The following is a 131,820-nucleotide window of genomic DNA, read 5'->3' on the forward strand; positions in this document are numbered from 1 at the left end:
TGTTTTTTTTTTTTATTTCAGGCTTTGAAGCAACAACGTGAATGTTTTGAAGGGGGTTGATTCTTTTCTATAGCCACTGTATTTACACCTGCATGAACTGATCCTTTTGTCCACTTGGGGGCAGTGGACATGAGCTGTAAAAAAAATATTGACATATTATCACCTCGTAAGTGAAATGGCAGACACAGAGCAACATAAGTATTCAATTGGAATCATGTGTCTTGACTACCTAACAAAAGTCCAATATTCCCCTTCCGTTGTAATTCTGTTTTTGGCACCAGCAGCTCCTGAGAAAATGATCTGGTTCTTAAGTTGCTAAATGCTTCAATATGTTCACCAGCTAATTACTAATTTTCTCTGTCTTCTGTTTGGCGCTAGGCATTTGGTACAGAAAGTTTATCAGGGCTTTATAGCTAAACACAGTTACTTGCTGTGGCTGGAAGCAATGTTGCTAAGGAAAGACAGTGGACGGAAACATTTAAGCTGCGAGCTGTAAAACCAAAACAATGAGCTTAAAGGCGCTAAACTTCTCCATCGAGCTGAAGGGAACAGCAGAGCCAGGCGATAAATCTTCATGAGTTTCTCACTATGAATGTTTCCTTTCAGATCACACACAGTCATTTGAACCATTGTCAATATTAAAGTATTGACTGAGGCAGCTTTAAGGCAACTGTCTCAAGAGAATCTTGGGAAATGTTGGCAATGTCTTATTTTCCTGTAACTGCCACTTGTGGCCACTGTGCCCACTGTTTAGCAAAAGTTATGTACATGTATTTTCACTTCAAAACTTCCACTAAGGGGTTAGTGGAGCAGCTTCGGAGAGAGGGTGATTTTCAATTTACTGCCGCCTTAAAGGTCTTTGACCCTGAACATAAACATAAATGTGATAGGTCTGCACATCATTGACTATAATGGGCTTTGCCACTAGAATAACCGGGAAAGACACCTTAAGATTAGTTTTTTTAGTTCTGTGTAGCCAAGGTTAGGGGCTTTATTCCCCCGAGGTCCAGCATGCATGCTAAAAATGTAACCTCTCGTGATGTTTTAATGTGATTGACTCAACTATTGACATGAAGTACTTGACATACTCACACATAGCTTGACACTTGACCTCACTTTGTCCATTTTTCTTTTCAGAAGCTCCACTTTCTGAAGGAGCTAGTGGTCTTATGTCCCAATAATGTAGAGTATACATTATGTGCATAAATTTAGCCCTCAGTCTCTGTTCTCATCCGCTCCCATCCGCACAAATGTGAGAGATGAGAGTCCTTCAGAAGATGGATGATCTTTGGTCCGGTGTTGCAGCGGTTTGTCTTTTCCTCGTGTGCATAACACCGTCGGTGTGTTGGACGTTATTAATGTATCTTTTAAGGCACGATGAGGGAAAAGGGACAGTCGAGGCTCTGCTGATGCTGCCTTTAGTGAGGCACTGCAATTACTGACTGCCACTGCACTTTGCGAGAGCAGGTTCTGCATCCAAACACAGAGATAATGATGACTCCTCTACCTTTGCGGCGCTGCTCTCTCCATCTCTTTCAAAAGCCGAGTGTAAACCAGCCGAATTGATCAGCTGTTTCTTTCTGCATACTGTGTGTGTAACTGTGGAGCTCCTGTGCCACTGCGCAAAGCCTCAGTGTCCGCACAACCATATTTTTTGTGGTTCATCTGCTCTCAGTGGCATTAGATAAGCAGCACATGCAATGAAATGGATTTTTGTCACACGTGTCAAATATTGTGTTATGAGAATTCATGTAAAAGATTGATAATATAATTAAATAGGCCCCACTCTGGAAATGAAGGATTCTTCACAGTCTTTTTTCATTTTCTCTAATTACTTTTTTGATGACCTGCAGTCTACAGACAGACAAGAGACTAATTCAGCAGAAGCAAATGGAGTTTGATTTGCATTTTTTTATAGAGGTTCATTGATTCTGGTCATTAAAGTGGCCTTGACCTGCTCCATGACCCACTGTTTTAACAAGCTTAAATGAGGACATTTTCAATTTCCTGAACTGCACTGTAAATAACTTGGTCCAATGAAGCCATCAGAGAACTGGATTATGGGAATTGTTTATGTTTTAAAAGCCTCGCAGCCTCTGCTCTCCTCCTCTTCCAAGTGTAGAGTTTTGTTGAGAAGACGTGAAGAGTTGTTCCTTTACACCAGTGCACTGAATCACCTTTGATTGCAAATAACAAATGAAAGCTTTCTGTGAACCAGGGCCATCTGTCTTCCAGTTGGTGGAGGCATAGTAAGGCTCCATTCTGCATCATCACGTAAGAGCGGCTTAGCCAACGCATTAGTGCTCTTTTTCAGTGTAACTTCCCACTATGTGAAGTTACTCTTAATAATACAGTACAGTCTTTAAAAAGGCTGTATTACTGGCAATGCAATAACAAGACTGAGTCTCAGCTATGCTAGCTGGGTTGGCTGAGGTTGTAGGCTACTTAGGCACAGCAGTGCTGTAACCTAAATGCTAACACCAACACGCTAACATGCTCACACTGAGAACGCTAACATGCTGATCGCTAGCCTGTGTAATGTTTACCCTGTTCAGAATCTTCGTTTAGCACTTAAGCATGCTAACATTTGCTAATTAGCACTAAACACAAAGAACAGCTGAAGCTGATACTGAAACATCAGCGGCACTGTTGTCAGCTCAGATACAATGTTACTTCCTTGTTAAAGACAGTGAAAGCCATTCATAATCATAAGAAACTATCATAATCCCATGAATCAGTTGTAAACTATAGGCTGCTGAGGTAACCTTATGTGCAGGAATTGTATAGGCTACTTTTGTACTGAACTGAACATGACAGCTTCAACTAGCAACATATTGGACGTCGTACTGAACTGAACTGGTGATGTGTTCATCTACTGATGTACACAATGATGTACCTTTAAACGGTGACCCAACCACTTAGTTTAGGAAAAAAAATGAACAAACTACATGTACTGTAGTCAGTGGCTACGAATCTTTGATCTGAACTGAATTAAATTATAAAATTATTATAAATAAATGATTAGTCATTAGTTTTCCAAGTATGTGGTCGTAAACCATAGTACTGGAAATATTCAAATTTTGACCTGATGACGGCACTAGATGAAAAGTTAAGGGGGTCAAAAGTTAGAGTTATTACAGTTCATCCTGAGTACCAGTGCCACATTTCATGGCAATCCATCCAATAGCTGTCAAGACATTTTACTAAATACTTACCAGAGGAAAAGTCAGGGGATCAACAAAATCAATAGGATACATCCTCTGGGGACCACAAATGTGTGCACAAAATGTCCTGGTAATCCATTACATACTTGTTGAGATCTTTTAGCCTGGCCCATTGACCATCATTGCCTCCCTGGAGCCACACAGCTAGGATAGCAACATAGAAAAAGAGCAGGAAAACTGCCTCACAAACATTTCAGTCGACCAATTGCCCCCTTGTTGTGATGCCTTCAACACTCACACTCTGCTGAAGTATCGAAAATCCCCCCGGTTTATGAGTTTGGATTATGAGCCAGAAGTGAGAGGGCTGATCAGAGATGTGGCCTTCATGTCTCTATAGGACATGTATCCTCATCACCAGAAGACATCAGCCCTGTCTCGACTGCCTCAGCGACTCCTGTCTCTGTTCGTCTTATGGCACACTTCCAGGAAACACTTGACAACCATGATAAAATAATCCTACACTCCTCGCTACGGACCTGTCCACCATGCAACCTTCAGTGTCCTCTCCTGAACTCTCTACCACCCTGCGGTCACATTCCCAAACTGCCAACAGTACAAGTGAGGTTAATTGATATTTATGATAAGTGGTGTCATGATGATGTCAATTTTAGGCGCTCTTAATCCATATGAAATGGCTGGGAGGAAAATGCTATAACCACATTTTATCACACATACAGTAGAAAGCAATGGTTCCCTAGTATCAGCTAATGTTCAGCGTTAGATCTTTACCTGAATCAGTGGCTGAGAAACCCTTAATTTCCTCCATTTGAAACATGAAACGTAACAGCATAAGCAGAGAGGTTACTTAGAAATGATGAAACAAGTTTCTGGGTATGCTGCAGTGTAAAGCTCGGGCTATAGTGTAGATTAATGGAGTAGCCTCCCTTTCCTTTTCCTGCATGCAGCTGTGATGGTGGAATAACTGCATCAGAGTATCAACGTGTCTTTAGTACTTTTTAACATCTCTTCAAAGTAAGCTGAGCATAAAAAAAGGGCAAAGACAATCATTTATGCAAAGATATCCATAATCTTCATGAATAGAAGCATCATGTGTTTCACTATCGGCATATTTTAAATTCTGCTGAATACGTGTCTCTAGTCTTGTATAACATTTAACACAAAACAGCCTTTCATTTCCCAAAAAGGTAAGGGGAGTTCTTTTAAAACGAGTAGACAATTAGAATTGTATATATTACATTGAAAATATCTTTTAATCAAATATGGGAAAATGTTACCTCTTTGGGTGTTGAACAGTTATTTTAAATGAGACCATGTGAGAAATTTAAAGGGGAAAATGTCTCCTTTATGGAACTGCTCAAAGACATCTGAAATGTGACAAGGAGCCCCTCAAAATGATTTTTGCTAAGGAGTCACAAGCCAGAAAGGCTGGAAACAACTGGTTTAATTTTGATCATAGAATTTATGTTTTCATGCACATTCTTAATCTGAAAAGTAGCCAGTAACCATAGCTGTTAGTTAAATGTAGTAGAGTAAAAACTGCTTTTTTTCACTCCGAAATATAATGCAGTAATTAGGATAAAGAGTGTTATTTATTAAGAGCACTGGAGTATTTCCAGTAAGGCACAAGTACCTCAAAATTGTATTTAATTACAGTACTTGATTCAATGTGCTTAGTTACATTCCAACACTGGCGATATACAAAATTATGTTTATTTTTGCAGGCTTTTCTCTAATCTTTGGTTTTTGTTTGTGAATTACTAGATAGTTTTAGGTAAGAAAGCACCCTTGAGAAAAGTGTCCGCGAGCTGCATGCCTGACGCTTTGTGTGCTAACAGTGTCCCCCAGTGTTCATGTCCACCGCTGCAGCCGTGTTCTGCAGTAATGTCAAATCTAAGCGCTCACAGAGAGACGAAAAGGATGCATCATATCCTTCTTTTCAACATGACATTCACGTATTTATTTGGACTCTCCCTCATTCAATCATAGAGCTAATTCCATCATGCATCTATTTATAGGTATGACAAGTAGCTTGATAGCTTCCAGGAACATGCTCCAGATATCATACATGTATGAATGCGCTCACCTATTGTAAGAATTTTTTTTTTTTTTTTTTTTCCATTTTAGGCTCTGCTGTATTCTCTTGTATAACTCCTGTATTTACTTTATTGTGACCTCCGGTGCGCCTTGTGGTTTAAGATGAAATCCTCTCAGTATGCAGCGTGACACACTGATTGGTGCCGAAACGAAATGTCCCACTAAGTGTAACACTCTTTCTCGAGCTTGAATGCTGGCAGAATAACAAACATCTCCTCAGCACCATCAGAGCAATGCGCATGGATTAGACAATGCATAATTTACAAGGCCCTATTGCAGAGTGAGGTGGCAGGGGTTTGACTAGCTGCTACTTCCGCCTGTTTTGATTTATGGCTTCTGAATATGATTTAAGCTTATGAATGCCATTGCACTGTGTGCTGGCCTCCATCAACACTGCTAGCAACCATGATTTGTGGTTGTCCAACACGCTGTAATTTGACTTCTGTGACATACTGAGTGAGTGGGTCTTTTCAGTAACATGTAGGTAATTTACTCAAATTTTGCCCAGATTATACTGCATATAATTATTATAGTTATAATAAATGTACAGTAGTTAGAGATAGGAACTGATCAATGGAGCAATATATTGTATTAAGGATTCGTTGTATGTCTGCTTTGGCCAATAGTAGGCCTTTGACAAGATAGTACACTTTTTTAATGTATTTCCAAAAGAAGACATCCCATTTAAGAATAGCCCAAGTTTGTATGAAGTTTGTATGAATTCCTGCTACATATGCACATAGTAAATGGTGGAATGTAACTAGATACAGTAGTTCCTAGTTACTTCACAGATTAGCATTTTACACACGTAACTGTATTATCATCTTGTAAAATATGACCCATTGTTCTAGATTAAACTAAAGCACCAAGTATATAAAATACACAAAATGAGCTCCATCCTGACCAACTACAACATTAAAATGCATAAATGCGTCAGTATTACAGTTTTTTTTACAATCGGTAGCCCACATGTCTACATACTGAGGTCACTTTTTCAAAACTCTTCACACCGTTCTCGACATTTCAGCTCGGCGCAGCAGTTAATCTCACTTCCGAAATGCACTAATGCGGCCAAAGCACTTGATCCCCGTCTCAGGATCAAGTCTGGTACCGGATCACTGGCAACACTCCCAACAAGAAATCTTTGTCACTCAGAACACACTGACCTAAAAGAAACAAAAACAAAACAAAAAACCCTAACCGCAGATAGCAGTAAAATATGTATCATTGTTGCCTCTGAAGTATCTTTTATTTATTTATTTGTCATAAACCAAGATTCCACTGCAACAAAAAGAGGAGCACTTCTGTCCTGCATGGGTCGTGCTACCTTACATATCATACAAAATGATTCAGAAATGCTTCTGTGGGCTTTTTTTCTCTTTGCGTTTTGCCAGTTTTGCATGGAGCAATTCCAAGTGCATATCATGAAACTAAAGCAATTCAGTAATTCCAGTAATGCAGTGCAAAACTATACATATCCTGTCTTCTGCAACTTCTTATCTGCATCACAGCTTGTATAGATTCCACCTCACCTGCTCCCTTTCCTCATCTGGCACAAGTCTTTCAAAGAGGCCATTGTGTGACCCAATTAGGAGTTTATGCATTTTTTTTTTTTCAAATTTCTTTTTAGATTCAGATGTAGCAGAATGTAGCAAATGCCTGTTTAATTTACAGTATTTGCATGTTGTGTTTTAAGGTTTTGAACATACAGCTAATGTAACTGTTTTTACAACTGCATGTAAACATGTGCAAATGGAGTGTAAATATACAGAGGTTTGGTGGTGGTTGAGTCTGCGTGAGAAAACATTTCATCAGTTTGCTTTTACTTATATAAGATTTTGAAAGCAGGACTTGTATTTTATTGTGTAACTGACACATTTACTTACAGCGAAGGATCTGAATACTTCTTCAACCACTGCACATAGGAAAGCCAGTCAAAGTAAACCTACTCTTTTTATTTTTTTTAATAAAAAGTGCTTGCAATGATCTTTATTTGTAAATTTGTCATATGTTTATATTTTGATACCAGGCTTATCACATACATGTGAAGATGGTTTCATGTTTTTCCTAAGTTTATTTTTATATATATCATTCTTACCTCTAAATATATGCACTGTAGCTAAAACCGATGTGGTAAATCCTCCTTCGTGAAGGTTATGATGTTTCTAATTCAACTGAACGATCGTTTTGGAGGCTGCAGTCTGTGATGCTGTTGAACCGTGCCGCGTTACACGGACCGGTGTTTCTGTTATTCAGCCTGCCCTCGTTGCTATGACCGGGGTGGACAAAATAATAGAAAACACCTGAACGTCCACTCCCTGCTTCAATGGCAGTGTTTAAATGAATAAATGAAATGTAAAAAAATAAATAAATAAATAAAAGAAATGTGCTTGTGTAGCGTAAACACGGCCATGTTGGCCCGTGTTGTTTCTGGGGAGGAATGTTGTTTACTACTGGTGCGGTTCTGTGTTTCTGTGGGTCGCGGAGGGCCGGAGGGGGGGAGGGGAGCCGGGTAAGCGTGATGTTGGACAACCTCGCGCTGCATGCCGGGACACATGACGGTCTTGTTTACAAGATGGTAGATGAGGATATTTGGTTCCGACCTGCAACGAAACGTCTCATGACTCCCTAACGTTGTCACGCTGGAGCCCTGTTAACGTGTCGTGAACAAACCGAGGCTATTTTAAACGGAGCGACAGGAACCTGGATGATCTGAATGTCGCTAAAACAGCTGCTCTCAGACTGACGGAAGGAGATTTTTTTTTTCTTTTTTTTTTTTGTGCACCGTCACTGACAGAGACGGGACTATCCTCTCAATCACAGGTCGGTACGCGAAGCTGTCCGAGACGTGACTCTGGATTTAGCTTCATTTCGCACCGTGTCCGTTTCGCTAGCTTGTTTGTGAGTTTCACCGGACGCCGGCCAGAGGCGGTGAGAGCGGGGAGGCGCCGTAAGTTGCTCGGAGCGTTAAAATCACTTCTGACAGCTCGCGGTTGGCAGCTGCCAGGTTTTTGCAACATCATGTTGCTGGTGAAATGTGGCTCAGAAACGTCATTTAACCAGTTCGTACAATAGACTCTTAATAACTGTTCTATAACAGCCTTAACTTTTTCTAAACTTTTCTTGTTTTTATTTGTTGTTGTTTTTTAAGTTGTAGTTTGTCCGTTGTGTTTTCAGCCGCGGCTGAACACGTAAAACACGAGCAGGGTTTAAAATCTTTTAAGCACAGCAGCAAACCAAGTGCTTTAAGTGAAGGACTATCTCTGGACATTAACGCCCCACTTCTTTGGTTTGGCTCGTTTCAGTATTTTTAGGCGAATGTATTTGTCCTCGGCCGTCGTTCGTGTCCTGGACTGTCGTTAACGGAAGCATCTGTCAGATAGTTTCCCCCCGTAGCACTGTCGCTCCGCAGATGAACGTGCGGTGCTCGTGAAGGAGGCTGGTGCTTATTAAAGACACACACTGGAGCCCAACTTATAAACCGACCAGTTCCATATATGGGCTGATATTATACCAGTATATGTCGCTCAGTAGGGAAATGTAAAACGAAATGCAAAAGATACTGCATGTTTCAGGTAATTTACACAGCTCTTTAAAAAAAAAACACATTTTAAGGGGCTTTAAAAAATTACTTTTTTGTGTTTGTGTAAAAAATCAAATTCTCAAATATTGATATTGGTATCAGCCTCAAAAATCCTACCAAATACTTTCTAATATGACTGAAATGTGACGCCCGTTTTCCAGTTGTGATCAATACAGCAGTTCATCACTAATGTTGGTCTAAAAATGTCTTTGTTCACCAACAACCTAAAAACCAATCAGTTGACTAAATGACTAAGAAGTGACAGGCCTCTTTTATCATAGGCTGTACTGTATATTCACGATAGCCTAAGTAAACACAATTGTTAAACTTTTCTTTCAGTGGACCATCCTTTGGGCCTGCAGGAGGATACCTGAATCCAGCCGAATGTAAGTCACTCTATTAGGACTTGCACTCAAGTGGTTAGAGCAGTAGCTGAACTAATTTACATGCAATTAGTTAAACTAATATTTCTTTCTAAAGAGTGGCACCCATTATTGTTCTTATCTGTGATTCCTGTCTATGTGTCATTATGTTTTAGCCTTTTAAAACAAGAATATGTGCTTTTTCAATATTCAGTTCTGTAGGGTTGCAAAATACATTGGACATTTTTTATTACTTGCATTGCAAGTACAGTTAGGTCCTTAGGTTTTTGGACAGTGACACATTTTTCTTAATTTTCCCTTCCGTACACCACCACAATGGATTTGAAATGAAGCCATCAAGATGTGACTGTACTGTAGACTTTCGCCTTTAATTCAAGGGGTTTAAAAAAAAATTTCATCAGTCGTTTAGGAATTACAGCCATTTTTATACAAAGTCCCTCATCAGGCTCAAATGTAATTGTTCCCTTGTTATTTCATGACAAATTAAGCAGATTAAAAGTCTTGAGTTAATTCCAAGTGGAAAATTTGCATTTGGTAATTGTTCATGGGAACTCTCAATATGCGGTCCAAAGAGGTGTCAATTCAAATGAGGGAGGCCATCATTAGGCTGAAAAAACAAACCAAACCTATCAGACCGATAGCAGGAACTTTAGGAGCGGCCAAATCAACAATTTGGATCTTCTTAAAAAGAAGGAATGTACTGGAGAGCTCAGCAACAGCAAAGACCACAGAGGACAACTAAAGTAGATGATCACAGAATAATTTTTTCTGTGAAGAAAAACGCTTCACAACATCTAGCCAGGTCAAGAACACTCTAGGAGGTAAGCATATCATTGTCAAAGTCTAAAATCTAAAGACGCCTTCATGAATGTAAATACAGAGTATTTACCACAAGGTGCGAACCACTGGTAACACTCAAGAACAGAAAGGCCAGATTAGACTTTTCCAGAAAACATCTAAGAAAGTCTGCCCAGTCCTGGAACCAGATTCTGTGTACAGATGAAACCAAGATGAACTTGTACCAGAATGATGGGAAGAGGAGAGTATGGAGAAGGAAAGGAAAGGCTCATGATCCAAAGCAACCACATCATCTGTCGAACATTGAGGAGGCAGTGTCACAGCATGGGCATGTATGGCTGCCAATGGAACTGGGTCACTGGTGTTTATTGATGATGTGACAACTGATAGAAGTAGCAGGATGAATTCTGAAGTGTATAGAGCTGTAATATCTGCTCAGATTCAGCCAAGCGCTGCAAAGCTGATTAGACAGTGCTTCACAATACAGATGTATAATGACCCAAAACTGTACTGTGAAAGCAACCCAAGAGCTTCTCAAGGCAAAGAAATGGAATATTCTTCAATGGCCAAGTCAGTCACCTGACCTCAACTCAAGTGAGCATGCTTTTCACTTCCTGAAGACAAAACTGAGGGCAGAAAGATCCAGAAACAAGCAGCAACTGAAGGCAGCTGCAGTAACTCAGCATTTTGTGACGTCCATGGGTTCCAGACTTCAGGCAGTCATTGACTGCAGAGGATTTTCATCCAACTATTAAAAATAATCCTTATATTTATAAACATGTTGGTTTGTCCAAGTATTTTGAATGAAATGAGGGCCTATGCATAAAATTGACTATAATTCATGAAAAGTTAGTGGATTATTTTTTGTTAAACCCCTTAAATTAGAGCTGAAAGTCTACACTTCAATCACCTATTGATGGCGTGATTTCGAATCCACTGTGGTAATCTACAGAGGAAAAATTACAAAAATTGTGTTGCAGTCCAAATACTTATGGACCCAACTATATGTGTTTATGCTTTTTGCTAACCATTGATGACACTGAATCATCAGTCTGACTCCTGTTTGAATATCTTATGCAGGAACAGAGCGACTGCAAAGCATCTAATTGAGCGCTACTTTCGGCAGTTAACTGAAGGCTGTGGAAATGGCAACTGCACGAATGAGTTTTGCGCATCATGTTGTGAATTTCAACCATTGGATAAAAATTCCGCAGCCGCCAAAGCGCTTGAGCTGTTTAAGATTAATGCCAAACTCTGTCCTCACCCCTCCAAAAAAGAATCTAACACCCCCCATCCAGACTCCAGTGCTGACCAAAACACTCAGCTGGACAGTAAGATGAGTGATGTGGACCTTTGTCCTGCCAAGGAGAACTTCTCAGGTAATGTAAACCTGGCTATTATTCATATGGAAACTGACTTTGATTGAATTCAGTCTCTACTTCAGTTTTCAATTTGCTGTTTTGTTGCAGATGTTCATTACCTCACAGAGAACACTGTGTGTATGATCCTGAGTTTCTGCGAGGAGGAAGGGGACTACTCTGCTCTCATCCGCATCATTGGCAGGGTTTTCTCTAATGCAGAAGCCCTGATGAAGAGTTTTAGGAAGGATGATCCGAACACTTCTGTAAACCTGGACTCTTTTACACCAGCAGATGGGGACAAAAATGAGAAGCAGAGTGAGCAAAGCTTGGAGAAGATGGGTGCTTCCTCTGCAGCTGCCTTACCAGATGAGTCTCCTAATGAAATATTCAACCCGTCTGACGTTACTTTGGACATCGACGCTGTGAGGAGAGTCTATGACAGACTTCTAACCATCAAAGAAGTTGAGCCAGCACTTGTGAATGCACTCGTTTACCTCACCCCAAATATGGAACTTGACCTGGAATACCTTGATGTGTACGAAACAAACCCAGATTACCTGAATATCTTTATCATCGTGATGGAGAATAGTAACCTTCACAGTCCAGAGTACCTTGAAGTGGCGTTGCCACAGTTCTGCAAGGCAATGAGCAAACTGCCGGTGACTGCACTAGCAAGACTGGCAAAGCTCTGGTCAGTGTACGGTCTCCCACACATCCGCCGTATGATGGAGACCTTCCAGCAGCTTATCACTTTCACAGTCGTCAGCAATGAATATGACGCTGAAAATCTGGTAAATGATGACGAGACTGTGGTGGCTGCAACACAGTGTTTAAAGGTTGTCTTCTATGCAAGTATACTCGGTGGTGATGTGGATGTCGAGCACAATGAGGAGGATGAGGATGACTCAGAGTCTGATGAGCTCACCCTGCATGAGCTGCTAGGTGAGGAGCGCCTCTATAAGAAGGGTCCTCGGATCGATCCTCTGGAGAAAGAACTGGGAGTTCGGCCTATAGATGGCATAAGACCCCTCATCCCCTTTGAGGATTTTATTAACGAGTCACTGAACGACGTAGTGGAGATGGACAAAGATTTCACCTTCTTCAAGGTCAATGCTGAAACTAAGTTTTCTTTTCAGAGCTGCCCCTTCATCCTCAGTGTCATCACCAAGAACCAAGGACTTTACTATGACAACAGGATAAGGATGTACAGTGAGCGACGCCTCACCGCCCTCTACAGCATGGTTCAGGGCCAGCAGCCCAACCCCTATCTCAAGCTCAAAGTTCGCAGAGATCACATCATTGATGACGCCCTCGTCAGGGTGAGTCACAGGAAGATATGTTAAGTTAGTTTTGTATCGAGTGGAAGGGACTTATTCCCTCTGTGTGTGTCAGTTAATTTAATCCCCTCTGTGTTGCAGCTGGAGATGATCTCCATGGAGAACCCATCCGACCTGAAGAAGCAGCTGTTTGTTGAGTTTGAGGGGGAGCAAGGTGTAGATGAAGGAGGGGTTTCAAAGGAGTTCTTTCAGTTGGTCTTGGAGGAAATTTTCAATCTCGACATAGGTGAGACAATTTTACAGTGTTTACAATTGCTTCCCTTGTATCCCTATTTTACATCATATTCAAGTAATAGTTTTGGAAAATTTGCTTTCTTGCCGAGAGTAAGATGAGAAGACTGATACTATTCACATATCGGTCTGTCAAAAATGAAGCTACAGCCAGGAGACAGTTAGCTTAGCTTAGCACAAACACCGGAAACAGTGGAAACAGCTAGCCTGGCTCTGTCTAAACAGAATCCACCTACCATCACCCTGTAAAGCTCACTGATTAACACTTTATATCTCAATCGTTAAAGCCACACAAAAGACAAAGTGTAAGAAGGACAATTTGTGGTTTTAGAAGGGATGTTTGCTGTCCTATTTCTTGGCCAGGAGCAGTGACTTCCTGGAGTCTCTGCTGGTTGCCCTGGAAGCACCAAGATCTGACATGTTAATCAGTGAGCTTTGGACATGCTGGTCGGTTGATTTTGTCACTTTTCAGTCAGAGTCAGGCCAGCTGTTTCCCCGTTTCCAGTTTTTATGCTAAGCTAACTGTCTGCTTGCTCCATCTTCATATTTAGCATACAGACCTGGGAGAAGTATCAGTCTACTCACAAATTGAATAAGTGTTCAAAAAATGTCTTAACTATTGTTTTTTTTTTTAACTTTCTTTCTCTGATTTTCTGAAAAGGAATGTTCACCTTCGACAACGACACAACATTTTTCTGGTTTAATTCATCCTCACTTGAGAATGAAGCTCAGTACACTCTTATCGGAATCGTCCTGGGGCTCGCCATTTACAACAACTGCATCCTGGACGTCCATTTCCCTATGGTCGTCTACAGGAAACTCATGGGCAAGAAAGGGACCTACTTGGACCTGTCAGACTCACATCCAGTATAGTAACTTTCTCCAAAGTTAATACACAGTGAAAGACTATACATCAGTCCTTAATTTCCAAAATAATGTGCATGTAGTATATTTTACTGGTGAAATCATGACAATCATGCAGCAGTTTTTAGAGTTGCTGGAAAGAAACCAAAATCATGAATCCAAATCTTCTTTTGCCGTAGATTCACTGTAGCACTTGACAGCAAATGTTTCTCTGGTTGCAGGTTCTCTACCAAAGTCTGAAGGGATTGCTTGAATATTCTGGCAATGTGGAGGAAGACATGACGCTCACCTTCCAGATATCACACACAGACCTTTTTGGAAACCCAATACTATATGACCTGAAGGAGCATGGAGACCAGATCCCTGTTACTAAGGAGAATAGACAGGTGATGTGTTTGAAATCCATCGTTGTGTTTTAAAATTAGTATGTATTCCTTGCTGACAGCAGCTGATGTGGCCAGAAGTGACAATTACAAGATAATGGTATAAATCCTAAAATGTAGTTTAAGAGTAGCCTGTAGCAGTGGCAAGTAGAGAAGAATAATAAAGTAAGCAAACTGGCTCAGTAATTTACATTATAGAGCAATGTCTACCCAAAGGTAACTACCTAACATTTGCCACAAGCTACTGGTCATACTAGACCAAATAAGGCCAAGCAGAAAAACCCTTGAGCATACTGACTTGAGCAAGGGTTTGATTTATTGCTAATGAACAACAAAGTTTCATTTGCAAGAGGAAGAATGTGTACAGTACACCTTCTTTCAGAAGTTACATAACCTTGTTTTAAAGCACAACAGTTCTCTTTGTGAGGGATGATCATGTTTAATTTTGACAGTTGTTTCAGTTCACGAGGTGGTGCACTACACAGTGAGTTGATGTCAAGTTCATTCCAATTTTCCTGACCGAATTTGATTAAAAAGTAGAGAAGTAATAACTGACAAATTTTCATTTTTCCTCTTTTGATTTGAAATCAAAATATGTTTGAAATTAACATATATGAAATACCTGAAAATTATTTAATACAACTGTCCTTTCATTGACAGTACCTTTACATCTTCTTTCCTCACCTAAAAAGACAGAATAGACCGACTCACTGTTTAAAAAAAAAGTTAATGATGAGCACTTGGTTAACAGTATATTTAAAGTTCTTTTTGCTTTTTTCATCTATAATTCACAGGAATTCGTGGATCTGTATGCCGAATACATACTGAACAAGAGTGTGGAGAGACAATTCAGAGCCTTCAAAAAAGGTTTCCTAATGGTCACAAATGAGTCCCCACTGAAATATTTGTTTAGACCAGAGGAAGTAGAGCTGCTTATCTGTGGAAGCAGGGTGAGGAATCAGACCTTAATTTGGATTTCTGTTGCTTCTTTGTAGCCAGTGTTTTATGACTCACAGAGCAATCTCTTGTGAATTCACAGAAACTTGACTTTGAAGCACTTGAAAAGACCACAGAATATGATGGAGGTTATAGCAAAGATAGTCAAGTTATCAAGTAAGTCTGTTTTTTTCCTTTTCTCCACCTCCAGAGCTCTCTGCTTCAATTATAATCTGACAGCATGTTTTAAGCAGCAGGTCCCATTTCACAATTGGCACTGATTGTATCAGTCAGATCCTTGCTGTTTAAGGTCTCTCTCTATTTTCTGCCCGCAGAGATTTCTGGGAAACGATTCACTCATTTGGAGAGGAGCAGAAGAGGTTGTTTCTTCAGTTTACCACCGGCACAGACAGAGCACCAGTTGGCGGGCTCGGCAAATTAAAAATGATCATCGCTAAGAACGGCTCAGACACAGACAGGTACAGAACAGTGTGGTGGACGGGTACTGGCACAGTGTTTGAAAAGCTGTTCCAGTTTTTTTTATTCCTTTGGCACTAAAAAGACCACGTACAGTGAAATCTCCTTTAATTTGAGGTTTTATTTATACATTTTCAGCCACAATAGATGATCAGGTGAAGCAGATTCAAACAGGGTTTTATTTCGGTATTGTATTATCCAGCAAACCTGAAAATATACTTGTAACTTACAGTTTGCTACTTCCTTGTTTTTGTGTCCTTGTGGCAATCTAAAGAATTGCCAAGAATTTGTGGTCATCAATCCGAAACTCGCACTGAGAGACACATCCTCTGACCACTGATTTGGAGAGTGTCCGAAATTTAGGGCCAAATTCTCACAGTGTTACCACTGGTCTGAGATAGACTGCAACCAGGACTTTATAAGATTCAATAAACTTACACAGTTGTTGTTGCTGTTGCACAGTGTCAAAGTGCCTTTAAGGGTAGTTGTATCTCAGTAGGTAAAATGGGTTGGTCAACTAATCACAGAGTTGGCAGTTCAATCCTCAGGTCCTCCTGTCCACATGGTGAGGTGTGCTTGGGAAAGACATTGAAACCCAAATTTCTCCCACTGGTTAGGCTAGTACCTTGCTAGGTAGCTTGCTGCCATTTGTGTGTGAATCGGTGTATGAGAGGCAAACTGTGAAGCATTTTGGGGAAAAAAGCAGTTTACAAAGGCAGCACTTTTACTTTCATCCTTTCCTGCAGGCTACCAACCTCTCACACCTGCTTTAACGCACTGCTGCTCCCAGAATACTCCACCAAAGAAAAACTGAAAGAAAGACTCCTCAAGGCCATCACTTACGCCAAAGGATTTGGGATGCTGTGACAGATCCACAAGGAAAAGTTTTCTGGCTGCATTATAACAGAAAAAAGGGAGTCTCACAAAAAAAAAGAGGGAAATGCCATGAAACAAAACGCTGCAGGAACCCTGTGCCTAACCAGCCTCTACCAGTCAAGCTCCATTGTCAGCCTTTCACTCTGAGGCCTCACTTCCTTTGAGAGTCAGTTTCATATACATTAGGTTTCCCTAAAATTGCAACATAGCACTAATAGAAGTTCTTTTTTCATGTGTGTTTTGTTTCTGAGCAAACTATTAACAAAATATTTAATTTGTGAAACTGTGAAAGTGCACTTATACACAGGATTTTAGTGATTATACTCTATTTATTGATTTAGTTTGACTTGTCTCATATTTTTGCAGTTCTTCATAATGTAGCAGTATCAGCCCTCAGGTCATCTTCCTACAACTGAGTGGACTGGGCATAATGGTGCTCCTTGGTTATGATTGAGGTGAAGCCTTTTATATTACTGCTAATCCAGATAGCCTCACGGACAAGCTTATATTTGAACTATTTCCTATCAGTGTGAGAACAAACTCACCTCTAACCTAAAGGTTATTTTAAAGAATTTCTGTGTTGCGCCTCTTGTGTTACATTTTAAATGAATACTGTGTGTTGTGAAACAGTGAACCTGCGCAGAAAGTTTGGTTTCGATAGCTCGCAGGTTTTCAGATGTTTTTACTGACTGGTCGGTTAAGAATTTCACATCCTGAAAAGGTTTTTCTCTTCTCTTGGTTTGTTTGCTGTAAAGTGTTACTGATTGCACAACGGTAAGTGCGGTCGCCAAATGTGCAATGCCTGTATGAGGAAAGAGTCACATGAATTGTTTTTATTTGGCCAAATATCTCAGGTACATGAGGAATGTGCAGATAATGTGAAACTCTTATGTAAAGCAACAATTTTGCAAGGCCAATAAAGGTGGGAAAAAACCTATAACTTAGTAGAAATTCTTTCAATGCAAATTTAAGACAAACAACTCTGAGTTATATAGATAACTCAGAGCTCCTGTAGTAAATATTTTTATATTAGCAATGCATCACATGACTATGCTAAATGTGAAAGGGGTTATTCTTAGTCACAAACCCAAAGAAAATTATCACCGAACTCTGCAGTTGCCCTCATCTCTACAGAGCTTTCAAATCATTGTTATGATTTTCTGGCTCACAACTTAATTGTTTGGATTAACCCTCACCACTCTCATGGTGTAGTTTGCAGTGGCATCAGGCAGCAAAAAAGCTCTGGAAACCCACTGTACACTGCCTGCTCAGCACCAAAGAGCAGAACGAACAAGTTTAGGGACTAGCTGATGGACATAGTGGAGCATTTGGCAGCTAAAACGCCAGACATTTCCCTCAGGAGTTGGTAGAAATCAAAGCAGAGCTAAAAGGAAAAGGATATTGGGCTTGGTCAGCTGGCCAGAAACACGTCTCCAAGTGAATACTTATGTTGCTTCATATCTGCTGGATGTGTACATAGGCAGCTGTTTGCTGACAAGTTCACCGTATCAACTTAAAAAAGGGGATAATGTGTCAGTGCTGTGTTTACAGCTGGTTTTCCGCTGCTCTCAAATGCCCCCTAAAAAAATCAATGATTGCGCAATTCAAGGCCCTGAAAAGCTATTCCTCAATCAGCTTCTTACTTTGACAAATGAGGTCTTACATAAACACAACATTTTCTGCCAAAGTTAGAACTTTTTTTTTTTCCTTCCCGTTGCAAGATATCTGTACTTGGGCGGGGCTCAGTTGGAAAAAGGGGGATTTAGCAGCACCTGAATCTGATGGCAGTTGGTGGTTTGTTTGGCCGCCATGCATTCAAATCTGGTCAAACCTCACCCACACACTCCGAATGAAGCAGATTAACCGAGTTTTTGTGTTTTTAGCTCTTAATAAATAATGAGGGTTTTTTTTTAAACTTTGTTGTTTATTCAGCTATGCACATTTGATGTTACATTAAAATACTTAAGATTTGAAGCCGAGTGGTCTGGGGCTTTAAAGTCAGTAAAGACGGTTTAATGAGCCTACCTGGGAAACAAGATGTCTTAATGCTCACACTGCTGCAGACAAAATCTTTTACCTGCAAAATGACAACATAAACAGTATGTCCTTTATGTTATATTAACATTTTAATGTTTATTCACATTTAAAATTGCAGATTAACAACTGATAGTGTACGCTGATAATAACTTATAAACAGACCTGGAATTTGGGTTTATTTTGTACATTCATATACAGTATTAAATTGATATTGCAGTTGCAATGTTGTTTAAGAATCTGATTAATACTTAATTAGAAGATATTTTCTGGGAAAAATGAAAACACTGATCAGGAAACGAAATTCTTCATTATTCTAAGGCTATGAAAAGCCATTTTTTTTGCACACACGAGTGGTTCTGATCAACATACTCAAGTAGTTTCATGACAACATGAAACTGGCTGTCAATCGTAGCATGCACACAAAAATATATATTTGCTGCATACACTGTACACAATTTGACACATTAGGATGATAATAAACACGACGTATAAATAGATATAAACATGGGCCTTTAAAAAGTGTCACTGTACTATTCTAAATGAAAAATCCCTTCATTCACTGTAAAGTCCTCGGATATCTCCTACTTTACTGCACTTTTTTGTCTTTGTCAGCCACCACTTCAGACAGGTCCTCTGGTCGTATGGATTTCACTTTGGTCTCCATCTCAGTGATCCTATGCTTCATCCTGGTCTGGCTGGAGTTGAACTCTGCCATCATCTGGGCAAACTTGGTCTGCATTACGTCCAGGTTGCCCTGCAGTTTGACGATCTTCTCCTCCAGGTCTTTGGGGTCGGCACCGGCATTGGCGACCGCCTCATCAATCAGGTTGTCTTTCATTAGGATGGCTTTCCCCTTCTCCTCCAGAGCCTTCTTGGCGTCTGGATACTCAGTGAGCGCTTCCATCAAGTCATCTTTGGATAGGGCAAAGAGATCAGAATAACCTACACTTCTAATGTTGGCGGTTCTCCTGTTGCCTGCTTTACTACCCTTGATTCCTAAGATACTAATTTCCCCAAAATATGCGCCATCACTGAGCACTACAAACTGAGTGACTCCATCATCGGCCACCACAGCTAGCTTCCCCTCCTTGATAATGTACATCTCCCTGCCAATATCCCCCTTCTTGCAGATGTAATCTCCAGGACTGAAGACCTGCGGCTGCAGCTTGAGCACCAATTCAATCAGGAGACCAGCTTCACAATCCTGGAAAATACGCACTTTTTTCAGCGTGTCCAAATGGACATTGATGGCAATCTCAGCCTTGAGCTTGTCGGGGAGGTTCTTCAACACTTCCTTCTCATCACAGGTCTTCTTCTCAGTCCAGAGGTAGTCAAACCACTTGATGACCCTGGCCTCCAGGTCTTTGGTGACCTTTCGAAACTGCATGTACTGCTTTATAGAGTCGATCTTTGCCTGGAACTCAGCACGAGAGGCATTCATGTTGGAGATCATCGCACCGACGTTACCGACGATACTAGCAAAGATCAGGACACCTGTGAGGAAGTCGGCAATGACGAAGAGGTATTCAACATCCCTGACTGGTGGAGGGGTCTCTCCGATGGTGGTGAGGGTCAGCGTGGACCAGTACAGGGAATAGATGTACTTTCTGGCCAAGCGGCCGTGCTCTGGGTGGCTGATATTGGGATACACCCAAGTGTCAGATCCAAAACCAATGGTTTTTGAAATGGCAAAGAACATACAAGCATTCCAATGGATAATAATGAGGATATAAAGTACGAGATTGCTGATTCGAAACATGTTCGGGAAGCTGGTTCTGGTTTCAGTCCGCTCGAAGAACTCAAAAAGCCTCGACATTTTGCAAAGACGGTTGAATCTAAACTCTGGGTTGTTGAATCCAAATTTCAGAAAGAGCAGATCAGTGGGTAACATTGAAATCATATCGTACTTGAACTGACTTGTTGTCCTGTATTTATTTCTCAGTTTCGTGGCATCTTTTACCAGCAGGCCTTGTTCCAAATAACCTGATGGAAAAACTTGAAATTAGGAGCCAAGTCCATCAACTACAGTGGAGACAAATTGTTACATATATAAATTCTGTCTTGAAACATTTTTTAGGAATCCAACCTGTTCTCGATCTGACAAATGTGTCTGTGTAGTAGATGAAGTCTGAAGTGTAGTCCAAGAATATCCAGAGGTTTGTATACGATTCCTGGAGTTCATTAAAGCAGGCTCTAGAAGACAAGCAGAAAGCTTTTCAAATTTTGTGAACATCCTGTTGAGTGAAGAGTAAGTTTTACTGCATGTTAAAAGGACAACACCTTGTTACAATCATCATCAGGTTATAAAATACTGGGCCTGCGATGACCGTCAGCCATTTGTAGTATTGGTCTGCAGCTGGATCCATAATCCAGATCTCTTTCCTACAAAAATAAACTCAAAATTAAGTGATGTCGCAAGACTTTATTAATATTTTAATAATAATGTTTTTAACAGACGTGTTTTCTGTCATTCATCTTCCCCAGTCTCAGTAGACTTACTCTATCTCCTGGTATACTTACGGGGGCTCCTCTTTCTTTTTATCATCCTTCTTATCATCTTTCTTCTCATCCTTTTTCTCATCCTTCTTCTCATCCTTCTTTTCCTCTTCCTTCTTGTCACCGTCTTTCTTCTCGTCTTTTTTCTCCTCCTCCTTTTTCTCATCTTTTTTAATCTCCTCTTTTTTGTCCTCCTTTTTGCTATGGATCACAAGTTTAGTTTTTATGGTGGTGATAAAGGACGGAGGTGGTCTATGAGGGACTGTCTACCAGACTACATGAAGGGAGTCTACTGGAGGTTTCGCAGATTTGGATTCAAGACAGTGTTGGAAGATCTGGTGCAGGTCATACATTTGTCCAGCAGATGGCATTAAAGCATCAGCCAAGTTTCCATGTCTTCTTTTAGTTTACCAATTAAAAACTCCTATTAGCTAAACATTACAATATGCCTGTACAGTTCCTATGCAAGTATTTCCCTAAGAGTAAATCAGTACAACCCACATCATAACTTGCAACAAAAAAATCGCTCAAGCAAGCGAAGGGAGAGGGCTTTTTCTATCTAAAGCAGGAGGAAAAGCCAAAAAGGAGGGGAGAATTGGAAAACGTGGTTTCAAGGATTTATGTCCTCTTAGCTATGCTATTTACTGCAGGATATAGCACATTAGCTACAACAAAAGAACCTAATAATGTCCAGCATGATCCATGACTCTATTTTCTAATAATCTACCTCTATTTTCTGACACAGGTATGCACACACTTACTCGTCTGTGTTGTTGCAGTTATTCATGTTGTAAGTAGCTAGCGGCCACTTACTGGCAAGACTTTGGAAAGAAAAACAGGACACGATTTTTGCACAGTGAACCCTCAGCGTCAGACATTAAAGCTCTTTGACTGGGTCTTTTAAGACACAGCGAATTGAAAACTAGATTTACAAGTTCTAACCCTGTGTCCTTGTGTTGATTCTTCATTTCTCTCTTGTTACGTGCTAAATGTTGAAACAAAAATGAGTATTTTTATTCCCTCTCTTTTCTCTTCCTGCAAAAATCTTTTTGATGGCTCATCTTGAACTTCGAGACGATGACACAAATTTGTACTATCATGAGATCTGGGGTGCCGTTAGCTCGTGGTTAGCTAGCAGAGCAACATCGTAGGAGGTGTGAGGTTGACTTCACCTGGTAAAAATTTCATTCATTTCATTCACTCATTCATCTATTCACTTCACCCTTACCCTCCTTCTCGTAAGCTAATAACACGGCTGAGGGAGGTACTTACTTTCTCTTACGGAGTGCGTCGTTGTGACCCAGCGACTGGGCATTGCTCTCTCGACTGGCAACGTCTTTGAGCTCAGGGCCTCTGAAGCGATCCAGGAAAGAATCGTGCCTCTCTGCTTCGGGGTTCATTCTGTGAGACGCCCAGTTTCGCAGCATGAAGAAGAAGTAAGAGAGCCTAGAGGGTCAGCAGGAGGTTAAAGAGTACAAAGTGACCAGGCTAGGAGTGACCTATTAATCATACCATCTCCCAGAATATGTAAATACCAGTGATGGAGGGAGTATTCAAATCCTATTCTACCAGTACAACAATGTAAAAATACAATGTAAAATCTAAAATGTACTTTTAAAAGGACTTTTGCAAAAGTAAAAGTGCTCATTCTGCAGACAAATGCTCCCCATGACTGATACAGTATATTATCATATAGTACATTATTAAATTGTTAGTAGTAATGCATCAATGTGTAAGCATCTTTTTACTCTTGTACCTGCTTGAGGTCAAGCTACTGTTTAACTACCCTATACATGGTTAGGTAGTTTAGTCCCGTGGTTCCCAACCTGGGGATTGGTCCCCTCCAAAGGGTCAAACAATTATTCTAATGGGTTTTTTTTTTTTTTTTTCCATTATTCGTACTTTTACTGAATCTGAAATTTTACCTCTTTGGACCTTGAAATGAAAAAAATCTCAGAAGATAGTTTTTTTTGTAAGGGGTTACAAGCCAAAAAGGTTTGTAACCTCAATCTTTAACAGTCTATTGTATAAATTGTACATAATCTGAAATGTAATTAATAACTACAGCTGCCAAATGGAGTTAAAAGTACAATATTTCATTTGGAAATATAGTGGCGTTGAAGTATAAAGAAGCATAAAGGTACTCAAGTAAAGTACCTCAAAACTGTACCTAAATACTACCCTTGAGTTTAATGGACATGGTTCATTTCCACCACTGATGCCTACTAAGAACTTCAAAGTATTACTAGAGAAGTTTACCTGGCCATTGCCCCAGCACCTGTAAACGAGTCTCTGCGGGACTCTGGAGATAGCGCTCTCTCAGAGTTGTCTCCACAAAGAGAGTGAGCTCTGGAAGACAGCAGGTTGGAAAAAGTGATAGCGACATGCTCAACATCATGCTATGCAAACTGCGTGAGGCAACTTCCGAGCGAGTAACTCTACTCGGTCAAACGTACAGAAAACGTGTCATCAGTTGTCAGACCGGTTAAAGCGTACGGACAGCAATGCAAAAAGGCACTGGTATGGTAGGAAAATAGTCGAGTTAGTTCCCCAAATGCCACCTGCAAATGAGCACATAATGAGTATTAACTGAATCTTAAGAATTTTATGGTGATATCAGACCTGCTGTCCCCATTTTCAATGACTGCGAGCTCGTCATCAGGCGTGTTGGTGGACAACCGCTGTCTGGTTGAGAAGGACTTTTCACCGCAGATTTCTGCCATGTTGTCGTGTCTGGCCGTGCTAGCCTGGAGCACACAGGTACAGAGAAAAACAAACCGTAAGGCCGACACATTATGGCACACATATCAGATTTTACAAGCCAGGAATCCTACGTCAAAACAGTGAATTGGACTCATGAGAGCTGTGTTGTTGATGTGTTTACCGAATCCCACTTTTCGCTGCCTGTCTGAGAGTAGCACCTAAAAATACATCCTCATTATGTCCTTAACACTAAACAGGATCAGTGCTCTCTCCCTGTGAACCATCAGCTGGTTTTTAAAATAACTAAGCTATGGCTTATGGGTAGACTGTAGTTGCTATGTTTGGTCCTGTATAGAGCAGGTTAAGACTATTAGGGGCACCAGTTAAAGAACAGGTATGGCTGCTTGTGGCTGAGGGCAGTGTCTCTCTTCAGTTCTCGGTACAGTCTGGAAAAAACAACCAGATCCACCATATCAGCTCCTGTCAAGTTCCCAACAACTGCATTTAAAAAAAAATAATGTTTCTATATTTTGATACAGTTCAGCTGGATTTTAGGCTCTTGTGGAAATTTCTGCCTAATTAAAACTCTAAAAATGTAACATGTAAATTCATGTAATTCTTTTTTTGCTTCAAATAATAGATTTTTTTTTTTTTTTTTCTGCCTGCTGGTAAATAATGACTCACTGATCTTTGGGGAACACCAATGGTTGTAACACGTGCACACATGTAGATTAGTGCTAATACCAGGGAGTTAACCAACCCCCACTGAATTAAATCACCAACAGAATCACCAAGAAGCTGAGTGCTTGAAGGCTGATAAAAGCCAAAGCCCACGGTGTGTCTGTACACTGAATGTGAGATACATCAACCTCACTGAACCACACAGCAGTTTTGTTGAGCCCCGGGAATACACATTCATAACGCACTGCACCAAGAGCACAAGCTATTAGAAAACAACGTGACTGTAATGTACTTTATGTCAGTGTTTTTCATGATAACCACATCTGAACTCCATCCCAGGCCAAAGGATGATGGTGCAGTTGCCTCTGAGAGTATGGACATGCACACCAGCTCATTCATATCGTGGTGGAAAGATCGATCCATCTGAGAGCTTTTGGGTTTGATCCCACCAAGACTCACGACAAACAATAATACAGCAAGTTGAAAAAAGATTGAACTGAATAAACCGATGCACGGAACCTGAGCCTAACTCATACCTGACATTTGTAATCTGATGCTGATATTTCCAGGCAAAACGAAACAGTCTCTGAATTATCTGGTGCTTATAGGAGTGTCTTGAACAATGTTTAAAATAAATAAAGAAGATACAGAAGTGATGCTCTGGGGTCTGTGATGTCCTTTGTAACTCTTCAACCGTGTATCCTCTGGAGGTGTGGAATACAGGAGTCTTTCAAATGGAAATCAACTTTTAACTGCTTTACTGTTTCTGTTCCTGGAGATTAGTTGCTCTGCGGCACCCGTGGGTCAAGACCCGCTAAGACGCTTGTGACCTGTGGTAGGGTTGCGTCTTCACCGGGACATCCCCTTCCCTGATATACACATGCCACACGTGTAAATTGACTCGCTGATCTTTCCTCATAGTCTCCCATAAAACATACACATCTTCAAAAGGGCGAACGGGCCTGCACCGTGCAGCCAAATCATGAGAAACGCGACGCCTGATGTGGGCGTATTGTGACCTAATGACTCCCGTTACATCGCCGCGCCTGTCAGGATGTGCCTCTGCGTATCACCGCGCTCTCGCTAAAGACTCAGGGAGTGTTGTTTCTGCAGTTTACACCTCACATTTTTGTTTTTTTTTGTTTTTTTTTAAGTGATAAGTTGACTTTAAACGATTCCCACTGCCTAAATAAATAAACAAATAAATAAATAAATATTAAAACCTTGACACCTTCAGGGGGAATTTATCTGAGAATTTTACTTACACTTCATTAATTCGGGCATCTTTGCTTGTCGCGGCGACAGACACTGATTCGTAAATGCAAATCTACAGGAGAAGGAGGAAAACCTCGCGCTTTCCCGCACAACTCTCAACGCGTCTGGGAGGCCGAGCGCATGCACCCGGCCGGTAACTCACCTGTCCGACGCCCTCTTCACGCTGAGTTTTCCAAGCCGGCCCTGCAAGCAGTTCCCCTCTGAGCGCTTCCCGACGATTCCATCTTCAGAGCAGAAAATGTCACGGACCTTCCTCCGGGGAAATATTTCCGCGATCGCTTCATCCGAGCGCGGTGTCACCAAAAATATCGCGGCCGGCTGTCCATGGTGTGTGTGTGTGTGTGTGTGTGGGGGGCAGCGGCTCTGCGGGATGAGGAGACAGGAGACTGAGCTGCCTGCTCCCAGATCAGACAGGGGGGGGGGGGGGGGAAGTCCTGTCCATCACCGTCCACGACTCGCAACATCGGCACAAAATTGAGTGGCGCGATGATGAAGTGGCTTTCGAAACAACATCGGTCCGTCAAATGTCTCAAACGTGAAATATCTAGAAATGTAATTCTAATGCTTGCAGTTAAAAGCACCGATCAGTCAGACTGGGATGATTTAAAAACAAATGTATTTACTTGGGGGCGTTTTGTGCCTTGACATAATAGAAAGGCGGGCTGAATGAAAAAAAACAAGCATGTCTCATTATTTTAGTTCAGCTCAGTTAAATTCCATCTGATACAAGCAGAATCAGTTTTGCCAAAAAAAGATCAGAAGTGGCATTTTGAGTGACAGCTGTGGAAAGTAACTAATTACATTTACTCAGGTACTTTGCTTAAGTCCAATTTTGGGGCACTGTACTTGAATATTTCCATTACATGCTACTGCGCTACTTTTCAGAGCAAAATATACAATTTACTTTGTTGCTACTTTGTAGATTCAGATTCGACTTCCGAAATGTGAAGCACAGTAAGAATACATTTCAATATCATGTCCTCCGGTACAACGCATAAAATCTTTCTAAATGTAGAATTTGTGGCAGATCCGTTGTATTGTATTGCATTAAATTACCTAATAAAGTGGCCAGGGAGTGTATGTTTACAACAGCTGGTAAAACTAAAGGCCTCATCTCCTGCTTCTGTGCTTAAAAAAAACAGGAAAAAGTTCTGCTACTGTGCGGATGTAAGAGGAACACATTTGTTTTCATGAGGTCTGGTGTAAGTCTCCAATATCGCTTGTTACACTGCTTTGCCAAGATGTAGTTTGTCGTATGTCAGCATTAGATTTGGGGAAACAGGCCAAGTAAAATTATAATGTGGCTTTTGAATGGACTATGTGAAGTGCAAAATGAATTGGAAGCAAATTACTTGATGAGCAATAATTAAGGTGATTAGGGCAGACTGAGAGAGGCATCATTAGGCTGAGGTCTTTCATCCCAATGTTTTTCCTGTCGCCAAACCAGTTCACTGCCACACAGTGGCCCTGCCCCCAGCTCCGACATCACCCTAAGGCATAAGGTTAAAAGAGAAATCCCTTGGCAATATATGGAGCTGCACCACTAATCCCAGCTTAGACTTGAGTACCTATTTCAGATACCTAATGGCCTTTCACCTGAAGCAATATGTCACTTTTGCACAACATTTTTCCTTTTGTGTCAATGTTTTCCTAATTTCATGAACAGTCGGACAAAAGCTGCTCTAAGTTATCCATCGTCATCATTTTGGGATATGGTTTTTATTTGCCCACATATTGGTCGAGATAGTTTAAGAATATGGTTCAAAAATCATCCTCGTAATTCATATGACAACAATGCTGCTGCAAAACCTGGTCACGTTTGTTTTTCATTTTGTGTGTCTGCAGTCATCTCAAACTGAAGGGAATTAGCAGTATAATAGACTTTAGGATTGTCCTCAGTGAGAGTGGGTTTAGGGCAATCCATTAATAGAAACTGTGTACTGGATATACAGAAAAGGTGCTTATACTGTACTGAGTCTATGGACACTAACAGCCCGAAATAACATTTTGTTACGCCTCTGTAAATACTATGACACTTTTAAATATAATCCTATATTCACTGCAATTGTGCAGGGTCTAATGTACTTTTAAGTTCTGGGATCATTGCTCAAACCAGTTGTCACAGACTTAACATGAAAAACCATAACTGATTATTCTTTCTTCGAATGCTTCGTTTTATTGAATGATAAAACAAAGCAACCACTGCTTGGGAGACCCAAGCAGTGGTTGACCAATCAGTCTCCCCTTCTCCAAACCTCATTAGGTTTATTATTGTCTCCAGGTGCATAGAGATCTATTGAAAGCCTCTTTACATCTCTGCCAGAAGGCACATTGTAATTACTGCGTCCTAAACCCTGGCTTTTCCCAGAGTGCACCATCTCCCCCTGCATGCTGGCTTCCATGTGCATTTCCAAGTCAATGAGACTCCGCATCCTCTTCATTTATCACCCTCAGCCATTCAACACCGAGCCGAATCCAAACTGATGTGACGAGTCTCTAATCAGGCCAGATCAGCGGCTGGAAGCACAGTGAAAGGAAGAGATGAGCAGTGAACCTCCGTTTAAATTTCACTTCCTTATTTAAAGCACTCCTCAGTTATTTTAATTGCTGAGAAAAAATTAAGTGGTGGGAAGTGATTCTGAGGTCTACTGCAGAGTAACAAGACTGAGAGTCTACAGCTATGCTAGCAGCTCTGAGAGGCTAAGCCTAATATCAGTATGCTAATATGGCTGATGTGTAGCAGGTGCATCCTGTTAGCATGCTAACATTTGCTAACTAGCACTGAACTCAAAATGCAGCTGAGGCTAATGGGAACATCATTGGTTTAGCAAGTGCTCAGTCAAATATTGACCAGAGGATGGCACTACATGAAAAATTTATGGGATCACCAAAGTTGTTATAGCTCATTCTGAAGTGGACCTTAATGTCTTCACAAAATTTTGTGGCAGTTGTGGTAGTTTTTGAGACATTTCAGTCTCGAACAAACATTAGCAGATATGAAGTATATCATGTTCACTTAGTTTAGCGTGTAGTTAGCATGCTAAAATGTGCTAATTAGCAGCTGAAGCTGATGGAAAGGGCATTCGTTTTACAGGTATTTGGTCATAAACCAAAGTTTTGGACAAATGTTTGACCTGATGAGGATGCTGCATGAAAAGTTAAGGGATAAAAAAGTTATTACAATTCATCCTGAGGGGGGCATAAATGTCTGTGCCAAATTTCATGGTAGTACATAGTGGTGCCAGAGGAAAATTCAGGGGATCACTAAAGTCATTAAGATTCATCCACTGGGAACCATCATGTCTGTGCCAAATTTCAGAGCAATCCATTCAATAAGCATTGAGATATTTCAGCCTGGACCAAAGTGGTTTCAACAGAAACAAGCTGTAAACACAACACTGGCATATTATTAATCTTTCAAGTTGGTGTAGCTAATGTGTTAGTAACAGTGACCGATTTGCATATCAAGTAGACATGGAGCAACATTATCATTCATTTGGATTCATGTATGTGGCAACCTGGCAATTATAAGCGCCGCATTCACTGTCTTTTTAGCTCTGTTTTACTCTCAGCAAACTCCTAAAGGAAATGTCTGGCTTTTCAACTGCTAAATTCTCCGCTATGTTCACCTGCTCATAGCTACCTTTGTATTTTTTTGCTGTTTGGTGCTGATATAGCGTACAATGGGTTCACGGAGCTTTTTCACTTAAAACAGCTGCATGTTGCGACCGAAAATTTTGTGATTTTAGAGCTGAGTCAGAGCGCCGAACAAAAAGAAATAAAAACAAAGAAGCTTTGAAAAGTGTAAAATCGGTGCTCCATAGTAGACTTAATAACCTAACCAGAAAAACGACAAGATTACATGATTTTTTTCAGAAACTTGGTTAACGAAACAGGCCATGTCGGTAAAGTGAAGTAAAAGCACAGGCTACATAATAAGCAGGCCCTCAGATGTGTCTTGGCAGCCAGTGTCAGCCTAAGTGGCCATGGCAGCGCTGTGAGTCCTCTTGTGCTGATGAGTTGTACCCTGTTCATCAGATGCTGGGGATGATTAGTTGTACCTTGTCATTGTTTTATTGCAAACAGAGAGGATGATTTATCCTCCGCCAAACACTTACACAGGGTTACTATAACAACCTCAGGGACAATTTTGTGGGCCTCTGCCAGACAAGCACTACATGCCAGACCTGAGGAAAATCTGTAACTCTGGTCTATAGTCACTGCATATTTGAGGCTTTCTACTGATTTCTTTTTTTCATAATCCTCCAATAGTGCCGTCATTTTCGTTGTGCACTTATGCACTTAGGCTACACTTATGCTGTTCCCACTTGCAATCACTCGACAGCGCGAGTGTTTGTGTGTGGGCCTAGCTTTAAATTCGCACGTCTCCTTTACAGTCACATGTGAGATACATGATTTTAGCAATGTGTGATTGGCTGATTGGTTCTTCTGTTGAGCATCCTTGCTCAAAATTCACTCAGATTTATCTGCAGCACCATGTGAGGCTGTGGAGAAACAAGGAAAAAAATAATAAGGTCACAGAAAACAGCACACTCGCAAAGAAATTAGGCTTTTCTCTCTCAGGCCTTTTTTTTTTTTACAGAAGATATTTTGAAATGTGACTGTAGGAAAACAACAGGTTTCAATACTAAAATGAATGACATCTGGGATCCATTTAGCAGCTTCAGTTTCTGTGTGCTGGTATTGTACATACTGGCTCACTGTCACACTGTTATGGCTTACTGGGACACTTGAATGTAAAGGAGCCATCATTAATGTTATTAGTATCTCCTTTGTTTTTCCTACTATAACAAGTTCAAATGTCTGCTGTGAAAAGGGCCGACTTTTATTGTTTTATATCAATTTTTGTAGGCAAAATTCTTCAGTGTTCCACTGGTTTTGAACAAATGAAGCTTAATATATATATATATATATATATATATATATATATATATATGCTGTCACATTCAATTCTACTTCATTGATATGATGGAGTTGATTCGAGGCCCGGGGATTGATACTGTAACGTAGAAATAGACAGAGAGAAACAGACAGAGTCAGTTGGTGCAATTCTAGTATTATATACCGCATATTGCCATGTATTGAAATGGCATAGATGAGTACTGGGAATAACTATACAGCGAATCTACTGTGTATATATACACACAGTTGTGTACAGGTATTCCAAAATAACAACAAAATTCTGAAACCTTGACACAAAAATGAACGAAAAGTCTTGAGGGGATCATGCTTGTGTCATTTCAGCTAAACATGCAACGCTTTATACTCCTTTTTACCACACAAAGATAGCTCCCACAACTGACACTGTATCACATTTATACTGATGACTTTGGAAGTGTTCATGTTCATGTTCGTGATCGAATTCTCTTAGGTAAAGAGCTACTGTGTGAGCAGCTCACAGAGGATGCTCATTATTACATCTCTGCCCTCTGCGGGAAGCTCATGAAATGACACTCACTGGTTTACCAACGCGTCCCTTGAGGTGGTTCAGTGATGGTCGGTGGACCTTTTTCACAGCAGACGCTTGGGCTTGTCGCAGCAGGGGGAAGCGCAGGTGTGATCAATAACGTCAACAAAGGATCAGTTTCCTATCGGTGTCCCGGTGACTCGGTATGCAAATTGCCGTGCCCCTGGAACTAGTACCACTATGCAATGGAGTTGTTAATGTTATTGGTCACACCTGTGTGACAAGTCAAAATGTCATTGATGAGGTCAGCCACTTTAGGATGTTTGTGGAACATTTACTCATAGATATCAATATGATCTTCTGTTTTTCATGCCAGTTTTAAATGTTATGAAATAGCCATTATGTTTGTCATCATACAAATGTAAAGATTATATTACCTCTACATTTATCTACTTTATGAAGGGCTTGGTTGTTCGTATTACTTTTACTTTAGTACAAAGGCTGTGGCATTATGTGTACACATTACATTCGGCACCGCTTTGATAAATCTGGTTTGACCGGTTGATTGTGTTTGGCAGACGGTCTTAAATCAACTTCTTTGTACCAGTCAAAGTGATCCACAACTCTTTCATACATGACCTAGAACAATATTTAAACAATGGTGTGCATGCATTAGTGTAACATGTTGTTAAACCTGCGGAATAATGACATGGTAGCAGTAATAATAATTAATGTGTTCTTCACATAGTGTCATAACAACAGAGCTTGCTGGCAGACAAAAAAAAAGATGAGGAGCCACAGCTGATTTTTTCGAGTTTGTAGCTTATAAGGTTTTCTGATGTTAACACACTTCTCTAAACAGTCTTCATACTGATGCAGGTTAAATTTTCGAACCACCCCAACTGCTCATTGTGTTTATGAGTGAGGCAAAGCTTGTCTCAGAAGTGGCAGGCAGTAATAGCTCAGCTCTAAAATTAAGACGTATCTTGCTGCAGGACATTCTGGATGGATACTTGTATCACCTAACCTCGAATGTGACCATTCCTGTAAATGCAGTGAAATGATATGTGCTGCCTTGCATCTTAACTTGAGGAAAGTTAGTAGACAGTGGTTTTGCAAATTCAACGTCTTTGGGTTTTTGACTGTTGGTCACATTTTTTTTGCATCATTATTTACATGATTATTGAGTTCCTGTCATAGGAATTGTACGAAGTAAAGGATAAAGAGTTTTTTTTAGCACGTTCATTGGAATGGAGGGCATTAGAGATGAGAATTGTGTCTCCAGGAAGGTCCTGAATATTGAAAATAAGTTAAATATTTTGATAGAACCTCTGGAATAAGGAGGAATAAGTGGTATGCTAAATGGCCCTTTCAAGTTCCAGTGGGAGTATCTAACTGTGTTTCCTCTGTGGGGGAATTTCAGAGTCAACCCTTGTCTTTCTGTAAATTTAATTCAGCTTCTGCAGATGATCTCAAGCATACAGAAATGAAAAGTATGCGCAGCAATGAGCAAGAAGGCACAGAACTTAGTAGAGCATCTATACAGGAGGGAGGGGTTGCTGCGTAACTTTTCAGAGAGATAAAACACACACATATGCTTGGTTCCACAATTAGTTGGTTAGATTAATTGCAGCTGCAGGGAAGATGAAAACTGCCTGGTGCCAACTGGTTTGTTTAATCCCTGAGGGTCAGGTTGTACCTTTCAGCTGAACAGTGAGCAATCAGTACATTCCATAGATGATATAATTGCAGTTTAACAGGTGAAGAGTATCATGTGAATAGTATAAAACTTTTCCATTACACCAGATAAAAGGTTTGATGTGTTTATACAAGTAATTTTACAGTGTGCATGTTAGAAAGCTGTATATGGAAATTGAACCAATACACATTTTGAAACATGTCCACTCTGTGAAACCCTCAATATATGCCCTTACATGTAATCAAGAAAACACGCATATGCCAGTCAGTCCTGTTCAAGTTATAAAGTTAGAGGTACTAGTAGTTACTAATACTAATAGTTTTCATCACATTTAAATTTTTGTACATCATTTGTTACATTGCACATCATTTTAAATAAAGTTATTTGAATTTTTTTATTGAGTATCTTTTTCTTTTTTTAAATATTTAATATAAAACTTAACTGCTCCATTGAATATAGCATCTATCAGAGTTAATACCTTTTATAATGAGGCCCTGATGGTAAAGAATAAAGCTTGCATTGTTGACCAACAGTAAAATGAGTGTATAGAAAACATATATTTCTTTACTCCAATCAATATTTCAGAGACTGGGACACACATGAGTAGAGATTCTAAGGCGAAGACCCTGTTTTGTCAATATGGATATTTTTTCCTAGAGGTAAAACAATGCCTTTAAATGTGTGTATTTATCTATGAAGGGAACATGGAAGGACACTGGCACTAAACTTCACACTAAATAAACATATATTAAACTATTTCCACATACATTTTCCTACTAGCTACCCCACATACCATTTTGGTCCTATGAAAATGACCTATAAATGCTTCTTGTCCATTAGTGGTAGAGACCTCAACTGTTGCCACAAAATTGATAAAAGAAGGAATTTTGCACTTACCATGAAACAAATGGCATGCAGTACTAGCATTTAACGGTTCAGTCATTATGAGAACATGTTATTCTTCAATCCTACAAAGTCTGAAGAAGTGAGGAACAATATTTTTCAAGATATTAATGCCCAAACATGGCTTCCCAGATAAGGTGATTTGATAGGGCAAAATTTTTAAAAAATTTAAAGCGCCAAAAAATATTTCAAAAAATTGGAATTGAACAAAAATATTTTACAGATCTCAGTTTTGGGACCCGAACATTATATAGACAAACTCTGAACAAAATTTGAGACGGTGCTGCAACCACTTTCCTGGATTCTGTCTGATTTGACATGGGGTTGACCCAATTGAAAACTTTATTTTAAAGCTATAGTGATCCTCTGCTGCTGCCTTGTACCTGGAAAATGTTTAACAAAATGTAGTCACGTAGGCATGACACACCATTGCATAATTTATTTCTTAAAACTCACTTGAGATTAAATTTAGTCATTTATCTGTCAGTGACATACAACTATTACAGCCACATCAGTATCAACTACTTTTTCTACTAATGACTAATACTTGAGCTGGGCTGATACTTTTAAGTCCATTACAATAACATGTGATTAAGACACTAACAACTTTTTTCATTACTTGCTTGTCTCTATTTTGACTGGCTTTGGTCTAAAACCCAGTTATACTATTTGTTATTTATTATTTATTTGTAATGGATCATTGAAAACTGCCATTGTATGCTACACAAGGGATAGTTCCATTGTCATTAGATGATGCTAAAGAAGGACTTGCAGTTTTTCAGTGATTACTAATTATATGGCCATTTGACACTCCCAAAATTTCCCAAAAGTTTGACAAATAAAACCCAAAAATGCATCATAAACACCTAGTTTTGCTCATCATTGATAGCTGAGATGTAGCTCAAAATCCCTGTATTTCATAATAAAATAAAGAAAACTTTGGCATCTTTTTTTTGCAGAAAAAAGAAGAGTAAGAGTACATACAATCCAGATTAATGCCTAAAGATTTTTTAATGATGTATTACTTATTCAGCACTACACATACTGACATACTTATGTGAATATATAGTGAGCAGAACAACATGATTTTAAATACTGTAGCCTCCAAACAAATCAAAATCTGTGATCATCAGTTGGGGCAGTAATAGTACCAAGGCTCAAAGCTAGAGCAAATTATAAGGAATCGCTGGTGAGCCTCCTCTTTCCTGGTAAAAACACTCTGAAGGTGTATACCAAGGTGTGTACTAATAGTGAGAAGAGGTGTTGCACCCAGCAGAAAATAGCCAACCTTTGTTACCCTCGTAATTAGTTCCCCTCACAGTACAGGTCAATTTGTTTTTCAGGCCTGAGGGCAAACTGTAGACAACATGGCCAAGCAGTATACAGAGGGTCCATGGAAAGGAACAAGTGACCAAACTATATCGGACAATCCACTACCATCAGCTTTAAGAGACAACTTCAAATATCCTGAAGAAAAGCATTGCTTATCATTTTCCATAGGCTCCCTGATCTCCTGTAATCTTGCTTTATCCTCAATTTCACCCCTAAACTTCAGATGTCAGCAATCATCCGGCTTTATCGTCGTCAACCTTTAACTGTTACCCTATGTGATCTGTGATATTGTATATAATAATCTGTCATACTTTAAAAGATGATCATATGTTTATTGTATATAAAAATTCTGAGTCTGCAATGTAATCACTAGATATGGCTGTCTTATCAATGAACTAAAAAGGGCAATATTTCCCTCTTAAATGTAGTGCAGCAGAAGTATAAACTAGCATTGAGACGGAAAAACTAAAGAGAAGTACACATACCTGCGCTTAAGTGCAGTAGTTGAGTAAATGTAATTTACAGTAGTTACCTTCAACCACTGATGCAAAATTCTTATCAAAAGCTGAGAACTCAAATTTATTCAAATCTAAAAGGACAACACTTCTGTAGCAAACGAGACCACATTAATCAAGTTAATTATTTTATCGAACTGAATTAATTATGGAATTGGTGAATCACCAGTTAAGAGTAAAAATGTCTATTTATATGGAGCCCCAAGTCTTACGAAAGGCACTAAAAGATTATCAGATCAAAAATATAACAGATTGCATCACAGAATAATACTGTTAGCTTGTAAAGAGTAGATGGAAGAGTAAAATAAATAAAGCTTGAGTTTTCACCTGATTGGTGGTAAAGAAAAAAGCTTTTCTCTATTATTTCAAGTTACTGGAGGTTAGAGAAAAGTACTGCATATATCTTAACATTTTAACACTCGCATTTAATTGTGTAACTAATAATATTATCTATTTCTATTTCTATTTGGTTATATTTTGTACTTATAGCTATTTTTCTAACAACCTTGCACTACTACTTTTGTCAGTTTCAGGACTACATGCATTACATTGATCGCAGTGGGATATAGAGCACTCAGTACATATGCAGTTTGTAGGCTACTACTGCTTTTCAGAGATGTTGTAATAAAACGGCCCAGTCCAATATGAAGCAGGCGAAGTTTGAAACGGGACCAGCGGCCACGTTCGTGGCTCTTCAGCCGCATAGACCCGGCTGTTCGCCCGGCCAGCGGAGCCAGCGGAGCCAGCGGAGCGAGTGACGAGACCCGCTCAGTCCGCCGCAGCAGGCAGCGGTACACACCGCGGTGCCGCGTCACACATGGAGCGGAAGAGGAAGAGAAGAAGAAGCAGGCCATCCTCCTGCTCAGTAGTTAGCTGCCGCTGCTCAGTGGAGTCCCAGTTTTTTTAACGGCTATGATTGACAGAGTCAGCAGAGGTTTACACGGGCATGTCCGCGCACTCGCTCGGTTGTTATCGTAACAGAAAGATTTGCAGCATGGCGAGTCAAGAAAGAGCCCAGAGTTGTCGCCGCTCACACACAAGAGCAAGAACACCATGTATCGGATTATTGAGGATGTTATTTATTGCTTTTATTCACACGACGCGGGCGAATAAACAAGGTTTGTAACTTAGCTGGCGACGTCTACATTAGCTAGCGCTAACTTCCGTAGGCATTTCTACCAAGTGTCGGTTGAGGTTACCTCTACGGGCCAACTTTATCACAGCTAGCCCGCTACCTCGCTAACATAATTACCGCTCCAACCCTGCTGAATTGTAGTGCTCTTTCTTTGCCATTAGCGAAATTTAATTAAAGACTGGAGTGGGTTGACATCTGAATTGCTAAGTATAGTTCACAATGGAAGTGCTATCGTTAGTTAGCTGTATGTGGCCTTTAACGTTACAGTAAACGCTAGCTTCGTTTGTTGTCATGTTGTCATCCTTTCCTTATATGGCTAAATTGGGCTAACACACTACCTAGCAAACACAGAAATAAGTACAATGCAGAGACGGGGAGAACAGCTTGTTAGCATCACGGTTAGTACTTATGTTAGGTTATTACATCAGCTACTGTGTGATCTTAATGCATTGGAATGAAGAGATGTCAGACTGACAACGTTATTGACAACACTTGCGCAGGCAGCCAACCTAACATTACTTCCCTATACTGGGCTCAATGAGGGAAATGTTTGAATCGGTCAGATGACAGTTATTTGTAAACGTGGCTGAGCGTTTTGATTTGACCCTTAGTGGGCTCCAGCTTGGCACTGATGAGTCCGCGGGCCAAATGACAGCCGCATGTTGTTTATCCAGCGGACTGAAGTGTCCAGCTGTCAGATATACTGATCATGTCAGGCCACAGTGATAAGTCCACTAGTCTTGAGTGGACAGCTGCAGGCCATGTCCAAGATAAGCTGTGCCAACTTTGAAACGTGTCTGGTGCCTATAAATCGTTTACATTGGTTCCTGACACTTTCACCACAATCCAAAGAAATCCACTCCAGTGATAAAGGAGTGTTGCATGGGTTATTTGGCAAATACTGTAAAGACAGTTTGTCATGCTTCAACCAATGCCAACAATGCAAGCTTAGCAAACTGAGTCGAAGTTAACTAAATCACTGATCACTGGCTTCACTATTTTAACTTTCTGTACAGATTTACACAGGCCTTTGCCAGGAGAAATGAGGTGTGGTTTAATGAAGGGAAATGATAAAACGTCTTGCTTCCTTTCAGTTTAAAAATTGCCAAAAAAATCCACATTTGCACTTGGCCAACAGTTGTGAGCAGTAGACTCACTGTTAATGCACGTTAAGACCAATTGAGCACCAAAGACTATAATTGTTAAGGGCATTTTCAATTTAGTGATATTTCTTCTGACTATTGCAGTGAATTGCAATTTATTTTGAGACACACATTATTTTCCATTCACACTGATGAATTGGCAAGGTAATGAAGCTAGTATGGCAATGCCGCTCTTGTGGTTTTCATGGCTGCCTCAATGTTGTCTGTTTTTTTTTTTTTTTTTTTTTTTGGGGGGAGGTATTGAAAAATTTCTTAATCATACTGAATAACGAGAGATGTAATAATTCAAAGTGATAGAAAAGATAACTTTAGCTTTGTGTTTTATTCCAGTCTAACTTTCACTATGTCTAGCCTTATTTTGTACTCTTGTATACTCTTGTATGTTTCACCGTGGTACAGTAGGAAAAGTTATTTTGTACCACCATATACTTACAAAAAAGAGGTAATTTGAACTTGGAAAAACTGAGAATTCACAAAAAACTGAGCAGACACTTGTCTATGGCAGAATAGGTCTAACGTTTGCTGTGTGTGATTTGCTTGTCTAATGACAGAAGTGAAACCTAAAAAGGAACTAAAACTGTGACTTTTTGCATCAAGGGATTAGATCACCTGGATCTGCTCAGGCATTTTAATGTAAAATGTGCTGTCAACATGATCTAGAAAGGTTGATCTTGAAGCGCAAGCAGTTGGGTGTAGGTGGTACGTAAGGTGAAAAGCTTCTCAGTAGAGTGAAAGCAAAATTAGTTGAATTTTTGTTCTAGGCTTCCCAAGCTTGTAGATTCATCGTTTGAGTGAGTCATATGCCCGTCAATGGGACAAACATCCGGTCCTCATAATTCTGTTGATAATAAATGGGATTACTAAGGCTTTCCTGTCTTTTTAAATACAGCTCAAGAATTTTAGGTTGTACTAGCTTGGGTTCCTGCTTTTCTAGGAAAAAAAAAATTGAATCAAGCCTTTACACAAAAAGGCCCAGTGGACTGGCACCTAGTGATGTCAAGGAATAGATATGCATGTTATGTGTTCACAGTGGTAGATGTAATGTTTCTTCTTTAGTATGACAATTTAGACACCAAACTTCCACAGCAAGTGGAGCAGCTTTCCCTTGTCTCTAGCTTGCTCTGAAAGTACAAGAGATTAAAGTTCAAGTACGTAGTTTTCTTTACCAGTATATTACTTCGTGATTCAGGAAGATATGACAGCTAATGCATGACTTTTGCTTTGGAGATTTGGGATAAATTGTTAACAGGAGAGATCAAATTAGAATTATTTGTGGCTATAGTTTTTCCTATGACTTTTTCTGAAACACTTGTACTATTGGCTGCTACTATCCAAACTGAATTCTGACATTGTATCATCTAAAATTGGTCAGTGACTTTTCCAGGGTTTTGAAAGGTACTTTGCCATGCAAAAGATGTTAAATATATCAAGTTTATAATGTCATTGTATTTAGTATCATTTTATTTGCTTGCTTAACCCTTCTAGACTTCATGAGCTTGTTCTGTAAAAAGTTCAAAACTGAAATTAGAAACAGATTGTTCCCCTTTTTTGATGGTTATAGTGGTTGCAAGAATACTGACAAGGGCCTCTCGTTATTTTTTGCAGCATTCATTCAGTCAGACACAATTCTAGAAGTTCTACATTTTGGTGAAGGAAGCCTTTTACAGGTAAGTCATTACTTTTTTACTCTTTATTTTTTGTTGCCATTAAAACTTTTTACTTCTCACCATGATCACTAATATTTACACCATTACAGAGCAAAAAAATGTTGAAATAAGGTCATTAACTTAGGGGGGGTCAATTTGCAATTTGTAAACTATCAGTCACATTTAAACGGTTACTTACTGTCTCTGTTTTTTTTGCAGGCAGAATCTGACATTGATTTTAGTTTATATCCTCAACAAAGGTAAGTTTTTTTTTTTTTTCTTTTTTTTTTTTTCTCACTTTAGAAATATGCTCCCCTCCTTTGCAGCAAGATAGATTTTTATGTATTTAAATAACGCCATATGAATGAGGGTGTAGTCATGTAGGTAGGTGGTGGTTTTGTACATCCTCTACATTATGCATCTATACTGTACCTGGATTGCATTCCTTTGTACAGTGTTGCTGTAATGTAAATATACTGTGGAAAGTGTAAGTATAGCATGAGGAGATGCTGAACTGAGCTGACGGGGCAAAAAACAACAGTAACGCACTTCATTATTCTCCCAGCTTTAACACAGAAAACATTCACAAAGAAAGAAGCAAACAACATTTGCATCAGTTACCATGGTCATGAGAACAAGCAAATACAAAAATGTTATTTTGTTAAGGCTAACAAACCTGGGAAGGAATTTTATTACATCTGGCTGGCTACAAAGTATCAGTTAACACCCAAAAATAAAAAGCTTGAGCATCATAATCACAAGCTGCCAGAGCTTACACAACAAGGCAAGACAGCAGCTCGAAGTTATACCAACTCATCTGGTAAAAAGCATGAAGTCCTTTTAAAGAGGAAAGAACTCTTTCTCCCTGGGGTCACACCAATATGCTTTGGCCCCCCTTAACACTCTGTGCTGTTAGTGACATCAGTGTTCAGGTAAACTGTTCAGGCTGTGTCACCTGTTGTTTGGCCAGGCCGGCCTCTGTCCTGCCACAGCTCAGGGAAGAGTTGAGTCGAGCCAGGCAGGCTAACATGGTTTTGAGAGTTTGTACTCGCACTGACGAGGCTGACGGGAGCAGACAGGCAGACGGGTGTGTTTTTGTGGAGTACGTCCTTACCTCTGGTAAGTGGTAAGTGTCCATGGTTAGGTCACATTGCCTGACAGTCAGGCTTGCTTAAATGCCTTGAGTACAGCCACAAACATGGCTGACTGGAGAGTGCTTTGGAGAAGTTATAGTTTGCTTTCTTGTGTTAATCTCAGACAAACATCAGACCTCTTAGTTCCTAGCACTGTGAGAACTGTAGTAACTGTCTAAAAACTGTATAGTGAGTCGTCTAAAATGCTTGGCTACTGCACAGATTGCAGTTTTAAGTGTGTCACTGGCTGGAATGGTCTGTGTGTCCAATGGGTGGAACTGCTTAAATAAGTAAAAACTGTTTCAAAGGCAGGAAACATACAAGAGTTATTTTTCAGCATCATGTTTTTGTGCCTTAGCCTCCACATAATATCAGTCTCCTGTCCTTACTTTTCACACGTGTGTTTTGTCTGGTAGCAACGTACAGCGAACTGTACTATTTGTACAGTATGTTCTAATACCTAAAAGGGTTATCTTACTTGGGCATAGCCTGACCACTCCCTCAAGTTAGGGGGGGCTTTATTTTGCTGTTTGGCTGTGTTGTTTCAGGCTTTTTTATTTTTCCTCATTCCGTGTAGTGTTTTCGGAATCTCTTTTTAGTTACGCTTTTGTTAGGAGAGTTGTCAACACTCTCTTCTCTTCCACGGAAATTAAAATGATTTTCACAGTCACTTTTTTTTGTGTGCTCATCATTTTAAGGTTAGCCTGACACAGGACATGCAGATCTTGAGGCCAAGAGGCACAACCCTCCCCATGATCTCCCCGGCTACTCCAATTACACACTGACATTCAATACATTTGCTCTGAAGCAGCAAGCGAAAGGCCGCATAGAATTCACAGCCAGGATCCATCTGAATCCTTAATCCCACAAGAATTTTGTCAGTAGTTGTTATATTAATGAGAGAAGTGAGGATGGGCTGTAGTTGACAGATTATCCCAGAGGAACTCTGCATGGTTGGGGATTCTGTGTGGATTGCTGTGTGCCTCAGGGGATGGAAATCCATCCTGTCTCTAGCGAGCTCGACCATTGTCTGCTCCTGTACACGTAGGCTTGGTAGTAAATAGGTGAAACTGATCTCTGGTAAATTGCCTGACTCTGGGGTGATGTTAGAGTAATTACATTTGAGTGAAGTATAAGGGGATGTTTGGTACTATTGCATCGATTCTAGTGCAAAAAAATAGGAGAATAAAAGATTTTTGTCCTGCACGTAATATCTTTTCCATGAATAGTTCTGTATATTTTTGGTAAAAAGAGCATGTGACATACAGGTGTTTGTGTTTCAACCATTAAGTGACTTAAACCACAGCTATGCACCACATCTGCACCACTGATGAACTTCTCTTTTCATGAGATTTTCATAAAGGCTGTCGTTACACAGTTCTATTCCACCAATGAAGAGTTGCTTCTCTTTAGGGACAGCCTTGTCTTTTGTTAAGATGCACCTGTGGTTAAACAGGTTTGGTGAGTTATGCCTGTGTTCTACAACCAGGAGGGTGCAAGTGATGCTTAGAAGTCACTGCCTTCATGTGAGAGAAAAACCACTCTCTGAGGGCGACAGGAGGAGAGATGTCTTTTTGTTTCATTCATCCCCCTTTGACTTTTGTTTCCATCTCTGGATTTTCATGGAGATGTTACATACTGATATGGTGCACTGCAGATGGGAGTGGTCCCCTTGCCAGCTTAATGCATTGTTAAAAAGGCCTGAATACAGACTGTGGTGTCTGTGTTTGTGTTTAGCCTTTCACTTGTTTGAAATGCACACAAACATGGAAATAATTTTTCCTAGCCTGCTGTTGCTGTTGTCACATGTTCCCGTCTCTTACAGCACGCCCCCGCACCGTGGGAACTGCCGACCTATACGATTTGAACCTCCAATGTTGGACTTTCACGAACAGTGAGTGTCTTTATATATTCTTACATGATTTGACTTTTTTGTTGCTGTGTGATCCATGCTTTTATTACATTTGTCATTGTGTGGGAAACTTGTTATTTTTAGTTTTCCGGTTTTTGCTATTTTATTGATTTTAAGGGACATATTATCCTTATAACCCATTTGCTGGAAATGTTGTTTTTCTTAAATATGATGAAAAGCACAAGATATTATTAAACAATGTTTTCCATGCCTGGTGGATAGTTTATAGATTGCTGCTATTTCATCATGTCCCACAGTATAATTCTCTATACATGTAATGTACAACTTTTAAATTACTCTGATCTGACAGGCCTTACCCTGTCCACAATAAATGGATTGCCAAAGAAGCATTTTAGCCATCTATGGAATGTGCTTAACAAAACCAAATATATTTTAACAGTACCAGCACCTAGCTTCATCTAGGCTCAAATTATTAAATCACATTCCAATCTTGACAGTAGTGGCACACCCATGTAGTATGACCCAGCTTCAAGTGTAGCCTGCAGTACATTCACAGGTTATATAGTGCAAATGATTCAGTAGCAGTCAGAGAGGCTTGGACCCCAGTAAGGAGTCCAGCTGCCTCAGCCTGGCCTCCCCCACGTTACTACTACAATAAACAATTCACTTATCAGCTGTCAATGTTTTGAGGTCATGAAAATGAAACCTTGAGAAATTCTCCCCCTGTCTCTAATACACATGAAACAATGGCAGGATTTGAGTGAACGGTCTCAGTATATCAGCCCATAAATAGAAGCTCAGCTTTATAGGCACTGTATAAGATGTTAAGATGATGGTGTGCAGGGGAGAACCACACTCTTTATCAACTTTGTTTAAAAGACCATACAGGTGATTTTCTCAGGTTTAATAAATCGACTTAGAAGTATTCTGTCACAGTGGAAATGCATCAGCTTTTATTTTTTAACCAGAGGTACTTAATCATAAACGACTGTGCATTTGCAGTACGGGAGAATCATAAAAACTCCCCAAGTTTCAAGTCTTTATGAGTTGATTTTCATACCACATTAAAATGAAAGGAACCACAGGCTGTAGGAAATCAAAGATGTATGCTACGCTGTGGATGTTGATTGGCAGCAATGCAAAGTACAGTATATGCAGTTAACAGGTTATAACATGAAAAACCACTTGTATGGTCCTTTTAAACAAATGAACCGTTTGAAGATAAAAAAAACCCAGAGGAATGTCAAGTCCAACATGAATCACCTTGTTGTCATTTTACTTTGAAGAACTCTGTAAAGGAACTTTTGATACTCCAAACCTATTGACCCATCTTCATGTTTCCTTTCTTTCTGCTTCTCTTTTACTGTCTTGAAAAAATCTTGAAATTATTGATTTATTTTAACTGGGAAATTCACCAAACTTTTCCACTCTTATTGAGGTTTATGAGTTATTCATCCTCTTTTTAATCTGAATCAGTTTAGATCTTTGTGTCAATTTTCATGTTACTGTGACAACTTTATTAGTGTTTCTGTTCATATCTTCTATCCAACAGGGTTCTTCTACAATTAGCTTCTGATTTCTTAAAATATGTTGTTGTTTACTTGCTCTTACGAATGTTTTTTTTTCATTTCCTTTACAGGCCTGTTGGGATGCCAAAAATGGAGAAAGTTTATTTACATAATCCTAGCTCAGAAGAAATTAGTTTGATATCAATATCAGCTACAACAGCACATTTTCATGCATCCTTTTTCCAGAATAGGGTAAGTACTTGTTATTAAACAGAAACGAAACACATTGCTGTGTGTTGATCGCACCATGTTATTTAATCATCATGCTTCATGAAGCATTTTTAAACATTAATTAATCAGTGTAGTAATTTATGTATACGAGCCAATTATCAAGCCACACGATGCATCCTTCTACTGTTTCTCAGTTGCTTTCTTTTTTTACTTAAAACTCAAGTAGATTCCAGTAGTCAGCGACTTTCTTCAGGTATCAACAGCCAACAAGTAAATTTGATTGGCATACACAGTCTAAACATAACACTTACTGTGGTATTTTTTCTATAGAAAAGCACTAAAATTGCTATTTAAACACACAGGAAGCAGTCTCCTAGGAGGATGGGTCCAAAATAACTGTACTAGGAAGATAAACCCATTTTTTGCTTTGCAACATATGACAGCACTCATTTAAGTGAGGGGCTATAGGACATAGAACTTGTGTTTTACTGATGTCCTTGGCAGTAAGGTGATGCTTTTCCAATTTATATTTTCTAACATGGACATATTAGCAAATAAATCATGTTTTATTAACTGCACGTGAAGACTCCCTTCACAGGGAAGACCTGTTCTGTCACTTCGGCCACAGCTGCAGCAGACATTATGTACATGTTAAAGTGGGGCTAGGACACTGTGTAGTTTTGGCCAGTACATTGTCCTAAGACATTGATAATACAGGATAAGATAGGTTGCCTAGAGGAGGGTGTTAGTTGTGTTTGAGGCGTTTAATGTTCAGCAGGACATTGAACAGGATCTGTCTTTTTCACGTTTTTTTTGTTTGTTTTTTGTTTGTTTTGTTTTTTTCAGGTATTTGTTTTCATATGGGTAAAACTCTGGCCTATGAATTTTTGGTAACATTCTCTATCAGTGTAGTCTCCCTCAGAATGACAGAAGCATCCTAATCCATAAAAACAGACATTTGAATAAACCTGGCAGTGAGCACTTTCTAAAATACATGTGATATAATCATTATTTTTCTTATATTAAGGCTGTCTGCATATTAAGAAAGAGCAGGTCATACTCAAAGAGATTACCAAAGTCTGGTGCATTAATGTGGTTTTCAGTGGTTAAAAAAAAAAAATTGGACTGCAGGAGTCTGGTTCACAAAGACATTCAGGAGGAGGGAAGTCAGTGTGGTTTTGAAGATAACCAAAAGCCTCTAGTCTTCTGTCACGGGATGTGTTTGTACAAAGACTTTGTACATTAGGGTAGACAAAATCACATCTCCAGGGAGATTTATTCAATTTACCATTTATAGAAAACCTGATCTGAGAAAACATGTCAAAGGGCATTAGTTTGGACTCGTCCTCATGGGACACTTAATCTTTGGAAATTTTCTTTTCATAACTGCCAAATCCATTAATTAATAATTAATGACTGCATACACTCGATATATTTGCTGGGTTTTTTTTTCTTTTTGTTAAGACTACAATCCCTAGACATCTCTGCTGTGGTCACATGTTGCTGTGGCATATGTGTTTTGTATCAGTACTTACCAAATAATTTATTAGCTGTGTTCCAAATAAATTCCATGTACCAATAGCTCAAAATATACACTGCATTGCATATTTGTATTTATAAGAAATTAATGCACTTTAAGTTAAACCGGGATTTTGGAGCACAATTGCTAGTGTAAAATTTGTGAACTTAAGGACAAAACAAAAAAAAAAATGCTTATCCAAAAATAATACATATTTTTATTGTTTTCTAGCTTTATGTGGCTCCTCCATTTCCTGTGTGCATCAGTGGAAGACCTTTTATCTGCTTAATTTGTCATGAAGTAACGAGGGAACAGCCCACACCTGACCATGAAACTGACTGTCAGTCAATTGTCCATTTACTTTTGGGCCTCTGAAAATGAGGGACTATGTACAAAAATAAAACTGGCTGTAATTCCTAAACATACTAAAGAACTTAAAAGAGGACTAGAGGCCTTAGGTTGTTTTAGTCTATAAAAATCAACAAGATATTTATGTAGCCATTTCTGTAGATTTTTCATGTTACTGTAAATTGGCAGGAAAGAATTCAGGTTTATCCGCAACAGAAACCACTGAACGGTGATCACTTGCAACCACAGTCACCACCGAAATGTTAAAGTTAGAGTGTAGCTGTAATGTTTTCGTAGCAGTGGACCTTAAGTCAGATGTTGTGGACGTGAGTGTTAAAATCTTTGTGGTGTTTTATAAGTGTTTTACTGCATTTTCTGTAATTTTTTTTTTGTCTGTTCTTTGCACAGATAATTCCACCAGGAGGGAACACATCGTTTGATGTGGTTTTTCTTGCTCGAGTAGTTGGGAATGTAGAAAACACTTTATTTATTAATACATCACATCATGGAGTGTTTACATACCAGGTACAGATTGGAATAAACAATACTTCTTTTCAAAGTTAAATTTTTACTATCAAGAGAAGCGTCACAAACATTTTTTTTTTTTTTTCTTTCTTTCTCTGTCTTGAAGGTTTTTGGGGTTGGTATCCCAAACCCCTATAGACTGCGGCCCTTCATAGGGGCTCGAGTCCCAGTAAACAGCAGCTTCTCACCTCTAATAAACATCCACAACCCATACAGTGAACCACTGCAGGTAACTTGAGCAAAGACACTGATGGTTGAATTTGCACGTGTTTGATTTGTTTTTGTATGCTGGTGGATTAATTTGATGTGTATGGGGTGTGTTGCTTTTCCCTATCCTACTCCAGGTTGTTGAGATGTACTCCAGTGGCGGAGATCTACATCTAGAGCTTCCCACAGGTCAACAAGGAGGCACTGGAAAATTATGGGTTAGTTTCATGTCACAACTTCTCTTGTTTGTATCGAGTCTTATTTTGACTTGGAAAAGGATGATAGCAGTAAGAGTTGAGTCCCAGTCACCCATGGTGACCTTCTCCCTCCAGGAGATTCCTCCGTTTGAGACAAAGGGGGTAATGAGAGCCAGCTTCTCTTCAAGAGATGTAGACAACCACACAGCTTTCATCAGAATTAAAACCAATGCCCCCAACGAGGACCAGTTCATCATCCTGCCTGTAGAGGTGGAGGTCACATCAGGTGTGTTTTATAAATCTTTGTGAAGTTTTATTACTTACAGGACATTATTTATAACTGTGTGTGACATTTTGTCTGTAAAAATGTGTTTTCAGCCTTTATTTTTGTCTTTTTGTTCACTCCATGCAGCCCCTGGTATATACTCCTCCACAGAGATGCTTGACTTTGGTACGCTGCGTTCACAAGGTACTAAGTTCTACAAACAGAGCTACATCTTGCAGTTTTTAATTACATAGTGGTTTGCTCACTTTTGTTCTGTTCTGTTACCCAACTGCTTTGTGTTACAGATCGTCCAAAACTGCTCAATCTACACCTTTTAAATTCAGGAACTAAAGATGTTCCAATTACAGTAAGTATCCTTAGTAGCGTTTTTAGATCCATATACCCTAAACTGTTATTTTACCTCTTAACCAACCGGCTCCTTTTATTATGATTTACAGAGTGTACGCACAACACCATCAAATGAAGCAGTCACAGTAGATTTCAAAGCAGTCACGCTAAAAGCTGGAGAGAGCAGATATACCAAAGTTGCAAGTATTAGTTTTGATGGTAAGTTCTGTTTTCTTTGTTTGTTTGTTTTTTTGTTGTTGTTTTTTGTTGTTTTTTTTAATGTAGTAATAATGGACACTTTCTCTTTTGAAATGTACATCTTAGTTGTTTTCTTAAATTAAATTTTAAACTATGTTTTGGTAAATATATTGAAGGTTCAAAATAGAAGAAAAGTCCCACCTGTGCTACCCTCCGCTTGCTCCATTACAATCCCCTTCTAACTATGGAATGTGATGTAGACCCACATGTATAAAAAATGTCTTACGGAAGTGCAATTACATGCACATTTTCCACTGATCACAAGTTCTTATAAAGAAACCTCTGAACATGTCAGTTTTCTCCTTCAAGCTTTCACCGGTGGACAAAAACAGAAAAATCATCTCTAAGAAATCAAGATGCAGTTTTCTGCTTTTTACAGTGTGTTTTGTATCAACTACCGGTTTAAAATTCCTTCATTTTAACATAGTTTTAGGTTTATTCATATACTCTCATAAAAATAAAAATAATCCGAAGCTTCTAAAGTCTTTGACTTTTCCCCAATGTGTGTGGGTAGGTACATAAGTATTTGGACAGTACACAATTTTCGTAATTTTGCCTCTGTACACCACCACAATGCATTTGAAATGAAGCCATCAATAGGTGATTGAAGTGTAGACTTTCGCCTTTAATTCAAGGGGTTCAACAAAAATATCTCATTAACCATTTAGGAGCCGTTTTTATACATAGTCCGACGTTTTCAAAGACTCAAAAGTAATTGGACAGTTGACTCACAGTCTGTTTAATTGCTGGTTGTGGCCTGTTCCCTTGTTATTTCATGACAAATTAAGCAGGTAAAAGGTCTGAAGTTGATTCCAAGTGTTGAATTTGCTTTTGGTAGTTGTTCATGGGAACTCTCAATATGCGGTTCAAAAAGGTGTCGATTCAAATGAAGGAGTCCATCGTTAGGCTGAAAAAACAAAACAAACCTGTCAGACAGATGGCAGAAACTTTAGGAGCGGCCAAATCAACAATTTGGTTCTTCTTAAAAAGAAGGAATGTACTGGAGAGCTCAGCAAAAGCAAAAGGACTGGAAGACCACAGAGGACAACTAAAGTAGATGATCACAGAATATTTTTTTCTGTGAAGAAAAACGCTTCACAACATCTAGCCAGGTCAGGAACACTCTCTAGGAGGTAGGCATTTCATTGTCAAAGTCTAAAATCAAGCGATGCCTTCGTGAATGTAAATACAGAGGGTTTTACCACAAAGTGCAAACCACTAGTAACACTCAAGAACAGAAAGGCCAGATTAGACCTTGCCAGAAAACATCTAAATGAGCCTGCCCAGTTCTGGAACCAGATTCTTTGTACAGATGAAACCAAGATGAACTTGTACCAGAATGATGGGAAGAGGAGAGTATGGAGAAGGAAAGGAACGGCTCATGATCTAAAGATACCACATCATCTGTCAAACATGGTAGAGTCAGTGTTACAGCATGGGCATGTATGGCTGCCAATGGAACTGGGTCACTGATGTTTATTGATGATGTGACTGCTGATAGAAGTAGCAGGATGAATTCTGAAGTGTATAGGGCTCAACTCTCTGCTGAGATACAGCAAAATGCTGCAAAACTGATAAGACAGTGCTTCACAATACTGATGGATAATGACCCAAAACGTACTGTGAAAGCAACCCAAGAGCTTCTCAAGGCAAAGAAATGGAAAATTTTTCAATGGCCAAGTCAGTCACCTGACCTCAACCCAAGTGAGGATGCTTTTCACTTCCTGAAGACAAAACTGAGGGCAGAAGGACCCACAGACAAGCAGCAACTGAAGGCAGCTGCTGTAAAGACCTGGCAAAGCATCTCAAGGGAGGAAACTCAGCATTTGGTGACGTCCATGGGTTCCAGACTTCAGGCAGTCATTGACTGCAGAGGATTTTCTTACAAGTATTAAAAATAATTCTTGTATTTATAAGTATATTGGTTTGTACAATTAATTTGAATGAAAATGAGGGCCTATGCATAAAAATGGCTGTAATTCATGAACAGTTAATGCATTATTTTTGTTAAACCCCTTTAATTAAAGCTGAAAGTTTCCACTTCAATCACATCTTGATGGCTTGATTTCAAATACATTTTGGTTTCCAGACGCAAAATTAAAAAAATTGTGTTGCTGTCCAAATACTTATGGATCTAACTGTATATTAACTGGTTACTGGTAATGGTCCTGGACAGTCCTCATAAAGTTTTACATCATGTCCTCTACTGGACATGGTCATGTCCTAAACTCTAGCAGTTTCTTACACTTTGTGGTGTAATGTTGCACAACTTCCTCTTGCGGGGCCTTGTATCCCTTTGCAGCGTGCTTATCCTCTCTCTCTTGTTTTTTCATTGCAGCCTCAAAAGCGAGAAGACCATACCAGTTCTCTGGTAAAATAACTGTTAAAGCAAAAGAAAAGAGCTACTCCAAGCTTGAAATCCCATACCAGGCAGAGGTTTTAGATGGGTGAGTTGTTTTGTGGCTATATTGTACATGGAGAGTGGGTTGCTTTATGTATTGTATAGGTGAAAAAATTCTTACAGGAGTTTCATTGGTATGTAATTTCTTCTGGCAGATACTTGGGCTTTGACCACACGGCTACGTTGTTCCACATCAGGGACAGTCCTGTAGACCCAGTAGATAGACCCATTTTCCTCACAAATGTCTTTAACTTTGCAATCCGGATACACAACGTGTCCCTCCCCGAAGAGGCCAAAACCATGTTTAATGTGAGTGCCACCAGAATGGGTCAACAGATGTCATTCTGATTTTGACGTTAGATATATATGTGTTTAGAGGAAAATTACATCAATTTTTCTCTTTCTATTTTAGGTGCAGAACTTCAGTGCACCTGTTCTCATCCCCCCACACGAGTCGCGTTACATAATCTCCCTCCTCTTCCGGCCCGTCCGACCCTCCATTCACATAGACAGTAACATTCTGCTCATCACAAATGCATCAAAGTTTCATCTGCCTGTGCGGGCTTACACGGGCTTCTTGGAGGTACACAATGGAAATACGGTAACTGCTGAAGCAGTAAGGTTAAGAAAAAGGGTTTTCAGTTTTCAGGGCTAGCTGACAAACTCCATAGCAAATAGAAAGGTTGCAATAACTTTTTTTTTTTGTATTTTTAGGCTGATTATTTTACCTTCAAAAATATTTGCATTGGAACCTGCATAATACAAAAGCAAGAATGCAGATACTGCACTCTGCCTTTGAATAAATAATGAAAATCTGGGGGAAAGCACAGTATCTGCCAATAACACACACTCCTTTTGCTCTCTTTCCCATTTTAACTAACTTCTCAAGAAAATATACTTAATTTTGATTACTTACAGTCCATAGCTTATAGGAATTAAATGTATTTCTGCCAGTCATTTACTATTAATATTTCTACTAAAATCAGTGTAATAAATTAGTTTACAAACTAATACATTTAAATATGTAGTTCCGAGGTAGCTTAACTACACCAAATTGCATTAATTGCACTATGTCAGAAGCTAAGATGGCAGCTACTGAGATCTGCTGGGTTTAACTGCTACCTCATTAAGTTATGTGGAATAAAAAACAGAATTACGTCTACATTTATCAAAATATTTACAGGTAGAGGGGAAAAAAAAAGGAAATTTATATTTTGGCTTTAGATTGGGCTGGCTGTACCTTTCTCACCGGCTCGCTTTTACCTGATATAGCACTCTTGATTTAGCTGTCTAGCGGGCTGTTTCTCTGTAAAAGAGTTTACTGTCAGTGCAGCTTCTAAGTTTACCACGCCAGAGTATAGTTACTGCAGCCTGGGCAGCAATGCAAAGCCAGAATGCAGTAACTACAGAAACATAGAGTGCATTTGCTGTAGTTTAGCTCAGTGTTTTGCTCTGTTTTGTAGTTAGTACAAATTTAAAAAGAAGAAGTGAGATTCAGGTCTTAACTCAATTTTATCAAGATATGTAGTTTCTGTGTTTGCCTGTGTAGGACCGAGTAAATAACATAATTCTTGGTGAGGATGCGTCTGTATAATGTGGTGTTTGTTCTTTGTGGCCTGGTGTGAACAGCCCCTGGTCCTGCCTCCCAGTTTGAAGGAGAACCTCATGGACTTTGGTGTCCGCAGTGCAACAGACACCAGCAGCATTACATTTGTGGTGGTCAACAGTAATCCTATAGAGGTAAGAATATGCAGCAGATGATCATGAAATGATTTTCAGGTTTTCTAGATTTTTTTTGTCTTCCTTGGCATGGGCCACAGTTTAGTTTCTATCTTTCCTTTTCATTGCCCAATATGCTGTTAGGGGCATTGGGTAAGGCATGTTTCCATGACCTTTTGAATATGCTGACTTGTGCTATCAAACTCAAATTTTGAGTAAAACTTTATCATGTTGCAACATCCTTTGTGCTAATACATTCATTTCCACAATGTGTTTTAACAGTTTAAAGTGTAGTCACACATTGTGCAAAAGGACAAAAAATTGTAAAAGAGTATTGTACAGTTTTTTCACACCACTTTCCATCCTCCAGTTGGAGATCAAGTCCTGGCTGGTCACAGGAGACAGCCTGTCCATGGAGCTGCTGAAGACAGAGAAAGGAAACACAACAGTGGCCTTGAGTCGCCTGAGAGAGCTGCAGAACACTTCAGCCTCTCATCACAAAACAGTAAGACCTCCAAAGTGTCACTCCAAAACTGCTTTTGGCTTTATTTTTCTGATCACGGTGACACTGAATTTGGTAGGAATCCCGAACTCTGTTGCTGGAGCCCATAGTTGAGTCAGTGGAGTAGTGTCACCAATCAAATGCCCATGACATGTCTGACAAGTTATTTACATTTTGTGTAGGTTTGTTTTTACTTTTATGTATTGTTTAACCTTAAATGTGAAGAAAGAAATGGTTCCATCTGCAAAATCCAATCATTTCTTGGAAAGTACACAGGAAGCCCAATCTAGTTCCTCTTTTTTACTGTGCTGAGCTTAAAAAAATGTTGTGCAAGCAGACGTTTTGAAAAATCAAAATTGAAGATTTTGTAGGAGAAGATGTGAATGCCCCTGTTGTACAGGTGCTAGCTTCCTGATGTTGAGACTCTCCATCCTCAGCACCGTCAGGTAGTGGAGATAAAAAAAATTATAAACTGATGTTTATATTTTTCTCTCTGCAAAGGTGATATTAGCGTCTGGCTATTATGCAGCATTCAGAGTGACACTGGTGGCCAAGGCACTGGAGGGCATGTATGATGGAGCCATACACATAACTACAGATTATGAGGTAGGACACCAGTCATATGTGGTTTTAGTGCTGTTCTTTTAAAGAAATACACAACCAGCATTCAGTCTAATGCAGACATGAATTGTTCTTTTTCCTCAGATATTAACCATCCCAGTTAAAGCTCTCATTGCAGTGGGCACATTAAACAGTTCTCCAAAACACATCATTTTACCGCCTTCATTTCCAGTAAGTAACAATAAGATGTATTCATGAGAAAAATTTCACACCTGCTGCACTGGCAGCAGACAGATGATGATATAAAGTGTGAACCTACCTTCCTGTTAAACGCCCAAGGTATTATAGCTCTTGACGTGTCTGTATATGTTTTTTTTCTTTAGGGGAAAGTTGTTCATCAAAGCTTCAGTATACAGAGCTCTTTTACACAGAAAGTGAGGCTGCAGCAGATCCGCTCCCTGACAGAAGATATACGTTTTTATTACAAACGGCTCCGCAACAACAGAGATGAGCTGGAGCCCAAACGTAAATCTAAGGTAGAGAATCATGTCACAGAACTAAATCAGCGAACTATATTTGTCCTTTAGAGACGTAAACTTATTTAATTTCTCCATCTTTTTCAGGTGGCAAATATTTATTTTGACGCCAGCTTGCAGTGTGGTGATCACTGTTATGTGGGGCTGCCATTTGTGCTTAAATGTAAGTTTTTTTTGTTTTGTTTGTTTTTTTTGTTTGTTTTATTTTGTTGTTGTATTTTATTTTTTTTTTTTGAGTGTGTGACATTTAAATCTCACAAAAATTAAAGCATTAATTCAGACTGGATTTATTTCTCTAGGGGACGTGGGGTGATTTTTGACATCACCTGCCCTGGTCAGTGATTTTTAATCCTGCCTGGAGCACATGTTTGGGTAATCTTTCACCCCCTCCCTGGTAATAATTACAGCTGTAACTGTGTCTTTGGTGAACTCACTGGTCCCCCTGTAATTTAAATCCAGTCTGGAGCGGAATCCATGTATTTTATGGTGGATCTCTGAGTTTTTTCCGCAGGAAGAACATCTTGTACTTCTAATTTTCTCTCTTTTTTTTTTTTTATTTATTTTTTTTTTATTAGCTCAGTGTAAAATTGAAGAAGGCCAAAACTGTTTTTGATAACCTGATGGATGGAAACATGGTTACACCAACAAATAAAAAAATAAAGCCATCAGAAGAGCAAATTGGCACCGCATAGAAGTATACTCAGTTAGCTATTAGCAGATACTGTAACCATGGCAGAAGAAAATTTAAAAATGTGATGATTCTCAGGGAAGTTCTGCATTTACATGGAATATCTTTTTTCCATGATTTCTAAGAGGATTTATGGATTTTTATTTGCAATGGACATCAGAGATAATGATACTTTCAGCAAGTTTATGTCACACTGAATGTTATTAATATGTACCTCATGTCCGTGTTCAGACTTGACACCGAGATGCTATTGACTCAAATTCACCTCATGCAGTATCGCCTCACGTCTCTCCCTCCAGACCTACCCTTAGCTTTCTTTTTTGGCGCTGTTCTATGGATGTCCATGCCTATTTTGTGATGGTTAAAATGCCAGCCCGAACTATGAGTTAAATTACTGAGGAGCACAGTGAATGTTTTATTGCCCACGTCCCCCTCTAATCCCCACCCCATCTGAATGGGCTTTAGGAGTCCAAATTAAATGGGTGATATGTTTTTCTTCCACAGCTGAGTCTAAGCCTCATGGGCTGGCGTTACAGGAGGATATCTGGGATGCTGATGTGGATCTTCATCAGAAACTTCTCAGACGATGGAAAGAGTTGAAAGAACGTGCAGGACACAAGTAAGCATATTAAAGATGCAGTGATGCTGGGCTTTGATTATCAGATTTTACTGTTAAACTACTTGCTCCACATTAGTGAACTATTTGAATAATGTCACAAAATGTGTCTTTTCTTACCAAAGGATCGAAGCTGTCTTTGAAGTCAACACAGACCTTCAGAAAAACGTGCAAGCTAAAATAACAGCACACTTGACCTGGCCGTCACTGGTCAACTCTTCGCAACGAATTACGTTCCCTCTGACCAACACAAACAGCTCCTCTGTGAGTAGGAACAATCCACCTCTTGTTACCACATGCCCATAAACACATACAGGAATGTTTTAACGTGTTGTTACAGTCCTGTTTTTGAAACTTGAGGTCCTGAATCTTTTTGTATCTCTGAAGGATGAGGAGGTGATTCTGCAGAATCCAACCGACGTCCCCGTCTACGTCCAAGTTCTCCCCTTGGCCCTGTTACTAAACCCGTCAGTGTTTTCTGGAAAACTGGCTGACAGGTGAAAAACCTCCCCAAAACCCTGCACATTCTTGTTCTTTATCCCTTCATCTTACTCTGACAGTAATCTTCTCAAACTTTTATTTTCCAGGTTTCCATTAGGCAATTTGTCCAACATCAACATTGACACAAACACCTTTGAGTTCCAGGTTCACAGAAATCAAGTGAGTGCTACAAGAGTGACGATTAACTTTGCCGTTCATCAAGAATTTAGAGAATCAGCTGGTTGGCAAAATCACAGTCCTTTTGTCCATAGCTAACGTGGCAGCTGTTTGAATCAACAAGGCCCTCTGTTTGTTTGGCAGACATCCCTAATGAAGACCAGTACTGGGTTCGTAGAGGGTTCAACCAGACCTTTTGTGTACAACCTCCTCCTGCTGCCTGGTGAAGTTAAGTCATTCAGCGTGAGGTTCACTCCCATCAGCAACCACAGTGTTTCCTCCCTCCTCATAGTCAGGTAATTTCAGTTTTTAATGTAACTAACAGAAAAGTCCCTTTAGTAAATACGTGTTTCTCTTCTAAAAGCGTGTGCTTCACTGGGAATCTGTTTAGGAATAATCTGACTGTGATTGAAACAATCGTACTTCAAGGACGAGGTACGACGGAGAGCCTGAAAGTTGCGGGGAAGCCTCCGGGACAAGGCAGCTCACTGAGGTTTAAGATGACTGAGGCCCTTCTGAAAGACTGCACAGAGAGTGAGTTTGCGTTGCTGGTGATTATTCTACATGAAAATCTGTAGCATATTATAGGAATATGGAGCCCCTTTTCAGGACGTAGCTGCACCTCATTGTACAAACCCACATTTCCTTGTGTTGTCTCCATATTCTAAAAATGAAACACTATGTCAAATTGTATAATGTCCTCAGCTGTTTCCAAAATAATAAATCATATATAATGAATAATGAGCGACTGTAGATAAACTAGAAGGGTATAAAATCCAATCCATTTGTTGCAAAGCATCAGAAGCATTCACAGGTTCTCTCTTCCATAAATGCTCTCACGGCTTTCCCGGGGAAAATTCGCAAATGAAAAGAAAGCAAAATATGAGAGCATAATGTAAAATTCTCATGAAATAAATACGTAACCAAAATACATTCTTTCAGAAAAAATATTACAACAAAAATAGGTAAGCACACACCTACAATTGTATAGTACCAGAGCATTCACAAGGTCCCTCCTACATAAATGCTCTCTGTGCCTGCGTAACACCATGAGCACAGTAACAACTCTAGCCAACATGGTCTCAACACTACACTAATGGTGCAAGCTACATGCATTCCCCATGTAGTTCTCTAAAAATGAGTGAATATGTTCATTGAAATAAATAAAAACTTTAGCTCTAAAACATAAATATATCAATAAATTAGCTTTACATTTAAGTCAACCACGTGCAGACGTGCAAAACGTGCAAAACTTACAGTTGGAAAAATGAAAGAAATATTATGCTTCCTGTTAAAATACACAACATCCCCTCTTACAGAAAATGATCTGCATTAGTGCATATTTACTCCCATAAAAATATGTCATCCATAACAAAAGTAGGAAATACAATGCCACACGTTTTATCCTCTAGACTTCAAACTAAAAGTATGCCCAGTCCACACAGGCCTTTTTAGAAAGCCTGTGCAACAACATACTAACTACTACATATTCACACAGAGTGACAAAATAAAAGCATTCTTTTAAGAACTGGAATCTCACTGATACTGATACTAAATTTAAGGAACTATTGCCCATAGAACTGAAAATCCTATTGTACTCAAAAAAAAACAAAAAAAACACTACAAACTAATAAAACATTCTTAAATCATTATAAGACAGGTACAGACCCATTTAATTTGGACATTGAATCAGTGTTGGTTGTTCTGTGTAGTCTACAACATTAATGTGATTTTGTCTAGTATATTGTTATTATATCTCTTTACATTTTGCATCAACTCATTCTCTAGTTTGCAGCTAATATTCCATGAATTATTATCCCTTCATTTATTTCAGAGACAAAAGTCAAAGAGCCAAACTTCACGCTCAAAAGAACCTTCAGAGTGGAGAATACAGGCTTACTCCCGATCACCATCAGATCAGCAGAAATCAACGGACAAGCTTGTGAAGGATATGGATTCAAAGTTCTCAACTGTCAAGAATTTGCACTTAAGCCAAATGCTTCAAAAGACCTCATCATACTGTAAGTTAACAAAGTGCTACATGTTCTCTTTGACCATGAAAATTTTGGTGTGCGTGCGTGCGTTTGTGCGTGCGTGCGTGCGTGCGTGCGTGCGCGCGTGCGCGCTCTAATTATACTTGTCCTCTGCCTGTCTGGCTGAGTAAGCCTTCAGTGAGAGGATGAATTGGCTGTTAGTCTCTGCAGCCACTGCGTGCTCCCCACAGTTCTCGTTTTTAGTCATCACTTAAAGTTCAAGTCCCCCTGTAACATAGAAAAACACACATACATTTGTTGTACTCTTGTTATCCCTTTACAAATTGAAAAGAAAAATACTTGAATGTTTGCCACAAATATTTTCAGCTATAAATTCTGATGTAATAGCCAGTCTGTTCGTCCAAGTTCCTGTTCTGTTAACAGAAATACTGTCCTAAATCAAATGCATTGTATTGGCTGTGGTTAAATGTAATTTCCCTCTACCAAGTATTCTGACGTATCAATGTTAAAACTGTCGCCTGCTGGCTTCTTGGGAGAGATGCTGTCTATCTGACAGCAAAGGTGTAATTTTTAAAAAGTCAGAAGAACACAATCATTTATATAGATGAGGGTCAGTTCTGCTTTGCTATGATACTAATATCAAGCTATTCAACTATTGTAGACTCCCAACAATCAAATAATAATATACTGATGACTGAACTGATAAATTTGATCTTAAATTTTAACTTTTGAAGGGAAATGTTCTAAAAGTCCCATACCCATTGTACAGTCCCACATGTGTTTCTCTTCCCAGAATTGTGTGGGTGTGAACAAACTGTTAACTTGGACCTGTTAGGGCAGGACAGTTTACACCTTTATCATTGTTTATTGTAACATACCAAGATATTTTGCCATGTGGCAGTATGAAAAACACAGGCGTAAATAATCACATTAATTATGGCTGAGCTCCATTCATTGTGAATGTCAAAATGTCTGCTGGTATAAAGTCTACTCCGAACATTTTTCTGCATATGTTCAAGTCGAGCAGAGTTCTAATCAGCCAATATAACTGAATACACGTGTGGATGTGCAAGGCACTTAATTTGTACACTGGCCAATGTATCAAACATAAAGTCACGCCAACTATACTGATAGTTTTTCCAATTTGGATTAGCTAACCTGCTGTAAACTAGCAAATGTTGGCAGCTTGCCCACTTACTTGCTAGTTGCTTTCAAAGGCCACATGGCAGCAGTAAGTAATGACAAGTAAGCAGATTTATCATAAACGCATTATCAAAGAGACTTGTTTGCTTAAGTGGACTGCCTAACTGGTTATGATGCATTTAACAATTAGATAACATAGCTTTATGCATACTGAAAATCAGCAGTATTTGGATTCAGCCCAGAGTGATCCAGCTAGTTTGGGAGGTGACAGCTGATTTACGCAGGGGTTACAGGCGTGCCTTATGAGTAATGGTGCAGTCAGACCATTTTTTGCTTCCCATTCACTTCTCTGTGGAACGTGGCGAGACACATTCACCTCTAGTGTTGAACGGACCTGCCTCCTTTACTTAGCAGAGTTCAAGTTTAAACTTTAACATGCAAAATTGCGAGGCTGTTCAGTAACCAACCAATCAGAGAGAGTGGGTGGGACTGACCTCTTATTCAGGAGATATTGTTCGTCTACATTCTTGCTTTATAACTGAGGGAGAAATAATGCAAGCAGCAGAAAAGGTGGGAGGCTGTTTAGGTGTAGTAAGTATAATAGCATGAGGTTAATGACTGTTAAATTTTTAATAAAGTGGTGTTTAATAAACAACTTGGTGGACTGCTTTTGTTAGCTGGCTCGGTTTATGTTTACAACCCTCCCAGGCAATTTCCTGTCCCGCCTACTTCTGACCACACCACGCAACTAAATTGACTGCAGCTCAAAACTAAATATTGCACATGAAATGAGAAATGTTCACACCGGTGCAACCATTAATGATAGTAGCAAACAAAGGGGGCTGAATGATAACATCCGTTCAAGCTTGTTTAATTAATAACATGAATCTAATTAATATTAATTAAACTCTTGATGTTTGTTAAATTTTAAGAGCAAAAGCAACTCACAACTTTTCTATTCAGGTTCATTGTGCCAGAGACTTTTCTCACGGCAGACATTTTGACTCATCACAGCAGGAAAAGCACAGGTGGAGCCAATATCAACAATCCGCTTTTGATGGCTTTGCTCTATTTAAGTGTCCCAGACATTAGAGCGTGCCAGTTACCCGGTATGCACAATTGCAGGGCCCTGGTACTGACACAGCATAATGGAATTTTGCGATTACTAATGTATCTGTGCTTTTCCCTGCTGTCACTGTAACAACATTTCTGTAAATTTGTGTCTTCCAGCTTATAACAAATCAAATAACGCTAGACACCTGTTTGAACTTAAATCTACATAGCAGCAGCTACTCGATGGGTTAGAAAACAGAAATGTTTTACCATTAATGTACATAGGAACAGACAACACATTTGCACTTATCAGAGTGAACATCATACTTGAAATCGGTAAAGTCCGCCTCAGTTTGTGACTGAATTAACACATAGGCCAATCAAATTGCATGTTTTGAAAATGGTTGCATTAGAAAAAATGAGAGAGTTGCGGTTTTCTCAAACAGTTTTGCTGCCTGCCTCACCTCAGAAGTTTTCATTTTAACATGGGTTTGTCTGTCAGTCAGTCACTTTTTTGTTTAGACAAAGGGCATTTGAAACATTCACACACGCACAAAGTCACTGGTCAGATTACACACCCAGTTGAACTAGTCATTCATGGTCATTTCAGAAAATGACTACATCCTGATGTAGACAGATGGCTCACAGATTCCCAGAGCACAAAGATGCCTCCCAGGTCTTCCAATTAGCCACCACTTATGTTTTCTGATGTCTGCCTCTAATTAGGAGTCCTACTTTGTGTCCACATTAATAGACCACAGGTCAATATCAGGTGCAGATTACTAAGGTTTTTGTATAGTTGAGAACACACGTTTAAACAAAGACATTTCCCTGCTTTCTTCCCAGGTTTACACCCGACTTCACTTCATCTCGAGTGATCCGGGAGCTGAAATTGGTGACATGTGGAGGCTCCGAGTTTGTTTTTGTCCTGAACGCCTCCTTGCCCTACCACATGTTAGCTGCATGTGCAGAGACCCTGCCCAGGCCGAGCTGGGAGCTGGAGCTCTACATCATAGTATCTATCATTATGAGGTGAGTGTCGCTCTGTACAGCACGGTAGCATTAAGACAGCACCAAAGGCACTAAAACACAATCCTGTCATGTTTTGTGAAACTTTATGTCAACCTAACTAGCAGTTCACATTTGTTTTTGTTTGTGTCTCTGCAGTTCCATGTTTCTGTTGGTGATTGGCACAGCCTACCTGGAGGCTCAGAGCATCTGGGAGCCTTTCAAGAGACGTGTGTCTGTGGAATCCAACTCCACCTTGGAGACTGGGAGACCATTTAATCTCAGGGACATTGTGCAAATTCACAGTGATTCAAAGTAAGTGTAACCTGGGAAAGAGTGAGTTTCATCCTGGGCAAATGTTGATCAAGCTACATGCTTATCAAGCTTTATTTTATTATTATCACACAGAATGATATATTGTTAATCTAATGCGTAAAAAGACCTACTTTAAAAACAAAGTATTCAAGATTTTGTAGCGCCACATGACCATTTAATTTACACTGAAGCCACCAAAGTTTGTCCGTTGTTAGCTGTTCTTGACTTAGCTCTGAAAAGCCTTTGACTGATGTCCCATCTTTATGATTGATTAGGTGTGTTGAAAGGGCTCTGACACTCAGAGAAGACAGTCAGCTGCTATTCGACTATGGTGAAGTTTCTGTGGCTAACCACTGCCCACAGTTATTGCCATGTCTGGCACTGTAACCACTAGTTGGCCCTTATCACTGGCTATTCAAACTACTTTGGATGTTTCATCTGAGGCTGTCAGTGAGAGAGAGCTGTCTGACAGGCAAATCAGGGATTTCACTTATGAAGTGCAGCTTCTAGCATTTGCCTTTTTTCCAAAAGCAAATCACAGACTGATAACAGCAGCGCTTAGCAAAACTTTATAGTGCCAGTTTAAACTTTTTAATAGACAGTTCTCAATTTGTATTCTGGTTTCATAAATAGAGTATCTCAACAATTTCACAATGGAATGAAAAAGCTTATTTGTTGCCTTTAGAGCTGCAAGTAACTATTATTCATTTTTGATCATTTCTCGATTTGATTGATAAATCGTTTGGTCAATAAAACATCAGAAAGTACAAAAAATGTCCATGACAAGGTTTGAGAGCCCAAGGTAACATTCTCAAAGGTATTTTTGTCTGACAGTCGCAAACCCAAAGATATTCAGTTTACTCTAATGTAAGACCAGGGAAAGCAGCAAATCCTTGAGAGACGGAACTATCAAATGTTTAGTATTTTGCTTAAAAGATTGACCAAAACGATTAATCAGTTATCAAAATAGCAAGATTATATTTCTAGTGATCGACTGAATCGATGAATCTACGAATCGTAGCAACTCTAGTTGTTTTTGTATTTTGGAACATGAATAAAGGCTCTAGACAGAAGCCTCAAGCCAAGTTTGTGGAGTGTTTAAGCCCAACTTTTAATAAAGGACATGAGACAGTGTAAACAGTACAAGGTATTTAATAAGTCAGCTTTTGTTGGCGCTACGTCTGTGAAGAGAGCATTGAGGTACTGCATTTTTAGTATTTGATAGAAATGTTCAACTTAACTGATGTGATAATAAACTTAGGTTTAGGTAAAAATTTAACTAAGAAAAGTTCCTTCCAGGGCATTCTCTGATTTTTGGATTTAAGAGGAAATTGAAGACAAAAAGAAGTGTACATGCTACATCAGCAGCATGTATAGTGCAATTTTACAGAGTTTTCTGTCAATATTCAGGTTGAACGATTACAGCGACTCACCCCAGAACTCCAGAGGATTATATGCGTCCAGCAATGGAGCAGCGCGAGTCGGAGGCCGACAGGGCAACAGCCGCACCTTATCAGACTCAGACAGCCAAGATAAGAGGTCCAGGATCAGCTTCAGCCGCCCACCTATGCAAGCTACTTCCTCCCAGCTGACCAAAGGAATTACATCCTCAGGCCAAGAAGGTCCTCCAGCTGCCTGCCAGCTAACCAATCGCAAGGCTCGGGGTACCAAACAACTGGACCTCCAGAGTCAAAATTTAGCCAGGGCATCGCTGCCACACAGAGGCCTCTGCCCTGAAGACACGGAATATGCCAACCTGATAGGAGCCATGGACAATGACCTTGACCGTCCAGAGTCACTCAGTGCCGAGGCTCTACAGGAGCAGAGCTCTCAGTCCATTCAAAACAAAGGTGCACGCATTTTGTTTTTATCAGCAGAGAGTAGAACGGCAGAAGGTCTTCAATCATTCACAGGTTTTGAATGTATGTGTTCATATTTTTTGTAGTGTTAGAGTCCAAAGGGAAGCAGCGGGGTAAAACAAAAGCCCAGAGGAAGAAGGAAGAAAAAGAGAAAAAATCAACAGGAAAGACTCAGGGAGATGAGCTTAAAGATAACCTGGCTGACAACGACGACAGCTCCTCCACTACAACAGAGACCTCCAATCCAGATGTGGAGACAAACATCAGAGAGGTAAATGATAATGTTGTGGTCCAACTCACATCAACTCTCCTTCCTTTGCATTCAATAAAAATATGCACGTAATTAAAATGTTTTTTCCATCCTTTCTTCCAGGAACCAGTGAAAAAGAAAGGAAGGACAGTAACTGCTGGAAAAGTGAAAGACGAAACTTCAAATTTCTTAATCAAACCCAAAACCAAGAAACAAGGAACCACAAAGAAAGAGACCCAAGCAGAAAAATCCAGGTTTGCTTTTAATCAGAAGTGACAGATATCAATTTTGTTTGTTTTTTCCATCCTCGTCTTGACAAATATCTGTTGTCCTCAGTTCTCTGGAGCTGCCATATGTAACACCACTGGAGAACAAACAGCGTAAGAGCTTCACATCAAAAGCTCTCCACCCTCTCACCAACATCCCAAAGATGAAACCCCTGCAGAAACAAAGATGTGAGTTTCATTCTACTCAAATGCCTTCACATTGCCATTTGCTTCATTACCAGATGTGTTTGTGACATGTTTGTTTTGGCAGTAGATGGGAAGCTGGAAGACGGGCGTCCCTCTCTGTTGGCCAAACTGTCCAGCAGCTCGGTCCCTGAACCGGGCCACAGCAGCAGCTCTGAAGGCGAGAAGGAGTTTGCCTCTCCAGAGTGGGATGTACCTCTTACGAAAAACAGTGTCCGTAAGTCGTGACCTGAAACCAACCTGTCATGTCCAGTGCCTGTCCCACTCGTGCCTATTTCAAATACTCACCGAGCACTCTCCTGTTCTTCACAAGCAGAAGCAGATAGTCTTCAGCAGATCTCCCTCCAGACAATAAACGCAGACCCTTTCCTGAAGAGATCTGCCACAGCCGGGACCTGCTCCCCTCCACCAACCTCCCCCAGCTTACTGTCTCGAGGCACCTACAGCAGTGTACTCAACAGTAACAGGTATCCACTTGGTCAAATACACAACTTTACTAATATACTAATAATACTGAATGCAAGGTCCTCCTATTTCTCCAGTATCATTGCCAGAAACTGTCACAACACCAAGGTCCTTCATACAAATATTCATTCTGCAATCAACTCGATCCAGCCAACAAATTGATGCCTCCTTTGTCACTGGTGAAAAGTTTTTATACTTTTTCAACAACAAAAATAATAAAATCAGGCTCCAGATCTGTCCTGTCATGGGTAACTGTGTTGCCTTTCTCTCTGTACTTTAAGGGGCACAGATGCTAAATTCAAATCATGTCCCTCATTTTTCCTACTTGATTTCTTTTGACGTTGTTAGTCTCACTATTTTAACCTTTCTAAATAGTTTTCCTTCCACTGACTTCCATATCTGAGGAAGCCAAGTCTTTACCACCATTTTTTAAATTTTAGACATAACTCCAAATTATCTTCTACGTTGAAAATTTTAGAAAAACTGCTTTCCTGAAAATATATTTCTTTTGTGAATATTCATGATATTAAAAAAAAAAAATTCAATAGGATTTCTGATCACTTCATAGCGCTGCAACTGCCTTAATTAAGGTAACGAGTGAGCTTTTTCTAAAAGCTGATACTGCTGATTGTTCAGTGTTAATTTTACTTGATTTTAGCTCTGCAGTTGATACTGCTGATCGTGTAATTTTGCTGGATGGCCTCGAAAAATGTATTTGTATTAGTGATATTGCTTTAGACTGGTTTAAAGCATTGTTGATGCCTCCACTACGGTGGCCCCTCTTCAGAAGGCCTGTGACATTCCCCATGGCTCTATCCTTGGCCCACTGTTGTTCTCCATTTACATGCTTCCACTAGGTCACATTATCTGCAAACACAAGGTTCAATACCATTGTTACACAGATGACACTCAGAGCTATGCCATGTTTTAAAAACCAGTAATGGAGTCAACCTATGCCAGCTAGTGTCTTGTCCATGCCCCAACACTTTCTCCAGATAAATAAATAAAAAATAATCAGAAATATTTGTATTTGGTACTCCAAAGTACATCCCCACTCTACAGAGCAGCCTGTTTTGCAGACAGAGACTGTCAGCCAGAAACCTGAGTGTTGTTTTCAACAGGGACCTCTCCTTTGACAAATCATTAACAAACGTTGTCTGAGGAGCATTTCAGAATTCATGTCTTTCCTCTCTCGCGCTGATCTTGAGATTGCACAGTTAGGTATTTTACTTTGTCTCATTCTCTGTTGTTTTAGTGGTTTGAGTGAATTTAATTTATAGTGCTCGGTCGTTTTATCTTGATTTACCCAGGCAAAGCATTTTTTTAACTCTTTCAGAAGTAATATTATTTATTATTATCTACACCAAATAGTAATCCAGATTCTTTGTGTTTTTCTGACATTTTTGCAGTGAGGGAAACCAGAAGAAGGCCCCAGGAAATAAACTCTCCACAGCCACTCCACTCCCAGGCAAAAATGGGAACCCCACGTTTGCTGCTGTAGCTGCTGGTTATGACAAAAGCCCAGGTAAATATGTAATAAACAATTTATCAAAGTATGTTCATTGTTCTTATGGTGATTTGTTTACACGAGGACACTTAAAGTTTTAATCCTCTCGTCAGGCGGCTCTGGCACAAGTAAAACTGACAACCAAGGAAAGAGTCTGGCACACATGACATCAGTGGAAAGTGACAGCTCTGACAGGTAATGTGAGAAAAAAACAAAATGTACATACAGACATGACATCAAGATAATATCCCAGCTGAATATATTTTTTTTTTTTTCCCCATAGCTCTGGGTTATGGAGCCCCATCGACACAGCCAGTAGTCCAAACTACCATCCTGCCAACTCATTTTCTGCTTTTGGGCCCAACAATTCCTTCAACCTGACAGGAGGTAACCTGTGTGACTCACAGGATGGTTATGAACAAAGAATGTAGAGTAACTGTTGTAACAGCTTATGGTTGACTGGCTGCATTCAAGCTGAGGTGCATATTTGTGGTTTTTAGTTTTCAGTGGAATGAATCTCCCAAAATCGTCTGAGCCTCAGCAAAGCTGGCCTGAGTTCAACACTGTACCCTCCTCCATCTGGGACATACCAAGCAGTGACTCTCTGCACTCCTGGCCCAGCAGCTCCAGCTCTCCCACTGCCCCAACTGCAGTAAGATCCCATGTTTGGTGTTGATGTAGCTCACAGATCCTCTTCCTGTTCATGGTATTATTGTGAAGCTTATTTTCTCTCTCTCTCTTTTTTTTTTTTTTTTTTAAGTCACTCCTGGGAAACACCCGCAATCCCTGGTCTACAACCACACCCTTCAGCAGCTCCATTTGGTCTACAAGCGCAGATTCAGCCTTACACCCTTTTGCTCCAACTACCAACGCAACAACTCTGACTGATCTGGTCAACAGTTCCACCCCGTCACCACCAGCTTCCACCGAGATGAGTCGGACCTACAATCCGTGGAGCATGTGGCGCCCCACCCTGAGCAGGCGTAGCTCAGAACCCTGGCCAAGCTCCTCTGACAACGGCAATTAAACAGCACATGGCGGCACTTAACAGAGGCATTTCATGGATTTGATGTACTCTGTACACTAAATAAAATTATTTTTTAATCAGAGAATCCCAACAGAAAGCAATGTTACCTGGTAGCCAAGTGCTGTAGGTTACCAACCCCGCAGTTTAGTTCTCTGCAGCTTTTTATTCATGGGGGCAGAAATGCTAACTTTTATTTGGATTTGTTTTAACAGGTGCCCCTTAATTAAAAATGTTGATAGCATGGCGTGCTAATGCCAGTGCATTTTGCTGATATAGAAAGGTTGGTAATGCTGCATTCCTTCTCAAAGATTGAAACATGGCACAGAATCCCTAAAGATCAGTATTATATTTGGAACAGACATCTTATTTTAAGCCATGTCTTGTTTTCAAAATTATTTTGCGTCTTATTGGTTTCTTATAAACCTTGGTTTGAAAAGTCAAATTTGGATTCATGTGAATTTAAATCATTGCACTAGGCTTTTATTTGGCAGCAGAGATGGTTCATAATCTGACATGTGATCCTTAAGAACACCAATGACCCAGAAAGCTTCATGAACGTTCATGTTCCCATTTTAAAGTGGGCTCTTCCCTAAAACTATCAAAGCCTTCTGTGAGAATAAATTGGTCAAGTAATCAAAGAATATTTAAGTTTGAGGTTTATATGGTACATCACTTTGTCAGCAAATTTAAATAAAAAGATTTAAGCAAAACAGCTTGTTTTTTATGTTATTTTAGTCCATTTGTTACTTTGGCCACTTGGGGGCAGTGGAATCAAGTTGTTAGCACAACATTGACATATCATCCCCTTTGAGGTTGATAGAGTAAACTTGTTAGCAAACAGTTGCTTATTTACATATCCAACTGTTATGGAGCAACAATCTCATTGATTTCAAGTCGTGTTTGTGTCCATCTAATGAATGTAAGTCCAATATTCACTTTCTTTTAGCTCTCTTTTTTGGCCTTTACCAACTCCTGAGGGAAATGCCTGGCTCTTCAGCTGCTAGATGCTCCGCTATTTTCACCACCTGGTCTCTTAACTGTGTCTGTCTGCTGTTTGTATCTGAGCAGGTAGTGTACCGGGGCTTTTCAGAGCTTTTTAGCTTTAAACAGTTGGCTGCTGTGGCCGAAAACAGAAACAACAGTGATGAGAATGAACTAAAACAGTAAAGTTGTGGGCCAGATGGTTAAACAATGAGCTGAAACTCACTGTAAAGCTCTGTAAAGCCGAAGGGAGTGGCAGATTCAGGTGATAATTCTCTGTAGGTTCATCACTATGAGCAACCTCTTTATAATTGTTATGAAAATATCAATTATAGACGCTTTAAACAAAAGATTTCAGGGTGACGTTAGCTATTATTTTATCTGAGTTGATCGATCGTCATGTCATATTACTTGTATTACATTATTATATGTACTCTATTCTTTACCAAAGTACTCAAAATACCACAGTAAAAGGTTAAAATTGTAACACTTATGCCTTCATGTCAAATGAAAATCAACACAAACGAAATTATAGTTTTCAAAATAATAATTTAATTCATTTATATAAGGATGTGTCAAATATCTGCATTATATATGAAAGATTATACAACTGTTGGAAAAAACTAAATATCAGAAGGTTTATCTTATGTTAATCACATTGTACTATTCAGGAGAAACTGTTCACATACATGTAGTACTGTATGGAATGTGACAAAGCTAGGGACTCGCTCAGGCTCTCAGGTCCTGTAGTTTATATATTTCAGTGTGTTTAACAATGAAGATTTTTGTTTTCCTCATTTAGCTTGAACTGCTGGTGTCTCGTCACTGTCTTGATTGATGCACACAAAGGGAGGCAGATGATGGGCTTCCTGTGTGTCTGTGTGTGTGTGTGTGTGTGTGTGTGTGTGTGCGCGGAGCTTCTCAAACCCACCAGCAGAGAAGAAGCAGGTAGTGACATCTTCCTCTGTGCGCCACCTCACCCGCTCCTCACTGTGGACTGGAGGGAGAGTGGAGGGGGAGGGTGTTGGGGGACACGTTTTTGCTGGGAAGGGCTCTGGGCTGGAGAGTGCTTCAGTGAGTGCTTTTGGTTACTACAAGAAACACTGTATATATGTACTGTTATTGTGCGCTTATCAACACTGTATGTGACTACTGTTACCTGTCTAGTCTTACTGAGGGGATTACCACTCCTCACCAGCTGGTCCTGTGGTCATCCATCCTTCTGATTGGTCTGGTAGTGACATATCTTCCTCACCATCGAGGAAACCCTGGAAGCTGGGTCTCGGTCTCAGGTCTTCAGCGTTGTCGCTTCTTGGAGGTCGGCTCAGTGCTTATACTGTAATCCTAAAGGCCACTCGCCTGTACTGGCTGCGGAGAATCAGTTGAAGTGCTCCAGCCTCCGCAGCGCCACCTGTGACAACAAAAGGAAACATTAACTTCAGTGGTCACTGCACTGTCATGATTGCAAATGATGGCTTCAAGAGTACTAAAAACCGACTACAGAGAATGAATAACCTATGACGGATCCTTCTTACCACAGCTGACTGTGAAGCAGTGGTGCTTGGGATCAGGGTGAGTTTGGTGAGTGAGTTTCATCTTTTGCATGGAACTGGACTGCAGGGATCTTGGGAGCTTGATCTGGTTCAGCCATCTATACCCGAGTAAGAATGAACTCAAAATACAACAGAGCAAGTAAAATAAAATAATCTAAGTACATTTTTGTTAATGTTGACAGTAAGGTACCTTTATCTGGTATAGCCATCTACACATCAAAGAGAAAAATATATTAAATATAACAGTCAGTAAAATAAATAATCTTTGAACTATTACATGAAATTAAAATTTGAAGTAGAGTTTTCTTAATGTTTTCATTCATAATAATTTACCTGTGGTACATACATCTACATTCTACTTAAAAACAGTTAGTAGGATGCATAATCTTTGAAGAATTAAAAGAGCTTATAAACTCATACTGTACATTAAATGAATAACTTTCTATAGATATAAGCTTGGCCTATAGTAGGTAACTTTCTATGCAAAATTTGGAAAATTTGATGCCCTCAAACCAAAATAACAGCGTTTTCAAATGAATACATAAGTTCTGATACATTCCACAGCTGTCCCGGGAAGTTCAATTCATCCTATCCACCAAACAGTCAATTTACACAAAGAAATCGACAAGTAAAAGTCTTTTTACACCAAATCTGTGTTTTTCCAACAGGCCAACTGACATGGTGTCAACACCTTTAAATTCAAAAGGTTTGTTTTGCTTTTATACTCATGGAGCTTTAAATGATTTTAAAGAGATCAATTATTCAATTTCCAATAAAGGAAACACCCATGTATTTTTGTCTCACCTGCAAGGTGAGGTCAACTCAGATCAGAGTCCAAGTGCAAAGCGACAAATCCCAATGGTCCGCGGTCATTTGGCTCATTATTCTGTCTCATTGAGAAGTGACCTACTGAAGACCAGAAGCAACAGAGAGCGAATCATTTTCACGTTTTTAACATATTACTTTTTTTCTTTTATAACATGTCGGATACTTTTATGCTGACATGTCAGGCTCTCTGCTCTGTACCCAAAAAACTATCAGCGGCCAGCACCCCCCTTCCCTCTGCTCTGCAGCACATCAGCAGCCCGTCGCACACCGAAACACAGGACCAACCACTTTCTTCAAGGGAGAATTGGATAGAAATTATATGCAAGGGACACAAAATGAAATGAAGTTACTGTGAAGGCTTCATATGGTTGTTGTCAGTAACAGTAACTCTTTACTATTTTTTCAGGTATTGAGATATTTTTAATTCTTTTTCATTCCATAACACTGTGTCTGACTTTAAAGCTGCAGGTGAACCACATTTATCTAGGGACTGCCCTTGTTCTTCACTCCCACACACTCCTGTGAGTCCATGGTTTAAACTTGGTTGTGATTGGCCAGTGAGCCAGGTCCCGGTGTCTGTCCCGGTATGCCCGATGGCCGGTCCCCGAGGCCGGGGGTTGACATTACTCTCTGATTTGTTGAGTGAGTATCTTGGTGCCATCAGATGAAAGGAACAGCGGGCTGCAGCACTTGAAAAAATTAACTCGCTTGACATTATTATGTATGAAACTGCCAATCAGATTTATTTGCCTATTGATCAAAGGTACCGGAACGCCGTTCTGGATTGTTCTGGCCCACTAAACCCCTGGTCTTTGTGTTCCTAATCCACCTCCCTTCTCTGGCTGTGTTGGCAATGTTTTTCTATTAAATATACTCTATTATTGGTGATTCCAATTTTCTTCTTGTTGCACTGTATATTGCCGTTGGGGTTGTTATACCTAGAGTTATCTATCTATCTATATCTATATCTATGCAATGCATTGATAGATTAGTAGTAGCTATTTTATTTAACTGTTTATGAATATTAACCAGTGGGCAATATGGTCCTTGTGGTCTGGACAAGTTGCTCAGTGGCCCGTTGTGCGGTCCATCGCACACCTCCTGTCTTATTAAGATCGTATCGTTATTGTACTGTATTTTGACCTTTGTGTGACAGATAAATAGAATTATTACAATCTAGGTATAACAACACAAACTGCAATATACAGTGCAACAATAATTATCGACATAACAGATAATGGAATATGTTTAATAGAAAAAGGATTATGTTCTCTATATTTATTCGGCTAACAGCGTTGCCAACACACCCAGTGAAGGAAGAATATGGATTAGGAGCAGAAAGACCTGTAGAAAGTAAAACTCGGTAGCACAGCACCAGAGGGCAGAGACACATAACAGAAATGGTTTTCAGACACCAGTCACGTCATTTCATTGACTGCCTGCTCTCTCTGGATTTTCTCTTCCTACTGTGGATTCTTGTCTTCAGTCACATCATAGTGGTCACTAAATGAGCTACTGACATGGATCAAATAGTTATCAAGAGGGATCAGACGAGTCGACCTGTACCAGAAGGTTGACATTGACCCTTGCCGCCTGGTGTGGTCTCACGGTTGCACTCTGGACGACTGTTTTGCAGGGAGGTTTTCTCTCAGAATGAGCTGATGACTGTTGATGACCTCTTGGGAGTTGGGTCCGGGTGGAAGTTTGGGTCCTTGGCGTCAGCCAAGGTTTTACCAGATGGGGTTTAGCTTGGGTTTTATCAGTCTGGTCTGTTGCACACTACAGACTCATTCCACTCACAGAGGGCAGCAACTCTCTTAACCCGGCAACTCAAGGGTTGGGCTTGTATGTTTAGTTCTTCCTTTCGCCTTGCCATTGAATTTTTATGTAGCCTAGACCAAAAATGTCCATCAAAATACAACCTTTAAGGCAATTTGGCCAGTCTATAATGAATGGGTTCTGAATGATGCACTCTCTCCTTATGCAGCCTTCAATTTGAGAGAGGTACAGTGCTCAATTACACACAGCGGGGTCTAACAGACGTTCATCCTCGCTGCTTCTTCTGCTGGTGAGATGTATACAGATTCAGAGTTCCTTGCTTCTCTTAAAACATTTGGAATAATACAGAATACACAGATTCCTGTGGTCTACCGAAGCTAACAGAACATTTTCAATTTATCGAAAACTTTAAAAAACATTTATTCTAGTTAATGAAAAATATTTTTCGTTTTTATTATTTTTTTATGTCAGCAACCACCAGCTCATACAAGAAAAACTTTTTAAATCTTCCATATTTCAACAGTAATGCTACACTAATGCAGTACACCTTTTTAAGTAATCAGTCCAGTTTAGGAAATTTATGAAGCTCAGTAACCTGTGCAGTTTTTACTAATTTTTCAGGCAAACTAATGGCAATTTCACATTCAACAGTAGTTGGGAGGATGGAAAGATGGGCGTCACTCTCTGTTGGCTATGTTGTTGTTAAGTTGCCCAGTCCCGGAGCAGAAGTTCAGATCATGAGAGAGAGTTTGCTCCTCCAGAAAGGGATCTGTCCTTGAAAATGGGTTGGATGTCCAGCACTACATGTGCCAGTTTCAGATATTCGATAATAGATGTCATAAAGACCGAGAACCAAGAGAACCAAGAGAACCAAGGAAAGACAAGACAGATTTATCAAAGCCTTGTGTGAGAATAAATTGGTCCAAGAACACTTCAGTTTGAGGTTTGTATTACATAGTAGTATAGCCTCCATTTGTCAGCAAGTTTAAATAACAGAATTTAGCCAAACACCTGATTTTTCAAGTTATTCTATTTATCGATATTGAAACATTCTGATTCGGGGAAGGAAATTAGCTTTTATTTTTTTCCTGAGTTGCATCTACACCCTTACAGATTGGTGACAAATTGCAGAAAGGAAAAAAACAAACATTTAGAACAGCTTCAGTGCTCCTTGGCCTGGATTCTCCAAGTCTGTGGAGTCGCCACTGGAGGGATGGAACCCCGTTCTCCCAAGAGATATTCCCTCATTTGTTTCTTTAATGATGGTGGTGGAGAGCGCTTTCTAACATTTTGCTCCAAAATCTACCATAGGTGTTCAACTGAACTGACATCAGGTGATTGCGAAGGTCATAGTATACGATTAACATCATTTTCATACTCATCAAAACCATTCAGTGACCCCTTGTGCCCTGTCTGGAAGCATCTAAATTTGTATGTTTCTCATCTATTCAGGTTTTTCCTACTATTTCTCATGTTTATTCTAGCAATATATCTATGTTCCATGAAGGCACCAAAGATTACTTACTACATGGTTTTCTAAGAGACTCCATTAGTAGCTGACTAAACTTCGCAACATCACATTTAGACATAACAAATACATTGTGGTTCTTCTTCAATTTATCTGTGCGATCGAGTGCCATCATGCCGCGAGTGATGGAACCCTGCAGCTCCACACGAACGGGACACTCAATGCACTCTGTTACTACACTGCTGTCAATGCAGGCTGCCATTGCATAGGCGTCATAAGAGACAAAGCCAGCTCCAAAGTACACGTCTCTCTTAGTCATCATAGCCTCTTTGGAGTAGGCCCAGCATTTAGATGTTATCATCTTCATAAAGCGTGCAGCAGGTGCGTCCCGATTGATCAACTCTTCAAAGAACTCCTGTACAAGTGAAATCAATGAAATCAGTTCAACGCGAGACTGTCATTACGCAGGGTTGTGTAGTTCTACGCATCTTACCCATGTCAGTGCGTTTCTGCACGCGTATTCCCACGATGCGAGGTATGTAGGGCAGAGAAACTCTTCAAGAACAATATAGGCAGACTCTGGGTCCATTGCAAAGTTAAACTCTGCACATAGTGTCACATTCCCCTTTCCTACAAAGACAAAAGCAAGTTATACAAGCCTACATGTCTCAAATACAAACACTGTAATCATGTTGTGGTTTTACCTTCCATGTTGCCACCCATAATGTACAGAGCTTTGAGCTTTTGGGGAAAACATGGATCCAGTCTGACAGCCAGCGCCAGATTAGTGAGTGGGCCGAGGGCCACCAAGGAGACCTGTGGGAAGCATGTTTTAGTAGCACGACAACACCAGTGGGCAATCGCAGATTACAGCCAGCCCACAGAGGTGTCTCACCTGGTTCTGGTTTTCAGACACCAGTCTAAGCATTGCATTGACTGCATGCTCTCTATGGATTTTCTCCTCCCACTGTGGATCTTTGTCTTCAATCACGTCTCCAAGTCCATCACTTCCAAAGTGGTCACTACTCGACTTACGGTCTCCAACCAGAGGACAACCAGAACCTCGAAACACCGGGATCTGCAGAACAAAAGTTCTGCTCAGTGCAGTTTTCAGTGGGATTTGTTGACAGACATGCAGCCAAGCATAATTATTAGATGGGCTCTTGTTGCGGAATACTAAAGTATAACCCATACCGTTCGTGTTTCTTAATTACAAAATGGCACCACTTTTCAATTAACCCACTTAATCCCCCTGAACACGATAGTTGCCATTAAAACATTTCTACTTTTCAGGTAAGAAAATTACTTTTTTACAAATTAATAAGTACAATTTTTATTTTATAGCAACTAGTGTCATCTGTTCACTGAAGTGAGGACGAAATCATCAATGATCCAGAACAAGATTAGTCAAATATAACAAAGATTTTTGGTAGATACACTGATACAAGTGTCTGGTGTTGATATGGGTCAGCATAGTGGACTGTTGTTCATTACCCATCTCCTGTCAACAGTCAGTGATGGTTAGTTCTTTTAACAATGACCACTCTCTCTCTCTGACTTTAGCCAAGTAGTTTTTTCTTGCCTACCCCAAACCAAACCTTCACCACAGATGTAGCAGATCAGAAAAACTCTCAGATGACTCATTTTGTTTTGGAGGGCACTGACAAATGATGTTATCCTGCTGATCAGAAAACATTCACACAGGTTGTGTCGGAAGGAAATGACAAAAAAAAACTATTTTATCAGTTAGGTGGGAGAATGTGTTGAAAAGTCAATCCTACAAAATCCACTCCTGCACAACTGAATGTAATAAAAACGAGTGAGACAAGAATAAGACAATGAGTTTACACTTGTTGGGAGTTCACATTGTGTCTGTTAAGGAATATAATTATTTATTTGGTCATTTAAATACAGCTTCAGTGAACTTACCTCCTCACGCTCACAGATGGAGAGCACCCTCAAAACATTCTGACACACATTCTCGACTGCTGCGTTCCCAAACACGCAGGTAACGCCCAGGACCTGAATGTTAGGTGCAGCTAGGGCCATCATGATAGCCTGGGCGTCGTCTATGCCGCAGTCCGTGTCGATGATCACCAGTTTCTTTGCCATCTTCTGTTAAATTCAAATTTCTTCTCAATTTGCTCCTGCCACAGTTCATGAAGATTTTTTTTGAAATAAATAATAATTAAAAAAACATGTAAAAATCATACAAAACCACAAACTCCATACTACTAGACAAATGCATAGTCTATTTTAATACATATCCCCCTTTCAAGAACTAAGGGATTATATAGTTTAAGGTACTTGCAGTGACCATCATATTGTTCACTTTACATTTATGGAGAATAGAAACGAGATTTGAATTCTTTCCTGCAGAGTTTTCAGCAGCAGGTGTCTCTCAAAGGACCATAGCAAAGCGTGATATGATAAATATTCAATTAGTACAATGGGTTTAATAGAAACCTTTGGTTCCTCACGTGCCACATCTACCTGTGGTTCTTCAGCTGCCCATAAATGTAGGGGAAAAGCTTTTAAGTGACATACAGTGTAAATGTATGTCATACTTACAAATGTGTAAATGAAATAACCTCTCTCATTGACTTTTGGCTCTTTTTGGCTTTTCTCACACGTTTGAGGGAAGAGGCTTCTGTGCAGCCCGGCAGGGGAGGTGTACCTCCAGCTGGATCGTGAAGAGGGGGTGAAGAGGTTGTGGGTGGGGTGGGGGTCCTTCACAGTGCTGGAGGCCTTGTGGATGCATGACTGATATGTGATCCGAATGACCAAGCCTGGGGTGGAGGAATGCTTTGTATGCATTTTTTGTATCTGTGCTAACAAAGGTCCAGTGTATTTTCTCCTCTTGTAGCAAACTCGACATGCTGATGGAACTGTGGCAAGACAAGTCTTTAAATTTCATCGCTGAAATCACCAGCGATGAAAATCCATTGTTGTTTGCTGTTTGTCGGTTGCTGTTGTCACTGTACAGCTCTCATAGTGCCTTTGTCACGCGAGCATTAGGGCAGGTAGACTGCTACAATAGCAACACCAGTGAACTCCCTCAGCCCTAGACAATGATAAAACTCCACTAGCAGGAAACAGTGTCTGGAGCCACCCACAGCATTCCTGCACCATGTCTTGTTGATATAAACGTACAGTCCAACACCACAAGTTTTACCAGACAGCGGTGAGCCCCTGTCAGTTCGGCAGCAGGTTAGCCCATCCAGCTCAGTGGCCGTGTCCACAATGTTGCTACATAGTCATTTTTCAAAGAAAACAAACATGGAGCAGTACTTCATTTCACGCTGAGTAGTCCATCTAAGCCGTATAAAGTCCAACTTATTGTCCAATGAGCACATATTAGCCACCGGATGGATGGGTGAGCAGGTCTAGCGCCGTTAGACTTTAACCTGACATGGATACCTCCACGAGTGCAACGCTTCTAGGTCCTCTCACACCACATCTGGATCGTTGTTTTAGCCTGAGCTGCGGCTGTGGAACTCATATTAAGGCACTGGAGTGTGGTGGTCTGTGCTCACTCTACCAATCTCCGGAACATCCTGGCGGCCGTAGCCCAGTTTTGCTTCATAAAGTGTGGTATTTTTAACAGGTTCACCAGAGGCTGATGCGTATGTATGTGTATGACAATATTCACACCCCTTCACTTTTTTCACATTTTGTTATGTTGCAGCCTTAAGATTAAAAAAAACCCTCCTCATCTCTCACTCTCTCCCAGAACCCATGATGTTAAAACAGAAACAGAATTTTAAAAAAAAAAAAAAAAAAAAAAAAATCACACTGACATAGTTATTCAGACCCTTTGCTATGACACTTGAAATTTAGCTCATGTGATTCCCATTTCTCTTGATCATCTCTGAGACGTTTCTACTCTTTGACTAGAGTCCACCTGTGGTAAATTCAAATTCTTCACTGGAATAAGTTTGGAACAACAAGGACTCTTCCTAGAAGCCGCCTGGCAACAATCAGGAGAGAAGGGCCTCTGTAAGAGAGGTGACCAAGAACCCGATGGTCACTCTGGCTGAGCTCCAAAGATCCTTAAGGGAGATGGAAGAAACTTCCAGAAGGGCAACCATCCCTGGAGCCCTCCAACGATCTGGGCTTTATGGCAGAGTGGCCAGATGGAAGCCTCTCCTCAGTCTAAGACAAATGAATGCCTCATGGAGTTTGCAGAAAGGCACCCAAAGGACTCTCAGACTCTGAGAAGCAAGATTCTCTGGTCTAAAGAAACCATAATTTAACTGTTTTGCCTCAGTTCTGGTTCAGATATCTTTAACAGTTGATTAAATGATTTTTTTTTAATTATTTTTTTTATGGGTTTTTCTTATGGGGGATGAGCAAAACAGGATGGATATCTGAAAAACAAGACTGAAACTTGGTCAACGGCTTCCCAATGCCTAAGTCCTTTACATCCTCAAAAAGGGAGCGATAGCGCCACCATGTGGTGAAACAAAATCACTAATATCTCAAAAAACTCTAAAGGCTACGTTGAAACTTGACAGACAGACTGGCCACTGGTGAAATGCTTCACATAGTCAAAAATTGAGCGATAGCGCCAGCGTGTGGCCAGCCACAAGACTATTTGGTATGTTCTTTAGGATGACTTTGCTCCTGTTATGGCTGGTCAGGGCGGTATGAGTTGCACTGCTGCATCAGTACTACAAAAAAAAGTGAAACGACAAGACTGTGGAAGCGTTTTCTCAATTTGTCAGAAAATTATCGTAATTTTCTTGAGGAAATGCTTCATCTTTGAATGTCAAGTCAGGGTACTGAACAAAAAAAGTTCCACAATTGAGTTGACAGCTAAGGAATTATGTCACTTGACCACTTCTAAACGTTACTTTAATAAAGTGTAAATCGATAATTTAGTATCTTTTATCTAATTAAGTTGTCAGAATATATTGAAATGACTGTTTTAGCTTTTAAAGGATTAAAGTAAACAGACTTACCTTCAGTCTGTGAAGTAAAGAGGCACAGCAGTCGCTCCTGCGATTGGTTTGAATTGTAGGATCATTTCAGCGTTTACTAACACGGGTATGTATGTGCCGGGTAAGTGGCACGCATTTTTTTTTAAAGTCAATTTAATATAATTCAATAAAACACGGTTTTGAATAACCGAAATGACGTTTATATTTGAGGTAATCGTCCACTGGAGTGTTTTTATGGGATTATCCAGCTTTAATAAGCTTTTTTTGTTTTTGGTCACCCCGCGTGCTACTCAGAATGGTACAGTCCGTCAAACCTGAACAGGAAGAGGATACGGGTCAGGAGGACGAAGCTTCGGGATCATTATCGTTCATTTTTGACATGTCCCGGGTTAACCTCCACCAGGTCTTGGTGATACTTGGTTAGTTTCGCCGTTTCCCCAGCCCCGTTTTGTCGTAAGACATTTCACATGGTATGATGGAAAAATTAACGTAACAGCTGGGCGTGTTTACATCGGCTAACTACAATACAGCCCTGAAGTAGCTGTGTGTTCATCTGGACTACAGCGGCTTCGCAGGTGAAATGTTAGTTAATGTTCAATTATAAGAGCCACTGCCGGCTGTTTTCATAATAGTTGACTTATTATGGGTCAAAGGCAATATTGCGGGATGCTGTGTAATGTCGCTGTAAGTTAAAACAATGACAGTCAGGGTTGTGACTTTGAAAACCCTTGTACAAAGATTGTTTATGTGATCGGAATTTCCCCTTTGACCAGAGTGTTGGGACTCTGTCACAGCGCCTCCCCTGCATCTTCCCTCTGCATCTCTGTGGTGTTTCTAACAATGCCTGTGCTTTAACCCCCCAGAAGAAACAGCCATCACTTCAACGTCACAGTCCGCCTCAGCCAGTTCCCTCACCCATCGTGTAAGTGGCTGTTCAATGCCTAATACATCAGAAGGTCAAGGAGCAAACCTATCAGGGCCAGCAGAACCGCCAGGGGTGCAAAGGACCACTGATGGGGAGGAGGAACGTGGTCTGATCGGCTCCCCCGCCCGGGACGCTGCCAGAGTAAGGAGGGCTTCGAGCGCCGAGCTCCACCTGCCGTGGACCTGCCCGGTCACACACTCCCGGGAGAAGTTCTACACAGTCTGCTCAGATTATGCTCTTCTCAACCAGGCTGCTTCGGTGTACTGTCCCCCAAACACAGGCCGGGACGTGGTCCAGAATAAGCAGGATGATGGGCCCCCGCTGGTGAGGCCTAAACAGTCAGATGACTTCAGCGCTGGTCAAACTGGAGGGGCCCATGTGGGATCAGACGTGGACTGTGACATGGAGGAAGTGTCCTCTGGCAACACTAAGCCTATTTTGGCCTGGGAGATTGATACATCAGACTTTGACGCTGTGCTTACTAGAAAAACAAGAACAAGTAAGAAACATCATTATATAGTCCATGATATAAATGTATACACTTATACACAAGTTAAACTGACTGTTCATTCATTTGCAATAATTTTGCCTTCACCCACAACTGCCATTGCTGCATTCCTGTTTTAAATACAATGTAAGGATTAGACCATTTATCTGTTGTTTAATTCCTGAACAGTTTAAATGCTGTTCATCCTATACTGACTAGCACTGTATTTCAGGCAACATGAAGAAATGCAGCGCCAAGAAGATGAAGTCATCGGACAGACCCAGCCGAAATCTGCAAGATGTTCCTTCTCATGCCTCACTGGAGGAGATCAAACAGAGAAAAGTGCTCGACCTCAGAAGATGGTAATGTTACATTTAGTGCATCAACAGTTTTAAACAAAAACACAGCGAAGTGAGCTTTACATCCGGCCGTAGCATTTCTGTTAGTTCCAAAACAATTTCAATATACAATGATTCGTGGAAAAATTAAGAGGCCAAGTGTTACCCATGCAGCAGGTGCAGGAAACCTTGAGGCGTACTGGAAAATGCAAAAAAAGTATCAGAGAAAAGAGAGTGTTCTTCTGGCACTTTTAGGCAGAGCAAGGAGAGGAGCTATTTTAGTCAGGTTAAAACGCAGATCGGTTTCGACCTGACTGGATCTTCATCAGGGCAAAATTAGTCAAACCAGAAACCAGTTTACACCTGGTTCTCTGGAAATGACAATACTGCATCACACACTGAATGTGACACAATCATTTATTCCGTGGATTTGTTTATTACTCGGATGATTTGTCCCTCAGGTATTGCATCAGTCGGCCTCAGTACAAGACTTCATGTGGAATCTCTTCTTTGGTGTCCTGCTGGAACTTCTTATACAGCACTTTGGGTGCAGGAAGGTGAGCAGCACATTATGTCCTCCATCAGATTTCATGTAAAAAATACAGCTCATGAGACGGCAAGATGACCACTTAGTTCAAATCAGTTCAAGTCCTTCCCACAGCCTGAAGGCAGCAGTGAGAAGTCACCTGCCAAGACGTCCTCGGGTGGGTTCAGTATGCTCATTGGTATCCTCCTCGTCACAAAAAGAGGTCAGAGCCCTATGTTTGATGCCAATAATCTTTGAACAGATCTTAACAATAATGTTAAGGCTGTGTCTGTCTTTCACTGTCAGACTGTCAAACCAGCAAATGAAAGAAAAGGTTGAAAGACTCACAGTTAAAGATCAAAGATTAAAAACAACTAGGAATAGAGAAGGTGCATTCTTCCACATTCTCATCATGTACCATGCTGTCTTTCAGTTTATCTCTGACGTGTCTTAAAATCAGCAATTGGTTAATTGGTTTTGGATACATTCAACTCCAAAAAATTGTCATCACACCACTTCACAAAAGTGGGTAGAGCACAGCCACGGTCCTGTTCTGGACCCTGTGGGGGAGATGGCATTGCGGTGTCCTCCATCCTGACAGCTTCTGCAGCTGTCAGTGTACATGATAATAAATAAAGGAGATTAGATGCACCCTTGAGGTGAGCCGGTCCTTGTTGACTACAGTTCCAGACACCCAGCTGTCCACTAGAACCCTAGAACGCCCTGCTGCCCGTCAGTCAAACAACCTCCAACCCATTGAACAAGTTGATGGGACAAATGAAAATCAGTGAGTGATTTGAGTTGTGACTGGCCTTTTCTCTTTAAATTGTTTTGGATTTGTTATCTTTGTAACTGGTACCACATGAGATGATTTCCATATTTTCCATTGCACGTCCTAATAAATGTGCATTTCTTTGCGCTGCTAGTCTTCCACCCATCTCTCAGGAGGAGGCTCTGCATATTCTGGGGTTTCAGCCGCCTTTTGAAGAAATCAAGTTTGGTCCTTTCACTGGAAACGCTACTCTAATGCGGTACACAAACTGCTCCTAATAGCCTTTTTTAAATAATCTCTTTAGGAAAATTTCTGCAGCTCGGTAATCAGTGCACTTTTCGCACAGGTGGTTCAGACAAATCAACGACAATTTCCGAGTGCGAGGCTGCTCCTACATTCTGTACAAACCACACGGAAAACACAAGACAGCAGGAGAAACAGGTGAGTCCCTCAGCTGCCAAACTCAACTGCCTGTCTGCTCATAAACAGACAAAAGTGATAACACCTCTAATCGTTTTAGCTGAAGGAGCGTTGATGAAACTAACACAAGGGCTGAAGGATGAGTCTATGGCCTACATTTACCACTGCCAGAACCACTACTTCTGCCCAGTGGGCTTCGAAGCCACGCCACTCAAAGCGGCAAAGGCTTATAGGTAGGTCACATCACTGCAGTTTGAGTCGATTATTTTCATTCTAGATTAATTCTGCACTTTATTTTTGTGAATGATCGATTAGTTGTGTAGTCCAGGGGTTTTCAGAATCTGATACTGTGCTTTGCTGCTGGAGAAAACTTAAGCCTGATGAAACTCAGGCAAGTTCTGCAGTTATAAGAAGCGTCTTTCTTCTGATTTCTAAGCCGATTTATGGATGTTTATTCTCATTGGGGAATATCATCAGTCAAAGTCTAAAATCCAAAGATATTCTGTTTACAATGATCTGATACAGGAAAAAAAGCAGAAAATGATCACGTAGGAGATGCTGGAAGAAGAGAGAGAATGTTTACTATTTTTCACTATATTTGCTTCAAAATCGCAAAACCAATGAATTGATTCGCTAAATGGTTGCTGAAGATTTTTCCGTCAATCAACTAATCGATTAATCAACGAATTTGTTTCAGCTCAAAAGAGTTTCTAAACTGATGAGTCTTGTTCTCTGCTGTGCAAAGGGGCCCTCTACCCACTAATGAAACGGAGCACTGGATCCTAATTGGTGAACCCAGTAGGAAACACCCAGCTATTCACTGTAAAAAGTAAACTCCCATTCTGTTTCATCTCTGCCAAGTTTTATCAACACTCTTGTTGGGTTGATTGACATTAAGTGTCTCTTTTCAGATGGCTGGACATTGTGACTGACCTCAACACACAAAATCCCGAATACCTGGACATCCGTCACACCGAGAGGGGGATTCAACGCCGCAAAACCAAAAAGGTTCCTCTTCTCACATCTGGTATTTTAAATGTTGCTCCTCTATGTAAACACATATGGGATGGTACTAAAAGACGTTCCCTGGCTCACAGGTGGGTGGCAACCTGCACTGCATCATGGCCTTCCAGAGGGTGAACTGGCAGAAGCTCGGCCCCTGGGCAATGAATTTGGAGAACCTGCGCCAGGACTTCCACCACACCAGCACGGAGCGGGCCCACGGACGCGTCTCAGAGGACACAGAGGAGAGGGCGTCGACCAAGCGCCTGGCCCACCTGGGACGCTCACACAGCATGGGAAGTCAGAAAGACACCAGCTGGAAACGCTTGTCCAACACTACAGAGTACAGACAGAAGAGCTCCCCCGACAGCAATCTCGAAGAAGACATCACAGACTGAAAAGGTTTATTTGGACATACAGGGGGAGGACACAAAACACACATTATAACACAGTACAGTAGCCTTAAGATAGTTTTGAAGAGCAAGTCTGGTGGTGTTCTGTATTTTACTATCAACAAATGTCAAACAGAAAAAGACCAAAACCATGTGTGAGCCCATCCGTCCTCTCTACCCTGTCTGTGGCACTTCACTCCAAACCCATCGGTTCCTACTGAAGACATAAATCTTTAAAAAATGCATCACAAAAATAAGGTTTCTTTTTTTTTTTTTTAAAGGCTAAATAATGTCCTGACAGAGCTGGGCATTGTAGTTTTTAACAAATAACATATAACATTCGAAGAGGAGTAAATTGTGAATTTGTAATTTGTATTTTCAGCGGATTAATACACAATTAGTGCTCTACTGAGTATTTCCTGCAGCATAATGGTTTGTGGAAATATCTCAAAATAAACAACATGGAGCATGTTCATCATAATTTAGGAACATGTTGCCCAGTGCAACAGTGTGGCTCACTGATGTGTTCTTAATATATCTGGACAATAATAGAGCTCTATGGTGCAGAGGAATAAGAGATACCAGGCTCTGGATACACATGCAATACTTGTTATTGGGATACATTCATTGTTGGTTGTGGTCTTTTCATGGGATTTGTTAAGAGAAACAAGAAAAATATTGAATATTACCCGACTTTTCCTTTAATACTGGTGAATTAATGTCAGATTTAGATTCAACTCAGCTGTCATTTTGAGGCCGTAACACAGTTTGCAGTGCTTTGAATCAAATATTCTGTTGAAGATACTGTTGGTGAGGGTCTGTCTACTGTTCCTCTTTGTCCTCATGATTTTTTTTAAACACTTTTTTTTGCCACATTTACATCATTTAGCAATGTCTAGACTGCTACTGATGCACCAGCAACTACTAAAAATCACAATTACACAGGCAGCTACACGTGAGCCATAATAAATTGATTATTATTTAGCAGTGAGTGACAGTTTTATTAGTGACTGTTACTGTTTTTGTATGTCGACTTTCGAGGCAGCATATGACACCTTGGAGGCACACGGAGGACAGATAGTCACTGTCTGGATTGCTTGAGCATCAGTTTCAAACAGTAAAGTCTTAAAAATCATGATGACATACTTCGTTGATACAGGGGGACACCCGTCTTTACAGGACATTTTCTGAACAAAACATAAAACTATGGCCTCAGAAATGAAGTTGAGTGAATCCACACTTCTCACAGTTTAAGAACGGAAGGGCAACATGAGTGTCAAAGAGCAACCGCACTGAAAGGTGTTTTCATTTATTTTGTGCACCCATGTATTTAAACCAAAAGTGGGAGGTTAGGTGTTCTTACATGTTACAGTCACACTACAGGATTATTTTCATTTCTTCCTAATACTAACCAAACACATTTCTCTGAATTTAATTATGTTTATCTCACATCATCTTTAACGCACTGCATTGATACTGTAAGAGTGTACATTATATTCAACTAGTGCTGTCTAGGAAACACGACAGTGACGCATTAGCTGTAAATTCTGTTCAAAGATGACACACCTCCATACTTCATTGTCCAGGTACAGTAAGTGGTTAGTTCAGTGGAAATGCTGTCCAGTCAAAGTGTTGTGCAAGCAGCTGACATTTTGTTGTGCTTTGTGAAACCTACAGTAAGACTGTTGAGTAGATGATCCCAGTTTTTAAAAGACAGGCACTGTACAGAAGTGATAGTGGAATCCCTTATTCACCCAAAAACAAAATGTGAACCAGAGAAAGTGAAGACGGTGTGGTTTATTTTCATGTTTATGTACAGGCATAAATTTTTCTTACACTTGTTTGCACCTTCTTGGTGCCATTTGTCTGTGACCCAACACATGACACTGTGTACTCCTGTGGATTTGATGTAATGGTTTATTTATTTGTTTACTTTACAATAAATTAAGAATTTTTATAAATTCCTGAAACAGACATCTTTCTTTACAACAATCACCATTATATTTTCAGTCCATTCACACTGCAGAGGCTGGAGATGTGCGACTTCCTTTTAACTGCTGTCGCAACTCTGCTATGTGAGCTGGACCAATACGGCAGCAACCTCCTAATGGACAAAGAGGAGACTCGTTAGAGAAAATACTGAAAGAAAAAAAAAAAAAAACAGGGCAAAAACTGAAGACAGAAGAAAAGAAAACAGTTCATCTCACCTATCAAAGCAGCACCTTGCTTCATCCATGTTTGACTGAGTTTAGGTATTGATGCTGATGTTTTCCCTGATGTTAACCACCTTTGTAGGAAAAAAGAAACAGTTGTGTCTGTGTGCATTGGAAAGGCATAATTTAAAAAAAAATTACTGATGTTTATCTTTTTAAAATTGTTTTCCATATACAAAAATATATTTTTAATAACAAGTAAAGAGATTAAAGAAGCTAATTTAAATGGATTCAGAAATAATATCTCACTCTTGTAAGGGTGCATAAGATCCCCGATGTAAAAGCAAAGAAGGAATAATTATCCATCTTTCTTGGCAGCGTGAAAAGTGTAGTCGGTTTTGGAAAGCTATTCATACTTTCAATAAATCACTGTTCAACATCGTGGTTAAGTTTAGTCCATGTCTGCATCCTTTGAAAATTCACACCATATCTTTCTTGCAATACCAGAAAAGGTGGGATATGAATCATAGTTTAGTTATTTGACAAACAAATCTTTCTCTGTTACCTTAGAAGGAAATGTTCCTCCAACATTTAAGTTTTTCCTCAATCAATTATCACAGTTTTTGCCATGAGAGAAATTAACTCTAGAGCATTTTTTAGCCCCTGTTTACTGTCACATTTAGAAAGTTATCCGTTTTTTTCTTTCTAGGGGTTCGTACCACTCATGTGACTAGATACTATAATTTTTTCGTCCATGTTTTTGCTCGTTATTGTTATTTACTTATGGATTGGGATGAGTGTAAGTGTAGATTTTGTCTGTGTGCTGTGATCTGTTCTGAATTTTTTATCTCTGGGGGATGAAATATGTCTACAAATGCAGGGGTGGGCAAGCCTGTCCAATATTTACAGGATGAACTTTTTGAAGTGTTTGAATGTTATTAGCATTTCTCATTGGAAAGTCACAGGGCTCAGTCAAAAGTAGGGATTTGTCTCCTGATCCTTTAATTTTCTCATCTAATATTTATTTTTATTTTATGTTTATTTGTTTTTCTTTGCATAATGAAGCTGCAAAGAACACAGTTGGGCTGACATTAGTTAAAATTAGTCATTTAAACCAGTTTGACAGCAGCTTAACTCTGCTGTAAGAAAATATAACTTGTATCACACCTTTATTTTGATGGATTTCTATACTATCCTGTTACGGCGTGCTGTATTATTTTATGTGATATCTATGGAGAGGTCTGTCTGTGGCGTGACACTTTTGGAAAGATTTTCAATCTCTCTTCATCACCAGCTTGAACAAAACTCTAAGTTCAGGGTCTGTTTTCAACCAACAGCAGACCTTTTAAAATGCAGCATGACAGACACAGGGGTGGTGAGCTGTTATGGTTGTTAGGAAAGCTGGGACTTTTACATGTTCCTACCCAGGGGCCCAATTTTCTCATAATTTGCTCATGTGTACACCTCATTTAAATCTGATTAATACAAATTATATTTCCCTCTCACCTAAAAACTAACTATCCAGCCACAAACTATACAAAATGGTTGGATGTTGTTTTCAGCGGCTCAAACCTCCATAGAAGCTTCACTTTGACCCATACTGTGGTTATGCAATACCACATATATTTACAAAATAATGTGAAGTAGATCAAGCCGCCCTTTACATGATGACATAAGATAAATAAGCAAGAGATGTACAGTATTTTATCAAAGAAAAGTTTGATGTGTCACATCTGTTGATAACAGCACAACAGCTATTAAAGCTGTGACTTTTTTACTAAAATTCCTTGACTACAGACTCACCCCCGCTCAGCGTCCCACTCCTCTCCACTGTTAGGGTACACCACCCAGCTCATGTCTTGGCTCAGCAGGGACCCGGCAGAGTCCAGCAGCGGCTCCACCAGGGCTGGAGAACAGCAGTTGACTCCTACAGCAACCAGTTGTGTGGATCTTTTAGCAATCTGCACTGCATCTGTGAATGGGCTGCCGTCTGATATACACCTCCCATCCTGAGAGCGTTTTTGTACAAAACGTGAGTCATTTTAATACACTAATGGACTGACACTAATTGTACTCTTCACGTGCAATGATTACCTTACAAGAGAAGGAGAGCCAGGCTTTAGAGTTTGGGAACTCTCTCAGCAGCTCCACCAGAGCCTCTGCCTCCTTGAGACTTGGGATTGTCTCAAAAGCAATGAGATCAGCTCCTGCTGCTGCTAAGCAATCCATCTGTGGCCGATGCCAAACTTTAAGCTCCTTGGAAAAGAAAGAAAGAAGACACCTGAGACCCTGATAATCAAACACCACATTCAAAACTGAACATGTTAACAAACAAGTCAAAAATAGTCTGATGGGTAGCAATACAAATGCCATGTTTTCATTCTCTATTTGTCACCTTAACACAGTATGCACGATGCATTTAATGTAACCAGTATGAGCATGCTGAGAGCCACCCACCTCAATGCTCATCTCCTTTGCATAAGCCCCAGTGTACTCTGAACCGTTGTGGAGAAAAGCCCCGTACGGTCCAACAGAGCCTGCAACCAAGGGACGTCTCTGCCCTTAAGAGATTAAAAAAACAAAAAAAAACAGACTGCAATAGCGTCACAGTGCACAGAAACACAGTGTCCACTCATCTTAGAAAATATCAAAGAGTGTATAGTTCTTTACCTGTTGGACGAGTGTCAGAGACAAATCTCTTTACTGACTCTTCGGCCAGTTGAACTCCAGACATCAGCAGCTCTCTGGCACATTCAGAGCTCACATCCAGGTGAGCGATGAATCCTGTAATGCTTGCCTGATATGTAGCTGTGGTGACAACATCAGCACCACTGAGGAGGAACCTGTGGTCGAATTGAAAAAATTGGTTTCTTCAGCTTATCATTTCTTCACATCCAGAGTCAATATTTTTACATTGACTTACCTGTAATGAGCATCTCTAATGGCCTGTGGATTAGTACGCAATAGCCTGGCGCTCCACAGCGGATCTCCCTAGGTGTGTGTGACACACAGACATTTCAGTCTAACCTTTAAAATATGAATGTGTTTGACTGATATAAAAATATTCATCCCAGTTCTCTCTGTAAATTTTCAAACGTCTTCTTGCATTTGGAACTGATACATGACATCATATACTCATAAAATGTCCAAAAAGGGACAATCGGGTGACAATCCACCAGACGCATGGTGATTATTTTTTGTATGTAAACAACCTTTGTACCTTTATATTGGTTATGTCCAAACATATTCACGCAAAATATAACTGGTATATTCGTATTATGTTTGCAGTAAGTTCACTAACGTAAATGTGTACTGGCTACAGGTCACATGCCAGAAGGTAAGAGTGGTGAAGGAGGCATTTCAGCCCCCAGAGGAATAAAAGGCAACGCAGACTGTGACCACGGAGCCAGTGGCTCTACCTAGTGCATTCAAACGGCATCAACAGCCAAACCACAACAACTAGCTCAGAAGTGTACTTTTTGTATTTTAATTCGTGTTACTTTATACTTTTTCTCTGCAACATTTATTTGAAAGCAGTAGTTACTAGTTACTTTGCAGATGAATATTTTAAGGGCCTATAATGACCATATAAAATACAGTAAATTAAGCCACCCAACTGTATATAAGATAAGTAATATGAGCTTTAATTCAGCCAGCTAAAACATTAAAATGCAGTTTGCATGTTATTGCATCAATTATAATAATCCAGTATTATACAATAATGTAGGACTGATTGGGCTGATTTTGGTTGCATATCAGGTACTTTTACTTTTATACTTTAAGTGCATTTTTCTGATAATACTTACATACTTTTACATGGACTTTCACTTGGAGCAGAGTATTAAATTGTGGCATTGCCACTTTTACTGAAGCTAAAAAATTCTTAATACTTATTGCACAAACGCCAATCTCAAAGTTCATATCACAATATTATTATCAAGCCACAAATTATAACTCATGTTTTCTTTCTTTTCATCGGTTGCCAACCGCTTTCGTCGAGTGTTACCATGGAAACAGAGCTCTCAGGCCCATGGGCTGGCTAAACTCTAAGGGGTCAAAATGACGCAGTTTTAATTTTGTGCAACTATCTAATTATGGTCAGTTAGCCTAAGGCGGTTTCAGTATTTACTCGGTCTGTATACTAAACTATAATAGTGCAGTTAGATTTAGATAAACTCCACAAGCCCAGCTTGAGAACATCAAGTGTATAATGCTACACGTGAATCACATGGTTAAGATGTAGCTATATCTGGACTTAGCCAACAAAGTACATGCATACATTTTTATTGGCGCTAATTACATGATTAATAACTGCTATGCATGCACATGAAGCTGTGCAGTGTGGCCTTTGTACTGTGAAATGAGAATTTAAATGAGAAATCAATGCTGACTCGTAGAATAGAGACCCACGTTAATGGTGGGAAGCAGATGACTAATTTGGATTTTTTTTTTTTTTTTTTAATGTTTTACCTGTAAACTAGTTCCTTGAGCTTCCAGTTCAGTTGCTAGTCCACCATCCAGAATCAAGGGTCCAGTATCACTCATGTAGGGTCTTAGACGAGAACCCATGGAGAAACACTTCAATTAAGAGGCACTGGCGTTATGTCCAAGACTCTTGTTCACACTAAGCACACACAGTCGAGGGGATAAAACTATTAACACAGACGCCTACAACATAAAAGTGTAATAAAGTACATGAAATACTTCAGGTTGCGTTTCAGACTGTTGTTGTTCCGGGTAACAGAGAAGGTTCAAAGTTTGCGTTTAAAGGCGCTTGAAATTTTAAAAATTGGGTTGATGCCGACCACTACAATTCCACCAGGCCACCGCTGGATGGCGCATTACACAAGGACTGCAATGAATCAGACCCAGAAGATGTGTAGTGTTATACCATAATATCGCCCAGCTCATGAATGAGTCCATTCTTGCGACTTTTGCAACTACAGTGTAGAATCACTACTTGAACAAGGCTACAGCGCCATCCATTCAGGCTTTTTCCAGATGTGACATTTTAAGTATTCGTCTCCCCAATTTATATTCGCTTTAGTACATTTAACTAGCTATGCCTAAAATGTATGAATGCTATATTTCGTGTAGTCTATTTCTTGTTACCTTTGCTGTTGCTCTTTACAGCAACGACAATCCTCAATGAATAGTAAAACCACCATGTCTGTTGAGCTGTATTTCCACAACTTGAATGGAGGTTACCGTTACAACGCTTGTTGAACGCACCTTGGCTTGTTACTGCAATTGCTATAGAAACGAAGCGTCGCCCCGGATAGCTAACGTTTGCAAGCCGACAACAGTAGTGGGTCATGCAGATTTTGCTTGTTTATAATAATGGTAAGTTAAATACCAGTATGTCCTGTTCAGCTGTTATAGTGCGGACACACAATACCTTACCAGTAGAAACTTCGGTATGCTTGAACGGACCAAACGGACAATTGTTTGCTAACGTTAGCATAGCAACCACGGGATAACATAGAAGCCCTGCTCATGTTATCAACTAGTTAGCTTGTTAACTACGCTAGGCTAAACTACAGCTAGAAGTTTTATTAATATTAGCATTTTGGAGTGACCAAACAAAGTAACACACTATTTACATGCAGCTTTACAAAAGCAACAATTGGTGGTAAATAACAAACGAGCTAATGCCGGTAGGTACAAATTAACTATTAGCTTACGTTAACGTGTAGTTAGATCTCACTAGCGTTAAATTGGTGCATAAATGAAATGTTATTACCACAAAACAACATAGATATTATGATAAGGAGTTTTTAATTCAGGTGGAATGTCCATGTTTTGTGTGATAGGTTAATCTCGGTTGGGTGGTCAATACATTTTGGTTTTCACTGGAAAGGCAACCAAACTTTATCAGCTCGCTAACTTGCTGACGGCACGTAAAGTTATTCTAACTTGGACAGAAAAGAACAGCTGGCTGATGCAGTGAAAGAGGCGAGACAGTAACAGTAAGCACCTGTTCTGCTTCAGTGCCCTCTAGCAAGACACAATATCTGGGGCACTGGTCTCAATGTCACTCGGCACAGGAATGAGCTACTGTGCACTCAGTAGCTCATTCCGGTTTAATTTGTTCCATAAGATTATTTCATCCGTTTATATCTGAATATTCAGAGGGTGTACATCGTCCCTACATTTTTGTAGAGCAGAAGAGAGGGGTTGTTTATTCTATTTGCCTACATAGTCTAAGTCACAGGGGCTGGATCTCTTTCAAGTTAACGACTGGCAGAAGACAAGGAATCACCCTGGACACGTTGTCCTTCACAGACACAAACCCACCCACACTAGGGTCAGAATAAAGTCTTCAATTCACTTAAATTGCATGACTTTGGACTGTGGGAGGAAACTGGAGTTCCCATGGTGACTGTCTGCGCAGAAGGCGCTGGAAGCCAATAACAGGCCTCTGTTGCTGTGAGGTGACAGTGCTAACAAATGAGCTGCCACCTCAGTAGACTAAACTAAATTTAAGCCAAACTGACAAATGCACTTGAGGCGATCATTTGCATTGATTAGTGCACACTGCTTTGGATTCTTAATTGTTTTTAGTAGAAAAGATAAATAAAATCAGATCTGTCATTACTCATGTTTTTATATTAGAGGAATTCAGGTAACTCTTAATTTAATAGCATTTAATAGCACTCCTTCGATTTGAAGTAGGCTGCTGTGCTATCAAGAAATTTCCAGAAACCTTTACCTTGAGTTTATAGTAACCTCGACTTGCTAAATGAGGAAAGCCTACCACGGTCTGCCATGTGACTAAACTTAGCTCTTTAAAGAACCCTACTGGTGCTTTTGGATGCTTTAAATCAATTTGCACAGACTTAAATCCTTCTTAGGCAATCTAACACAGTTCACATCAGTTGTACATTTATGTTTTGTTAAAATTACATAATTGCTCTGCAGAGCAATATTCTCGGTGTGCAGCACACTGTCAGATTGTAAAAAGTCTTTGATACATTACTTTCTGACAGTAATATAACATTGACAAAAAACATGAGTTGTAGTAAATGGGCTAAGCATGCAAAAAAACCACTGACATGGCCCTTTTACAAACTTAAAGAACTATTAAGTCTGCTGCAACAAATACGGAGTTGTTGACCCTGACTAAAATGTTAATGAAACTTAAATTGTTTGGACTTATACTAATCAGTTTTTTCCTTGTTGTCATTTAGGGTTATTGTGAAACTATTTTGGGTCTGTAACTGTGGCTGAGGCTTATACAAATAAGTTTCACATAAAAATCTTAATTTTGGTGTGGTTGTTATAGTATCAGAGCCTCATGGTTTCAGTCGACATTATGACAACTTTTTGATCTTTTTAAACCACCGTATGAGTTATTTTGTGCTTATGTATTACTGTGATTTGATCTGTTCTTTGACTTTTTCAGGAGGATCGCTATGCCTTTCTTGCTGAGTGGTATGACCCTACTGCAGCTCTCCTGCGACGCTATCAGCTGTTCTACTATCCCAAAGATGGCTCAGTGGAAATGGTAGACATTTACTACAGCAGTTAATAACAAATTTGATGTTACATTGGATGCTTCAGTCTCCTTAGGTTACTTATACAGGCAAGGCTACTGTAATTAAAATGGATCAGGCTTTTTAACCTAATAATAAATATTTTTAAGTAGACTGCTAAGGCAAGATATAAATGTAACAGTCGAATGTGGTTTCAAATAACTGCTTGACACTGACAGCTTGTGGATACAATTGCTGACTTTTTAAGTACTAACTGTGTTTATAAGTGCTAGAGTATATAATTTTTTATAATTGCCCTTTTATGCTAATATCAGATTTATTCCTGAAAATCTACTCACATGTTTTTTGGGGTTTTTTTTTGCAGTTTGATGTAAAGAACCAGCGAATATTTTTGCGAAGAACCAAATATGATGACATACATCAGGAGGACCTGTTTGTTGGGAATCGAGTGAATGTGTTCTCACGGCAGCTTAATCTGATTGAATATGGGGATCAGTACACAGCAAACAAACTTGGCAGCAAAAAAGAAAGGTACGATAAGTCCACATTATCCTCACCAGTTACATGCCTCGCGGGTTTGCAGCACCTTTGAATTAATTAAACCATGCAAGTGTGTTATTAGTTTCCTCATAACTTCAAAAACTTTGCCTGAATAATATACAGTATTACGTTATAAAACAATAACCCTAAGACTGTCAGACTAACCAAGCATGTGTTGTCAGCTTTCGGTTTTTATTTGTGCTATGGGCCACAATTTGCCTTCCATTCAATGCATATTGAGGAATACTGAACCCTACATGTAAATATATCATAAATTCTTAATATATTTACATTACTGTAGTGTGGAAGTGTTTTCTGTTAGGGTCTTCAGATCTTGATAAGTTGTCTCCTGTTGTCTCTAATATCAGATACAGTCCTTTCAAATCCTGATGAATTTTTTTATTTTTTTTTAATGCACCTTCTTTTTTCCTCTGTCCATTTTTCTAGAACTCTTGCATTGATAAAGCCAGATGTAGTTACCAAGATCGGAGAGATCCTTGAATTGATACACTCCTCCAACCTGATTGTGACCAAAGCCAAAATGACAAAGCTTACATGGTAAGGTCAAAGCTTCACTGGTGAGTGTCTAATGATACGACGAGTCATACTCTGGTAATGTATCAGTCATACTATTGTCAAAGAGGCAGACACAGGCTGTTTGGTGCCAGTATCCTCACATAAACAGATGGATGGCTCTGCTTTCTCACACACATTAGGAACATATGGCATTCCAAGGGGTGGACAAGGTTGGCATTTAATTAAATGCTAGCTGTTTTATCAGGTGCTCATTCATGGTATAATCTTATTATCAAACCAGTCAGTTTTTTTGATATAGAAATAAATATAATGAGTACATTTACTTTTGATCTTTAAGTATATATTGCAGATGGTCCTTATGAATTAAGAACTTTTGCTCATAGGAGGGTTTTTAGATTGTGGTACTTTAAAGGATCTGAATTCAGAGCTGTAGCCAGGATTTTTGAAATACTGAGGTCACAGGTCCTCCCTTGCATCCTCATCACTCTCTAATTTGGAGCAGAAATCAAAACAAAGGTCTCCAAAATCTTTCAATTCTATGGATTTTTATATTTTATTTACTCAGGTGACTGTTTAGATACACTTTTTGTTTTCCCACCATGAAGGTTTAAATACTGTTTGAAAGCCTTTTCCACTCTGCTTGGAATAGAATTCTGGGGGAGAAATGCAGAAGCCTTTATAATTTTGTTAGCCTAAAGGGAGTCAAGTTTAAACACACTCAGTGATATATACAGTGTCAACAAACTGACCAAAAAAAAAAAACGGAGACATGACTCCAGTGTGCTCCAGGGTCATAGCCGCAATTTTAGACACCCTGAGGTAGGCCTTCAACCCAAAAATCCAGAAAGAAAGTCCCTAAAATTTCTAATTATTTAGATTTTTCACATTTAATTTATTAGCTTAACTGTTCAAATTTATGCTCTTTTGCAGAAATTACTCTGAAAATAAATAACTTCTTATAAACTTAAGACAACTAACCAAATTCTTTGTAAAAACTGTCTCAGAATGTTATCTCTGTTTTTTTTAGTACCATTTACAATGATTACATCTCTTTCCAGAAATTTCATGGGAAATTACTAGGAAATTATGCACCTGTAAATTGAGTGTTTCCATTTCTATTAGCCAATATTAAGGTCTAACTGTTCTCTAAAAGCTTTCTTTCTGCCAGGAGTAAAAGTCTGCGGGAAAAATACCGGATCTATAAATACTAGAATCATCCAATAAAATGTGTATGTTTTAAACTGTAGCAGGCAAACTTCTCCCAGTTTGCTAAAACCCCATAATTTAACCCACAAATCTGAGGACATGACCTCAAAGTCCTCAGTGGTGGAAAAATTTTATTTTATTTCAATTCTGTCATCTCAGAACCATTGTATTTTTGGTTCTTTTGGTTAAGAATTAAGAAGGTAAAATCTTACACACCAAAAAGGACCAGTTCCGCACTGAAAAATCATTGACTTCTGTATATGTCTTTTTAATTAGTTTGGTAAACTTTTGGGCTGTAATCGCAAGATAATTTGGTCACTCATTAACTCCATGGTTTATGGTTTTCTTACATTACAGGAGCCAAGCGGCAGACTTTTATGTGGAACATCAGTCAAAGCCTTTCTTCAAGTGAGTGCCTGTGTAAATGATTTTCCAGCTTTGAGCGGGTATGAACAGCAGAAGAGGTTTTCTCATTCAGAGAACCTGTGACAATGATCCTAATGACACTGTAGTGACATTTGGATACATTTACTGCAACTGACCTAATGCTATTAGGTATTCCATTTCAATGAATGTTCATTTTGCAGTAACCTGGTGCAGTTTGTGTCTTCGGGGTCTGTGGTTGCCATGGAGCTGATGGGTGATGAGGCCATGTCAATATGGAGGAGGCTCCTGGGACCTGCAGACTCTGCTGTGGCACGGAGGGAGGCACCGCTGACTGTCCGTGCCCAGTTTGGAACAGATGGCATCAAAAATGTTGGACATGGCTCTGACTCACTTGCTGCAGCAGCAAGAGTAAGGATGTTAAACCCTATTCATGTTCATATGTGCCCTTGTAGCCCAAGCTCCATATTTCCAGATATTGTTAATTATCTTTGAGATTTTTTTTCTATTTCTTTGTTTTATTAGGAGCTTGAATTTTTTTTTCCATCCACAATTGGCCATGGTCCCTCTAATACAGCTATCTATACAGACTGCACATGCTGCATCATCAAACCTCATGCCATATCAGAAGGTAAGGAGCCCATATCAACTTACACTATCTGCAGCTAAAGGTTAATTTCATTATCCATAATACTACATGTCGGCATATTTATTTATGCACCTGTCGCTATCTGTCTGTTGATATGTCCATAATTTATCCAGTTGCGGATGTACTGTAACCATTGTGAATAGAATTCCACTGACTTGTATAAGCCCTTCCACCTATGTGACTGTGGCTGTGAATGTGTTTCTGTCACACAAAGGCACTACATGGTTACCAAATTTGGCTTTGGATTTTTCCAAATCCCTGCCCTGATCCCTGTTCATGGAGCATGCCACTAGAGCTCTGACCTGTGAAATGTGAAATTCTCTGGACAGAGCACACAAAAAGTTGTTGACTGGACTGGTTCAGGACATATAAGACCAAATGCAGTTGATTTAAATGAAGAGGCTCATCATTCTCCCATATAATTTAATCAGATCTATGATCCTGATTTGATTTCTAGTGCTTATCCTAAACGGTAATTTGTTTGGTATGTGATTTGAGCTAGATTTAATTTAATCTCCATGTATGTGCAGTACTTGTGCTTTCTCTTTCCCTTTCTTTGTTTTTCAAAAACACTTGTCTACATCACATAATGGAACTCTCTTTTTTCAGAGAAATATCAGCTGAACATTAAGAGCTGAGGGGACATTTTGATTAGGAGATGCTGGCCCTAGCTTGAAATGTTTATTCAATAGGAACATCTGAAAGGAAGTACCATAATAAAAGGGACCAGGCAGAATTGATACTATATTACTATTCGTGTGTTTGGAGCATTTAATGTTGGCCAGTTTTCAAAATTTTCAACCTTTTAATCCCCAGTGTGTCTGTATGATATCTAGGTGTGCCAGGATCTGGTACTGTGCAAGCTGCTCGCTGGCATGACTTTCTGCCACACCTAAACAGAATGGCGCCATCCGTAATGTTAATACTGTAGTTAAACCTGTGCTTTCCCTGCTATGACAAGTTAAAATGTCTGCTGTGAGACAGGTCTATGAGAGGGGACCGTACACAAGTATGTGCATGCTTTGTTTTGCTGCAGGGCATAATCAAGCAACTGTTGAACTGAAAATCAGCTGCAATATTAAATTTCTCCAAAAAATAAAGTATGCATTTGTATGCATGTTTCAATTAATAATAGTGGTTACTGATAATAATTCACATTTGTTCCCAACAGTATGCAGTGATGGTGTTATAATTTAGATATGTGTCAGCTCTTTCTTGTTTCTCCTACTCTTTTAGGAGGGCTGGCTACTCTTCTCCCTGGTTTATGCAGTTTCCACATTTCTTGCGAAGATCAATGTCAGCGAAATGTAAATGTTAAATGCTACATAAAAATGTGTCTGTTTCCCACACTTTAATTTAAAGCAAATAGTCAGAAGCTTTCAGCAATTGAAAATTGATTTATACTGCCATTAATAATACACATTTTCTCTTTAATGTTAAAGTACATTTTATTTAAATATTTCTACAGTAGGCCTTTATCCTAGGAGTTAATGCAACCTGAGGAGGAGTTTATGCAACCTTACAAAGTCGACCTGCAAATTTCCCTGTGCTCATTGTGGTCAAGCAGCTCAATAGGTATTGGCATTGCATAATTTCAAGTAGACTGTGCTGTCTACAGTATAACTGACAGATCTTTTCTTACTAAAACATGGTTATGACACCTTCCTTAACGCACACTTACTAGATTGCCATTTGTCTTCTGATAGTCATGTTGTAAAGAGATTGCGGCTGATCTGAAAATGTTGATGAAGTCCTCCTGAACTACCCAACAAACGAAAAAACAAAAACAATTTCTGAGTAAATCTGGTGTCGGAAACTTGCTGTATTGTATCACTGCAATCCCACATTTGAACAGTTGTTCACAAGTTGCACAAGATTAGAGAGGCAGCAAGTGTTGTCATCACCAGACTGACTCCCCATAATTTGGTAATTGGTCTGGCTCGTGTCTGCTGGACTCAGTAGATTTTTGGTCGATTTTTATCAGAATAGTCTTGTAGAAAGTCTACAGGTATAGTAGCAAACAACAAAAACTAAGATCATAAGTAATAATGTTGGTTTTGTGAGATTATGATTCAAATGTTCAGATTTTTGGATTGGCATCACTGAAAGGTCATAAATTGTTCAGAATACAGTATTTGCAATATTTTAATGTGACCACACAATGTTTACCATCAGATCTTAGCTGACACCTGTGGTCTGATCCAAAAATAGTAACTCAGTCTGAGGGGTTTGGCCAGCTGAGCTCAAACTGGGACTGTAAATCAGTTCAAAAACAAATAGAATCAAAAAGCTTGCTTTGATTTCCCTCGAGGATCACTTAAGAGGCCAGTGTATGCTGCGACTATGTGTACAGGGCGCAGCCAGTCACAGTAGAGACTAAGGAAGTTGTGACTCAGGATGCAATCAGACATGACTGGAATAGAGAAGCCTCTGTTGCCAGGCACCCAGAATAGGATCTCCTAGCAACAGCACCAGCTGCTTTTGGGAGCTGCATGGAGTGTGTGCCTATCCTAGGCAGGCTGCAGGCTGCTGGCTGCTGCCTGGGGAGGACACAGAGGGCCCAGGAGGTGGTTACTTACCTAATACACACATATCCAGACTGTGACTGAATGACTGCCCAAATAAGAGAAAGTCATTAACATTGGTGTAGCACCTAGTCTAAACTGAAAGCCATGATTACACGCAGCAGCATTTAGAATTAATGGAAAATGTAGACACCTCGTGCCCTGCCTGAAGAGTACACAGGCTACTTTTTATCAGGATGTCTGACTGAGATTATGAGGCTGGCGCCCTCTTTCAATTATGTGTGTCTGCAGCAGTCTGACCTTCACTGTCACTGTAGCACCTTTGTCCCTGCAGCTGTACGACTTTTAAATTAATGCATGGCCACAGTGACAAGAGGTACAGCTCTGTATGTATAAAGTGTTGACTGTCTGGACAAAAATAATGTCTCCTCTCCTCTAATAGAAAGGACATCTGTAAAACAATCTCACTGTAGTTTGTCCAAAGAAGACACTATAATCTGAGGTCAGCATAAAATAACATTTAAAAACAAGAACATTGTTATTTGTTTGATCGTGTGATCTGAACTGTGACTGTTGCTCCAGAGATTATTTGTTTACGATCACACTGAAGAGTTTATTGTAGCACGAAACACTGTGCTTGTCAGTCTGTGTAAACTTAAGAGAAAAGCTCATCGATATTAACAGTTTTGATGTGTTCACAGGCATCACTGGGAAGATCCTGAACTCCATATCTGCAGCTGGATTTGAAATCTCAGCCCTTCAGATGGTAAAGGTTTAACGAATAATTCTCGTCCTTCTGCTTTGGTCTTGTACAATCTGCTATACGTTTGCTGATCTTGATATGATTTCATTGTGTTTATGTAAATCAGTTTTAAAGTAAATTAGTTTGCTCTTGCCCCTATATCTAGGCTATAGTCATCAAACCAATATGTAGTGCATTGATTTACTCTGATCCAGCCTGACCTCATAAGTGAAGTCAGCATCACTGCTGCAAACAGTGACCTCTCACAGTCCATTCATTTTGCCACATCAGATGTGATGTACATTCTGGGCTGTAGGACAAACATAAATTGATCGTGGATTTATTACTGTGACCACAGAGCATGTTGTGCATTAATGGTAAAAAAAAAATTGTGCTACTTATTTATACAGTGCCTTTGTTCTAAGGATCATATCTCCTACCCTTGATGTTCTTAATGTATTAGTTAGAATTTATTTCATTGAAATTACAAAAGGTCTTTTGTGATAATGGGGCTGATGTTACAATTCAAAGCACCTTGAAAAACAAGTTCCTTTATTGTGTCCTCTACTGTTTTTTCAACATTTAATTTCCTGGAATATTTCCTTTTCCCAGTTCAATGTGGAACGTGCAAATGCAGAAGAATTCTTTGAAGTTTACAAAGGGGTTGTTACAGAGTATCCTGTGAGTATAAACATTACGCTGTTGTGCCATCATGGCAAGTACCCGCATCATAGTTCTGAAAATTGCTACTTCTGATAATAATAAAAATACAAACCTTGCCTGATCTTTTGTCAGGATCAGGAATATGTGACAGATTTTGTAAATAGCCAAATGAATTTGAGTCAGTGCGTATTATCATTATCAGTCTAATGCTTCATCTAAAAAAAAATTCAAATTCATTATCAAAGTTTTGAATGCATTTCCTCTCACTCCGTGCAGAGTATGGTGACCGAGCTGTGTTCTGGACCCTGCATGGTCCTGGAGATCCATGGCGCTGACACACCGCACAAATTCAGGGAATTCTGTGGGCCCGCCGACCCAGTGAGTCAGAACATATTTAAAATGATCTCCTATTTCCTCATTACATTCTTTACTAGAAGCCTGTCTGACAAGTAAAATGTGAAAAGTTGTGTTAAATGTGGTGAAAATCAATAAATCATCTGCAAATGATTATCCATCCATCATCCTTTTGAACTGGCTTTTTCACCTGCCCTTGTTGTCATAGATAGGCAACAGAAAAATTGATCACAATAAATACATAAAATACGCTCAGTTGCCGGTTTATAAGGTACATCTACATGTAGCTAAAAGTAATGCAGTCTTATACAACAGCCCTGTAATTGAGTTTACTTTCATGATGGTTCTAATATTGTTTTGCATGTTTCTAATATTTTTTTCTGCCCTCAGAGTTAGTAATTTTCATATATTTTAAAAATGACACCATTTCTTCTACTGCGTAAGTTTCCCTAAGTACCCTGAATAAAAGCACCAGCAGTTTGAAGTTTTTATTGTCCTGTTTCAAGGCTTTCAGAGATCAATTTTTTTTTGTGTGTGAATGTGAATAGAGCCAATACAGCCAATTTTGTGGCGCTCCTTCTGTCTTGTAGCCTTGATTAAGCCTGGCTACAACTTTGGAGTTTAGATTTTACTGTGTAGTCTGAGATACATCTGCTGTGAAGTCATTAAACCCAGCCAGAATTATTTTTAAATTTGAACTGATCTCAATATTTGATTTCAAGCTCTGATTTGTTTAAAACTCATCACATGAAAAGTAACATGAATCCTTTTTAGCCTGTGTTTAGTGTACGTTGTAAAGATTTTGTGGCTTATGCGATTAGATAAAAGACTGGGCTCGTGAATAAACTAGAGTGTGTGTGTGTCTTTGTGTGTGTGTGTGTGAGTGTATGTGTGTGCGTGTTTGTTTTTGTGTGTGTGTGTGTATGTGTGTGTGAGAAAACACGTGCATGCATGTTCCTGGGTATTCTGGAACCAGTGCTGCAGGGCTGTGCTAGTGCGTGATGTGAAATCTAATGATAAGAGGCTTTGCCTCAAATCACTGAGTGGTTACCATAAAAATGAGGGACTACCCACACCTGCACAATTCCCCTACAGGTTCAGTGTTTATCTACGACTCAGCTTTCCCTTTGTTTATGCTGACATTTTTTATTATACTTCTGTGCTTAACCATCAGTCCCCCAGTCCACAGTCAAAATGTTACTGACATTGCAGCTAAAGAGCAGGAAAAGGCTTTGTTAATTAGCTAATGATTTCCAGGTCACATGATACTACACCACTGTTCATTGATGCCAAAATAATTAAGCCTTTGCTACTGCCCTCTTCTATTTTGTTAGTTATCCTCTCCAGACCTTGCTCCGGTTTGGTTTCTTACTAGTTAACACTTATTGTACATCCCTTTTGTGTTTATGTAGTTTTATGTAATCATCACATCTTTCAAATTAAACTGCATTTATTTTTGCTGGTAGAAACATTTCAAAAACCACAATAAAGCACCCACAAATTAGATCAAAGCCCCATTGGGGCTGTTTTTGTAGTTGAATTATTGCTTTGTTCTTCTGTTTAAATTAGTACCATTTGTTCTCTCCTTCAGCTGCTATAATTTGTTTTCAGCCTTGTCTCTCCATCTTCTGTAACCTCTTTGATTGCTTCAGACTTAACTGACTAACAGGGAGGTCAAGCAGTTTCATCACTCCATGACCTCAGACTCACCTCAGTATTATCTTTCAAATAACCTAAACATAAGCACTCCTACTCGTCAGTGGAGCTCAGTCATTTGATACATGAGATAAGTGGAAAGTCACAGCAGCCCTGAGATCTCAGAGAAGAAGAAAAGTTGTAGACTAGATCATTATGCTAGAGGCTAGCTGATGAGGTCACCCACAGGGCATGTGTGGCTCCATGTAACATTGTTCTGACAAGTACCAAAGTACAGTACATTTTCTTTTCAAATGCAGTGTGTAGAGACATTCCAGACGTCATTATCAGGCTGGCAGAGTGGATTGGACAATCACTTTAACCCCCAGACTGTATGAAAAGGTCAGAACGTCTATTAGGTGTTAAGGGTTAGCTGTTTGTGATAAGAATAGGTTATTGATGAATTCCAGTTGACCGAAGACTAATCTATAAACAACAGAGATCTTGTGCGAATAGACACGACTGTGCAGCTGGATTAATTAACATCAAACACACTTCATCATGTTACAGTTAATGGTAGATCATTTTAATTGTGGTGTTTATTTTACGGAGAGAGAGAAGAAACAAAATATATGACACAAGATATGTTTATATAATATTATTAACTAGGCGCCATATATCTCAATAAAGGATCCTCATGTATTCACACCTCCACACCCTTTGCTGCCATGCATTGGACTCACTCAGTCATGAGATTGTGCTCTGTCTTGTGATGTGCCCTGATATCAGAGTGGACAGACACAACGGTCCTCTGTTAGCCAGTCCTGACCCAGCCTGTACTCTCTGCCCTCTTCCAGAGTGGTTTATTTTCTTGGAGTCTCTAAGTATACACTTGTCCTTTAAATCAGCAACTTAATGAAACATCAGTGCCCCTAACTACACACTAGTAGTACACGTGGTGGTCACAACATGCCGTGTTGCTTCACTTTGTCTTACAGTAGATGATGAGTGTAAGAAATGATCAAATTGGCCTAAGCTTCGTGTTACATGGGGTGAAGATGAAACATGCTTTACCTACTGATTTTTGACCCATCTATGTAGTGCTTCTGTGGAAAAAGATATCAGCTTATCCCTGGTGGCCACTATGCTAGATTTAGTGCACTACGGTACCGACAGAAGATGCATCTGAATAGAACTGAATTGTAGCTTGACTTATTCTGATTAAACCAATTGTATGTCGTTGATTAACAGAAACTAAAACTACTGTCAAAGAAACTATAAATAGTTTCCACTCAGATTAAATTTTCGCCTGATCGGGGGGGCTTTTGTTTTCACATCATTTTGTATGCATATAACATTTTTGGAGACTTCAGACTTCTTTTTTCTTTATCTAGGTAGCCAGTATGTGGAATAAAAATAAAAAAGGCCAATCGCTAACAGACAGTAGCAGTGGTTATAGTATGGGGAGTATGATGTTATAAAAGCACAAGGAATAAGATCCCAAAAAAGCTACAGTATACGTTTATGATCACATAAAAAGAAGATACAAGAGTTAAGACACACTATCAAGATTCACATGTGATGGCAAGACATGTAGGACATATATGTATGTATTTAAGTATGTATATATATGTGTGTGTGTGTGTGTGTGTGTGTGTGTGTGTGTGTGTGTGTGTGTGTGTGTGTGTGTGTGTGTGTGTGTGTGTGTGTGTGTGTGTGTGTGTGTGTGTGTACGATTACATTAGAAAGCCCACCAAAACCCCTTCAATTCATAGTTTGAAAGTTATAAGTAGTTTTTAAATGTCCGCAGCAGCTTTTCACTTTTACCAGTATGTATGTACTGTATGTTTGTAAGTGCCTAGACAAGGGAATGGAATGAAATGTGGGTTTGAAAAAAATGCAATTTTAAATATTCCATAAAACAAAATTCTCATAAACGTGTTTCCCACTAGAACAGAGAACAGTTGTAGCCGTCCGCAGTGTGGCAGACTCGCTTTAGTGTCCTCCTCACTTCAGCAGGGTTGGTCAGTCAGCAGCGCATGAAGGATCAGACGTAATTTCTGGACGGTCATGCAATCACAAAGTCACTCTGCCCCGGGCATTGCTGTCCACAAAAGCCAGCAGTTAGGTGAACTTCAGTCTAGCACACTATGGGACTCATTCAAATCAAATTAAAGTCTGACAGCAGGTCACTCATGGGTAACTAATGCAATTACAGAGAACAGTGCTTTACAAAGAATTGTTTTATCTCTAGGTAGATCTCTCCCTGATTTCCACTTTGCCTTCCTTGGCTTTCGTCTCACGTGGCATGGGACATGTAAACGACATGCTGCTGCCTGGTCAGATCCATTTTGCAGATAGTTATGCACAGGGTGCTGTATTAAGTTTCCCGAAACACAAACTGAGATTGTACAAACTTTTATCATTATTCTGATGTTTCACAACTGAACAGCCATATCAGGAGTGCTGCCTTTGTTTCTTCTTGTTTACCTTCTCTCTTATTAATACAATCTGATCATTACAATTATACCCATTAACCAGATGATGGAACTTGAAAAATCACTGTTAAGGTTTAGCTAATAATAACTCATTTGGAATGTACTAAAAACCTATTTTTGTCAGTGTTAATCACATTTTGCTAGCACAATCACCAGACTACAGTACCAAAATCTATCAAGATATTTGTTATGCCAAATTGTTTGGCCACTGCACCTCACCTCTCATCACTGATAATGAAAATGGATTGGGGCGGAAAAGGAAAAGTGGCTACAATGGAACAAGACAGTCATACTATCAGCTCTGTAAGGCTGTTAGGTTAGTTTTATCGTCCTTTGTTAAAAATATATAAAAATGTGTGAGGATGGAAATAAACTATTAAGTCTCCAAATCTGGTTTCCAGTCAGCAGTAGCCATTACTGAAATTTATCAGAAGATTTCTGGCATTTTTTTAGTCGATGAAGCTCTATAGGCAACATATTTGTCAAAAAAATTCAGGTTTTTGTACATACATTTTGCACTTTAATAATGAAATGCTTTTAAATAATAATAATAATAATAATAATAATAATTTTCCTAATTTAACGTCCCAATCAAATGTGTAACTACAAAATGCAACACGCTTTGGAAAGAAAACAAAAATATATTTCAGTTGCCCCCTTGGTTTCCCAGTTATCTACACTTCCCATGATCCTTTAACCTTGCAACATAATTTTTCTTTCATAGTCAATTCAGTGTTGTGTAGTACAGTTTTCAAACCAGGAGGCCTGTTTTCCACAAGTTCTTTGTTTTAAATGACAATGAATGGCTTCGAGAAGACTAGGTTGATTTATGACCTTGAAACTTTTTCCTGCCTTTTGTGTGCGCTCTCCTAAACCACTGGAGGATAAAGAATTTGTCAAACGAAATGTTCCGCTGCCGCAAGCCGCAGCCAGATTCTTTATCCTACAAAACTAAGACAAAACAAAACTTTGTTAGCGTTATGCAAAAGTATTTCTATCTTGTTGTATTACCTAATCTCTGATAAACAGACAGAGAAAGCTTGATAGTTACAGCGCTTAGTTTTGACCAGTTTTTAAGTATATTTTCTTTGATGCTGGCCTTACTGCTCCTTGAAGATCAAACTTACCTATGCTATATTTGAAAGTGTAAAATATCACGATTTGCTTTTCCCAATGTATTAAACATTACAAAAGTGCTGTATGTCACATAATGTTGGCAATCTTTTAGAGTTATTAGTCACGTCGGTGACTTAACTACTCACACATTGCCCCTCCCCTGATGGTGAAGCCATTGGGAGGGCTGCATTTCCCGGAGGCACAGAGTTGCAAAGGGCAAGAGAGCCCAGTTTTGACCTTGGGAGTGTCCGATGTTGAAAGGAAACAGACAGGCGCTCAAGATAAAGCTGCTGCCTGGAGTAGTGCTCAGCATTTGTGAACAATAGAAAGGAGTACTTTGGAGTTGTGCTAAGATGTCAAATAAAATGTCTCCCTTCCTTGTTTTTTAATGTGTAGTAATGAGGACATCATAAAAGGAATGGAAATTGTGTCTGATTTGTTTTAGAATTTCATTGAAGAGAATGGCATAATAGGGAAATGTAAGGAGGGTGGTGCCACATGTAATTTTGAGAGCTACAACTCCAGAAAATATTTAAATATACTAATGAAACTAATCTGGAATATTTAATTAAAACATTGCAAATTATGTAGTAATTCTAGTAGGACTGCAGGAAATGTATTAATACCTTATGCAGTATTATAGCATGAGACTGAGATTATGCTAAGGTGAACATTTCTTACATTATGAAACATCTGTAGGAGGCTCTCTCAACATTCACTGTGTTGCAAGTTAGCTGAATGTCAGTGTTTTGTCACTTCCTCCACAGGATCACATGTTCAGTTGCTGAGTAATCACTGTGTGTTAGTAACATACAACAGTAAAGAATGTTCCTTTCCAAACTCATGATTATATTAACTTGATATTTTGTATGAAAATGTGTTGCTGTGATTTTGTCAGTGTTTTATCAGGGAAGGAATCACAATGCAGATATTTTCATTCAACAGGAAATTGCACGGCATCTTCGTCCAGCCACACTGCGTGCTCTTTATGGCAAAGACAAAGTGAAAAATGCAGTCCACTGTACAGATCTCCCTGAGGACGGTGCTCTGGAGGTGGGTGGTATGTCACTGACACATACACATTGTACTCTCCGTGTACTAGATGGAGTAGACCCACATAACTTTGTCTGTGTAGTGCCTCTGATCCTACAAATAGGTTCCCTCATTGTCTTTCAGTCCATGAATTAATGGAAAGGACCTTGCGTTTAGCCAAGAACAAAACCCCCTCGACTGTGTGAAGCCGAGTCTCATGACTTTGTTCTGTGGGCTGGGGCAACCTTAGATCACACTGGTTTTGAGGAGAACAAGAATGGCAGAGGAATTTGAAACAAAACCATTGTTTAGCGGGGAGTGGGTCTGACCCATCCAGCGTCATTGTGCAGGAAAACTCCTGATCTGTGGCCTGGACAAATGCCTCCTTGTTAAACATTAGCTTGTGACTGACTGAGCTGCCATTTTCTCAAGACTGGGACATAGTGGCCAAGAAAGGGCTAGCACAGAGGAGAATTTACTCGGTGAACTTTTACTATTCTGATATCAGAGAAAGACGACTGGCTGATACTTTGATGTGAAGTTTTAATTCAGTAGGTGCTGTATTCATTTTCAGTTCCTTTTCCAGGTGCAGTATTTCTTCAAGATTTTGGATGGATGAGTGCAAACAAGAAAACGTGCTTACTTCACAATCAAAGACTTCTCAGTTGTCTCACTTTTCTGTTTATTGTTTCAGCCTTATGCAGATTAAATAAAGTGACAAGAGCAGACTCCTGACAAGTGTTTTGATCTTCAACACTGAATTAAGTATTTTCACACCAACTAAACATCTCATTACACGGGATACTGCATTGCCTCTGATATTCTCTAACTCTTTGACCAGCGACTTTGGTATTGGATTCATACATTACACTTTGAAAAAAATGTACAACTGCATAAATATAAAATTCTTCCACCATGAAAATGGCTAAAACATTCAATAGTAAGTTGCATCACATCATGTGATGTCTCCAGCAAAACAGATTTCAAAGCACTGAGTTGCCACTGTTTCCATGGAGGTGACAGTCTTCTAGGCTGGACCCACAAAGCTCTACACTATGAATTAAGAATGAACATATGTAAGAGTATCAAACAGAAATGTCATCAAACCATATCCTACAGCTAAGGTGAACGACAAAGAAAAGGTGTACAAATGTATCCTTCCACAGTCAACTTGAACAACTTGGATTAAGGAACACACAAAAAAAAAAAAGATTCCATGGAGCGTAGTCATTTACTCATACATGGGCCATAAAGGTTCAGAGTACCATGCTAGTATTTCAGTTAATCAGAGCACATTAACACACACTCCACACACTCACATAAACTAACACACCTGCACACAGACACAAGCACACACACACCTTGGACCACTAAAGCTGACATAAGACAAAAGAGATTACAACAGGACTAGACTACAGCACTGGACACTCCAAAAATATATAGAAACCACATTAGGATGAAATACTTTGGGGACAGAAACACAGCTCGCTACACGTCAGTAGTGGAATTGCGGTTTTACAGTAATAGATGAACACATCCCATGGCTCAAGGAATATTTTCATTTACAGTAGAATAAATATTTGCTATTGCTACTCTTGTATTTTACATTCTAACCCTCAACAAACACACAGAAAAGCTAGTGTAAAGCACACGAATTAAGTGTAGGTCCTGTATATTATGAATGTTCAAAGACTAGTGGTGTTTATCTGATCTCTTTAATTCTCTCTACATTTTATTTGTTTTTAAAATGAGAGTGCTTGTCATGGCTGAGGTCACGAGCTGACTGTGATCTTAACATCGAAACGTCCTTGATAGCGGTCTTTCTCGCTGTAGTTAATGTTTGCTCCATATGCTTTGCACTCGATACGGAGCTCCTGACCAACAGTGAGGTTGGTAAACTGAATGGCCACCAGAGGCTGCAGGTAATTGGGCTGCAGCAGTTTGCCGTAGTACGGGTAGTACTGGAGAGGAAATCCCCCACCTATGCCAAAGTACTTGATCTCTCCAATCTTGTCTTCATCCTCTTCTCTCTGCAAACACGACAGTAGAATTTGATTTAAAATCAAACCTTTTTACAGCATCAATACCATAGACAAATATTCTATTAGTATATGTGTACTAATACATCATGGCCAGATGCTTTCATATCAAACGTACCTTATTTTTGCAGTAAATAGGGATCAGGTTGGGCATTAGTTTGCCCTGCAGAGCCTCTGGGAGGGACGAATTGTCAGAAGGAACCTAAAAAAGAGTCGTTGATGAACAACATGCTGAGTAGGTGATTATATTAGGTTTGATTGACAATAGAACCAGGCTGCTGCTACAAGTGGATTTAAATTTTCACTTTCAGTTCAGTTCCTGACCGAGTAGAACAAGACAAAAAGAAAAAGCTCCTATAAAATTAACTGAATCGTGAATTCGTTTCAATGTCGGATTTTATTTTTATGTAGCTGCCAGTGGTGGCGCATCTGTGGGAGATGTCGCCGGTGTGAGAAATTCCTGACACATTAGAATCTGAATTACAAGTCGGAGGCTGACGTAAACGTCATTATGCTAGTAGCGGCTAATGTAGCCTCGTGCTACTAGCCTCACACAGAGATGAGGAGTGGGCTACAGAGGTCTGGTAAGCTCACTTCTTTCTAACTCCTCACCCCCAGGCTTTGTTTTTTTTTAAATTTTCAAACTTGTAGTCTTCAGACCCAACCAACGCTGACTCGATTGACATCACTTGACACAGTTTATCGGATTTCACACAGCTCCCTCTGGAGCCCTCAAAATGCTTTATATAAGTTTATTCACATATACAGTAGTGCTCCACAACACCTGGAAACAGACTTTTATGTGTAAAATCAGTGGAATTCCCTTTTAAAGAAATGGAGCACTTGCAGATAGAAATTCAATGCCTGAATGATATTCTTAGGGATCTAGCAAAGCAGTTTAAACATATAAACATATGCACTGTGTGCATTTTTACCTATAGCTGTGAAGTGTTTATGAACAATGCCTGATTTATTGCCAGTGGATAAGCCTGATTTACACGGCCAGTAATAGTAGTAGTTTTATGCTGCTTTTCTCTAAAAAGCCAAAGTTTCTAATTTTTGATAATATGATGCTTCTAGCAAAGGAGTGGCTCCTTGCAATCATCCCAACAGATTTATCATCAGATCAGTGAGTAACATTAACAGTTTGTTTTACACGGGATATTAGGTTCAGTGTTTTTAAAGAATGTCAATCTTTAGGAACCCAAATCACTTTTTCTTGCGCATTTACACTTTTACTGCTTTTATGTTTTATTGTTCTTTTAGGACATGTTCATTCATCTAATTCCAAACCACACCATCTTTATCAGTGTGAATGCACCTACATTAACAAAAGCTATACTCTTGGAAGTGTGCAGTAAACCTACCCTTGGTCTGAAGTTGACAATCCTGTTGAGCTTAACAATAATGCAGGGCTTTCCCTCCTTAAAGCCATAGGTGGGATCGCTCTCCCCTGAACAGCTGCCAAGCCAAGACCTGCGGAAACGGCAGGCTTTCCTCTCTACCGTTTCAATTTCCAGATTTCCACGTTCCTTGTATGACTGAGGAATGTCTGCACGTGGTAAAAAAAAGACACATTAGACCTTTTTTTCAGGCAAATTCTTGTATTTAACACGAAATTTGGATAACATTTACAGATATTACTGTTTCTTATGGGAATGTATTAGTTAATGGATCTAGAATCATATGAGTGACAAATCTTGATTGACGATTGTTACATACCCATCAGGGATCAGCCAGAGAGTATGACAATCCCTGATTGATGATTGGCTTATACTTGCCTCCACAGTCTTCAAATTTCATCATATCTTCCTGACGGCTGTCATCATAAACTTGAAGGAAATTATTCACGCTGGTGATGTACTTGTTATATGTAGACTCGTCAGACTTTTTGAAAGCAATTTCAGATTTTTCTGAGAGTGGGGTGTGTGACAGACCTGAAAAACAGAACGTTGTTTTGGTGAAATACTACAAAATAAACGGTGCAGTGATTTAAGAGAATTACATGCACCAACTTGAGAAACAACATAAAACAAACTGTTTTTTGTTTTTGGAAAGAAGTGAATTTCCTGCCAGAAGCTACACTGTATATCATGCAAGCTATCTTTTGTATGGCCCAGAGAGAGTCCCTGGTCTATTATCTTAGGACAACACAATGTAGGGTCTAGGGGATTTCCTCAGATGGTCTCTGTCAGCTCTTCATAGCAGTAATTTTCCACAGACCTTGTGCACAAGGCCTCAGTGAGGCGTGGCATGAGGAGAATGAGATGGGTAAGGAAACATGACATTTATTAACCTTTTCCCAGCCCAACTGCTGGATCTGTTTATTTGTTGCTGTAGTTATGAGCACGATTGGAGTTATGTGTGCAGCAGAGAGAGAAGTAACATTTAGTCATTAGAATTACAGTGGAGGCTTGTGAAAGTTCACCAGTCCTGTATCCCCACCCATCCACTCTCACGTGTGTCTCTCTCACAATGGAAACTTTTAGCCTCAGAGTGAGAGGCGGGCTTCAGCTCTGAGAAAAAGAAAAAAAAAAAGAAAAAAAAAATCGAACTACTCTCTGCTTCCTTTATTATGCTGCTACTAGAAACTCAGTTGAGCTCAAAGCGCTCCACACTTACTTTGTTGCTTTGTCAGGCTACTCTTTGATTGTCAACAATTCTGGACGGCAGGGAGAAAAAACAGCAGACAAACTAACCTGTGTGCATGCAGCCAGTCATTTACACTGGCTGCTAAAAATACCGCCAAGGCTAGAGCATGTTCTGTGCAAACAAGACGAGGCTAGTCAATAAAAAAAAAATCTGCAACGTCTCCGAGCTTGCAGGAAATTTCGAAAACACTCGTAGTGTGACTGTAGCAGCGTCTAATTGTTCTAGTTGTTCTCAAAAGATTACAGATTAGAGTTTTTCTCCAGCAAAACAAGCTTAGAGGCCTCTTAGCTGTGAAAAAAATGATTTTTTTTTTTTTTCTTCAAAGGATGAACTACGAGCTGAAAAAAAAAAGAGTTGCCACGCATGAATATGTAAACATGTAGGCTGTGAGGCATAATCATAGCACACATGAATTGCTTTAGTCACAATGGGTGTAAGCTTCAACAGTTCCCCTGTAGCCTGAGGGGGGACACATTGACTGGCTGAGAGGAGTGAAGGACAAAATGGCTGAACCTATCTAAGGTCAGAGAGACTTCTGATAGAGTAACTGCTTCCAGGCACACCCCAACAGTCATTTTTAACGACACGAACCAAAGTGAGCCACATCAACACAGAGACTCAGCCAAAAACATTACCCATCAATGCCCAATCCTACATCTATTTGCTTAACATCTGAGCTGATGAAAATTCACTTGAAAAGGCAAAAGTAAGAGAAAGGTTTAGATTATATTTACCTGGGGGAGCGACTCTGTCCTGATAGGTGGGTTTGTAGTTACTTAACGTAAGCATCATTGCCTGAATGGTCCCAATGAAAATTCCAGCCAAGCATCCATAGAATATCACGTAGAACAAGAAGATTTTAACTGCAGGGAGAAAAAAGTTAATGTCATTAATATCAGTGTAAAATTATTAGAACTGAACAAGAAGTAGATTAACTGATTAATCAACAACTATACTGATAATGTATTAATTGTTTCAGTCATTTATGAGGCAAAAATGACTAAAACTTTCTGATTTTAGCCTCTCAAAAGTAAGAATTTGCTTTTCTCAATTTTGTATCACTGTAAACTGAATATCTTTGGGTTTTGGACTGTTGGTTGGTCAAAATGAAGCATTTAAATCCGGCAAAATGCGATGAGCATTTTTTAAACAATGTTTGGACATTTCATAGGCCAAACAATTACTTTATTAATTAAAGCAGTTTAAAAATGATGAACTTTTTGGATTTTTGAAGTGGAGGAACCAATTTTGACTATATGACTAATGAGCATAAAAGACCAAAAAATTATTTTCATGAAATCTTTGGATTAAACACTATGGGATAAGGTCAGCTCCTCACTTGAAATGAAGTGAATGTGATGTGAGATTAAATGAGTAGATTTATTTTCCTAGAGATCAACTTAAATTTTTGTCCTAAATCTTTAAACAACTCTTAAGCATTCAAGAGCAAAATTTGGAAGAATCCTCGGGAAGAAAAGAAAAACCTTGAGAACTGCATTTAATAGATACTCCACAAACTGCTCCCGCACAGTATGATCCCTTTCTTTTCTCATCAACAAAGCCATTTTAGAACAATGACAGGTTTTTTTCACCCAATTAAAAATGTATCCCAATTATGCAACAGCAGGAGGGCCGCAGTTCCCGTACAACAGATGAATCACTAGTCATTCCGGTCACAGTGGACCCTCCCCCCACTGTGTCGCCCATTACAACAAGTTAACCATAAGAATACTGTTCTCGCTTATATGAACAAAGCAGCCTCTTTTTTCTGTCTCTGGCTTTCTTCATTTCATTGTTGTAGAGAGAAACTTGTAATCACCATTTCTTGTTTGCCGACTTTCAGTCAATTTCAGAATGGAAGAAATACTTAAAAGCTTGTATGCTCTTAGTGGGTTGTGATTATATGTCAGTAATTAAGTTTTTATCACCTTTAAATTAACCCAATTGTTTTAGTTCTCCAGCTATACAATACAGTATCTTCACTACAACTCTGATGTAATGCTGTGGTGGTAAAATTGATATTTGAGATCATCTGAGAGATCAGAGTATCTCCAGAAACCGCATATGGCTCAGGCTCAAGTGAAACCCCAAAATTTACTGTTTATAGTCCGATCATACTGCATCACTTAAAAGCAGCCCACAGTTAACTATCCTTTCCTGTTTTTGCAGTAATATACATACAGTATTACATAATTTTTGAATTGATGGAAAGCTCTAAAAATCCTGCACATTTTTTGTTTCTGTTAAAGGAATATGAGTGTTCGGAGCACAAGGGCTTGAAATCTATAAAAAAAAAGTCTTATTCCAAAGCTTTATTTTTATTCTGGCTTCCATCTTTCAATATATTCTTATATCAAATATTATTCAATATTTTATTCTATCACTCACATACAGTAACAGCCATCGTCTAACACCATATTGTGTTTGATTCCCGGTTCCTGAACACCGACAGAGAGCGCTCTGCTAGTTCATCACCAGCTTTCCCACTACTGATGGGTGGGTTGCTGTTGTTGTGGCACCTCCTCAAAATGTCTTTCTGCCCCCGGTTAGATTTCCAAATCAGCCCCTGTGAAACCAGTTTGGCGGGTTGATCACAAGTTCAGCTCCACAACCTTATCTCCTGCCACAGACTGTATACAGTGGAGAGGAGGTTCATTGGGCTCACTGGGCCTGCCCTAACCACGTCCCTCTAAGACTGCCATTTTTGCGCTTAGAGCACATCATGAGCAGTGTTTCCAGCACATGAAAAAGAGCAACATCCCCCCTTTTTTATGCTCAGATGCTGAACATTGTACATATGAGGCACTTGGATGAGTCCAAGTGACTACAAAAACTCTCCAACAGAAGCAGGGAAATGTTAAACCTTTTCTGAAAACATGAGTAAAACATCAGAATAAATGTTCAGTGTCTACACTTTGAAGACAGACAACCTTGATGGCAGTGCCACTTGTGCTGACGAGTTGTGACGAATTACAGGTAACTTGTTAAGATTAGGCCATCTAAGAAATGAAACTGTTGCAGTCAGCACCTGTTGTATAGGTAAGCAGTATTTGCAAAACAAATTCCTTTTTCCCCCCTCATGGATGCAGATGAAAACCAGGCAAACAAGCGTGTCAGACCATTGGAAGTTATAGCCAGTGTTTCCCTTTGTCAGCCCTTTGTGACCCAGTGACTATTCATTTTAGTTTGGCCAGTTACTTGAGATTTATAAGGACAGGAAATGAATTTCGTGTCAGCACACGTGTGTGATACGGGTACACAACACCATTTTGTAGCCAGAGAGGCCAGCTCTCAAAACTGCTACCCACGAATGTAAATAGCACAGAAACTGGCCTACCAGTGGTGACAGGCTGAGTTTGAATGGAGGGCACCTCCCCCACCAGACTGCTGCAGCGTCTTGTGAGGGGACCATCACCACGTTCACACCACACTGCCGTCTCTAGACTTTTACTGAGGTTTTCGTTCGAGCCTCCTCGACGCTTTACCGGCTCTGCGGTGTCAATTCCCGGCAGATTCAGCTGTCTAAAACGTCGACATGAACGCACACAAACGCTGGTGGTGAAGAAATGAGCGCCCTGGCCGACTCTGGCGCTTGTCATTTCCTATATTTCCCGTTTTGAAAACAACAGAGATACTATTTGCTGACTTGAAACAGAGTCTGACCGGATTAGTGAACATTTTCCAAAATCGGCTGCACTGACAAACCGTGACGGTTTCGGGCAACTCAAGGGCACGACATACCTGTTGCTTTCACAGCAACACCGCTCACTTTTAGATAGTGCGACATCACTTTCCCTCAAGACAAAGACCGACAGTAAGCCTGTAACAGATGCTCACCAACAGTGTAACACCAGGACCGGTCACATTACGACAAGAAGAACGTGTGGAGATTTGAAATTTCACCTTAAAGTAGCTCCCGTAAGTTCGCTATGAACTCGCCATTGACTACCGCAGACCAGCCATGGGGGCGATAATATAGCAGTATTGCTGTGTTTTCTGGTCAGAGAATCAGCCCCCCCTCCCCGGAAATAAACTGTTTATTTCAGCTTTCACTAAGCTCTGAATGATGAGAGGTTTAAACAGGCGAAAACATGCCGACCAATGTCTCCTTCCTTTCAGCAAAAAAACAAAACAAAAAAAAAACCCCTCAAACAAACATGACTGTGAGACGGCGAAGGGCGGCCCTTGAGACATGTGAGTCGTGATCAGTTCTACAGCACCATATTACCAAGTGGTGTCTGGCCGAACCCGGCTTTGTTTCACACAGAAGAAAAATGCCATTTATAATGTGTAAAACGGTTTAGGGAGCTTAATGGGCAGTATATAATGGTGTGTAGTTATCCCATCAAATCAACAACCATTGCTTACCGTATTAGGCGAGCATTCCCTCGTCTTAAAAGTATTGAAAACAGTGGTAAAACGATTAGAGCTGGTTCCATTAATCTTGGGTTGGAGTGTGTGTGTGTGGGGGGGGGGCAAGTAACCGGGCCTGTATACAGGAGCCAGAGATTAGCTATTCGGTTTATTAGTGGGAAGAATAAAATGACCTCTGTTTCTCTTCCGCTCTCCTTGGAAGGCTGAATTCAAAGAGGTGGTCCAGTGAGGCAGGCAACGACCAACTTTCACTGTATGAATTATATTGAGAAGATCTGGTCCACCACAGTCTGTCCTTCAAGATGACCTTTTCATAAAGGACGTTTATTAATGAATGGCCAGACATAGGCTAAGCCTCGGCTATCCATTTCTTATTACAATGTATTAACCATAAAACCAATTGTATATTTTAAGTCTTGTCTAAGTCATATGAGTTAGCGTTTAACGGTCAATGCAAATGCATAAGGGGGCCAAAAAATTCATTTAACGTGCGTTTTTTTTAAATATAGAATTATTTAATTCGACCTGTAGCATGTCTAGTAGGGTAAATCTGTCAGATAAAGCCGGTTTCATGTTTCACAAAGGAGTTTATTCTGATTTTACAGACCAACTTCTACCTACAGCCTGCACTGAAAACCGAAGTCACGACGCAGCATGTCAGAGCCAGTGAGCTCTAACAGGTGCTGTCTGTCTGTACAGTCGGGAAACGGGAGGAAAAAAAAAGATATAAACGGAGTGTGGGGGGGGGGGGAAATCCCCACTGAACACCGAAAGTTTCCACTGCCTGTCGGCCAAGCGCGCTACACCACTTTTTATTTGACATTATGCCGGCGTTGATAAAAGAAAGCTAGCTTGTCAGCTCAGTGAAACACAGGAAAAGGAGTACTTACACCAACTGCCCCCTGTTCTTCCTAGAAACTCATTCTTCTCTGAATTCCACACAAATTTCCTCCATCCGCCGTCACTGTCTTTATTTCCCGACATGGTTACTCCCAGGTAATGTCCCCTTTTTTTTTTTTTTGTCGGTTTATGTGATTTAAGCGCTTGGTGTGGGTAGTCGTAGCTGAGGCTGTTAACTGTCCCTCGCAGGAAACTCGAAAGGACAGCTTCGTACCCGACTCTACCAATTGTACCACACACAATTTATCTCTCAGGGAGACCAGCTCCGCCTGCAAACTCCCGTAATAAGTTACCCCCTAAGTAGGAGGGGGTGGCTCCAGCAAATCACGATCTTCCGCTGCTTTTTGCGTAAGAGGCAAAAGGAGGGGAGGAGGGGGTTGTTGATAAACGTAGAGAGGCCGTAGCGTTCACAGAAAACGTCCAACTGTTGACACTGTCGTTTTAAATGATGCCGGTGTCATAGTAACCAGTCTGCCCTGCGCATCCCTCAAGTCTCCGAACTCTAACGTGGTGGTAAATAAAGCTAAAACTGGGCAGTCAGTAAAGGCTGAGGGACAAAGCAAAGGGATACGTGTAGTCTTACTGATTTTAAACACTGCTACAAAGGGGTCACACTGCTAGGTTGAGTGCCAGCGTTACTTTTCAGGCCATAAAACGTGGGCTGAAAGAAAAAACCGAAAATGTGTGCAATATGTAATATGGGGAACTAGAACACGGCGGTAGCCTGTGCGGAGGAAGAGCAGCAGCATTCGCAGGTTGAAAACCAAGCAAACAGGTATCTGAAAGCTAGCTTCTGCTCAACCAGCCTCAGCAAGACAATATACTGGATTTCACCCTAGCCCCTCTTTCTAAAAAGCTTAAACACGACATTCTGCTTCTCTGTCCACAGCATACTGTCTAAAGTGATACATAGTAGAACCTGTTTATTTTAAAATAACAATTATTCTGTTAGTACTAAGCATCTAAAATTTTTTATAGTTCCTCAATGGCTAAATGCTGCTAAATGCTAACAAAAAAACAATTTTATCCTGCATAAAATTAGGAGGTGGTAAAATGATACTGCCCATTAGATTCCCACTTAGTTTAGAATATATAGAGTATGTACACAGAAAAGCATAGTATCATATTCCAGCTTTTCAGGAGGGCTGATGAAACGAAAGCTCATATGGCAAAATACACAGAGAACTGAAATTTAGTGAAGAACAGAAGCTAAACAGGAAGGGAGTTGGTAATTTGAAGAAAGTGACAAATACAACAGAGTGGCATACAACCTGCCTTTTAAACTGTGCACCCAGGTTATCTCCTGTTCTGAAAACAATTGTTTAACTTATTGTTAGTAGTAGTTCAAATTTAGCTGAATCCAACATTTGATGTTTTGAAGTCCACTCTGGTACTCAGGCTCAGTGTCACTCGGCCATGAGTCACTAAATGAAGACACTGTGTGCTGAGAAATCGGAGGGTGATTGCATTGTTGTGCAGTTCTTACCACTGCGGGCTGTGTTCAATAGTGAATACTTGTATAAGATTAAATATTTCACTACATACGCTGCTATGCTGACCATGTCTCCTATTAAACTGTTATATTTTCAATTGAATTAATGCCCACTAAATTTTAGTAATTACTTTGTCATCTTACAATTTTAAGTCCTGAATTCACAGGTATAAGTTAAGAAGTTGTAGTTGAAAAATGGATACATTATATGAATTGAGTTACCCATTACAGATGATTTTTTTTTTCCCCCACTAAAGTTCACGATGTTGCAGTGTACAAACTCTATATCTCCAGCTGAGTCTGCTCTTTCTTCCCTGTGATTGGAGGTCAAGCTAATACACACTTGTCCTATGAGTAATAGTTGGTAAATTTCCATCATACATGTATTTATGCTTTGTTACTCTCTGGTGCCAGTTGTTAAAACACATCAATCACTGAATATATATCTTGTAGAAGTTTTATATCTGCTACTGCACATACTGAAAATGTAATAGGTGCCTACGCCCTCTCTGGCTCACAGTTAGAGCTTTATATTTCTTTTTACTGCAGAAACAACAGCAAAAGTATTTTGTTCGCAAATGTATATAAAAGTATCAACTGTCATCCTGAGCACCCATGGCTGCTGTGAGACGAAAACAACACTTACAAATATATCAATTCCAGAAGTAGAAAGTCATCAAAAAGGTGTGAATACTGATGACTGTTAAACTGCCAAGTTGAGTCTGAGAGTCAAACAACACAGGATCTACTGTCAAAGCCCTTTCAAAAACAACTAAAGAGAGTTTTTAACAACTAACAGAAGGTTTCATGAAATATGTTTAGGAAATGGGAAGACAGATATTAAGTGCGAGTTAAATTAAACTGATATACAACAGATTTCTGTGGTTTTGTATAAAAAGAACACCCCTAAATTCCTCTTTCATTCTCAAATGGGATGCAAGTCAAAATGGTGTAAGCCACAACTTGCTTCCTTCATTTGAGTAACCGGTAATTCTGTTTGAATGAGCAAACAGCCAGTGTTATTGGCTGGTTGGTTTTCACACCATTAAAAGCAAACAATGTAATACACCCCTTTGTAAGACTATTGATACAGCGTTGATAATATAGCGGCCCACTGTTTACATAGATCAAGGGCTTGCCAAGATTACCAGGAGGTGCAGCATTCTGAGATAGGTTGTGGATGGAATCTGGTATGCAGCGTGTGAGCTGGACTTGAGCTCATCAACAATAGTGTGTCTATGCAGCAGGACGGCGTGAGGAAGGCCTCCTGTACACGCAGAGCCAAACACCTCAGTTCAAAACAATCTCCTACGGTCAACTACGGTCATCTGAGAAAGAGGGAAAGAGAACGAACGGGTAATTCTAAGTAATTTAGATGACTGATTTCGTGCCAAAACTTGCTCTAGTGGTATAAACTACTGTTTGCAGAAAGAAACCACAGCACACCAGATTTGGTTAAAAGTTACTCCCCTACGCCTATTTGCAGAATGTGTAGGGCTACAAAAATTTTAAATTATTTTAAATGGTTTCTGGTCTGACATCCACGTGATTTGATCATTTCAAATCATTTTTGCTTGAATTAGATAGCAGCAAGCGACAAGTAGCGTGGACAGAGAAAGGGAGAATTACTTTTTGCAAAGGTCCAGGGCTGAAACGAAATTGGGAATGCTGCAGTTTTATGATATGCCCCCACCCTTTTTGCATTTTCCCTAAATTGTAAACACAACACTGGCATATTATCACCTTATAAAATTGATAAGCCTATTTACATAGCCAACAGACAAAGACCGACAATTGCTTTCATTTGGAGTTGTTTCTCTGGCCACCCAATAAATGTAAGTCCAATTTTTGCTTTGTTACGATCTCCGCTAACTACTGAGGGAAATGTCTGGATCTCTAGTGGCTAAAGGATCCACTATTTTCAACTAACCCTGCTAGTCTATAGCTTTATCTGTCTGTTGATTGGTGCTGGAGTGGTAATGTACACCTTTTTGCTAAAACACGTGCCTGCTGCATTTGCGGCACAACACTAGTGAGATCACTAAAAATGACCCAAAAAAATAAAGTTGTGGGTCCAAAAATCAAAACAATGAGCTGAAAAATGCTGAAAGGCTCGGTACAACTGAGGGGAAATGCAGAGTCATGTGATTATTAAGTGTGGGTTCATCCCTATCATCAACACCTTTCACATTACAAATAGTTATTTTGTCCATTGTTAATATAAAAGTATTGATCGTAGCAGCTTTAAATATTATTCACACCTTTGCTAAAAAAGGCCTTAGTCTACTGTGAAACTATAAATATTGTGTCCTTTAACATCACAGGACTTGAATCATGTCAATTTAAAGCAATGCATTTTATTATAAGTAGCAGGCTTTATGGCGTGGACTCATAGTAAAACAAAATGATTCATTTAAAAAAAAAAATTCTTTCTGATAGAAGGACGTCACAGCAAAATGTTAATCAGAATTGTGACAACTTCCTTGGGGCACATTCCCAAAGTCATAGATTTAAATCTGTCGTCCGCTTACAAGCAGATTTACATGACCCTTTTCTACTCTTCCCTCCTAACAATTTCTGAAATTTGCCACATTACTTTGAAGAAAGGAAATAAGTATGAATTCAGTTCCCTGGAGTTTAACGTGTGAAAGAGAAGCAGTTTTTAGATTGAGTTATTAAGGTGATTTAGATTTCTTTAAGGTGGAATACCGGTAAACTTGAGCAGTGGTAGCCATATTCATTACATTCGGTACACTTTGAAAGAAACCTGACTGAAAATAATAACCTTCCTGTTCAAAGCAGGACTCATGTATGGCAGATGCACAAGATGACAACCATAAAAAGTTTGAGAATGTTGTCATGGCAGCGAGTGTTAGTGCGCAGGAGTCTCAGCCCTTCACGGACTGTACATTCCACTGTGGCAGCTGTACTTCACATGGCTACTCTGGTGTCCACAGTCTGTACACTGTTTAATTAAAAATACGACCAGTTCTCATTTTAATGTGACAGTAATCCATATTAAATGCTGAGTATTCTTTAAAATTTACACAATCCCCCCTAAAATATATGGTGAGTGTTTGAATTGTCCTCAACCAGGGTCTAGTGGAAGAAAAGTCATTTTGTACCCCTTAATTTGGGTTGACTATATCCTTTTCCTGTGCTGCATTCACATACAAACATTCCTTTGCTACGAGCCTTTAAATAAAATACCTTATGGTTGTGTTACTGCCTGGAAAGGTTGACTTGACTTTGTAATTTAAAGCATTATGGGGGGGGGGGTACACACCCTTTCCTTCTTAACTCCCTAAACAGCACATGAATACTCTGAGGCCACATGGTTTCACTTTTACATATATGGTGCAGCCCTCTCCCTGTGTGCTGTCCTACCTGTTATACTGGGTCACAGATTAATAAGCAGGCCTTACCACGCAATCACACTCTGCAGAAAACGATCAACAAAACAGTGGAGATTTCAAACTTATCCCGTAGATATAACATTTTTTTGGTAATTTCCTGCCTCAGTCTTTGGTTGACAATACACAGAATTAGTTTCCAAGGTTGCACAAGTCGTTAAAAGTAGTTGTTTGCTGGTAAATCCTGCTATTCTCTATGGAAAACAAGGGATCTGAATCACCTGCTTGGAACTATTCGAACCTACATGAGTCACTTGACCCACTATGTTTTTGACCCCTCACTGTCATAACTCTCTCATCTATATAGCTCAGGGCAGGACTACACACAAATTAAGTAATGGATTTAATAGCTGGTGCAGCCTAATCCACTAGGACGTTGGTCAGTAAACACAAGGCAGAGAGACACAGTATGAACAGTCTGATCTGGAATATTCGCTGCATTTTACAGTAAGGTTGAAGTTTAAAAAGTGTGACTCCTTTATAAAAATAATTTGCCATTTGATCAGTAGGGACCTGAGCACTTGCTACAGAGACTCTCACTATTCAATTACAGAGTGGCAGAGGCACAGTAGGAATTAGGGGATGTTTGCTGTAGAGTAGAGTGTGCTGATAGAGCATATGCTCTATCAGCACTGGGGAAGCAGTTTTCTGAGTTGCATGGCTAAATCAATAAACAGCCCATCACATTATTTTCCATACTGTGACCACAGCAAGAGCTGGTCCTCTTAAAAGATAATCTCTTTTTTCAGGTCTGTTTTTTTTTTTTTTTTTTTTTAATCATAGGTATTAACAATAGGGTTAAATTCTGCATCACTACACAGTCCAGCTCCAATATACTTATTCTCCATAGTGCTTATTATGGACCGAGTGCAATATTCTTGTTTTATTGCATTTGTGAAAGATGACGACAACCTTCTCGAATCATAGTGTTTGCCGGTGCCTACTGTCCAGTTTCAAACTGTGCATATTTAAATGGATAATCATTAGGGAAAACATAGTTACTATGCATAATTGATATGATCAGAACTTACTATTTAATGAAAAAATAATGTAAATTTTAAGTCCAGTTTTAATTACTGAATAAATACATTTTAAAAAGTTAATTATTGACTTTTAAAGGTGCAGGTAGGATTTTTTTTTTTTTTTTTTTTTTACCTTTGGACAGAGCTATAGCTAGCTGATTCCTGTTTCCAGTCTTTATGCTAAGCTAGCCAACTGCCTGCTGGCTTCAGCTTTAAGAAAATGAATAAATGTTTTTCCCGAAATGTCAAACTATTTCCTTAACTGTTACCACCCTACTTGTTAAAGGTTCACATTTAAGAGCACTGTAAAAGCAACGTTATCCAATGTTGTCTTTCACACTGAAGGCTAGATTTGACATGTATCTAAACAGCTATTGATTCTAAATTTGTGTGATTAATTGAAAGCAATCATGTTTCCAACTGTTCTCTCATGTTTACACTGTTCTCTCACAGCATTCAGTTATCTTCTCATAATGTTTACAACCCTCTCTTAAAATATCACTGTAGCAAATAATTCACATGAGAGATGTTACTGAAATTAACCAAAAAATAATCACTAACTGTTTACTATGTATGTGGGCTGATGAAACATAGAACTCAGTTTTTCCATTTATAAACACTGATAAATTGATCTTATTTTTATTCAGAACCAAATCTAAAGTAATTTGACATGTTTTACCTTGCATTTAAAGAATCAACTTCAGCAGTAGGGTATAATAGTGTGTGTTGACATTCAGCTTCATAACCCAGTCACTGTCACTTCTGACTGACCCAGTTCTCCAAACATTGTGAAGATTTTAATATGCAGTGTAGGTGATTTTCATTTGAAAATAAAAAAAAACAAAACATGAAACAAGTATGTTTTATAATGGAATTAGAAATCAGCGGGATTTGATCTTGTTTACATTGCATGCAAGTTGTAAAGACATCATGGATAATTTGAAGCAAAGATACTCATGACATGGTTCACCTTTGAAGCTAACATGACATATTTGATTGTTTGAAATGATTTGAAATTTCAAATATGCTACAAAACCAGACCTGAACCCTAAGAGGAAAATACACTGATTAGTGAAATAGCTTCTGTCTTCTAATTTCCTCAGAGTTATTGGAATAACATCAGAAGCTGAAAAACAAAACAGCATTATCGGAATCAATGTCACTTGCCACATTTTCCTCTCCACTGTGTGATTTATGATCACTACCAGCCCACTGCTCTCTGCTGCGGATTAGATTAAAGATGCCATGCCTGTTTGTAGAGATATTCCATTAAATGACACAGAGATAAGAGTTAATTGTAGTACATGAGAAACAGAATGCTCAACAAACATGTTAATCACTTATTTTAGAGAACATTTTAAACCATCTCAGCAAAGTGAACATAAAATTCAGTTTTGCTAAGTATATATATCCTTGGTGTTCAGTTTTACTTCTGTACATATTTGGTCAAACTATAACTACATCAGTGTACCAATTGATGATATTGGTATTGTAACTAGTTTGGTGCAATATGTGTGGGGACATGCACTAAAAATAGAGGTCAACCAGCTGGGGGCTGATGTTTCCAGCCATTGGACCATCCCCGTAACTGGGATTATGAAAAAGAGACAGCTAACGTTAGCTAAACCTGCACTTCTTTCTACTATGTAGGACAAACCGAGCACTGAACACAAATAACTACACTAAAAGTAACGTCTATAGTGAGTCAGTCTAACTTTGGTAAGGTAGGTTAACTATCTTTCCCTTTTTGAGTGATAGGTAGTTAGCCTAGCTTGCTAGCTTCAACTTTCTGAGTGAAAAACAAATTTAGCAGTATGTTGGGTCGTCCCAAATGCTGAATGTCATAAAGGACTAAATGTCTTAAGTCACTAACTACATAACCATTGCTGCGTGGGCTTGCTGAAAAGGGAAAAAGGTCACAAATTAAATATCGATGTCCTTAGTCTCCACAGTATGATGTTCCCCAGTCAGTAGTGCATGATGGGAGTTGGCAGTGCGTCTCCTAGCAATGCTTGCTCTCAAATGTCAGTCAACTGTAGTCAAAGGAAATGCCCAAATTACAGCTAATCTTTCCAGTAATATGTCCAAAAGCTGTTATATCTTTTTGCTGAAAATGGAAAAATACATTATGCACAATAGCTGTATTATCATTATATTTTATGTTTCCTTACACAAAAAGTGTGGACTTGTGAGAGACAACTGAGTGAAAGCTAACACTAGCCAATGTCCTTTAAATAATGTGTGACAAACGTTGCTAATACTGGCATGATGGATCCTTCCAAATGCTGAGTTGTAAAGGGACATCACTTAAACAACATTACATTATCAATGCTATGTAGACTAGTTGAAATAGGGGAGAAAAAAACCTCATGTATCATTATTCATAAGACTTACAGGGCCATGACTTTCTCTAGTCAGTAGCACACCATGTAAATGGACAGTATGTCTCCTGACAAAACTGTTCCTCAGATGTCAGTAAGCGACTTTTATAGGACACAGGCACTCAAACGCTTCAAGCTAAGCTGCTGTTTCTGCTGAAAAATGGAAAAATATGTACAATAGTTGCAGGATCATTAGACTTCATATTTCCTTATACAAAAAGTGAAGAGAATCCAAATTTCAGTTTGACTTTAATAATAATTACTGAGATCACTGCAGTAGTGTTGAGCTACAAGAAATTAGTTTGCTCTTGGGCTGGTAGCCAGACTTTCCAGGATCTGTCAGAGGAGATGAGATTGAACTGTACTGGTTTTCCAAGCAGAACTAATACATTCACTCAGTTTGTGAGCAGCATTGTCAAAATTTGAAACGCAGATATGTACAATTATACATCATAACAAAATGATAACAAGACAAGGTCAGTGCGTGCTGTTCGTGCAACATTTTTGTTCATTTAATGAAAATGGAATATTTAAGTGCGTGCCTTGCTCTAGTCAATTTCAAGACCATTCAAACATTTTGAACCTTCCATATCAACTCCCAAATAACCTTGAAGCCTGAAGGGTAAGTCGAGGCATCGATATAGCCAAATAAATGAGAACAGGGTATCATGCGCCTGAATACTTTGGGCGTGATTATTTTGCAGGCAATCATTCCTGCCCTCCCATTATCACTACTGTCAGTGAGGCTTATCTCCGCCTGCCTCCCTCACAAGTCATGGCTCAGACACATCCTCCAAGCAACTACGAACGACGCATTGTTCTAATGAGGTTACAGCCTGAAGCAAAGTGATTTGTTTTGTAGACATTATTATGGTGGCCTTTTGGCTGGCCCCTTAATTTCATCAGTGAAGCACTATTGAACAGCAAAGGTCTTATAGGAAAATGGACCATGCTGAGGGACCTTTTGACATCCTCACAGTGGCAGTTGCATAACCCTGCATACCAGAGATAGTTGTGTTTTTTAGAAATTAAGTATCACGCCATTCATTCATAATTAGAGCCGCAGATGAGAGTGAATTATTTTTGATGGTTGTTTTGATTGATAAAAGGGCATTTTTCATTTATATTTTCAAAGATAATTATGTCGATGATTCTTCATGCTTAGAAGAGTGTACATAACACTACAAGCTGTACAAGGAACTTATGAAGCAAAAACACACCACAGTGACTGCAAGAAGCCAAGCAATAAGGCCTTTTTTCATTTTGATAAACCTAAGTTTCCACCATTTCTTTGTTAACGTGTTAACAAAATAGTTAAAACATTTTATGGTATGTATTTTTGAAAGCAGGTTTTAACCTGGTTGATATTTGCATGACCTTTTCAGACTCATCCAGCACTGAGTCATCAAGTTTTATTCTCTGCTTATCAATACTCTTTTGTTGGGCTTTATGGTCTAAAGACAGATTTTGTTTTGGATTAAACTTTAAAAGGTTATACCAGTGATGAGAACTGCAATTTTTCTGGGTGACTTGAAAGAGATGTAGTGAAAAAAAAAGAACAGTCAAAATCAAAATCAGTCAGGGGCTGAGATATCCTGACTTTTAGTTTCTAGTGTGGCTCAAGCTCCAAAAATGCTTGATCCTACATTTCCTAGAATGCAACCATGGGTACTTTATGCCTTAATCAGAAATCAACAATAGTGAGATGACAGTAAATGAGGGAAGAGAGCTGGGGAATGACATGCAAGAAAGGTCCCTGGTCGGACTTAAACAAGGGACATTATGGTTGATGGTCAACACATTGAAACCGCTAGGCTATCAAGGCGCCTAATAGTACTTTTTATGGGACCCTCCCTGTCTTTCAAATACCACACCCCCAGTTTCTAATACAGGCTTTCCTTTATAAATTCAAGCCCAAGCTGAGATAACCTGTTGAACAAGTCCTCCAAAATACTTGACAAAACATCACCAGAAACATCGTTGGTTTGATTTTAAGTAACTAATACCTCTGTTGTCATGGCTAAAATAGAACTACTTAAAACTACTTGGTTAAAAGGGACCTATTATGCTCATTTCTAGCTTTATATTTTTTCTCCCGGGACTCCACTAGAGTAGCTTTGCATGATTAACAGTTCAAAAAAGTCCTTATTTATCTCAAACTGCCTGTTATGCAGCCCCACAGTTGAGCATCGGACTGAAACAGGCAATATTTCCCACTTTCTTCTGATTGGCCAAACATCTGGAAGCCTGCAGAGGGGCAGCGCAGCCAGCGCTTGTGAGCACCGCCTCATCATCTTACAAGTGAGGAGGTTCTGAAAGCAAACTGTAAAACTAAGTAGGTCATAAGTAAAACTAAGTAACAGAATATAATTGATTGGAAATGGCAACTTCTCAAAACCATCCGTACATGTTCAAGCCTGAGTACGATCCGGAATATGAGAGTTGACAACATGAACATAAGTAGCAACAAAGATTATAACAGGTCGTCACTATTTGGTGAATATTACCCCCATTACCTGCTCATTGTGTGACATAACATTGGATTTAGTCTTTCATTCACAATCTGTATATAAAAAAAAATCTATAAATGCTCCTGTTAATAGTTGTACGTGTGGGAAATGCACAAACTGCTGTCTGAGTGGAAAACATCTGCTGTCAGGAACTACAAAAACTGACGTTGCTATTAAAATGTTATTCTGCTGTCACAAAAGGACTGTATAGTAAACCTGCACTGTCAGTTATTTGTATGCTGGAGTACATTAAAATGCCTATAATACTACTCGAGTAGACTGTTTTTAGAAAACGAGCTGTGCTTGGCACGGATAAAGACATTTGTGATGACCTGACCTGACCTTTTCTACTTCAGCTTGTCGCAGAAGTAGAAAGAATTGTTGGAAACCTAGCATTCAGAGCAGTCTGACAGCTGAGCTTTTGCCTCACAGGGATACAACATACATTTACCTCATTATTTGAAACCTTGGCCATGTTTAATATGAAAATCTGACATTGTAACATTATATTTACATGACAGAAAATAAGGAAAAGCATAATAGTTCCCCTTTAAGGTTAGGGAACGATCAGAATCGTCTCTCATGGTTAAAAGAAACCTTTGCACATGAAGAAGTCATGCAATATACTGTATACAGTATATAAGACCATGTCTTGTTGTTGACAAGTTGGTATGAGTCTGTGTATGTTTACAACATTGCTGATTTGTGATAATGCATTATACACATAACCAAAAATCTCATTTTGAAGAGACATTTATGAGTTTTAAAGGCCACTGCATCTGAGACAGGCAGATGATAAGTGGACTGGTATCAGCAGATGGATCATAATGGACATGGAGTTGCTCTCGAGCCTTTGATTTTGTTCAAATTCTCACATTTCTCTCTATGTTACTGGAAAACGTTTCACTCCATTTTAAACCATGCCTTATATGTGGTGATAATTGACAAGAAATGACAGTTTCATGCTTGATAATGAAGCACAACAAACTGAGAATGAATGTCAGGGAGAGTGTTGTTTAGGTTTTTTTTTTTTCTGAGATAGAAAACTGCTGAATCATTTTCCAAATTATTACTTTTATTTGGCTGAACCCTGTACAAAGTAGGAAACATGATAGGTTGTTCTGCTCCTGTGCAGACAGTGTCAGGATGTCATCTATGTCGAAACATTTCTGAATGGGACACATATCTTCTTGGTGGCTGCTCATGCAGCCTGACTAAATACAGACCTCATTCTGGCCACTGGGACAATGAACATCTGTCCTGGTGCAGAGTGGCTCTGACATGCTGTGTAGGAGGGATATCAGTGATCATCTGTGTCTCTGGGTTTGCTGCTGTGTAATAATTTGGCTGTTTGTATTGAGTCTTTATTAGTTCCCATGATAAACAACAGACGTTTTGATGTGACAGTCAATGTGTAATGCCACAGTAGAATTCTTTTATCATCAGACATCCCATAATAAAGGGCACTTCACTGTCAATGTAGTTAGGGGACTTTCCTTTTACATTGAGATACCAGTTTGAGCTTTACGACAATCATTGAATTTATCAGAAGACATGCTTGAAGCCATTACTTTGTCATCGGTTTTTTTAGCCTGTGAAGAAAGTGAAGTTTCTGTCGATCAAAGTGATAATCACTTAACACTAGCTCAAGATGCCTGAACTTTCCATAAATGTGACTTCAGCTGTACTTTCTACACTGTACCTCTTTCTACCACTGTACTTCAACTACAGTAAAACCTTTCTTTTACTCCTCTTTCAAATCAATTCCTCACGATTGCTGTTCCTGCTGTGTTGGATGGGTTTAAAGCATGTCCAACATTCACACCACATCTCAGAGCAATGATCAAATTCTGTTTGCTTTTTTTTTTTTAAAGCCATGCTAACAGCATGGATCAGGGATGGTTGTTGGTTGGCCACTCCACCAGTTTGGTCCAGACTGAATTACCTCAACAACTACTGGATGGATTGCAATGAAAGTTTGCATCCATGTTGCCCTGAGGATGAATCCTAATGAAAATGGATGAAATGAAATCACTTTGATGATCTCCTGACGTTTCATCTAGTGCAATCATGAGATCAGAAATGTTTGTACAAACTTGTTTGCTAACTGGAAAATGCTGGCATGCTGGAATTTTGCCACTGTGAGTACTGTAGGTTAGCATGCTGGCATAAGCATTTAACTCAAAACACAGCTGTGCAGCTTCACAGAGCAGCTAGCATGGCTGTACAATCTTAGTCCTGCTCAAACCATGATCAGAACCTTCTCTCAACATTAACCAAGTAGTTTCACCCATGTGGGGATATTGTAAGAATAATTCAACTGGGCTTTTGCAGACGTATCCAATATCATCGCCAGTATGTTCACTCTCAATTTTGGCGAGTGGGATGCTTGCTGCTGCCTTGGCTTTTTATGAGGGGAGCTGTATCAAAGTCTGAAAAACATTTAAGACTTTTGCAAGACTTTTTTCTCTGGTGTGATATGTTTTTTCCCCCACCACATATTAGATAAATTGGAGCTGACTGGTGTCACACGTACTGGTGAATGATTGATTATATCACTGCAAACCTACAAGCTGCTGCACAAAAGCACACAGCAACAGTTGCCGGAAGAATGTATGAAAGCTTTGGTTGGATGCAATGAAAAGCAGATGTACACTAAAGCTCCCAAATATTTACCATAGAAAAGACTGGTATTAATTTGTGCACATCTGACCCGAAGATAATGTCACCATTTCATTTTTTAGAACTCATCACTGGAGTGAAAGCAAATAAATTAACTTTTTACTATACTTGAGACTTGCATTCATACGAGTTCAAGATGCTTCCTAAATTATTAAGAAAATCTTTATTAGTGGTCAGTGGTTTTAAGGGTGTTCCTTTTGCAAAATCAGCAACATCTGAATGCTAATAATGTATGAGCAGTTCAGATCTTGCTCTGCTGATTTGAACGGAGATATATTTTGAATCAAGCTTCAATCAGAGGCCTGGCTGCCTCCACTGTGTGATCTTTGGCACAGTGCAGTCTGTATGTCACAGTCAGATCAAAGTATTGTGAATGAAGCCCTACATTCCCTAAGTGCCAACAGCATTGCTCTAAATAGAGATTTTTAAATAGCCAATAGTGTCTATAAATACCTCGTAGTTCTGCTCCATTTTGACTTCTGTGGAACTCCTCATGCAGTGAGTCACACACTATTCCTGAACCTGTGCTGTTATTTATTTTTAGATGCTCTGAGGATGATCTCTTGCATGTGATCAGATTCTAAGGCACACAGTGATCAAATGGATTTCTCTCCTCACTAAACAAAATAAAAGAACCTACTCGGTTGTCTTAATGCCCCGAAAACATTTTAAAAACAATCAAGATGCATAATGTAAATATGGGGTGGCATTATAATCAAAATGTTCATATACAATGCACACAGACACACATAAATATATATTGGTTAACTACACTAGGTTAAGTGAGCCTTTCTCTAAGTTCACAAGAAGCGCAGTGAAATATAATGTAGAGTACCACAGCTTTTCTTAAATATTGTTTAATTTGCTTTTATAATCATTTATGTTACATGGTTAGAATTACTTTCTGTAAATACAGACACTTCCTGGGGTGATTTTGCACATTTTCTTCTTCCAGCATTATTTTAATTTAAATGTTATTCTGGCGGGGTAGATATAAAAGCAGTATTTTATATGGAAGAACATAAATATATATGTTCTAAAAGAACATATTTGGATAACATAAGAACACATTTTATTGTATTATTTGCCTTACAGCTATGACAGATATATGTAAATTTTACGTTTTTTTTTTTTATATACTGAAAAACTTCACAGCTTGCCTTAACACCTACACCAATCTACACTTACCCATCATACACATAAACTCAGTGTGTATTTATTTATTTATTTTCAATTCTTATTTTTACCCTTATTGTAATACTTATTCGTTATCGCACACTAGCCTTTTGGCCTATGCTCAAGAGTATGCAACCCTGCATTTAACTGCACATATTGAAAAAGCATGTGGCCATATTTAAATAATGCACTGTATCTTCCTTTAAAAAAACAGCAAGCCATCAGTTTTGAAATCTATTGCCATCAGTTGTGTTGGCCATTGTCACGTTGTCACTGAAATATGCAAAAAGTAACATGCCACTGTCACTGCTAATGTAGTAACATTACACTGAACAAGCTAAGCTTTAAATTTCATTATTAATATGTTCCCTTGACCCCTTCTAAAATGTTGTCAAACTCCATATTTTATTAGGACAAAAAAAAAAAAGGTAAGCATGACCAAAAGCAGCACCTGCGCAAATTATTCTAACACCCCACCTTATAAATATTATGAACCCCATCCGGCAGAGCCTAATTTGTCTGCAAGTCAGC

General features: G+C 39.5%; 8 protein-coding genes across 17 annotated transcripts; 4 read left to right on the top strand and 4 right to left on the bottom strand.

Moving 5' to 3' along the window:
* The first annotated feature begins 7,844 nt into the window (after window positions 1–7,844).
* On the top strand, window positions 7,845–18,632 carry ube3a (ubiquitin protein ligase E3A). 3 transcript variants are annotated; one of them, XM_040128459.1, is made up of 11 exons: window positions 7,845–8,229; window positions 9,202–9,248; window positions 11,124–11,422; window positions 11,513–12,723; window positions 12,823–12,967; window positions 13,634–13,839; window positions 14,058–14,222; window positions 15,014–15,169; window positions 15,259–15,332; window positions 15,491–15,634; window positions 16,379–18,632. In XM_040128459.1, coding segments are annotated over exons 2-11 (2,523 nt in total). In that variant the 5' UTR covers window positions 7,845–8,229; window positions 9,202–9,246; the 3' UTR covers window positions 16,500–18,632. The 3 variants fall into 3 exon arrangements, with proteins under 3 accessions (XP_039984393.1, XP_039984392.1, XP_039984394.1); XM_040128458.1 differs by having other exon boundaries at window positions 7,845–8,102; XM_040128460.1 differs by lacking the exon at window positions 9,202–9,248 and having other exon boundaries at window positions 11,321–11,422.
* A 444-nt stretch (window positions 18,633–19,076) lies between these two features.
* On the bottom strand, window positions 19,077–25,884 carry cnga3a (cyclic nucleotide gated channel subunit alpha 3a). Its single transcript, XM_040128461.1, has 9 exons — window positions 25,843–25,884; window positions 23,664–23,788; window positions 23,301–23,390; window positions 22,314–22,487; window positions 21,803–21,862; window positions 21,066–21,242; window positions 20,826–20,927; window positions 20,632–20,738; window positions 19,077–20,528 (listed from the first exon to the last, which is right to left on the bottom strand). The coding sequence occupies exons 2-9, from the start codon at window positions 23,762–23,764 to the stop codon at window positions 19,132–19,134; spliced, it is 2,208 nt and encodes a 735-aa protein (XP_039984395.1). The 5' UTR covers window positions 23,765–23,788; window positions 25,843–25,884; the 3' UTR covers window positions 19,077–19,131.
* Window positions 25,885–36,366: 10,482 nt separating this feature from the next.
* tmem131 (transmembrane protein 131) lies at window positions 36,367–67,432 on the top strand. Of its 4 annotated transcripts, none has more exons than XM_040128604.1 (41): window positions 36,367–36,695; window positions 39,481–39,542; window positions 39,741–39,781; window positions 42,480–42,548; window positions 44,167–44,287; window positions 46,542–46,658; window positions 46,765–46,887; window positions 47,003–47,083; window positions 47,198–47,348; window positions 47,475–47,531; window positions 47,633–47,694; window positions 47,786–47,894; window positions 50,272–50,380; window positions 50,490–50,643; window positions 50,747–50,917; window positions 51,964–52,074; window positions 52,424–52,558; window positions 53,057–53,161; window positions 53,261–53,347; window positions 53,500–53,652; window positions 53,740–53,815; window positions 54,845–54,959; window positions 55,082–55,220; window positions 55,344–55,453; window positions 55,544–55,616; window positions 55,758–55,909; window positions 56,005–56,147; window positions 57,448–57,634; window positions 60,650–60,835; window positions 60,971–61,126; window positions 62,537–62,976; window positions 63,072–63,256; window positions 63,359–63,489; window positions 63,572–63,690; window positions 63,773–63,922; window positions 64,019–64,172; window positions 65,580–65,695; window positions 65,791–65,872; window positions 65,961–66,064; window positions 66,178–66,329; window positions 66,438–67,432. In XM_040128604.1, the coding sequence occupies exons 1-41, from the start codon at window positions 36,524–36,526 to the stop codon at window positions 66,702–66,704; spliced, it is 5,427 nt and encodes a 1,808-aa protein (XP_039984538.1). In that variant the 5' UTR covers window positions 36,367–36,523; the 3' UTR covers window positions 66,705–67,432. The 4 variants fall into 4 exon arrangements, with proteins under 4 accessions (XP_039984538.1, XP_039984541.1, XP_039984540.1 ...); XM_040128607.1 differs by having other exon boundaries at window positions 63,776–63,922; XM_040128606.1 differs by having other exon boundaries at window positions 36,368–36,695; window positions 64,022–64,172.
* Window positions 67,433–71,339: 3,907 nt separating this feature from the next.
* On the bottom strand, window positions 71,340–78,558 carry si:ch211-201h21.5 (uncharacterized protein LOC555526 homolog). 2 transcript variants are annotated; one of them, XM_040128263.1, is made up of 6 exons: window positions 78,278–78,558; window positions 75,243–75,428; window positions 74,209–74,391; window positions 74,018–74,129; window positions 73,807–73,943; window positions 71,340–73,728 (listed from the first exon to the last, which is right to left on the bottom strand). In XM_040128263.1, the coding sequence occupies exons 2-6, from the start codon at window positions 75,423–75,425 to the stop codon at window positions 73,363–73,365; spliced, it is 981 nt and encodes a 326-aa protein (XP_039984197.1). In that variant the 5' UTR covers window positions 75,426–75,428; window positions 78,278–78,558; the 3' UTR covers window positions 71,340–73,362. The 2 variants fall into 2 exon arrangements, with proteins under 2 accessions (XP_039984197.1, XP_039984196.1); XM_040128262.1 differs by having other exon boundaries at window positions 75,243–75,460.
* LOC120790573 (basic immunoglobulin-like variable motif-containing protein) lies at window positions 78,407–84,918 on the top strand. 4 transcript variants are annotated; one of them, XM_040128257.1, is made up of 11 exons: window positions 78,407–78,675; window positions 79,120–79,322; window positions 79,431–79,680; window positions 79,901–80,030; window positions 80,468–80,563; window positions 81,459–81,563; window positions 81,651–81,745; window positions 81,825–81,957; window positions 82,470–82,553; window positions 82,636–82,732; window positions 82,822–84,918. In XM_040128257.1, exons 1-11 carry the CDS (start codon window positions 78,552–78,554, stop codon window positions 83,122–83,124), a joined length of 1,620 nt encoding a protein of 539 aa, XP_039984191.1. In that variant the 5' UTR covers window positions 78,407–78,551; the 3' UTR covers window positions 83,125–84,918. The 4 variants fall into 4 exon arrangements, with proteins under 4 accessions (XP_039984191.1, XP_039984190.1, XP_039984193.1 ...); XM_040128256.1 differs by having other exon boundaries at window positions 79,120–79,680; XM_040128259.1 differs by having other exon boundaries at window positions 78,576–78,838; window positions 79,120–79,680.
* Window positions 84,919–85,021: 103 nt separating this feature from the next.
* On the bottom strand, window positions 85,022–90,103 carry zgc:172121 (uncharacterized protein LOC337599 homolog). Its single transcript, XM_040128261.1, has 8 exons — window positions 89,742–90,103; window positions 88,195–88,262; window positions 87,942–88,114; window positions 87,729–87,832; window positions 87,366–87,527; window positions 87,075–87,280; window positions 85,326–85,405; window positions 85,022–85,222 (listed from the first exon to the last, which is right to left on the bottom strand). Exons 1-8 carry the CDS (start codon window positions 89,838–89,840, stop codon window positions 85,134–85,136), a joined length of 981 nt encoding a protein of 326 aa, XP_039984195.1. The 5' UTR covers window positions 89,841–90,103; the 3' UTR covers window positions 85,022–85,133.
* A 605-nt stretch (window positions 90,104–90,708) lies between these two features.
* nme7 (NME/NM23 family member 7) lies at window positions 90,709–107,344 on the top strand. The gene is made up of 12 exons (XM_040128260.1): window positions 90,709–90,928; window positions 92,677–92,778; window positions 93,132–93,298; window positions 93,755–93,865; window positions 95,408–95,458; window positions 95,638–95,845; window positions 95,960–96,065; window positions 99,310–99,374; window positions 99,963–100,031; window positions 100,290–100,391; window positions 106,562–106,669; window positions 107,235–107,344. Exons 1-12 carry the CDS (start codon window positions 90,923–90,925, stop codon window positions 107,265–107,267), a joined length of 1,128 nt encoding a protein of 375 aa, XP_039984194.1. The 5' UTR covers window positions 90,709–90,922; the 3' UTR covers window positions 107,268–107,344.
* atp1b1a (ATPase Na+/K+ transporting subunit beta 1a) lies at window positions 107,307–116,875 on the bottom strand. The gene is made up of 6 exons (XM_040128265.1): window positions 116,604–116,875; window positions 112,074–112,202; window positions 110,469–110,624; window positions 110,055–110,239; window positions 108,806–108,889; window positions 107,307–108,678 (listed from the first exon to the last, which is right to left on the bottom strand). Exons 1-6 carry the CDS (start codon window positions 116,695–116,697, stop codon window positions 108,421–108,423), a joined length of 906 nt encoding a protein of 301 aa, XP_039984199.1. The 5' UTR covers window positions 116,698–116,875; the 3' UTR covers window positions 107,307–108,420.
* Window positions 116,876–131,820: the final 14,945 nt, after the last annotated feature.

This window comes from Xiphias gladius, chromosome 6 (assembly GCF_016859285.1).
Source record: "Xiphias gladius isolate SHS-SW01 ecotype Sanya breed wild chromosome 6, ASM1685928v1, whole genome shotgun sequence".
NCBI classification, from domain to species: Eukaryota; Metazoa; Chordata; class Actinopteri; order Istiophoriformes; family Xiphiidae; genus Xiphias; species Xiphias gladius.

Coding starts and splice junctions, on each gene's coding strand:
- ube3a (XM_040128459.1), top strand. Junction 15,170..15,258: donor TGCTTATCTGTGGAAGCAGG/GTGAGGAATCAG, acceptor GTGAATTCACAG/AAACTTGACTTTGAAGCACT. Junction 15,333..15,490: donor AAAGATAGTCAAGTTATCAA/GTAAGTCTGTTT, acceptor TTCTGCCCGCAG/AGATTTCTGGGAAACGATTC.
- cnga3a (XM_040128461.1), bottom strand. CDS start 23,764: ATGGCAGAAATCTGCGGTGAAAAGTCCTTCTCAACCAGACAGCGGTTG. Junction 20,928..21,065: donor AAAAAGAAAGAGGAGCCCCC/GTAAGTATACCA, acceptor TTATTTTTGTAG/GAAAGAGATCTGGATTATGG. Junction 20,529..20,631: donor ATTTGTCAGATCGAGAACAG/GTTGGATTCCTA, acceptor TTTTTCCATCAG/GTTATTTGGAACAAGGCCTG.
- tmem131 (XM_040128604.1), top strand. CDS start 36,524: ATGTCCGCGCACTCGCTCGGTTGTTATCGTAACAGAAAGATTTGCAGC. Junction 61,127..62,536: donor CAAATTCACAGTGATTCAAA/GTAAGTGTAACC, acceptor GTCAATATTCAG/GTTGAACGATTACAGCGACT. Junction 65,873..65,960: donor GAAAGTGACAGCTCTGACAG/GTAATGTGAGAA, acceptor TTTTCCCCATAG/CTCTGGGTTATGGAGCCCCA.
- si:ch211-201h21.5 (XM_040128263.1), bottom strand. CDS start 75,425: ATGGCAAAGAAACTGGTGATCATCGACACGGACTGCGGCATAGACGAC. Junction 74,392..75,242: donor CCATCTGTGAGCGTGAGGAG/GTAAGTTCACTG, acceptor TTTGTTCTGCAG/ATCCCGGTGTTTCGAGGTTC. Junction 73,944..74,017: donor TATGGGTGGCAACATGGAAG/GTAAAACCACAA, acceptor TTGTCTTTGTAG/GAAAGGGGAATGTGACACTA.
- LOC120790573 (XM_040128256.1), top strand. CDS start 78,552: ATGGTACAGTCCGTCAAACCTGAACAGGAAGAGGATACGGGTCAGGAG. Junction 79,681..79,900: donor TACTAGAAAAACAAGAACAA/GTAAGAAACATC, acceptor ACTGTATTTCAG/GCAACATGAAGAAATGCAGC. Junction 81,746..81,824: donor CAAGACAGCAGGAGAAACAG/GTGAGTCCCTCA, acceptor TAATCGTTTTAG/CTGAAGGAGCGTTGATGAAA.
- zgc:172121 (XM_040128261.1), bottom strand. CDS start 89,840: ATGGGTTCTCGTCTAAGACCCTACATGAGTGATACTGGACCCTTGATT. Junction 88,263..89,741: donor CTCAAGGAACTAGTTTACAG/GTAAAACATTAA, acceptor ACACACACCTAG/GGAGATCCGCTGTGGAGCGC. Junction 85,406..87,074: donor GAGTGGGACGCTGAGCGGGG/GTGAGTCTGTAG, acceptor TTTCCTACAAAG/GTGGTTAACATCAGGGAAAA.
- nme7 (XM_040128260.1), top strand. Junction 96,066..99,309: donor ACCTCATGCCATATCAGAAG/GTAAGGAGCCCA, acceptor ATGTGTTCACAG/GCATCACTGGGAAGATCCTG. Junction 100,392..106,561: donor TCTGTGGGCCCGCCGACCCA/GTGAGTCAGAAC, acceptor TTCATTCAACAG/GAAATTGCACGGCATCTTCG.
- atp1b1a (XM_040128265.1), bottom strand. CDS start 116,697: ATGTCGGGAAATAAAGACAGTGACGGCGGATGGAGGAAATTTGTGTGG. Junction 112,203..116,603: donor AAGAACAGGGGGCAGTTGGT/GTAAGTACTCCT, acceptor TTCTCCCTGCAG/TTAAAATCTTCTTGTTCTAC. Junction 110,240..110,468: donor GAAATTTGAAGACTGTGGAG/GCAAGTATAAGC, acceptor TACCACGTGCAG/ACATTCCTCAGTCATACAAG.